This window comes from Macrotis lagotis, chromosome X (assembly GCF_037893015.1).
Source record: "Macrotis lagotis isolate mMagLag1 chromosome X, bilby.v1.9.chrom.fasta, whole genome shotgun sequence".
Classification (NCBI taxonomy): Eukaryota; Metazoa; Chordata; class Mammalia; order Peramelemorphia; family Peramelidae; genus Macrotis; species Macrotis lagotis.
This window is the reverse complement of record NC_133666.1, coordinates 423451735-423595913: the sequence shown is the minus strand read 5'-3', so window position 1 is coordinate 423595913 and position 144179 is coordinate 423451735. Positions and strand designations below refer to the sequence as shown.

General features: G+C 34.2%; 1 pseudogene; it reads left to right on the top strand.

Moving 5' to 3' along the window:
• Positions 1-25087: 25087 nt before the first annotated feature.
• On the top strand, positions 25088-110709 carry LOC141499214 (ubiquitin-like protein 5 pseudogene; annotated as a pseudogene).
• Positions 110710-144179: the final 33470 nt, after the last annotated feature.

Here is a 144179-nt window from a genome sequence, read left to right as displayed (position 1 = left end):
CTTGTGCAAACTATTTCACCAAAGAGCTCCATGCTGTCTGATACAGACTTGCTTTCCAGGCTTCAGTGTCTGGGCAATAAACTTGTCAGACAGTCCCTCTCTAACCTCCAGCTGGCGTTTCCTCCCTTTTGCCAGGGAAGAAAATCAGCAGGGAGTAAGACAAGCAGAATGAAGAGTACTAGCGACTACCAAAAGCCTTGCCAAGTCCACAATCAGTAATATGCCAATTTGTTTTTAAATTGCTTTTCTCCTGGTTGGGTTAAAGCTTTGCCCATGTAGATGGTGTTTTCAGATGGGAGTTTGCAAATATATTGGGAGAACTGGCAGTTGATAAAGGCTAGGTTGTGAATATGTCAAATCTGCATGAGAGTGACATCTAGACTGGCTTTTTCAGTAGGCTAAATAGTTTTTCTTCTGCCTATGGAGTTCCCTGTGAATTAATTGGATACTCTGGATTCACAGTAAGAAAATTTAGACTATTTGGCTATTTGAAGCTTCAATTCCTTTTCACAACATAGTTGGTTCAATTATTATCCTAGCCAAATGATGCTGTTTATGCACAGATTGGATTCAATTGCTTATAAAATCTCTTCCATATTCATAGATTCTCTGATTCCTAGTAACAGCTTATAGCATCAGAATCACCCTGGAATTCTCTTTTTCCTCTGCTTCATTGTCAAGCATCCCAACAGAATATTAGATTGAATTATGGAAAACCAAAGTCAAATAATGTCTCTGATACTTAGAAGCTTTGTAATCTGAGTCAAGCTTCAGTTTTTTCAACCATAAACTGAAGATAATAATATTTACCTTGTGGGGTTAGTGTGAGAATCAAGTAAAATATATATGTAAAGTGTCTTGCCAACCTGAGACTAGAATAAAGATCATACAATCAAGAGCATCAATAAAACCCATTTTGTTCAACTCCCTCCTTTTCTAGGTGATTTATTGAGCCCTAGAGAAGTTATGACTTGGCCAAAGTCACAAAGGGCTGATTTTTTTCCCCTACTATAGACAAAAGGAATATCTCACATATTTTTTGTTGTTCAGTTATGTCTGACTGTTCACAATCCTGTGGATCATGGAGTTTTCTTGGAAAAGACACTGGAGTGGTTTGCCATTTGTTTCTCTGCTGGATTTAGGCAAACAGGTTAAGTGATTTGTGTAGAAACACACAGCTACTAATTGCCTTATGCCACATTTGAACTCAGGTCTTCATTCCAGATTCAACTTTATCCACTAAACCATTTAGCTGTCTTTATCTCACATCATAGATGCTTAATATATATTGAAATAAAGTAACCCAAAATCAACTAGAAAAGGTGTGGGGGATTTGCTTTAAGGGACAATATTTTTTAAAAGATGAAATTCATCAAAATCTCGGAACAGATAAAAAGAATCCCAAATCACCTCACAAATATCATTCAATTAGTACAGTTATTCAGTTAGACACAATGCAGTCTTTACTACACCAAAATTATCAAAATATTTGTAATCCCAAATTCTCATAAATTATTCTTTTAAAATGTCATTAAAATGACTAAACAAAGTGGGGCCCATCAATGTAATGGAATATTACTATGCCACAGTCAAAGATGAATATAAGGAATTTAGAGGAATGCATGAGAATATTAGTATAAAATTAGATAAGTAGGACCAGGAAAACAATATATACAATGTTATAGTAACAACAAAAACAACAAAGAAACTGAACGCTGTACAATTATATAGTTACCAAGCTTTTTTTCCCATATAAGAGATGTTGAAAAGTATTTGCAGAAGTGTGGGACTTTGTATGTAGAAAATTAAATATACCATCTGACTAGGTTGATGTGCTGGTGAGCTATCCTGATTTCTCCCTTCTTTCCTTTACATTTTATTCTTTATTATAAAGAAGAATTCATAGTCTATTAGGAAATAAAGGTTATGTGAAAACAAAAAGTATCAATAAAATTAAGAATAAATTTTATAATAGTATATTTTCTACACTTCTATCATAGAGGATTGACATTTGTCCACCTCTTCTTGACCTCATTTGGGGATTTCTTGGAAAGATATTAAAACAGCTTGCCCTTTTCTTCTCCAGTTCATTTTTCAGGTGAGGAACTAAGGCAAACAGGATTAAGTAGCTTGCCTAGGGTCACACAACTAGACTATATTATAACTCATAAAGATGAGCCTTCCAGTATAAGCATTCTATCCACTGTGCCATCTAACTGCTCCAAAAGTTTGTTCAGAGTTCTTCAAATGATGAAAGTGGTCCTAGTGGCCTTAAGAATAATTAACATTTGGTGGGGGGCAGCTAGGTGGCCCAGTGGATAGAGCACCAGCCCTATAGTCAGGACAACCTGAGTTCAAATCTGACCTCAGATGCTTAATAATCACCTAGCTGTGTGACCTTGAGCAAGTCACTTAACCCCATTGCCTGGCAAAAACCCCACCCAAAACAAAAGAAAAGAGAAAGTATAATGAACATTTTTAGCAGGATTTGAAGTTTATAACCATTCTTTGAGGAGGGAGCAGCAGTGCTATTCACATTTTATAGATAATGAAACTTAGATTTGAAAAGGTAAATTGACTTCCCAAGGTCACACAACCACTAAGTAGCCAAGCCAGATTTTATTCCCAGATCTATCTACAATTTGATTATTTTGTTTTTTCTCTTGCACTGCTAACCACATTATACTTAAACTATAGAAAAAAACCTGTTAACCAGCTTCACAACCTCCAATGAGTGCTTGGGGAAAAGAGCATTAAGTGAGTAATCAAGAATCTAAATTACAATGGCATCCATTTAGATATGTGGACTTGGGAAAGTTAATTCACCTCTCTGAGTCTCAGTTTCATCACCTATAAAATAATGGTAAAGTGGTATAGTGTATACTTTATATAGAGTTTTAAAAAGACTAAAGCATATACAAAGGTGAGATTTTTATCTTTTTGGAGCATAATTTTCATCAATTCCCTCCCCTTTCATGACCCTAAAGTGACTCTCAATTATCTAATATCAAAAATTCCTGACTAGGAAAGAACTTAAAAAGTCCAAGGTCTCCCACTGCATCTGGGCCATCTCCAGTCATTCTGACCTATCTATATTTCTATCTATATTTCTATCTATCTATCTATCTATCTATCTATCTATCTATCTATCTATCATCTATCTATCTATCTATCTATCTATCTATCTATCTATCTATCAATATATAATATATCTCAATTGTTCACATGGACTATTTGTGCACAACCTATGATAGAGAATCCTGAACTTGTATTGGTCTGATCAGCCACAGAGACACTGTAACTTATCTCTAATATATAGTGATATCATTTTGGCCTTCTTTGATGATGAAGGACAAGAACTAACCACTGGACCCAGATGACTCTACAGGAAAGAGTGCGACTATTGATTTTGCATAGCCCTGCCTCACCTAAATTTAATTTACTTACAGTTCATGGCATGACCTTCTTGATCTCATGATTCTCTTTGAGAATAATTTTGAGAACAATTAAGTGTCAGACTCTGGGGAATAGAAGTTTAAAGAATGATATAATCCCTACTTGAAAGCAGTTGGTATTCTAATGGCAATTGCATCTTTATATAAACACAGCATAAATATAAAATGAATAAGTACAAAGTAATTATAGAAAGGTTTGGCAATTGGAAAGACCAGAAAAGGATTCATGAGGAAGATGGTGCTTAAGTTACAACTTTAAGGAATAAATAGACTCTAAATTAGAAGTAAAAAGGGAGTGAATTCCATACTAGTGAAACTGATAAGGAGATGTGTGATAATCACCAATCTGTTGTTGGTAGACATTTGTTAACACCACCTCTATGCCTGAAGAAGAGAGAAGGCTAGTTAGGTTGAAGTACAGAGGGTAATATCCAGAGAGACTGGAAAGGTTTTAAATGCCAAACAAAGGAGTTGATATTTTATCCTAGAGGCAATGGGAAGCCTGGATTTATTTTATTCTTGATCAAATTTATACTGAAGGAAAATGACTTTGGTTAAAGTATGGAGAGTGAACTAGAGTGGTAAAATACCTGAGGCATAGTTGGAATAATTAATAAATAAATTTAAAAACAGGTGAGGCAGGGAAACCAATTTAAGAGGCTGATGCAATAATCTGAGCAAGAGCTGTTGAAGGGCTGAACTAAAGTAGTAGTCCTCTTTCTTTCCAATTGCTTTCAGAATTTCTTAGTATATGATTCAGATTCTTAAAACAATTTACTGTTGTTGACTGTCTCTTATTGGCTAATTTCTATTAATGCGCTTTGCCCTCAAATTTGAACATTAGACTTCAATGTGAATGTATATTTTTTCTTCTTTATTATATACTTCATTTCAAGTCATATTGAGATAGCAGTTTCATAAGAGGGAAATGGGAAAAATGTGCACTGAAAATTTCATTGTTCATCCAAATATAAGAGCCAATATCTTGTGTATAGGAATGAATAAACAATATGTTCAAATACCTTTAAAATGACACTCAGCAAATTTAATTCCTCAAAAAAGGATAGTAACACATTTAATTTATGTAGAATTTTAATATTTTCTCACTTTTAATTTTCACATGAGGAAACTGAGGTATAGACCATTGTTTTCTATTTTTGTCAAAAGATATTCCATACATAGTAGATTTTTAAAAAATCTATGTATTTATTTATTTATTTTTAAACATTTTATTGTTTCTCAATTATATACAATAGTAAATTGTACCCATCATTTTTTTCAAGGCTCTGAATTCTACAATTTCCCCCCCTCCCCCCCAAGGCTGTCTGACAGTCTCTATATTGTTTCCATGCCATACATTGATGTAAATTGAATGATATAAGTGTAAGCATAAGAATAAACATAAACCCCCTCCCCCCCAAGAAGATGGGAAATCTCAAGAACAGAGAGAGAGAGAGTCTGTGTTCAGATTCCAATGGCTCTGTCTCTGGGGTGAGTTCCTTTCTTTATCATAAATCCACCAGAGAAATTGCTTCAATATTTTTCCCTCAGTTGCTGTTACTAGCTGTACCTCCACTCTATTCCTCCCCACTCTCATTTATTCTATTCTTTCTCTTCTTTCATCCTGGCCCTGTCCAAAAGCATGTTGCATCTGAGTACCCTCTCCCTCGATCTTCCCTCTCTTCTGTCACCTATTCCACCCTTCTCTCCCCCCATTTCCCCTCATCTTGTCCCTGTCCTCCCATCCTTCTCCAGGGCAAGACAGATTTCCTCACCCTATTAAGTGTGTATGTATGCCATTTCCTCCCTGAGCCATTTCTGATGAGAATGAAGGCTCACTCATCCCCCCTTGCCTCCCCCCCTCCATTAAAAAAGCTTTTTTTTCTCTTATGTGAAATCTCTCAGCTTCTTCATCTCCTTTTCCTTCCTTCAAAGTACTTTCCCCCATCGCTCTTTGACTCCATTCCTTTACCACATCATACCATTATAATTCCACTCCTTCCTATGTGCTGTCTATATATGCTCCTTCTAACCACTCTTATAAATGAGAAAGTTCATATGAGTTATCAATATCTTCTTCCAATGAAGGAATACAAACAGTTCAATGTCATCAAGTTCCTCATAATTAGTCCTTCACATCCACCTTCTCTATGCTTCACCTGAGTCCTGTCCTTGGAGATCAAACTTTCTGTTCAGCTCTGGTCATTTCAGCAGGAAAGTTTGAAAGTCTCCTATTTCATTGAAAATTCATCTTTTCCCCTGAAAGAGGATGTTCAGTTTTGCTGGGTAATTGATTCTCAATTGTAAACCAAGATCTTTTGCCTTCTGGAATATCATATTCCAATCCCTACAAGCCCTTAATGTGATGCTGCAAGATCCTGTGTAATCCTGACTATGGAGCCTTGAAAGTTGAATTGTGTGTTTCTGGAAGCTTTTAGAATTTTCTCTTTGATTTGGGAGTTTTGGAATTTGGCTATAATATTCCTGGAAGTTTTTCTTTTGGTATCCCTTTCAGGAGGTGACTAGTGAATTCTCTCAATTTCTATTTTGCCCTCAGCTTCTAGGATCTCAGGGCAATTTTGCTGTATTATTTCTTGAAAAATGAAGTTTAGGCTCTTTTCCTGGTTGTGGCTTTCAGATAGTCCAATAATTTTCAAATTATTTCTTCTGGATCTGTTTTCAAGGTCAGTTGTTTTTCCAATAAGATATTTCACATTTTCTTGTAATTTTTGGCTTTTTTGGAAGAGTTTTATTTCTTACCTGATTTCTTGCAAAGTCATCAGCTTCCTTTAGTTCCATTCTGCATTTGAAGGAGTTATTTTCTTCAGAGAGCTTTTTTTATCTCCTTTTCTAGCTGGCCAATTCTGCTTTTTAAGGCATTCTTTTCCTCATTTGCCTTTTGTTTTGCTTTTTGCATTAGGCCTAAACTGGTTTTTAACATATTATTTTCTTCAGTATTTTTTTGTATTTCTTTCACCAAGCTTTTGATTTGGTTTTCATGATTTTTCTGCATTGCTCTAATTTCTCCTCCCAATTTTTCCTCCCCCTCCCTGAATTGCTTTTCAAAGTCTTTTTTGAGCTCATCCACAGTCTGAACCCATTTTCTATTTCTGTTGGAGGTTTTGGATACAGAAGCTTCAATTTTGTCATCATCAGAGTATGTGTTTTGATCTTCCATAGGACTAAAGTAATTCTCTATGGTCAGATCCTTCTTTTTTCTGTTGTTTACTAATTTCCTCAGCCCAAGGCTAATTTACAGCACTTCCAAGGCTTTGGGGTTTTTTGGGGGGGGCACCCCACTGGGACCTTTATTCCTCCAAGGTCTTAAGCTCTCTAGCCTATGCTTTGATATGTAGATGACCACAGCACTGCCCTCTGCCCTGAAGTTATAAGGCAGGATCCAGCTATCTTAGTAAGGAAGCCCAAACTGCACCCTGGGTCTAAGTGTAGGCAAACAGCAGAGTCCTGCCCCAGGAAGAGCAGAAAGATCTCTGCAGACTTCCCTTACCATCTCTGGGGGTGCAGGATGCTTTCTCCCGATTCTCACTGCAGGTTCTGCGGCTGGTGCTCCTCACTCCACACTCACCCAGGTGCAGCAGAGTTCTCTCCTCTCCCCTTCAAGCTGTTGCTGGTGATCTCTGGGATGAGCTGGAATGGGCTTTGCTAAGCTGGGCTGGGCTGCTCAGTAGCTTTTTTTCCCACCCCAGGTCTTGGTGAAGCACACCTTTCCTGTGGAGGTTCTAAGTTACCTTGGACTGGGAAAATGTATCACTCAGTCTTTCTGTAAGTTTTGGCTAGAGCCCTCATTTGTTTGTTTTTTGGGGGGTTGGGGGGTCGGAGTTGTCGGAAATGCTGCCTTCACACCGCCATCTTGGCTCCTCCCCCATAGTAGATTTTTTTTAAAAAAATCTTTGTTAAATTTAATTTGAGTATCCAATGAGTTTCTAGACCAGGGATTAAAGGAATAGTGAGGAATGTTGTGGTCTTCTGACTTATAGTTTCATTTCACTGAAACATGATCCATTTTTGTCTTCTTCCCTGCCTCAAGCATATCCCCATCGTTCTTCCCCAAAACAATTTGGTACTCTCAGGGATGTGGAAAGAGCTCTGAAATTTTTTGCAGAAAGACTTAGACTTATATGCAGAAAAGACTTCTGGTTCTATCTCTGACCAATGTGACCAAAATGTGACCAATCATATATTATCCTATCTATATTACAGGTAGTGTAGATGAAGAGACAAAGTCAAAGTATTTTTTTACCATAACATGTTAGATAGATAGTACTGGTATTATTTTGGATAAGAAGATATTACTGTTGAAGTTTTTTCAAAGGGAGCCTGGTGCTTAGAATGAAGTTCAAAACATAATTTTGAATGACTGAACAAGCTATGGTATAAGACTGTGACAGAATACTACTGTGTTATGAAAAAATGATGAATTCAAGGATTTTTAGAAAAGCATAGATAAATATTATACAGAATATGAGTACTATAGTACTATGGAGGGCTAAACAAATTAATTAATGTACATTTGCAATGAGAACACAGTGACCACCATCTATCTACAGAAGAGCAAATGAACCTTTAGCATATGCATATAAATAACAGCTATTTCTTATGAAGTAAAGCAGAACTGATCAAAGAAAATTCTTAAAAATGTATGTTTAGGTTTTAAGACATTAAAGACATTAAAGACATTACATTTTAGACATTCTTCTTTTCCCTTGAGATCCAACTTAGGAAAAGTAAAAGTTTCAAAGAAGCAAATTTAGGCTCCTGGTGAACAAAATTTTCTCAACAAATAGAGATAATAAAAAAATGACATGAACCACTTCAGGAGATATTGACTCCCCCTCAAATGAATATCTTCTGGTTCGATAGCGCTTGTCAGTTTTGTAGTAGCAGGATTTCCTTTTTTTGGAAATGTCTCTGCCAGTAAGTGGAGAAACAAAAAGATGGTATACAGCCATGTTGTTCTTTCTCTATGCTTAATGAAGATGATAAATTAATGAAATTGGAAATGAATGAATGAATGAATGAATGAATGGATTGCTAAGACTTGGAGATAATAACCAATAATAATACCTAACAGCTATAAAACTTAAATAAGCATTATCTCATTTTTTTCCTTATTACAATCTGGGAGCTAGGGGCTTTCCCCATTTTATAGATGAGAGAAACCAAGGCAACTAGAGGACAAGTGACTTGCCTGGGGTCCACACAGCTAACAGATGTATGGGGTCAAATCTGAGCTCCCTCTAGGTAAAGTGCTTTAAACACTGAGCTATCTAGCTGCCTTGGATTCAAATACAAAAATGATGCAAGTTTGTGGTAGTAAAGAATTGGAAGCTGTAGGGATGTCCATCATGTGGGAAATGACTGAACATTTTGCAGTGCATGATTGATGTATGACTACACTATAAGAAATGCTGAGCTCAATGGTCTTAGAAAAGGCATGGAAAGACTTGCACAAAATAATGAAAAGCAGAATGATCAGAACAAAGAGAAGATTGTATACAGTAACAGAATTATTGTTTTAAGAATGCCTGAGCAAATAAGTTATTCTGACTATTATAAATTCCAAGATTAACTAAAAAGAGCTTATGAAGGAAGATTGTAGCTGCATCCAGATAAATAGAAGTATGTATAGAGTAATTTTACATCTCCAGAGTTGGGGAAAGGTATGAAGAAAATAAAAGAAAGACAAGAAATTTGCAAAATAATTTTGTTGAATATTTGGAAGGAATAGCAAGTTGTGCATAGCAGATTTGTGATTTTTTATGTGCAATCATCTTTTGTATGTACTATTTAATGAAATGCTTGTTTTATTCCATAAATAAAAATTTTTAAAAATTAAGAGATTCAAGTTCTCTCAGGGATCTTACATTTTAATAAGAAAAACACCACATCCATGGAGGTGGTATCCACAGAGGGGACAATATGAAGAATCACAGGGATGGTAGGGAAGACAAATTATACTCATTTCTGTTAAAATAGTGGTAATTCATTTGATTACAGAGTACAACATCAAAAGACAGGAAGCATATGTTTGAGGGGTGGGAGGCTGGAGGAAAGAATACATTTGTAGTGGCAGTACAGATGGCAAGATAGGCATACTAGAAATCTGGATTGGATGTAAAGTGTGATCTGGTTTGAAAGCCTTGGGTTAATGAGACATAGGAGAAAGTTGAAGATAAGAAGGAAAGGGGAAGGAAATGCAGGAGATATAATCTAGGGTGGCATTCCCACTCAAGAGCAAGGAAAAAAGATGAATAAGTGAAACACCTTTCTTCTTGGTTATATTCTACTTTTCCTGTTGCAAATACACCATTTGTTTTAAGGAGATAATAAGATTTTTGGACTGGACAAAATACAATATGAAAGTCAGGGTTTGATGCTACTGGCAGTTATCTATGCTAAAAATAGAAATATGAACCAGGAGTGAAAAAGGAACTAACCTGGCCTCCTTCAAGTCAAATAAAGTCAACCAGAAATTTGTTAAAGATCTAATATATACCTGGCACCATATAACTGGACATATAAAGAAAGGGGAAAAAAAACCCTGTCCTGATCTTCAAGGAGAACATATTCTAAGTGGGGAAAGAACATGCAAACACTATGCACACACAATAGTAAGCAAGTTTTTCCTTATTAAAATGTAAAAATTCTTGAGGGAATTTTTATTACTTAATTTTTTTAATTTTTAATTTATATAACAAGCCAAAAATTTCCATAGCATTCTATACTAAAAAGATGATTGCACATAAAACTACAAATCTACTATGTACAACCAGGTACACTGGTGCTAACCTCTAAGAGAATGCATTAGAATTCAAGGGGACTGGGACAGTATACTTGTGAGTGAAAATTGAGTTTAGATGCTTCCCTGGCTTCATGTCTCTATGATCTGCCAATTTCAAGGGAGGTTTCATTCTGAACAGAACTATGATTTTATGGGGTATAGGGAGCTTCAAATAAAAGAGCTAAGGAAACCTCTTCCACCATCGCAAGGTAGCAATCTATCTGCAAGTTACAATATGCAACTTACAATCTATTATAGAGTTGGGAATACTGAAAGAAACCTGAGCCTAGATCTTCTTTTCTTTGATGTTAGTTCTTTATTCATTATATCATGCTTCTTCTATGGTCATTTGTAATTAAATTTTTAAAATTATATTAAGTCAACTAAAATGATCCGTTGTTTTGTGTCCTTGCATAATAGTCATACTCCTTTGCATATTAAAAGAAAGAAGTTCTCTTACAACTTGGCTGACTAGACTTAATTTCAGGAAAAAATATTAAAGGAGATTTCAAAATAATTAATAAAAATGATGAAATATTTCTAAATTGTTCAAGAACATTGAGCTTTAAAAGAATCATAAGAAAAGTCTCTTTCTTTCTTGAATTTCAATAAAAGTAGCATTTAAGATTCACTTAATTATTTTTAAATTTATGCATATGCCTGTAAGGGCAATTAGAAGCACAGAGTTGAAAGGTACTCACAAAATGCTACTGTCTGAGTTCAGAAGACTAGAAAGCAGCACCAAAAAGGAAACTGTGACAAAAAAGGATATCAAGGCTTCCTTGGAATCATTGTGAGTTTTATCTAGGATTCCTGAAAATCTGCTATGAGATGGCAAAAATGTTTTGATCTGGACTTTTGTAGGGTCTTAACAAAAGTTTCCCCTTCTCTCATCATAGATCATTTCTCAGATGCCTTCTGCTACTTTGCCTGCCTTTTCCCCCATCTCGCATAATGAGATGATTTTTCTCCTTATTAAGGATACTCCTTGATTACACAGATCATTTCATTTCCCCTCCAACAGATTGTCCCATCTATCACTAAACACCAAAAAATCTTCACTTGTCCATTCAACTCTACTAGCTATCTCATTTCTCTCCTCATTTTTTTTTTGTGGAGACAACTCCTTGAGAAGTCCATCTACAATAAAAGCATCCATTTCCTTTCCTCTTACTCTCTTTTTGATTCACCACAAGTTGGTTTCTCATTTCATCATTCAATTGAAACTGTTCTCTTAATAATCTCTTAATTGCCAAATCCAATGATCTTTTCTCCATTCTTATCTTTTTTTTTGCAAACTTTGATATCATCACCTTCTCTTTTGATTTTTGTGACACTCTTGTTTCCTGGTTCTCCTTCAGTGATGAATTTTTATCTAAGTCACACTAACTGTGGAGTGTCCTATAGGGTTCTACCTTAGTCCCTCTTCTCTTCTCCCTCTATACTATTTTATGCAGTGATCTCAGCAGCTCTTATGGATTCAATTGTTATTTCTATGCTATTATTCTTAAATCTACTTTATCCAGTCCTAGATTCTCTGATATCTTTCAGTCTCCTATCTTATTGTTGTTGAGGCACTTTCAGTCATATCTTTGTGACTCCATTTTTTTGGTTTTCTTGGCAAAGATAATTTGAGATGTTTGCCATTTCCATCTCCAAGTTTTCCATCTTCAGTTCTCTATTGTATATATCAAACTAGATTAACAACATTAAATAACATTAAGAAACAAATTTATCATCTTTTCCTTCAAACCCTACCCATGTCTGAACTTGTATATTACTGTTGAGATCACCATTGCTTAGTCATCCAAATTCCTAATCTATATGTTTCTCTTGACTCATAATTCTCTCTCATCCCTCACATTCAGTAAAAAAAACCAAACAAAAAAAAGGAAAATCAACTCATTACCTTTCCTCTTAAGTCCTACTATTGTCTGAATTTCTATAGTTATCCTTTTTACATTATGGGTTTAGGGATATGGTATCCCTGAAATCTGGAAAATCCACATAAAATTTTTGGCTTCCCTTCCAGAGAGGAAGTCTGAGTTTTTTTTTCTATTATGAGGAAGTTTATGGTACCTTACTGTAAAATTTGGGTTGATAAATATTATACATGTATTTTATGCATTTTTGAGTTTTTAAAATGTTTCTATGTCACCTGCTGATGGTGCATCATCTGTAGCTTCCACAAAACTCCCCTCCAAATTTACATTTAATTTCTAATACTGATCTATGATACATCAAAACTTCAAGGAGGAAAGTCACGGTGTGGAAGGGATAACTGTATATTAGTATTGAGGATACCATTGTCCTAGTCACTGGGATTCGCAACCTATATATCTCATTATTCTCTCTTACCCTCATATTCAATCTGTTGTCAAGATCTGCCAATTTTACCTCATAATATTTCTCCTATATACCTTTCTCTCCTCTGATATACTGCCACCATGCTGATTCAGAGAGCCATCTCATTCTTCATTCCCACCTGAACTATTTTAAAAGTATACTGGTTTGTATCCATACTACAAGTCTCTCCCCCATTCCTGTCCATTCTCCATTCAGCTGTCAAAATGATTTTCCCAAAACTTAGATATGAGCATATAACTCCCTTACTCAATAAACTCCAGTGACTCCTTATCATTGTCAGCATCAAATATAAAATATTCTGACTTTTAAAGCACTTCATACCCTCCTCTCTTCACATTTTTCTAGTTTTTCATTACATTTTAAACCTATCCCCAACATTCTCCATGGTCCAGTGACACTGACCTCCTTGATCTTCCTGGTAGAAGACAGTCCATTTCTAGACTCCAAGTATTTTCCCTGATGCTTGAGATATTTTCCAAGATTATTTTTGTTTCTTGGCTTCCCTGATTTTAAGTCCAAGCTAAAATACCTCTTTCTACAAAAAGTCTTACCCATTTTTCCTTTATTAGTGCCTTCTTTCTGTTGATCACCTCCAGTTTATCCTTAGATGATTAATTTGCATCGAATTATTTTCCTGCTGTATTCATTATTCAGTGAATTCCTTGGTAACAGGCTCTATCTTTGCCATTCTTTGTTTCTCCAGCATTTAGCAGAATGTTTAATAAATGTTTATTGACTGACAATCATCTAAGAATACTGCTAAATTAATTTCTCCAAGACATTTCAACTCACATTACATAGACTGACACATGGGAAAAAAATTTAAACCAAATATTATTTTTGCTTTGTTGGTAGTAAAAGCATATAAATTAAATATTATAAACAATATTATGCTAAAAATGCAAATATGTGTTATGCAAATTCATTAGAATAAAGAGTATCATTTATTTGTGTTAAAACTTATTGTAAATCTTTGGCCCTATTCTGTTAAATTGTTTCTATTCTTCATGACCTTTTTTAGGATTTTCTTGGCAAAGATATAAAAATTGCTTTCCATTTCCTTCTCCAACTCATTTTACAGATTAGGAAATTGAGGCAAACAGAAAATAAGTGAATTGCTCAGGATCACAAAGCTAATAACTTTCTAAAGCCAGATTTGAACTCAGGAAGATGATTCTTCCTTATTGCACTATGTAGTCACTCCTAAAACATTTGATTGTTCACTAAATATTTTTCCCCTTTTTGATGGAGTGAATTTTAGAGCAGTTTTTTGTAGGTAATTAAAGGAGTTACTTGTAGGTAATTAAAAGGAATTTCTCCAGTTGTATTACTTCCCAAGGAGTATCTTCAATCTTTCATTTGTTCATATACATATATATGTATATATACATATATATGTATAGTTATCTAGACCTACATTTCAATCAATTTTGGGATTGTACCCATTATATGAAATATAATCATCATCCTTCCTGGTTATTTTAAGTGAACATAAAATCAATTTATCAGTAAATCATGGTATATAGGAAATCTAAAGGTCAACATTGAAAAATGCTATTGGAACAATTTCACTTTAGTTTGACTAGTGTTATAAATAAAATATTAGATTATTCAAGGTTGGGTTCTAGTCATTGAGAAAAAATTGAGAAAGCTTTGTAAGACAGAAGTGAAGTAACTAGGAACAAAGAATAAATAAGCTTGAAGTCAATAGATGAGTTCAAATTCTGCCTCTGACCCTAGATAATATATGATAATAATGAAATAAATAAGCATATCACTTTATAAGTCTTAAAGGACTATACAAATTTTATCCTGTATTTAACTCAATTACCTTCTATTCAACTACTTTATATTTAGCATGCATCTATTATTTTGATATCTAATCTGAATATACTTATATCTATCTTTTTTTCCTTCCCCATTAAAATGTAGGCTCCTTGAGAGAAGGAATTATTTCATTCCTATATTTATGTCAACATCTAGCACATAATAAGTGATTAATACATACTTTTTAATAAATTTATATCAAGTTGGAATCTTCTGGAAGTTGGGAGGAAAAATGACTGTCAAAAATAAATGCTTCTTACAAGTAGGTGTGTTTTAAAAGTGACAAAGAAAGTAATCTCATTGTTTTTCCCCACCACCTTCCCCAACTCAGTACCAGGAGCCACAGATTGGTTAAAACTAAGAAGATAATTAAAATCAACCTGTTCTAGATGGTGGGTGTTTGAATTACATTGTCAAATAGAAAATTTATTTTTCTCTGCTTTAGGATAAGTTCCTAATTCTAATATTTGGGAAAGATTAATGGCTTGCAAACATATGCCTTATTTAGTAAAAATATTTAACCATATACATAGAATAATGACTTTATTAGTAAAGACTATAAAGAGTCTAAAGACTCATGTTCTCTTTATAATATCTCTGTTAATCAGAAATGGACTAACGAAGCCCTTTTTACTGATTCCCTTCCCTCCCCCACAATCACACTTCATTTTTAGGACAAAGAAAATCACAAGAAAAGAAGCTGAAATCAAGGAGTCCATTCGAAATCAACCTTCACAGAGATGTCCTGGTGTCAAGCCTGACTCAGTTCAATCACCAGTTCTACTTTTATATCTAATTGACAGGATTTTACAGTCCAGACCAACATTCACAATAATGATCAGCAGTATCCAGAAATTTCAAAGAATAGTTCAATAATGCTCAGCAAATGCAGTCTGAGAAGAATCTTAGAGATATCAAGACCAAAATACCTATTTGGTGGTGAAACTGGACCTATAGCCCAGGTCTTTCACTTCTCACTATATCAAAAAAGGATCTGTGATTTCTCTAGTATAGGAAGTCATAATTTTGGAAATTCATTTTATTATCTGTTAAATTCCTAGACAATTGGCTGAATCACATAAAGGTTAGGTGACTTTCTCAGAGTTATACGGCTAGTAAATGTCAGAAGTGCTTTTTGATCCATGGGCTTGACTCAAGGCCCTAGACTTTAGCCACTATTTCCTGTTCTGATACTATATTTAGTAAAATCAATAAACAATACTAATACACCTATCAAAGATTTCAAGTAAGAAAAATTGAAACAACTCCACCAACAGTGTTCTAAAAATAATTTTTTAAGATTATTCTTATTTTGAATGTTATTTTATTTTATTCTTCCAATTACATTCAAAGAGAGTTTTCAACATGTATCTTTTTGTAAGCTTTTGAGTACCACATTTTCTGCCTCCCTTCCTAGAGGTTATACATTGTACGTGTTGCACATGTACAATAGTATTAAAGATTATTCTTGAGTAAATTCACTTAACCAGACCACTTTAGGTAGATTAAAGTAATCCTATGTCATTTTCCTCTAAAACATGATTTATTCAATAGATCCACTATTCTCCTAATCTCTCATGATCATAATTCAGAATCCTTTAATTTCTTCTTCTCTACTAGTTCCCAACATTCAATCAATAAATCTGTGTTTCTTCTACCTTACCCCAGCAATTCATCCTTCAATCTACTGCCAAAATAATCTTTCAAATGCACAGCTCTGACCATGTCACTCCACTGCTCAAACATTTCAGTGGTTCTCTATTGGTTAAAGAAATCCAAATTCCTTAATCTCGAAGTTAAGATCATTAGTATTCATATTTTAATTTTATTTTCTCTGACTTCAATATGTTCTCTAGACTCCAGCCAAATCAGTTTCCCCAAAAAACTTTCCATGCTTTCCAGCCTCTACAAGTCATATGATATAGTGGAAAGACTTTTCTATATATGCATTTGAATCCCAGATCTTCTACTTACTGTATACAAGAGGCTTAAATGCTGATTTGTTATGTAACTTACTGTAACTATGTAAAATTGATTAATCATGTAAGCTTGGGAAGGTCATTGAAAAACTGAGGTTGTACTGATAAACTCTAATGTCATTTTTCAGTTCTAAATCTACATAATTTTTTTCCACTCTAAATCCTATGATCATGACCTTTTTCATACCATAAACATGGAATCTTTGTTCCCTCTCCAGATTAAATGCCATTCATTTTTCAAAGGCTATCTCCTCCATGAAGTTTTCATTAATACCCCCCCAACCAAAATAGAAGTGATTTCTCCTAAGAACTCTAAAGGCACCTTGCTCATTACTGTGCCATATCCTTATTGAAAAGAATTTTAAGCTTATGATCATATCTATTGAATGACTTCTATAATATATTAAGATTATGATCATTGGTCATTCCTGAAGGAATTCCTACAGGAATTATCTTGAATATGAAATATTATTAAAATTATTCTCTAATTAAAGGTAGGAGAATTCTGTGCTTGGCAAATTAGATTCATTAATCTTGGAGAAAAGAAAACCTGTAGTTTTATAAACTGAATTTCCAAAAATAATTAGACATAATTTGTTATAAATACAATGATTATTGAAATATTTATAATCATAAAATTCAGTCATAAATTTAGAAATATTTCCTTTCAGAGTAGAAAATATCAACATTAATATGTTCTTGAAACGAAAACTTAGTTCTTTTGGGATTTTGTTTTATTCCTTAGTTTTGTTTGCTTGATTCCTTTCAAGTTTGTATAGGAAAGAAACATTTCACAATGCACTATCATTTTGGCCTATTGTATGATTTCCTTCTTCAATTGCTTATCTTTGACAAAATAGGGGTGAAGTTCCATGAGACTAGAAATCAAAGATGAAACCATTGTTTTAATCTCTTCCCACTATCAGGTTAACACCATATCTTCTCAACCTAACAGTCTTCTGTTATCATCCTGGCCTTTTAATCACACTTCATATTTATGGCTTATTTTGGTTAGTTTCTTAATCAATTTTTTCCATGTACTTCTTTTAATAAGATAGAGCTGAAAGTTCTGAAACATATTTCATATTTAAAAAAATTCTCAAGTGAAGATTTGACAAGACGAAGAACACAAGAGAAAACTTGTGAGGAGGGAGAGAGGGAGATACATGATAACTGTCCCTCTAGTGTTTTAAGTTTAGCCTGGGTGATCTCTGAATTCTGTCTAATCCTAAAGTTCTATGATTTTCTGAGTGATTTTTTAGTTGACCCAACAAAACAAAGAGACAGTTGCATAGTTATACAATTTAGCAAATTTCACAAAACTACAAACAACTTCTTCGAGTAATAGATTAACCAGATAACAATCAATCTTTATTTTTATTCTTTATTATATATGTAGAGTGTCTGTGTTTGGATTGGAGCTCAAATATTTTGAGAAGATCCTAGGATTGATGGACAAAGTGCCAGATCTGGAATCAGGAAGAGCTAGGTTCGAATGCTAAAAGCTTTAATACTTACTTGCTGTTTGATCCTGGGTAAGTCATTTAACCCCTTTGAGCCTTAGTTTCCTCTTCTACAAAATGGAGAGAATGGTCTAGGCCCAAGGTCTGAACATTTAAATCAAGGGATATTTATCAAATCTCTACTATATTAAAAAAACTAAGTATTAATGAAATATAATGTGTATATATATATATATATATGAGATATGTTTACAGTCTAGTAGTTTGATAGCATACTTATATAAATAATATTAAATTCATGTCAAGGATACAAATTCAATTCAAAGAACATTTATTAAACATCTGCTTCAATAATAATGATATCCAGTATTGATATGACATCTATTTTTATTGAAATAGCAACAATAATAATTAGTATCAACATAATACCTGCTAAATATCAATAGCCAACAAAGAGCATGTGAAATGTTTTCTGAGCATTATCTTATCTGTCCAAAGTTAGTACATTTGAGATACTTGACATAAGTACAAAGTACTCATTATAGTCTAATAGGAATAGATGATTACTGACTAAGAGACACAAGATAAGACTGAAAGAGGTAGAACCAGGAGTAGTGAATAGAAGAAGAGAACAGAAGTTAATAGGGAATGATGATCACTTCAATTTGGTTGAAGTGTATAGAGATAAGGAGATGGAAAGACAGTTGGAAAGAAACCTCAAATCAAAGAATCCCAGAAATTTTTAAACACCTCAAAGGTCATTTCATCTAATTACAACATAATAAGTCCCCTTTGAAACAAGTGATATATTCTTTCTTTTTTTACTCTCCCCCCCTCCCTGTCTTCTTTTCCTTTCTCTCAGTTTCTTGGATCATAATTCTCAGGTAAAGAAATTTTACATTAAAAATGTAAGTAATGATCCAAAGTCTAATTGAAGATCACTAAAATTTACTTTCTTCAAGAGAAGTCCTTTTTATTTTTTTATAGCCCTAATTACTAAGCAGTTAAAATTTAATTCCTTAAGTCATATAAAAATCTGCTTTTTTGCAATTCCAATTCTTACTACTAAGTCTATCCCCCTGGGTAAAATAAAGTTAATGTAACTCTTTTTTTCATTCCTCTAAATGACTGATAGTTCAGTATGTTGAATACAGCGATGATTCCCTGTCAACTCAGAAAACTATGGCTGGGTGGACCTGTTAATAGAAAGAGCTTATCTTTTTTGGACTCATGTTTGTTTTTTGTGGTTTTGCAGAACAGGTACAGATTTATCTTTTAGACATTTTAATTACAGTGACCAAGTTTCTCATTCTATTTTGACTTTAATTCCATATTACCACCTTTCTTTCCCTGTAGTTCAGTTAAAGGCAATTCAATGTTTGAATGTCAGGCAGGAATGGTGAATAATTCATCTTCCTAGAAATATATAACGTGTAAATTTAATCTGTGTTTGACTTATAGTTAGCTTGTATAGCCTCAGCTTTGTTAGGGGGTTTGGAAAATGACCAATGTTTACTCCTTTTGGCAGTTTGTGATAAGAATTTGAAACCTCGTGGGATCAAGCTTCAGTCTGGTACATCCACCCAGCAGAGGGCTGATGGAAATCATGTAGTCATTCAAATGTAACCTCTGGAATAACTCCAGCCTGATCTGAAATAAAGTCCCTCATCTGTAAATCTAGTCCACAGGATGGGGACTGGAGTCAGAGAGATACGCTTTTCTGTTCCTACTTTACTGTTTTCTTTCCTAGAGTTTCTGGACCTCAATTAATTTATCTCTAAAATGGTCATGTTACTTATCCCCATTTCCCTCTCAATTGTAAGTAATAAGAAGGATAAGAGTCTTTGTAGAAAAAGACTTGGGGTGGGGATAGGTTAGAATTTGTGTGAATTCAATATATTGTTAATTCTCAGTTAGCTGAGTGAAAAGCATGCTGGCTTAGCTGATAGAGTGCTTGGTTCTGAAGTCAAGAAGACCTGAGTTCAAATTCTTCTCCTGATAAAAGTATTCTGAAAGGCAACTGGGAAGTTAAGTGTTTTTATCCCCTGATATAATCCCTTAGGCAATGCTCTAGATCTCAAATTTTAAACAAAGTAGTTTTCCTGCAGGAATTATTTTTAATTTAGAGATGAATCTTCTCTTTTCTCCCCTCCTCTCCTCTCCTCCTTAAGAAACCAACAACAAGCACAATAACCAACAAAAACCTCACTAATAACAAAACTGCAATGCCCCCATGAATTTTAAGTCTACTCTTATTGGGAGAGAATTGTGCATAAGAACATGTTAAGGTATTACAGCAGAATCTATCTTTTACAAAATACTTAAAAAAAAACCTGCCTTGACCCAAAGTATATAAACATCCTTTCTCTTTTCCCTAAAAATATTCCTGCCCTTATTTGATTTTAAATATGATTTGTTTCTTTTTTTGAAGTAGGGGAAATTATATTTCCTAATTAGGAGAGAACCTATTTAGTTCCTTAAAATATCTTTTTTTAATGTAAAATATTAGGTGAATGCATTTTAGGAAGTACTACTCATAGAAGATGAATTTTTGTGACATGCAATGAATAAAGAAATTTAACTTCTTTTATTCTTCATCCTCCGCAGATATAGAAAGAAAAAAATTATCACTCACTAAAGATTTTTTACTTTTCCCCCTCTCCTTGTCTTTTCTCTTTTTCTCAGCTTACTGGATCATAATTCTCAGGTAGAGAAAGATTGCATTAAAAAGCTGTTGACCATATAGTTGAGGGATGATTATCATAATCACCCATCCCATATAAGCACTATTAGTCCCTCCTCTGTATATCTCTTAAGGCAGAAGGAATTTCCTAAATAGTTCTCTGGGGATGTGAAAAGAAATGCTTCTATGCCACATATTTCACCATCTTTTAACTGTGAGGCAGAAGAATGTTTGCCTGTTCAGAGATTTGAGTTTCAGGGAGCGAAGATCAGTTTGTTTAGCCATGGATGGTGAATTTTATAGCAGGTCTGGACTGCCCTCACAGGTGTTTGGGGATGTTCTGTCCACACACAACAAACAGAAGTGTCAAGCAGATCTGTTGGATTATTCTTCAGTGGACAATGAACATGCCAAAAAGGGAACTGAAATAGCCTTCCCCTCCCCACTCAAAGCTTATGTGTGGCCTTTCTCTAACAGCTAGTTTTACTCCTCCCTGGGTGCTAAAAGAGGATAGCAAAGAGAACATGAGGGGGTTGTTTAGAACTGTTTACAGAAGCTACAAAAATTCAGGACCAGAAGTGGAGGTGGTTAAATGGGAGGGGGAATGGAGGCAGAGCTGGAGAAAATAACAAAATAAATCAGATTTTTATCAGATTTGCTTATGTTCTTCTCAGAGAACATGGCTCTTCTCAAATTCATTCCATGTAACAGGTTGCAAGGTCATCTTATGTCTTTATAAATGCTTCTTTCTTGCTATGTTTCAATATTCCATTTCCCATCCAAAAATTCTACTGTGGAATATGAGAGTTCAAAAGGATCTCAGAAAACATGTAATTCAAACCCTTTATTATTTGGGTATGTATTATATTCCTATACTAAACTGTAAGGTCTGTGAGGGAAAGCATCTATACACCTATATATTACATATATGCACATATTACAGATACATATATATATATATTTATATTTATGTATTTATGGAGAGAGCGAGAGAGAGCGAGAGCGAGAGCGAGAGAGAGAGAGAGAGAGAGAGAGAGAGAGAGAGAAAGAGAGAGATTTTTTAAGACTAGTACTGACTAAACAGGAATTACAGTGGCAACTCCTAGAATCTATCCCAGTTTGACCAGCCATTTCAAACCAGAGCTAGACTGTAGACTGGTTCATCTCTTCTTTTCCCCACCAGTGTAGTCATAAACTATGTTTCCCCACTGAAGATCAGAACTCCTGAGGTCAAAAGAGCCATCAGTCTCAGACTCCCTTGAAACAAGCATCACTAGCCTTGCTATCTGGCCCAGCAGCCATGTCTTCACTAAACTTCACAGTTCCCTGAGTGCCTGCACTCAGTACTCTGCACACAGTGTGTATTTAAACATTGTTTAATTTAAAAAAAAATTGAGGCCCAGAAAAATAAAGACATGTCTCCTGGTCCTCCCCACTCCCTTAATTAATAATTTCTTTCCTTTGAGGTTGCTTTCATTATATCCTATAGAAGTCATTTTCTTACCCTGTTGTTTGCATGCTGTATCCCCTTTAGATTATGAACTCCTTGAGGGCAGATATTGTCACCTAATAAATGTTTGCTGACTTGAAAGAAATCAAATGTCTTCTTAGTGTCAAAGAATAGATTAGTCTCTATAACTCCGGATTCCCTGTCCGGTGATTGATCAAGCCCTTCACATAATCATTGGTTTAGAGAAGGGAGCTTCAAGGTTGTCTAGTCCAACTTTCTCATTTAATAGATGAAAAAAAAATGACCCTAGATGAGTTAAGTGATTTACTCAAGGTTATGCAACTATGAAGCAACACAGCTAAGATAGCATCATAGCATTATATTTGTATCATTTTAAAAAATCATTATAATACTTGTATTAGATTTATTTTTTGTATATTTTATTCTTTACTACCATACTCCCCATGATAACCTAAGGGTTTTTTTCATATTATTATCTCACTCCAAATCTAACAGTTCTCTGCATGGAGTAGAGGCTCAATAATATTTTTAACTAATAATGGGATTTTTAAAATATCTAGAATAAAAATCATTTTATAGGTATAGGGAATTCATGAAGAAGAGCATCTCTGAACCAATGCAGGGATGCAACAATTTTGCAATTTATAGTCACAGAATTTCTGATCTTGCCTGGTGGTACTCAGAGATATTGCATAATGTACCCTGGGTCCTTTGGATATCTTTGAGGTGGAATCCAGTCCTGTTTGCAACTATATTCTACTCTCTATAAGTCAAATAAACAAATCACTTCCTAGTTGTGGCATCCTGAACAAGTCACTTAATCCATTTGTCTGTGTTTCCTCATCTGTAAAATGAGCTGAAGGAGGAAATGGCAAACCACTCCACTGTCTTTGCCAAGAAAACCCCAAATGGGGTCAGAAACAGATAGACATGACTGAAACTACTGAACAAGAAGAAGAAAGAGTAAGGAATTGCCTTGTGTATATATATATCATTTTAAGAATTTTGGATGATTGTGATGATAATTAATGTAGCCTACAAAGAGCAGTGCTATATTCTTATCAGTTTAATAGAATTACTTTACTAGCTAATTTTCAGTGAACAATCAGTAGCTAGTTGACTGATAGCTTTAAACATGATTGAGACTTCTATTCAATTTTTTTTGTTTCCTCCTTCATAGTTTGGCACATATATAATTAAATTCAGCTGTCTTACTAAAATTATATGATTGTGGTATTTCTCCCAAATAATTTATTCTGAAAAACTCAGGATGAATTCTTTGCAGAAGTAGAGGAAACCAAAAATTTCTACAGCTTGAAAAAAGACAAAAAATCTAAAGCTGATTTGGTCCTCTGTACATTCTTAATGTTTTGATAGGGCAACCTCTGAGAAACAGCAGAGAGGAGGGGATTTTAAGCAAAATTTGAAGTAAGAAGAACCTGGATTTTAACCCTGTATCTGATATCATTCCTCTGAGATTATATAGATAGGCAGGAAGAGAGACAGGATTTATAGGATTGTGGCACTTGGCAGATTATTTAACGTTATAGGGCCTTAGACAAGTCTTTAAGACTATAAATTGCAAAATAACGCTGTATCTTCATTGGTAGAAGATTTCTAACGGGTAGGTCCTTGTACTAGTAAAATACAGATTGGGGGGAAAAAAGACTCCCGCTCTTACCCTCCAAAGTCAGTTGTTAAACATTCACCAGCAAATCCCTGCTTGAAATCCAAACAATTAAATTTCTTAAATATTCGGATCTGATGTGGGAAAAAGAATGTTGCTCATCTGAGATAAATCATTGGAGTTTAAACTCCTTGAAGGCAGGGGCTATTTTTTTTAAATTTTTCTGTGTATTTTCAGTACTGAGATGAGATAAGTGAAAATACTAAATACTTGGCAAAACTAGATATGTTTAAGGTTGAAGAAAATAGATATGTGTAAGGATGGAAAACACTGGAAATCAGGTCATCCTTCCTATAACCACAACCTCAAACCAAACTTATGCTTACTGTAAGTTCCATAGTCTTTATATCTTTTGTTTTCAATTGACACTTGGGACTTTGGAAAACTGATGGTAACATTATTTTTTGTGGGAAAAATATTAATCTCTGGTGTAAGCCTTGAGAGTAATAAAAATTTTTATAGAAGGCAAATGTTGTCCTTAGAACCAGAGTTAGTTAAAGGCCATTTAATGCAGCACCCCCTCATTTTTTTTTGGTTTACTTGTTTTGTGGGGCAATGAAGTTAAGTAACTTGGCCAAGGTCACATGGCTAAGTTTCAAATGTCTGAGGTTGGCTTTGAACTCAGGTCCTTCTGACTCCAGGGCTAGTGCTTTATCCACTCTGCCAGCTAGCTGCCCCCAACTCCCTAGTTATAAAGATGAACCTAAAACTTAAAAGAGTATAAGTAAGAATAAGTCATAAGTGGGGGCGGCTAGATGGCACAGTGGATAGAGCACAGGCCATGGAGTCAGGAGTACCTGAGTTCAAATCCAACCTCAGAAACTTAATAATTACCTAGCTGTGTGGCCTTGGGCAAGTCACTTAACCCCATTGCCTTGCAAAATCCTAAAAAAAAGAATAAGTCATAAGTGGCAGAAGAAGAAATATGAGACACTGTGTTAGAATTGTGCAGTATAGACTAAATATTGAGAAAGAATTGACAGGATGTTAACAAAAGTATTCATAACAAAAGTATTCAAATTGTACTGCTACTTTTTATCTGTGTACGTCCTTTTCTTCATAGGTTTAAAGCTTCATTTTCTTCATCTATAAAATTCTCTGAGGAACCTGATGTGATACCAGAACATGTATCTGTCACAGGCTTCACTGTAAACGGGAAATTAGGAAATAATGACATTGGAAAGTTGGGGTACATAGATAGGTTTGAGGGAGTGGCTGGAGTTGTTGATCTTGAAGGGGATACAGCAGACATTCCTGGTCAAACAGAGGTTGCACTAGACGACCTCCAAGACTCCTTCCTACTCTGAGATTCTATGAAGAACTTTGACATAATCACAGTGTCTTAGGAGACACATGGAGCTGAGAGATTCTGTGGAGGTTGGTTGAGAATGACTTGTTCTAAAGGGATGCTAAGAGCACCTCTATAATCCTTTAAGAAACCTATGAACAACAGCAGTTCTACTCTTTTACACCTGTGCAGATCAGCATGCAGGGCTTTAGGAAGTTACAGAGTTTGTTCTCTTTAGTGGTTTTTTTTTTTTTGGTAGAGGTTGAGTATAGTTTCAAACTAATATGCTTTTGTGAATGGCAAAGGCCCATTACTTTCATTTCCATCCAGCACACAGTACTCATGATGATTCCATTTGGGAGTAAATGTTCATTTTGTCACAGTATAAATATCATGTAAATCTCTTTAAAGAGGACAATGGGGCTGCAAATGTGACTACCCATGCATTACTTGGAAGAAGTCATCTTTTATTTTTTGCATTTCTAAGACCCCATGGTATAATCTGCTCTTGGGCTGACATCTTTATCCAACCAAAGCAGCATTAAGTTTTATCAGACTTTGACATTTTACTATTTTTTAAAAACAATGATTATATTTAGTTTTTTCATCAATTCTATTTCTCAATTACTTTTTAAAAATTCCCCCCTCTCAGAGAGCCAAATTAATTATTTAATTTAGAAAAGGAGAAAAAAAAAACATCAACAATGTCTGACTTTTTTATAGTATTCTATACTCTCTAATCTATTGAAAGAAGTGGGCTGGGAGTATCTTATAACTTCTTGGGGGGGAGCCAAGAGCAATCAGAATTTTGTACATTCATTTTTGATTATTTTGTTATTCTTTTCATTTATGTTACTGTAGTCATTATATGTATATATATATATATATATAATTTTCCTGCTTCTGCTTCCCAAGATTCTCTAAATGCATTATGTTCTTAATTTCTTACAATGCACTAATATATTAAATTATATTAACATACCATAAATTGTTTAGTCATTCCCCAACTGATGGGCATCAGTTTTGCTTTCAGTTCTTTCTTATTCCAGAAAGTGTCCCGTGAAGTATTTTTGTGGAATGAAACCTTTGTTTATGTCATTATGTCATTAGTCTCCTACATATGTATCTGTGTGTTCATATATATATATATATATATATATATATGTATATATATATGTATATATATAAAATGTGTGTAGGTATATATACATAAGTTTATTTTCCTATATTATATAGATAGATAGATATGCACATATACAAATACAGAGAGAGTAAGAGAGAGAGAGAGATGGAATAGCTTGGGGGGAAGGACGAGTATTTTATTTCTTCATTCAAATGATTACAAACTGCTTTCTGAAATAGGTACAAGAATTCATTGCTGCACTAACATCATGTTGGTTCATCAGACTTTTCATAATTCCTCCAGGTGTTATTAGTACTCTCTTTGTCAGTTTGCTGGGTGTGAGGTGAAGTCTCAGAGCTATTTTGATTTGCCTCTCTAGTATTCAAGATTTGCAGCAATATATTATATGGTGATTAACAGTTGCAGTTTCTTTGATCATTAATCTACTGGGCAATGGCCCAGCTTATTTCTCAGTATGTATCAATCATTATTGCCTCTTAACTTAGACAGGAGGGAAGGGAAAAGCAAATCCACACAACCAGATTAAAATATGGCTTTTAAAAACATATAGAATTTTTAGTGAAACAATAAAACTCAAGGAACAATAGTATAGCAAAAACAGACCTGTGGGAATCCATCCTCCCTTTGTGTTGGTAGAAACATTTGAATTAAAGTATGCTCTACAGGCATTTCTACTGAATCAGATGTAGGAGTCCAGTGACAAAGTGGATTAGTGCTTTGTTTTTAACTTAAGCAGAACACAGAAGAGTACTTTAGTCAATTTGGTGCTTTAAAAATTCTCTCTGAAAATTTCACATTGAAAATTAAACTCCATCAAAACTTGATTTTTTTTACCTGACTTGCCTGTAATTAATAATATAACATATAATTTATACTTAATGAATAATCTGAGCTGTTAATAGAAGAAAATTGTTAATGCTAAATCTTTACATTGGAGAAACTTCTTAAATACATTTTCATTTATATTTCTTTTTTACAAGGCACTTATTTTTAGCAAAATATTTCCATCTGATCAGTATATTAACAAAACCTTCATTTCCTACATTAATACTGGTTGATTATAAACATTTGATCTTTCCATAACAAAAACTTATATTGGGGAAACATCTTAGAAATATAAATTAATATTGCACTGTTCCTTGAATAGTTCTATTTTATGCTTACTTCTATTGATGGTATAACCTATTACTTTGAAACTGCTCATCCCAAGGTTACTATAGATTTCTGAATCATATAATGGCCTTTTCTAAGTCTTCATCATTATTGATATCTTTTCAAATTTAAAAACTATGGAACATTTTCTTTGGCCAGATACCTTATCTTATCTTGGTTTATAGGATGTAGCTTTTTCCTCTTTCTTCTGCCTCTGAGATAACTCCAACAATTTCCTTTTCTAGATCATCATACATCTTTTGCTTCCTAAACATTTGAATTCTCCAAGGGTCATTTGAGCATTAGATAATAGTATATTTTTTTGAATTGTGCTTAAGCAAAACTACTTATGGAACTTAGAATATAATTTATAAAATGGAGAAGAAATATCATGAATGTTTATGTTATAGAAACAGTTAATCTCATTAACTCTCATGAATTACCATCCCTATACCAATGACATCACCATATATATATATATGTATATGTATATAAATATATACATATATATATATATGTATTATGTACAAAATATTTCTCTTCCCAGACCACTGGAATTTTATTTTTGTCTTCTTTCAGTATTTAGCTAAGGTATCTTGGCCCCCCAAAAACCTCCCTTGATCCACCTGAATGTGTATGTTCTTTTCCCCACTCAAATCATTTTGTTTAAATATGAATGTTTCTATTTTAGCTTTCCCATAAAATACAAGTTTTGGAAAGCAGAGATGGTTTTGTTTTTGCCTCTGTATCTCCTCTTTCTAGCACAGTGCTAGATACCTAGTAAAAGCTTAGTAAATATTTGAAGTGAATTGAATTGAATATAAGGGAAGAGTATATTTCAGGCATGAGGGAGAGCCTATGCAAAGGAAGATAATAGAATATTGAGTTATAAATAAAATAACAAAGTAATAAAGTTTAGCACCAACATGAAGTGCATAAGGTGAATATTATGAGATAAGTTGGGGGGATAGAATTTAATTGTAAAGGACCTTGAATATCAGATTTTATTCTTGATACAATAGGAAACCAAAGAAAGTTTTTGAGCAGAAAATTGAGGTCAACACTATATTGACAGAATTGTGACAAAATGGGAAACTCACAACAGTTTTACCAATGAGAAAGCTATCACTGCAGTTCAGATAGGAGTATGCTAGTCATTTGTAGAAGGAGGTGATGGAAGTGCAGAGTAGACATGTAAGTGATATTTCTTCAAATAAAATGAGAAAAGAACTTGTAGACTTTAAAGTATTTAAGAAAGTGCTTGTGTAGTTATTAAGTAATTTTTCAATTGTGCCTGACTCTCTATTTGAGGTTTCCTGACAAAGATGCTGGATTTGTCGTTTCTTTCTCCAGCTCATTTTACAAATGAGGATACTGAAGCAAACAGTTGTACCTGGGTCGCATTACTAGTAAGTGTCTAAGGTCATATTAGAAGTCAGGAGGATGAGTTTTCCTGCCTCTAGGTATGACACTTCATCCAATGTGCCACCTATCTGCCCCAGGAAAGTATTAGCTGAAACTTAAAATTCTTTCTTAATATGAATTATTATTATTTTGTCAACTCTAGATAAGTGAGTTATTCTTCTTCTTCAAGTGCTTGTTGGGTTTGACTCAGCTATAATATATGTGGAATTCTTTTTCTAGAAAGAACTTGGTGTCCATATTCATATTCTTACAAAATTAACATAGGGAGAGAAAGGCAAAGATAGAAATCATTTGTTCACCAAAATTATCATATACATCAAAACACAACGACTCAGCTCAGGGACACTTTAACAGTGCCCCTTCCAGTAGAGAGAATAGAAATGACCTTTACTTTAAGATCACTTAAAATTTAACCCCTAAAGATAAAGGCTTCTGAAGGTTCTTAAGCAAAATGTGGTTCCAAAAGAAAGATATCAAGCCTAAACTCTCTTAAATATTAAAGGAAATCTATCATTTCCTAATATAAGTTTTGTTAGACCTATTAGTCTAAGAGCTCACAAATTGTGATCATAACTGTTTTGTTAGATGCAGTTGAGGAAACCTAGTGAAAGAAAGGAGGCAAAGCTGAAATTTTAAAGATCTCTCTCTTGTTCTAAATTAGATGAGATAAGGGTAAGAATTCCACCTTAGATACTTGCTGGATGTGTGATCCTGACCAAGTCTTCTGATTTGTAAAACAGAGGATAATAATAATAATAATAATAATAATAATAATAATAATAATAATAATAATAATAATAATAATAATAAATATCCTGGAAACGGACTTCTCTTTCTGAAAATGCAAAGTGAATTGCAACACAAAATAGAAAGTAATACAGTATACAATTTATAAGTTAGTGAATTCTAAGTATTATACCTCCAAAGGAATTCATTTATCATCCTTGGCTTGGCGATCAGGCCCTCCACAGTCTAGCTCTTGTCCACTTTCCTAGTCTGATCCATTATTACTTGCACAAACCTCCAACTGCTGCCAAATTGTCCTGGAATTGTCTCTCTTCCATTGTTCAGACTGTTCCTTGAGCTAGAGTACCCTGTCTTTTCCCTATCTGCTTAAGCCCTGCCTAAATTTTCAAAACTCAATGCAAATTCCTTGAAAATACCTGAGGAAACATTTAGAAAAAAACAATCACTAGGGATAGATTGCAAACATGAATCTGGAAGGAGAAAGGCAGAGGAAATTATAAAGCTTATCATAAATATCAATTGACCTGAGTTGAAAATATGATTAGGTAGAGATGAGTGAGCAAAATTAAGCATCAAGATTAATAAAGGGATTAGAATTCTGACAGTTACAGATCCTCTGCACATACCCTCTTCATCTAGAAGTTCCATTTGTTGAGTATTAGAAGTATATTTCAATGAACAAGAATTCATAACATGATACAGTTACAAAAAAAAATTTATTAGGGGAGCTCGTATTTGAGAAAATTCCTTATAGAGGTTTTAGAAGATTAATAAAAACACAAATAGCATTGACAAATTAATTAGAAGTTGTACATTCCCCCGAGTTCCCTTTATTGATTGATGGTACCACTATCCACCTGGTCTTCCATATTCAAAATCTTAGTTTTATTTTGAATTATTTATAAGTTTATAAGTTTCTTGAGGCTAAGGATTCGTTTTCCCTTTTTCTGTAATTTCAATGTTTACCATAGTAGGTATAAATAAATGCTTCATTTATTCTTCTCTTTTTCCCCTTCTCATATCCGATTGCCTTCTTGGTTCAACCTCTTAAATACTTATACTCATTTTCTTCTATTTCCCTCTTCAAAAATTCCAGTACTGGCCCCCAGGAGAGGGATAGCGTTGTAGTGTAAATATTACTGGGCTTGGAGTTAAGTGAGCTTAGGGTTTGAATGCCACCTTTGATGTTTTCTAGAACTGATCAAGTTATAAAGCTTCAGTCTTTTAATTTGTAAAAAGAGGATAATAATACCCATAGTGATAATCTTGCACAGAATAATTGTGAGAATCAGATAAGATAATATATATAAATCACTTTAAAATAGAAGGGAGGTATGAAATGGAGGGAGAAGGTCAGGAGGTGTATTTCATCCTACCTGGAGAATTGAAAATTTTCCATTAAAGTATATCCAAGGAAGAAGAAGGCTAAAGTCTGTATGGTAAAATATAGGAACTTTATAAGGAGTTTCATCAATCAGTCAGTTAGAAAACATTTATTAATGCTCAATATGTGTCAATCATGAGGTTAAGTGCTTCAGAGAGATATAAAAAGAAAAAATTAGTCTCTGTCCTCAAGGAGCTTACTTTGTAAATGGGAAGACAACTGTGCATAAAAAAGTTGTGCAAGAAATATTCTAAGTATGGGACTGGGAAAAGACTCTGCTAGATATTAGCTTTTGATCTGCATCCTAAAGAAAGTCAGAGATTCCAAGAGATAGTTAATCCCATACATGAAGATATGTATCAATAAATAGGAACCGAGATGGGAGATAAGAGTATTATATGTGAGGGAAAATAGTAGATTCTATGAGTGTACTTTAGAGGGAGTAATATCTAAGAGGATTGTAAAATAAGTAATCATGTTGTTACAACATTTAAGATTCAAACAGAAGAATGTGAATCTAGAGATTATTGGGAGTCACAAAAGTTTATTGAGTTGGGGTATTTTGTTAGGGGGAGTTGAAATGGAAGAGTTGGTATTGCCTGAAATAAACTTAAGGAAAATCACTTTGGCAGCTGTGGTATGACAGATTGGAATGGAGAAAGTCGGGAAACAGAGAGACCAACTAGAAAACTATTATAATAGTATAGGTATTAGTGATGACAGTATTACAAGGGTCATGGGTATATAAGGGGATATGCGTGCTATAAATATACACATACACAAACATATCTCTATGTATATGTGTGCACATACATTTGTGTATGTATGTATACATGTAAATAGTCCAACCAATTTATGAAAGGAATCATCACTATAATATTTACAACTAGTAGTTAGAGCTCTTCTATTGAAGAAGGAAGCTACTGAAGTAGATCATTCCACAGTTCAAATTATTAAAAAATTTTTCCTGAAATTAAATAAATTCCTGAAATTAAATAAAAATTTATCTCAGTGAATCTTTCACCTATTGCCCCTAAGTCTGCTTATGGAGTTCAACAGAACAAGTCTAACCTCTTCTTCACTAAAATGTCCTTCAAATACTTGGAGACAACTATCACAATTCACCTACTCACATACCCAACCTTTTTTCTATTCTACAAATTAAATATTCCCAACCTCTTCAAGCAATCCTCAAGTTTCAAAGACAAAGGTCCTTCACTATCCTCATTGGCATCCTCTGGACACTAGTTTGTCAGTCTTTCCTAATCTGTAGGCACCAAGAACTTTACATAATACCAAAGTCAAGGTCTAATGAGAGTTAAATTCTATGGAACTGTCATCTCTCTCTCCCTAGAAGCCAAGCCTCCTTATTTCAGTGCTAAATTACATTATCTTTTTTTCTTTCACAATATACTGCAGTCTCATATTAAGGAATATATCAAAATATAAGTGAAAGGTATATATTGTATATTGACTATACAAGCCACTCCTTTGGCTAAGTTTTTTGAGGACAGACAAGATCTGTTTCTGATTCTACAATATCTCACAGTAGGCTCTTAATAAATGTTTCTTGATTGTTTCCTCCATGTTTTTATTTTTTTTAATTTCTGTATTCACAAAAGAAGTAGTCCTTACAACTGAGTATCATAGCCAATTTTAAAAGTTTCCCAGGGAAAGGAAATTCAATGTTTTCTAATAAATTATAGAGTTTCTTTTCTAACTACTGCAAAGTTCTTCTCTAGTTTGATCCCCATGTCTTGAACAGAGTATCTATGATAGAATCTCTGTCTACCTTGGTCCTCCCCCTCCCCCTAACATTCAGATGGACTATTTTAAAAAAAAAAGTTTCCCCTTTAAATAATATAAAACTGTTATTGAGATTTAAGTGACTTAGGCAGCTAAGATTCAAGCATCTCCTGACTTAGCTTACAGACATGACTTCCTGGTCATCATAGGATATTAAAAAGTCTACCTACATGGAAACAAGACCCATGCTATTTGGTGGATGATCCAACACTGACTAAACCAACACATTCTTCCCTGCTTTCTATATAGTGGTGAAAGAGGCTAAGCTTCCAAAAAGCAGCTGAGTCATGCAGTGAATAGAGCTCTGGACTAGAAATCAGGACACCTGCAGTTTAAATCCTGTCTCAGACACCTTACTGGGTGACCAGTAAAGTCATTTTGCCTCAGTGTACTTATCCATTAAATGAGAATAATATTAGCACCTAGTTTGAAGGGTTGTTATGAAATAAAAATGAACTGATTTTTGTGAAGTACTTTGTAAACACTAAAATGCCATATAAGGACTAGTGCCACTAAAGACTCATTTAATATAATTCTATGTTATAACTAAGCAAAACTATTTTTTTTGGTAATCGTTAAATGATATATGAGTTTCTCATTTCATTCTTATGTCAAACCTAGATTAAATGAGTACTTGGTTTGAGTCAGGCCTACCCTCTCCCCACACCCACTTTTTCTCAAAAGAAGACTATCTCTTTTAGGTTCTTCTGTGGGTCTTTTTTATGGCATACTAAAAATTATGTACAACCCATCAACCTCCTCTTCTTCTTCATTGCTTTGTCCTTTCCATGTAAAAGCTTGAACAATGTGACTAGAATTAAAATGTATCATGAAACTGACAAAACTACATGGATTATAATTATCATGTATGATTGGTGTCTTATTGATAGAAATATACTATAAAATCTTTCTAGTCAGAACAAGTTGCTATTTGCATTTGATTAAGACTGAAAGATCTATTTGGGAAGCTGAAAAACTAAAGGATTCACAGAAATCTCAGGGTTGAGTTAATCTCTAGAGAGGATTTCAAGATAATCAGACAGAATAAGAAACTCTTGCATCTAATCTGATTTAAAGAGAAACATGTTATTGCTTTTGAAAAACAGGTAATAGTTTTTATCATTATGTGAGAAGTTTAGTGCTACCATCAGACAATCAGGAGGTAGTCTTGTCTATATTGTTAAGTAGACCCATTAGCAAATTATTTACTTAGACTCTAATACTAATTTTTTTCAGCTATCTGACATCACTTTTGCATATGATTAAAATGGTTGGACTTTATAACTGATAGACTTAGTTTCTTACCCCCACCCCAGTAATCAGCAATTTTTTCCAATAAAGTAACAAAGAAAATTATGAATATTTTGTAAATGTGAAGGATTCATGAGTAAGATGAATTTTAAATTTTAATATACAATGTTTCTCTAATGGATGCATCCCTTATACATTCACTATCCATTAGGGTTATTGATTGATTCACTGATTCATTGCTACAGTTGATATGTAGTGCTCATAATATGGTATAATACATGTGGATCTAAGAGGGGCCTTAGATCTTATCTAACTTTCTTAATTGGTATAAAGTGAAACTGAGATGTAAAATTGTTACATGTCTTGCATCACAAATCTAGCAAGTAGCAAAAGCCAGAATTCAAGCTCAGGAACTTCAACTACAAATCCAAAGCTCTTTTCACTCTGCAGTGTGAAATGAGACATATTTGTATTTTACTAGTTAGTCATCTTTTATTGATAACTCACTCTGCATTGGTACTGCAAAATACCATGTAAATTTAAGTTAATATTATTACTATGACCTAATTGAGATAATGTATAGTGGAAAAAAAGGGAAATATAACAACCATTCTATGAAAAAACTTTACTATTTGAAAAGAGACAAAATATATGCAATGATTTTAGTTAATAGAACATACTTCAAAGAATTGATCTTGAGATATATATATATATATATATATATGTATGTATGTATGTATGTATATATCAAGACAAACACACCGACTGATGTAGAGGATAGTGATCATTCCAGGAAAGGTTAGATAATGTGTTTTAAACAGAAATGGAGGTGTTTAGAAGTATTAAAAGACTGTACATCTGTACTATGGCTGTAATAAAACCAGGAAAATATCATGAAACAAGTTTTTAAATTTTCATTAAAAACATTCTGTTTTACAGGGTAAAGACTAACAGATTGCCTTCTGGGAGCTGGGGGGTGGGGGTGGGGAGGGGAGGGAAGTAAGATTAAGGGGGAAATTTTAAAATTCAAAAATAAATTAATAATAATAAAAAATAAAAAACACACCCTGTTTTAAAGAAGATAAAGGAAACCAAAAACATTATTTTAATATCTGAAACATCAGGCAGTCTAAAAAATCATTCATTAGATACTTACTAAATAAATGCAGGCACTACAATAAGAGCTAGGGATACAAATAAAGGCAAAAACAGTTCTTGACCTCAAGAAGCTTGCATTCTAATGGGAGAGAAAATGTGCAAAAACCCCCCTAGGTATATAAAATACTTATACAAAGTAAGTGGCAAACAGTTTCATGAAGAAGTGAGCTGGGGGATGAAAAAGATCTCTAAAAAAATAGGATTGAAATGAGTCTTGAATGAAGCCAGGGAATCCAATAGGTAGAGAGGTGAGAAAGCAGAATATTCCAATTAATGTTCAAAATATCTAATTATTAGCTACTGAATTTTACTAATAGGTTTTTTTCAATCTAATTCTTATCGTGAGTTAAGTGGTTGAAAAAAGACAAAAGGTTAGTTAAATTTCATTTCTTTACTGTCTAACCTAGATAAGCACCATGCTAGGTGATACAAGGGATATGAAGTTAAAAACAGCAGTCATGGGGACTACAGTCTTTCAAGAGAAATAGAATGTCCACAGACAAGTAAATGCAATATAATTTTAGGAATCTGGGAACACAACATCTTCAGGGAATCAGGAAAAGCTTCCATTAGGAGCTGGAACCTAAATGAGACTTTAAGGAAATAATGGATTCTAAGAGGTAGAAGAGAGGGGGGAAAATCATTCCATGGGAAATAACCTATGCAAAGGCATGTTGGCAGGAAAAAGAAATGTCAAATTTGTGGAGCCAAAAATATGTTAATGTGACTAGAAAATAGAATGCATAAATGGAAGTGACATCTGGACTTTGTGAAGGGCTTGGGAGTTTGTGAGAGGCTTGAAATGCCAAGCAAAGTTTGTATTTTATCATAAAGGCAAAGGAGAGCCCCTAAGATTCTTGAGCAGAGGAGTAACATTGTCAGATATGTGCTTTTGACAGATAGATAGAAAAGAAATTGGTTGGAAGAACAAGGTTTAATTTGGAGATTATTACAATAGAGGTGGCCCTATGATGAGATATGAGGTAGATTACACTGATGGAAAGAAGGAATCAATAAAACTTGACAAATAACTATCATCGATTCTATATCTGCCCTACCTGGTTCTAGCTCATAAAATATTCATTTTTGGCTATCATATAGCCTTGTTTCTTTCTTCTTCAGACTAAAATCAGTAGCATATTTATCAGTTGTCCACATGAGTATATTTGATGAGGAGACAGATACATACATGAAGAATAATTGAACTAGATAACATGGTATATGAATGTTCATTTGAAATATTTTTCAATGCCTCAGATATGTGTGATTTTACTGGGATAGGTATTCTCTCTAGATATATGTATAGAGTGCCCAAACTAGAATAGTGGGAAAGGAAGGTACATAAGAAAGCATAATTCACAAGCTGTGACAAATAAATGACTACCAAGAAGAGGAAAAAAAGGAATCAGAGATTACTGAGCTTGCCTGGATTAATGGTTGTGCCACAAAAGAAGCAAGAAAGATTCATATAGGGAAAGGTTTCAAGCAGAAGGCAATGAGTTCTATTTTGGACATGTTGAGTTTGGTTTGAGATGCTAATGGTACAGCAAATATGTTCAACCAGCAACTGCTAATATCAGGATTTGCAGGAAAGTTTTGTGCTGGTTATATGAACTTTAAAGTTATATGCATATAGATGATACCTGAACCCATGGTATCTGAAGAGATCACTAAAAGAGGCTGTAGGGAGAGGGGAGAGGAAACCTCAGATTATAGCCTGACCATAATTATAAAAGAGAAAAATGAATAATCATTTAGAAAAGGAGACAGAATTATTAAAATGGCAGGTAGTAGGAGAGATAGAATAGGGTTAAAAAAAGCTTGAAGGATAGAGTACAGGGAGTGGAGTGGATCAATAATGTCAAAATCTTGAGAAAGACAAGGAAGGATGATGATTGAGAAAAGTGACATCCAAGGGATTGTTCTTAACTTGAATGAGAGCAATTTTGTTCCAGTATGGGATTCAGAGGTAACATTCTGAGGAGGTGAGAAATTAGTGGGAGATGAAAAGTTGCAGGCAAAAATATCCATGAATTTTTCTAGGAGTTTGGGTATCAAATGAAAAGAGATACAGGATGATACATTGAAAGAATGGCAGTCATGTGAAGTTTTTTCTTTTCTTTTCTCTTTTTTAATCATGAAGAAGACCTGGGTATATTTGTTACTGAAAATTAGAGAAAAGGTATAAGCAACTAGGAAAGGATGGAAAGAAGGAGGAATGGGAATTTAAGGGGTTCAGCCTTAGGAAGAAAAGGAAGGATCATCCATTTCTTTGAGACTAGAGGAAACAGGGAAGGAATGAGGACTGATATTGAGGTGATTTTAGGTTCAGAAGAGAGGAAAAGAGGGAGACTAATGATATCTGTTTCCTATGCAAAAAAGAAGGTAAAACCCTTGGATGAGATCTAAATTGGTGAAATAAAAGCTTATTGTGTAATAGCAAAGAGATTATAAAATTTTAAATGTAATAGAACTCATTAAAATGGTTGTATGACTTCTGAACATAAATTTAGAGAAACAAAAGGTGGGGGCAATGGATAGAGCACCAGTGGATAGTTAGCACAATGAATAGAGCACCAGACCTGGAATCAAAGAGGACTTGATTTCAAATCTAGCCTCAGAAACTGAAAACTTAGCTGTGTGGCCTTGGGCAAGTCACTTAACCCTAATGCTTTGCAAAAAACAAAAACAAACCCCCCCAAAAAAGAGGTGGACTTTTTAAAAGTATATAATATTGACAGTTATCTGGCTTTTTACTTTGGCAAAATATGAGTGACAAATAGTTGAGATTCTGGAGATTCAAGCAGAAAACACAGCATAAAGTTGAACTAACTAAATGTAAGATTAAGACTGGGAAAAGATAACATGCTATTATATCAAATTGGTTTTGCTTGGGATAGCTAGGTGGAACAGTGGATAGAATGTGAGGCCTGGAGTCAGGAAGACTCATTTTCCTAAGTTCAAATCTGACCTCAAACTACTTACTGTATGAATCTAGGCAAATCTTTAACCCTGTTTGCCTCAGTTTCTTAGATTGAAAAATGACTGGAGAAGAAAATGGCAAACCACTCCAGTATCTTTGCGAAGAAAACCCCAAATCAGTTCATGAAGAGTTGGATACAGTGAAAATGATTGACCAATAATAACATGACTTTGGTGGTAATTTCACCTTCTCCTGTGGGTACATAAAATTCTTCTGGAAAGGGTTTAACCTGGATGCATTTTAATTTATAGTTCCTGACTCACAGAAAGCGCTAAAATTCTTGTCTCCTTTCTTCTCTTCTTCCTATACTGCAGAGCTTCATATTGCTTGTAGGCAATGTGATAGTTTTTTTTATCATGGAAATGTAATAATATCATATATTATACTATTTAATAAGTAAGATCTCCTGAAAATTTCATTTTTATATGCTGAAGAAAAGAAGAATCTGCACCATAAATCCTAATGACAACTTTTACTCAGAACATCTAGGTTTCTCAGACAAGAATATTACTTTATCCTTCTAGACACAAAAATATTTGCTCACCTATGTTAAAAATCCTAGGTACTAGTCCAACATGTTTCAAAATGATAGCAAGGGTATTACCCTTGAAAGATGAGCAGGTTTAGTGAAATGTAAAAGTTTCATCCTGACTAAAACTAATCTTTTTTTTTTTGTTTTCCTTCCTAGAACTTGATCCTTGGTGACTTTGTCTTCTAGGACTTCCAGCAGTCATCATTGGAGTTAGTTTAGACCCTGTATCTCAGCTTCTTAAATTGAGCTCTGATTTTAATTCAGTCCCCTTTTTAGGACCTTATTATTGACAATATTTGCAAGTCATTAAAAATGTTTCTGCATTGCTTTGTTCTTTCAAATCTTTCTTTGTTCAGCTTTGGAATCTTCACTTAGGTATTCCCACCCTATTGATAACAGCCATGTCATCAATGCAAATGTATAGTCCTCAAGCTACCTGAGATGATTTATGGTGAGTCCCTTCCCTCTCCACTCCTCACTATTCTTCTATGCCTTCTATCTGGCTTGGAAGCAAGTCAGGAAGGACATCATTTTACCTCACAGAGTGACCACGTGATTCTTCTTGGGGAGTCCTCATATGATAAATTTACAGAATTAAAGTTGAGCAGAGTACAGTGTATATCTATATCTATCTTTAGATTGAAAGTAAGTTTTTCCCTTGATTTCAAGGTTCTAACTCAATTGTTCATTCAGGTGGTAAAGACATACTAGAATCAAGGATAGAAAATTTTGCCAGCAGTTTTCTCTCCCTTCATTTTTTTAATAAAAGAAGAGAACAAAAGATTTTATAAGAGAGCCCTTCTAATAAAATTTAACTACTTTATGACTTATTTTACTATATACTCTTTATATAATAAAGTTGAGACTATTCAATGAAACTCTCCCTATTTATTGCTAGACACATTGAGAGAAGTGTTTGTCTTTATGAAGGCAGGAGAGAAGTATACTGTGGAGAAATAAATTAATTATTTAATTAATATAATCCATGACTGAATTCATGAATTCATGAATGAAAAAGTATTTATGAAGTTCTTAACTATGTGTCAGATACTAGAGAAATGTTATCAAATGAATCTATAGTGTAGTAGGTGGTGGGCAATACATAGGGATTAAAACTTAAGTATGGCATATGTCTAGGATCTCCCCTAAAAGAGATTAATTGTATCTTTTCTAGGAAAAAAATATTCAATATATAATGTCTAAAGTAGGTATCAGGTATAGGGCAGATAGTTACTCTACTCTAAAGAAATGTTTCAGAGGACAGTTAGGTAGCACAGTAAATAGAATGCCAGACCTAGAATCAGGAGGACCTGAGTTCAAGTTCAACCTCAGACACTAACTCTGTAACTCTGGGCAAGTCACAATCCTGAAAGTTCCTCCTCTTTAAGATGAGCTGGAGAAAGAAATGGCAAGCCACTCCAGTATCCTTGCCAAAAAAATTCTAATTAGGGTCACAAAAAGTCAGGTACAACTGAAAAAAATGGCTAAACAACTGGAAAAGAAATGTTCACAGCAAAATAGACTCATAAGCACACATTAACCGATATTTAAAACATAAGACAATAATTTGTACCTAAGGACACATAAAACAATTTTGTAGAGCTGCTCAACACAGGTGTATGTCACATTCACCTCAGATCTCTGCTCTCTGAATTACTCAAAAGTCTATGTTTCCTGGCAAACCAGAGCATGTCTTTGTCTTACTCAATTTTTTCAGCTATAGAATTCTCATGATAGTGGTGATTAAGTTGTGGAAATCACCTCTTTGGGGACAACCAGTTCCCCATCAAGGTTACTGTTAGTTCTGAGAATGTCTTATGCCTCAGTTTCACCCTTCAGTGACCTGGGCTTAAGGAAAGAAACAAAAACAGAGGAGCAAGTCAGAGTCTTGAGACTTATGCTTGAGAGCTCACTTAGGCAAGGACATGTTTGGTTGAGTGCCCTTGAACATCCCTTGTTGAGTAGAAGAGGAAGAGAACCCCTTCACCCTGTTAATTCCAAGGAATAACTGACTTTAACTTTATCTATTTGTTCTATTTCAAAGAACTGTTTCTTAAGAGTCAGCCTTTAGAAGAGACTATAAACCATTCCCTCTCACTTCTTACATACCCCACCCTTGCTCAATTGTCAGTCTTCATTGGCAGAGTCCTCAGTTGCAAGGACACAAAAGGACCATTCATGAGTTGCTGGTCACATATGTACATTAGCAGAGGTTCAGAGCATGTGATCCTTCCCAAAGAGATAAAATGTGAATACTTAGTTCCATAGGAGGTATCTCAGTTCAGAAGACTGGGTTTGGGAGAGAGGGAGAAGCCTCTGTCACTCCTGTTGATGATGATGTTTTACCTTCATTCTCAAAGAAGACATCAGGGAAATGAAGTCATGAAATGCAATTCAGTTGTATTTGAGTGAGGGGGTGCTGTGTTAAATCACCAACCTCACTTTCTCCTTTGGAGCTATCTGCATCCAGTGATCAGATATGAATTGGGAGTCTGGATGGCTCTGAATTCAAGGGAATCAAGGTTAAGTGGCTTGCCCAAGGTCACACAGGTAGTAACTAACAAGTGTCTGGGGTCAGATATGAACTCAAATCCTCTTGTCTCCAGGGCTGGTGCTGTATGCTCTTCACCACCTAGCTGTCCCATCATTCCCTTTACACATTATGCAAATCTTAAAGTAGCATAAATCAGACAAGTAACAATTTCTTCAACTTACTAAAAATGAAACATTCAATAAAAGACATATAAATTCCTTTAAAAGTGAATAAGATATGAAAAACATTGTCATTTCATACAATTTTTCCTGTGGTATAGATTGATTTTCATTTAGGATCTGTGACTTTTTAATTTTTTTAATTTGAAAGCTAGTTGTTTTTAACTTCTTTGTGGTAAATTGAGGTTTCTATTAATGATAACAGTCACTTTATATGGTTATTTCACTAATGTGTACTAAAAGGAGTGTTTTCTTTGTGCTTTACTATTGAAAATATCTTTTGTGTATAACATACCTTTCCTTGTTGCAGAAAATCATAGTTGTTTAATGCTTGAACTTTTTTTTTAACAGCAAAATAGGAAGATGTATCACAAAAGTAAATGCAAGTCCAAATGCCTAGGCTTTTTAATAGGGAGCACTCTCTAGAGTTAGAAGAGCCCTTTGAGTCTACAGCTATTTATAGTGAGTCAGATAAGATGTTATGGAAAGATTTACTCCTTCCAGTTAACCAGGACCTATCTATAGTAGTGGAAATCCGAAGATGCTGGTTCTGCACAAGTTTGTTTAATGAACAGCTGTTGAACAAATGAAATTTTTAGGACACATCTGATTAGAATGCACCCCAGTAAATACCAATGGCTGAGTCACATTGAGCTCTTTTCCCTTGCAAATATGTTGTTGGCACTAACATGAGGAATAATGAGTCTATATTTAAAGAACTTAATTAAGTCAAAGAAAAGGTGTTATTTTATAATAAGTTCAATCCAACCCATTATATCCATGGGAGTGCATGCAACCTACCATTTCCAGATGCAAAGGTGAGGAGAAGCTTCCATTTTCCTTTTAATTATTTCTAGACAGACATGTTTCATTAAGAAATGAATCATATTTCAGTAGCTACTGGCTTCTTTAGTGTTTTGTTTTTTTTGTTAGGTTTTTTTTTTTTTTTGCAAGGTAAATGGGGTTAAGTGGCTTACCCAAGGCCACACAGCTAGGTAATTATTAAGTGTTTGAGATGGGATTTGAACCCAGGTACTCCTGACTCCAGGGCTGGTGCTTTATCCACTGTGCCACCTAGCCGCCCCTTTCTTTAGTGTTTTTTTAAAATACCCTCTTAATGTTTTATTAGTGGCCTAAGAACTTTGATAAAAGACATATGTAATCTATGTCAATGGCTATTATTCCTACACTTTACATACTTAAAATGATTCCTCTAATATTAGTGTTTGAGCAGGATTTAAGCAAGACACCCCTGACTAGAACTTCTGGCTCTATCAATCTCATAGAAATCTGGATTTTCCCATTTATTGGGGGGGGGGGGTGTCACTGATTCTAATGCAGAGAAAACTGGGCATGGAGGTGACAGATCAGCTGGAGACAAATTCTGTAAATCTTTTGTTTGCATTGTAAATGAAATCTTCCTTGTCCTTCCACACCTGAGGGCCTGACCTTCAACCTGATTGGATGTCATTTTTTTTGGTGGGGCAGCCAAGGAGCACAGGTCCTAGAAGACTACCCAAAAGAGACCCTTCCCCAAAAGGCAAACTCTCTAAATGAGGGACTTGGATCATTCCCAGGTCACCACCCAGTCCTTGCCCTTTGGACTCTGAGAGAGAACTTAAGGAGAAGGGAGGGGTTCCAGCCTTTGACCTTCCAATCTTCTGTTGAACCCTGGCCAGCTGGCCTGGCGAATTCAATCTGCAATCCATGTGGCCTTCTCTTAAAACTCTTTCTAACTTTTTCTATCCCTTTCTTAATATGCTGTAACTTCCCTTAATAAATCTCTATTTTCATTCCAAAACCTGCATTCCCGAGTCTTGAGTCGCAATTTTTCGCGGGGCAGAACCAAACCCAAGAAACAAATCAAGGGCTACAATTCTACTTTGTATTTCTAAGAAGAATGTCTTTATTTATATTCTATTCTGCTTTATGACTTGTATAAAATGTGATTACAGTTTAAAATCATATTCTTAGACATATAAAAGCATAAATTAAGCTCTTCAGGTTTCTCCAGTGACAGAAGCTGTAACTACAGCTACCTGCCCTGTGCAATTACAGTGGAAGAAACAGCCAAAAAAATCCTGCTATGAGTGTTTCAGAGTAAAAGAGTAGGTCCTTCCAAATGAGAAACTCCAAAAAGAGAAATCTTCCTACAAAGTTCTCTCCCCACATCCTTGAAGCTGGTGGAAATTCTCAGAAGTCTGCCTCTCAAATCTTTGCACTTCAATCTTGACTCCTATCCTACTTTCTACTTGCAGATAGAAGTTCCCTTGGCTGCTTCTAGAATTGAATTCAAATTTCTCTAATGAGCATGTACATGTGCAAGTCCTGTTATATTACAGGAATACAAAGGCAAACTGAGAAATAATCTTTTCTCTAAAGGAACATTGCATAACAGCATTGCTTAATAAATATGTTTACTTTATAATTTAGAATTGAGAGGCAATAAAAATAACAATATGTCAGCAGCTATTTATTAAGCACCCACTATTTTCTAGACATTGTGTCAAAGGATGACATAAAGACAAAATTTTAAAAAGTCATTGCCCTCAAGGAGTTCACAAATTTAGAACACAAAGATATTTTGGAGTCATCAATTCTAACCCACATATAGATAAGGAAACTGAAGCAGATAAGGTCAAATGACTTCTTTAGAATCACATCCATAATATAAATATCTGAGAGTTTTTGAACTCAGGTCTTCCCTTCCAAATATATCACTTAAGCACCCTTCCAAATATACCACTTAAATCCTTTCTAAAAGATCATATTCAAAAGATGGAAATGCAAAATTGTACAACGATAGCTTGTGAGGTGATAGGGATTATAAATCCCATCAAGTCTGGCTCCTTTATTTTACAGATGAGGAAATAATCGCAAATTACATGATTTCTTCAAAATCACACAACAATGAACTGATAATGAATATAAAATGTGACATAATGTGACTAAAACCTATCCCAATGTATTTTGAGGTGGGGTAGGGCAAAAGGAATATTCATTTGTTCCACCAATTTGTTCTTATTCTTGAATCATTTCTGTCATATCTAAATTTTCATGACCCCATTTAGGATTTTTTTATTTTGCAAAGATACTGGAGTGGTTTGTCATTTCCTTCTTCAGCTCACTTTATGCATGAGGAAACTGAGTTGAACAGGGTTAAGTGACTTGTCCAGGGTCAAATAGCTAGTAAGCATCTGACTTCTGGTATTCCTGACTCCTGGCCCAGTGCTCTGCTCATTGAGCCACATGACTGCCCAAGTAGTTTTTTAATATATAAATAAATTGAAGGTACTGTGCTGGGGATTAAAAGACAATAAACGAAAAATGGTTTTTGTGCTCAAAAAACAGATATTCTAATGTAGAATATATTTATACAGCTCAGTCAACAGATCAGTAAACATTCATTGTATAAGATATGTTAGAGTAAAATAAATTGCACATGGATAATTGTGATATATTAAAAGTTTAAGAGAGTTTCTGGGTAATCATTTTATTAATTATGTTAGTAGTGGCACAATAGTCAGTGGTACTACTGAATGCCAAAGACTTCTCATGGAGATGACAATAATGCCCTTGAAAGTGAGTATTGCTGAGGGTCAAAATCAACTCTGATAGGTTAACAAGTAATGAAGGAATTAATATTATAATGAGAGGAGCATTTAATCTGATGAGGGGCTAGGGAAATGACTGATCACTCATACTTGGAGAAAAAGGCTTATCTATAGCTAGACAAAAGAAAGAATTCACTTTAATCCAGACCTGTCTGACTAAAATACAATGGGCCAGAATCCAAAGATTTCTTTACCTTTTGTTCAGATCTAAACATTCCCAGTTGAGTGCATATTACTCAATATTTGATCTTATCATAAACTCTATCCTTCAAAGACTGGATAACCTTCAGGAGTTGCTTTCTAAATGAGGAAGAGAAAGGGGAAAAATTTTAGCCCTAATTTTTAAAATATATCTACTAATTTAGGAGAGAAATAATTATTTTTCTCATAATTTGAGGAGGAAGAAAGAAATAACAAGAATTCTCCTAAGAGATGGAATTTGGTGAAAGTGTTGAATCTAAAAATTCTAAGAGGTGAAGGTAAGGAAGTGATGAATTTCAGGCATGCCAATAGCTTACTCCAAGGCATGAGTGGAGGAGATTACTGGATTCAGGAAACAGAACTTCAGTAAATTTGACTGAAAAATAGAATACTTAACATAAAAAATAGGACATTGGTTTGGAAAGGCTGACTGGAGCTAGATTGTGATGGATTTTAAATCCTAAACCAAGGGGTTGTATTTTAAGTCATAGATTATGGGGAGTGATTTGGATATCTTTGAGTTGAGAATGGTAAGACCCATGCTTCAGGAAGTTTATTAGAAAAGATATGTAACAGAGAGGGAGAAACTGAAAGAAGTGAGACATTAAGGGCTATTTATCCAAATGGCAGATCTGAATGAGTGGAGAGAAAGGAAAGGATGCAAGAGGGGAAAAAGTATATAAGAAAACAAGATTTTAAAAATGATGTTTTCATGGGGATGATGGAGAGTGAATATTTGAGAATTGCTTCTTTTGGGGGGGGGTGTTTTTTTGCAAGGCAAATGGGGTTAAGTGTCTTGCCCAAGGCCACACAGCTAGGTAATTATTAAGTGTCTGAGACTGGATTTGAACCCAGATACTCCTGACTCCAGGGCCAGTGATCTATCCAAAGCACCACCTAGCCACCCCGAGAATTGCGATAAATCTCAAGACGACAATAAAACTACTGGGGTAGATGGGAAGATGATCCAGGAGAAGGGAGAGAAATGCAGCTAATAACTTAATTCTTCTTTCATATTCAGCATGCTCTCCTGCCTGAGAAGAAGAGGGTAAAAAGGGTTATCACTGAACTGAATTTCCAGGTGAGGAGATGGTAAGAAGCACCTACATTCCCTCCTTATTCATGGCACTGAGTCTTAAGGAATTCCATTCCAGGTGCTTAAATAATTTGTTACTATTAATTTTGTCAATGAACTTTGAGACCCAATGAAGAACCAGGGATTGGGGACAGGTAAACTTTGGACTGATTTTCAAAAAAAATTCTTTGGCAAGAATTTCCTAAAACCTTGAGAACAGATTAAAGGAAGAAATTATTATCAAAAAGCCTTGGGGGAAAAATGGAGGCGTAAGCTTCAAATGTTTTTAAATGTAATGAACTTGGTTGTTGTCCTATTGCTACACTTCATATATTTATTAAAATATATTTAATTAGTTAGGATCATAATGTTCTGATGGTAGAGGACCTGCAGTAAAATCTTTAGGGAGCCATAGCTTTTTGTTTTTTGAATACCAAAGTAAAAGGTGTTATCCAAAGATGGTTGTGACCAATCTCCATATTGTTGTTTTGGAACAGACTACTCATCAGTAAAGTAGAGTAGATTCTGTGCTTTGGTTGCATAGTACTCTAGGACCGGTTTTGTAATATTTTCCCCCCAGCCACTGACAAAGAAACAAAAAGCCCCACATGGATAATTAAAGCTAGCTCTCAGAGATTTGGTAGGTGGGTGGAATGTCCTTAAAAATCAGAACATCTGGCTTTTCTACTTGGTGAGCAATAAGCAATTACAGCTTCATTGACACTGATTAGCAGGAATGCATTCCAAAATCCTGACTTACATATGTAAAGATTTCTTAAAGTTTAAAAAACACAGAACTGAAGGAGACAATAGAGATCCTGTAATCCAACTCTCTTTTGTAGGTGAATAAACTGAGGCCTAGAGAAGGAAACAAGTATATATTGAACCCCTTACTATGTTAGGCACTATGCCAAGCCTTTACAAATAGTATGTCATTTGATTCTCACAGTAACTCAGGGAAGTAGTTACTATGATTATCTCCATTGTATAGAGGACTAGAGCAAACAGAAGTAAATTGTCCAATCTATTAAGTAGTTGAGGTCAAATTTGAAGGCAGATCTTCCTTAATCCAGGCCCAGAACTCAATCCATTGGTTCACCTAGATGGACTTAAAGCTAGGACTTCCAGTCTACTGCTCTTTCAATTAAATATTGACACATACCTTGCCCCTTTGACACTCGGTTCATCCCTTATTGTATTGTGCATCCAGCAGTCACATAGATTTGTATTTAGTAAAACTAAACTTTCATGAGCACTACTACTTTTCAGTTCCCCACCAAAACAGCATTTGTCCTCACAGTTCTGAGACTTCCAAATGAAATAGTTGCTCTCATTTTTCAGTTGTGTGCAGCTCTCTGTGACCCCATTTGGCATATTCTTGGCAGATAGTGAAGTAGATTGCCTTTTTCTCTTCTAGATCATTTCACAGATGAAAAAAACTGAGGCAAACAGGATTAAGTGACTTGTGCAGGTCTCACAGCAAATAAGTATCTGAAACCAAATTTGAATTTAGGTTTGACACTCTATCCACTGTGTCATCCACCCATTCCTCCAAATAAGGACAAAATGTCAAAAGAACTAGAATTCTCCTCACTATACATTTTCTTTGTTAGGATTCTGTAATTTCAAAACTCAATGCATGTTTTTATCTATAGACACCATTCATATCACTAGACATTTAGTAGCATCACATAGACTAAAATAACCCCTAGCAATAATGAGTATAGGTAGCAGAAAAAGTAGTGGATGGATCTTTCATAAAAGTGGTGAATTCAATTTAAAAAAAAAATTCAATGACTATATTTGTAAATACAGTTAATATGCATTAATTCAAACAAATATTAAATATGATTGTTGTTTGGAAGAATTCTTTGAGAATTCATTCCACATTCCACAGTATACATGAAAACTGCTGGGTTGTTCTATATTGGGCTATTTAGCTAAGGTTTGGAGGACCCAGCAATATAAAAATATGAAATAAAAAAAAAACAGCTATTCATTCCATGGTTAAGCCAAATTGACCTTCTACCATTCCTCATACACAATATTTCATCTGTCTTGGTGACTTTGTATTGGATGTCCCTCATGTTTTTACATTCACCTCTTAGAATCCATCTCTAGTTTCCTTCAAAATTCTTTTTGAATTCCTCTGCTGCTAACACCCCCTTCTCCAATTATCCTGTATTTATCTGGTATATAATTTGTATAAATCTCAAATGTGCATGTTGTCTCCTCAGCTAGAAAGTGAGCCCCTTGAGGGCAACAGTAGTTTGACATTAGTTTTTGCATCCCCATTACCTTGCACCACGTCTGGAGTATTGCAAATGCTGACTAAATGAGTGCAGACTTATTAAATGATTTGGTACATTTTGTGGTGTCTTGTGGGAACAGATAGGAGCATTGTTCTTTTTGAATGCTAATTCAATGTCATTGCTGGGGGAAATTGCATTTTTAATGTCTCCTGGTAGAGACCAGAGGTGAGATGAAAAAGTTCCCTGAAAAACATCAGAAAATGATCAGATTTTATTTCAACTGTAAGGAGAGTTAGAAGTCTGAAGTCATGGAAAATAATTTAGTGGAAGTGGGAAAACCTTTTGCTAGTCCTGAGGAGGTGGAGGGTTAGAAAAAGAATGGTCAATTGTGTAGTCATTCTTAGGTGAGAAGGTTGCTTTTACTAGGATAGAGATTAACAAGTCTAAAAAAATTTTAATAAATGGTTGAACAGGGGATAAATGAACAAAAATGAGAAATCTCTTCACATATTATAGCATGAATCTAAGTGAGGTCAGAACTTAATTGTGGAAGAGATGAGTTCTCTGCTTGTGTCTCTGACTAAGAGGATCTTTTGACTGATTACTCTCTCTAGGCAGAAAAAAGAATAAGGGTATTCTGTTGGGGGATACTTTCAGTTATTCTTAGCAGTCCTGAAAAATGGAAATTTTTCTTTTATCAGCTTCAATTCAAATCTATATTAAAAACAAGATCTCCTCTAGGGTGTCTCTCTGAAAAAAAGGGAAATATTATGACCACATTCACCTATGTACCTGAGATATGAATATGAATGATGTTAATTGATCTGCTCAAATCCACCTTTGGGAGAGGAAGTCATATTCTCTGGTAAAAGTATGCAAAAGTCCCAGATCCTTAATTCTGAATTCCTAAAGGTTTTTTCATCAGAGACTGGGCTAAAATATTTCTTTCATCAGCAAACCTTACTTGATAAAAACCAAAGATTAATTTTGGAAGCAGTGTTTAAGTTACTTCTAATTCTTTTAAAAAAAACTTTTAATAAGTCAGAACATTACAAGTTCAGCCTGGCCTCTTCTCCTTTAGTCCTCATCCATGTGGTTTTCATCAGTTTATCCAAAATTATAATGTAAGTTTTATGAAGATCCCTGAGTCACATAGGATTCAAATAACTTTCCCAAGGTAGAGATAAGTATCAGAGATAAGTAAACCTACATCTATATTGACCAACAAGCCTAACTCTGTACTCATTATATCAATGGTGCCAAATTCAAATATTCATGAGGGCCATTAATCTGTATATAAGGATCTCTGAGAATTGCATATTACCTTAGTTTTTTAAAAATGTTTTCTATATATTATTATATTCTTTTTTATTTAAAAATTCCCAATTACATTTAATTCTTTTGGAACCACCTTTCAGTTGTGTATTTGACATCTTTGCAACATATAATTCATGATACTCTTAATAGGCAGTTCTGTAATAGTTTCCATTCAGGAACCTGAGTACTTTCATTAATTTTAAATTTTTGGTGTTGGAATATTGGACATACACTGCAATAATTACAGGTCAATTCTGTCTATGTGTTGATATTAGATAGGAGCTATTTTGTTTTTTTATCTCCAATGGCTATATTAGGCTGGGTAGGCGGTTAATAAATGTATGATTGCTTTATTGATTGAATGTATTTAATAATTGTATGATTGCTTTATTTAATATATTTAATAAATATATGGTTGCTTTATTGATTGAGTATAGATAAATAGATAGGTAAATAGATAGCTCTGTCTTAATGAACCATACAAATTTAAAATATAATGTTATGATATGGGCACCTGTTTTCTAGGCATCACATTCCTTAGCAAATTAAAACTTCTCATGAATTAAATAAATTAAATAAATTCTCATGAAATTTCATATATTGTATCTATTTCTTGATGGTACAGACAGAAAAGGCAGTGACAAATTCTTGCTTCAGACATAATGGAGTAGGTTAATTTTTTTTTTTTAGTAAAACATTTTTTTGGAAACTAAAATCCTGAGCATGTTAGATTCTTTATTTCATGAAGAATGCTTTGATTTTGCATTTTGTTTATCTTTTAGCCTGCCTAACTTTTGTCCATTATTGTTCTATGGAGAAAAATGTTACAGATAAAGTAAAAGTCTTTTCATAATAAAGGAATAAAATTGCATCTGTTTTTCTCCATATTATTTTGGAGCTCAAAGCTACATTCCTTATTCTAGCTCCTCCATTATCTGAACAGCATGCCCCACCAGCCCCCCCCCCCCCCCCCCCGGGAAAGAGTCATTTAGCTCAGAAGAATGATGTTATTGTCATGGTGCCTACATTGTAAAGGGTTTACTCTATAGTGACATCTGCAGCAAGTTCACAGCTTAGCACAGAGACTGGGTTCAAGGGAGAATAGAAAGAAATAATTAAAAAACAAAATAAGTACTTTTGGGTAGAGCAAACAGAAATGTTGTTATCCCAACGGTAATAGCAATATTTTCATTAGGCTACACACATTTGAGGTGGCATTAAATATTTTAAAAGCGGGCAGCTGTTAAGCCAACAGAAACATGACAAGTTTTACTCTGGTTCAGTTGGAGGAATAGTGACTAACCAACACTTTTGTTCGTTAAAAATTCAAAAGTTGAAACATTTTTCATTTCTTTAAATTAGATGTTTATTTTGTAGATAGAAGCAGGTGTTGCATTTAGGGCTAAGAGAGAGAAAATCCACTAAAGGGAAAAGTCTTTTTTTCAATTAAAACATAAGAACTATTTATTAGGCTCTGTTTCCTTAAATGCCTATTCTAAAGACTTTATAGACATGGGTATATATATCAATACATATATATGTTTATATATATAATGTATATGGATATATGCATATGTGTCATGTATATGTGTATATATTTATATGCATTATTGTTTTTTAATATTCATCCTTAAAAATGCTTTTGTAATGCTGATTAATGAGGGAAAAAAATCTGTGATTTCTAGGAACTCAATTCTTTTAGTGGATACCTAAGTAGATGCAAAAATGCTATATACCTGTTTGCCAACTTGCTGTTATGTGCCCAAGAAAAGACAGTCAAGACAGTTCAGTAGGAGCTGAGGAGAAATAGAAAAAGGAAGCTTATTAAATAAAACTTTTAAAATGTAGATAGACAGATAGATAGATAGATAGATAGATAGATAGATAGATAGATAGATAGATAGATGATAGATAGATGATAGATATTATATATTATATATATATACACACATATATAAAACACAGTATGTCATATATACAACTCATACACATGCACATATACACACACAAACGTGTGGGTGTGTTTATCTGTATCCCTCGCTTTGGTTCCAACTTACAATTTTATTGCTCTATAGAAATTCTGGTGTACAATTCTGATATATAAATTGTTAGACAATTAATTGTTTCATCATTGCCTGGGGTAACAGAGAAAATCAGTTAATTGGGCAATAAGGATCTTAATTAAATCCTTACTAAGGGCAAAATAATGTGCTAAGTACTTGGGATATATAGACAAAAACATTCCCAAGTTCACATTCAAATGCAAATAACTGTAAATATCTATATCTAAATAATTATAATAATAGCTAGTACCTCTATAGTACTTACTATGTAATAAGCACTGTGTTAAATGCTTTAATAAATATTAATTGTACTTGATTAACAACTCAGCAAAGTAGGTCCTATTATCATATACTTTTTTTAATTAATTTTTTTTTCAAGGCAATGGGGTTAAGTGGCTTGCCTAAGGCCACACAGCTAGGTAATTATTAAGTGTCTGAGGCCAGATTTGAACTCAGGTACTCCTTACTCCAGGGCCGGGTCTCTATCCACTGTGCCACCTAGCCATCCCAATTGGTCAGTATCTTGATTGGCCCTCCCAGACTCTTCTGTTGCTTAATTTGGTCTGTTTGCCAGATACCTCATATGTTAACAAAGTATTGTTAAAATTCAGGGTCTCTTGGAATTGCAAATAGATTGATAGATGTTAGCTAATTTATATAGCGATATCTATAAATATATTTCTAATAATATATACATGTGTGAGAAAGAATTAGGTATTTTGTTTTCTACAAGAATGAGAGAAGATATTGCAAGAATCCCACAGATCTCTGTGAGGATAATACATTAAAAAAAACCCCACAGATGTCTGGTCTTTGTGGAAACCTGACAGCCTGTTTACAGGAAAGGAAAAGTTAGACAAAAGAAAAGGTGATTAAAAAAGAACTTTGACTAATTGGTAAGCTAAATGAAGCCTGATCATCAGACATCAAATTGTCTTTCAGGACAACATAAAGGAAACTGATGTCAATCTCATTCCAGGTGCTCTACTAATGTGGATTGAGATGTCATAGGGGAATAAGTTTTAAAACTTATATTTCTACAAGTGATTGGAACTTCTCCTATTTCATAAACTTCCTAATGATTAAATTAAGTAACAGAGGAGTCCATGAGCATCCAAATCAAGATACTAACAATTAGTTTTTGAAAAGGGTCCTAAGAGGCAACTCTCTTTAAGAGTAAAATAAAACAAAGGCCCAACTTGTAATGTTATCAATAGACCCTGAAGGTATACTTTTGAGTGTATAGGCCACAACTATATGTAGTTGTCTGTGTGTGTGTGTGTGTGTGTGTGTGTGTGTGTGTGTGTGTGTAGCTATAGCTATAGCTATAGATATAAATATAGTGTATAGGTCACAACTTTTCCTTTCACTGGAATATTTTCTTTTCTACTACTCTTCTTTTCTACATTTCTTTACCTACTCCCTTGCCTCTTCCTGGGTTCTTTCTACTTCTTCTTCCCCTTGCCAGGTTTCTTGGAGGTCACAACTTAGCAAACTATCAATAAATGTATTTTAAACCTAATTCAGTTTTTGCTCTTCCTTAAGGCCAAAATACCTCTACTTTTGGGAATTATCCCAATAGCTTCCTCAGAGACAGTGTTTTTTTTTTTTGGCCCACTATATTGCACTCCTAATTCAAACTGCACTAGTAAGACTTCAAATGTCCCAAATTATTTACCCTAATCACTTTGCCACATACACCAGAAACAAGACCCTAGAGCATTGCTACTTCACTGGTCTGTTTCTCTGATTGGTGTCTGTCATTCCTGTTCCATTTAGAACAACCGTAGTAATACTTCCCTTCTTTCCTTCTCCGAAGCCATTTTCTTCACAAATATCTTATTTAACATATTGATTCCATATACACACCCTGCCCAACCTCTCACCTCAATTCCTGTTTTGGAAATAAAAATTAACCATGAACACATAAACTCTGCCATTCTCTCTCTCTGAATCTACTCCCCTGTAGTCCCTCTTACTATTCCTGTTAACTTTTCAAAGTCATTTTATACCCCATTCCCTTCTGTTTGTGTATTGTTTTTTCCCCTATTAAAATGTGAGCTGTGATTGTGTTTACTTTTGTATTTTTCCACAGTACTCATCACAATGCTTTACATTATACTTAATAAATTAAGTTTTTAATGAATACTTTTTCATTTATTCATTCAAATGCCATTCAATTCATTCTTTCATTCATTTCTTCTCCTTGTTATAATTTGGAACTTACAAAATGAGGGAGAAATTATCTGTCAGTCTGAAAAAAAGTTCTCTAAAATAACTTTTATTTTATTCATGGTTCCTTCAGCTGCTCTTTTAGTTGTAGCCTACCCATAAGACCTCTTACCATCATGCTTGCCCTCCTCTAGATATTCTCTTTCTCATCAGCATCATTCCTGAAATATTTCCCCAGGAATGAGCAACATATTCCAGAGATTGTTTGACCAGAACACATATTCCACGTTTTCCACATTTAATGCAAAGATCTTAAGATTTCCCTGAGGAGAAAAAGAATTTTCAATATTTTATTTTGGTGATTTTCATTGTAATGATATTTTTGTTAGAGAATTTATATTCTAAGTGTGAAATCCTACCCTCTTTTTAGCAACATTTCTCTACTGTGCCAAATTTTATTTAAAGTTAATTTCAGAATCTCCTTTTATCTTTCATTTTGTCAGTTGCAGCTTTCTTCCTTCTTAAAAATTCAAATGCTAACTCATTATTTTTTAAGTCATTTGACACTAGACTCAGCAAGAAGTCTTAGAGGCAACCCTAAATACCTTATTTGGATCCATGTTTCCCAAATTTGTAAGATGGGAGAACAATTAGGATTCCAAGAGTGAACTGACTTCCATTTAAAGATGTCATTGGAGAACAGTATAGGGTAGTAGAAAATAATCTAGTTTTAGAGACAGGCCTGTTTCTTTTAGAACTTTAGAGAGGCCAAGGTTTGACCACTGAGTAATTAGCTAGGTGAGTTTTGGCAAATAGCTTGCCTTTTCTGAGTCTCAGTTTTTTTCATCTGTAAATTAGGTAATAATTTCATATGTTTATTTTTAAGTAGCTCAAATATGAAAAGCATAAGAAATACTTTATAAACTAGTATCATTTAAATAAAAGTTATTTTTAATAAGTAGAGAACTATTACCTTTCTGTAAATGGCAGCCACAGTGCACTCACTGTTTTAAATTTAGGAAAGCTAATTAAATTTAATTAATGTAAATAATAAAATGATAAATTTAATTTAATGTTTCCTAAAGAGACTGCTACCTCTGTTAATCAGAAGCCCTGTGTTTGAATAAACTGATAATCACTCTTTGATATATAGTAAGATGATGACTTTTTTCCTCCTTTGTTTCCAGAACAACCTGGTACCAGAGATAGGGATGGGTTTACATTGAGGAAAGGTATACAGGGGAGAATATACAGATTGAGATCAGTAAAAGTGGAGAGAATTTTCCAATAGTCAATTTTAGATAGGCCATAAATTCTGTGAATTCGCAAGAAAGCTCCTCACAAAATTTCATCTCCACTTTGCTATCTATTAAAAGATAAAAGATTCTGAGTTAAACATTTCATCTTTTAATAGGATTTAGTTACTATTGATCTGTTTTGAAAAGATTAATTCACCAGGCTTACAATATTTATGATGAATCCTCGATTTTAAAACATCCAGTGAAAATTCTGAATACATCCCAAAGAAATAAGGCTTATGTCTTGCCAGTGAACACAGTACATGTTTATATCTCTAGCTACCTTCTGTTCATATTAGTACACATCTGAAGCTGAGATTTAGTCAAACTAATCCCATCATTGAACAAATGAAGAAAACCAATCATTATAGTCTTAGTTTTAAAAATCCCTGACAAAAAAAAAATACAGATAGAAGCCAAAGTTTATAAATCAATATTAATCAATTATATCTTACTTATATGACTAGAGTAATACTTTTGGTGAGACCAAATAGAAATCTTAAGAAATACAAGAGTTTTAAAAATAATATGAAGAATATTTCAAAAATTTATTTGTTTTATTTGATTATACAGAAATTATTCTCTAAATGTATATATAGTTTATATTTATGAATATTATATGCATACTATATAAATATTTATGTTCACATGTATCTATAATAGGTATATTATATTATATAGGTATGTATATATTACATAGGTATGGTATACATTATATAGGTATATGTGTATTCATGTTATATAAGTATAAATATGTGTGCATGTAATATATACTATATATAAATTCATGACACACATGTGTATGTTTATAATATATTATATATGTTGTACATGTACTATTCTCTATATAACATACACAACATTTTATATGTATACATGTAAATCTTTTATGTTAATAATATAATTATATCTATATTAATTACATATATTCTATATAGTAGAATATAGCAGTAAATATAAGTAGTAAAATGATTATGCCATATGTTACTAATAAATATATTGTTTCATTCTATATAATTATTCTATATTCTATGTAATTGTTTCTATATATTTCACTCTATATATTAATGGCTCTATATAATTATTTAATATTATATTTGTAACAAATGTGTGTGTACACACATAAATACATCTACACATACATGCATGTATTTATTAAACACTTGCTAGTATTTACAACATTTACAATTATAAGGGACCTAAGGAGTCATATAGTCCAATTCTCTGAGAAATAAAATTATTCAAGATTAGTTAAGGAACCAGTAGCAAAGAAAAGCTTCCAGCTCAGGTCCTCTACTACAAACTCAATATCCTTTCTGCTATACCTCACTGACTTCCATTCATAGAATTATTGATTTAGAGTAGCAAGGTAAATCAGAGGCCACCTAGTACAACTCCCTTATTTTACAGATGAGAAAACTGAGGCACTGAGAGGCTGCTAACTCATCTTAGATAATAAACACAGTAAGTGGCAGAATCTAGATTCAAATCTATGTTACAGAAACATGGGTTGAGATATGAAGTGGCTCATCAGGTACTTACCTAAGGTCACAAAGGGAGTAAGTGATAGAACCAGGATTTGAGTTCATGTTTTTTGGCACCAGATCTATCCCTCTCTGCATTTAAAGATGCGTTTGTTTCTTTAAAATTCAACAAGTAGTTCCTGAGAGACTCTTTTAAGCCAAATCCTATATTAGAAACTGATTATACAGTAGCAGAATACAAAGATAAATAAGATTTCTGCAATCAAGAAGCTCATAATTTAATCAGAGAATTTAGAAATGTATAGAGAATTTAGAAATACACAGACAAATCAAGATACTATAATAAAAAGTGAAGAAAGATAAATATTTATGAAAATGTCAAAGTTCTGTGCGAGTTTAGAGATAGGAGAGATTGCACCCAGTTAGAGAATCAATGTAGAATTGTCAATGGAGATGTGTCTTGAAGGATGGGTGGTTCATCAACCCATATGATGGAAGAGAAGAACCAAAGCATGATCATTTCTTTCTGATGAAGAAGACATAAAGCCTAATGTCCCTTCAGTGTGGCTTTTCCTACTACTTGCCTTGGAAGAGGATAACTTTTTTTAAAAATCATGAGCCCTTTGGAATTGTCTTGGAACAGTGTGTCAATTGGAGCAGTAAAGTCTTCCCTGTTGATCATCATTACAACATTGCTTTTATTATGAAAAATGATTACCTGGTACTTCTGACTTCACTTTGCATGAATTCATATGGATCTTGCCATGTGTTTTTTTTTCCCTTCATGAAACCATCCCTTTGTCATTTTTTTTATGACCCAATAGTATAGCAATGGAACCATATGCCACAACTTTTTCAGCCATTCTCCAATTGATGAGAATCTTCTCAATTTCCTATTCTTTGCCACTCCAAAAAGAACTATTATGATAGTTTAATGTTTATCTTTATATGCTTCTCTTAAGTTTTGTGTTTGAATGTCAAAATTTCTATTCAGTTCTGGTCTTTTCATCAGGACCGTGTATAAGTTCTATATTTCTCTAAATATCCATTTTCCTCCTGAACAATTATACTCAGTTTCACTGGATAGGTGAGTCTTGGTGGTAATCCTAGCTCCTTTGTCCTCCAGAATATCATATTACAAGTTCTTTGTTCCTTTAATATGGAAGTTGCTAGATCTTGTGTGATACTGACTATGACTCCATGCTATTTGAATTATTTCTTTTTGGTTGCTTGAAAATATTTTCTTCTTGATCTGAAAGCTGCAATTTGGCTTTAACATTCTTAGGATTTTCATTTTGGGATCCTTTTCAGAAGGTAATTTGTAGATTATTTCCAATTCTATTTTAAACTCTCAATCAACATCGATATTTAACCAATATTGTGACAATTTTGCTTTAGAATTTCTCAAAATATGATAACCAGGCTCTTTATTTTTATCATGAATTTCAAGTAGTGGGATAACTCTTAAATTATCTCTCCTAGATCTGTTTCCAGGTCATTTGTTTTGTCCAATGAGATATTGCACATTTTCTTGATTCTTTTTTCATTCTTTGATATTTTTATTGTTTCCTGAAGTCCCATGGAGTCATCAGCTTCCACTTGCCCAATGCTAATTTTTAAGAAATTATTTTCTTCTGTGAGCTTTTATTCTTTTATTTTGTTCATTTGACCAAATCTGCTTTTTTAAGGAATTCTTTTTACAGTGAATTTTTTCTTTTTGCCTCTGCTCACCTTGGGGGAAAAACTGTTCCAAGTTTCAGGCTTTTTTGAGTTTCTGTTTTCAAAGCTTGTCCCAAGTTTTTGGTGCTTCCAAGCTGTAGTGATTCAGAGAGAGGTCTGTTCTCTGAATTTACCATACTGTCCTGCAGCCATGAGCACCAGTGCTGCTCTTTATTTTGGAAATGAGACCAGGACCTCTGCTTCCTTATTACTGAACACAAGTTCTCTCCAGTGCTGGGATTCAGCTAGTTCTCACTAATTCAGCAGTACCAATAGTTAATTTTAAGTTGAGTTCTGTAAACCAAAATGTTAAAATGTCACTTGTAATCAGGGTTCTCTCTTTGGTGGGTACTTGGGCAGCCACCCAATGTGGAAATCACAAATTTACATTCCTTATTCTTTTTTTTAATGTTAATCTGTGCAACCGTATTTTCTAAGCCCTGTAGTAATGTTTATTCCAAACACAAGTGAAAAAAAAATTGATGGAACTATGCTTATAGTATTTATTTATTCATTTCTTAAAACTCATTATACCTTTGATAAAATATTTCATTTTAATTCCCTCATTTTTGTTACTTCAATAAACAAACAAATAATGTAAAGAGGAAAAGTGTCAAACAACCAGGGCTGACAAGATATCATTTACTTCCACTTTGTGTTATTCCAAAATTCCTCCAAGATATTATGAGTGTGCTGATTATCCCTGAATGGTGAAACTAATAGGAAGCTGGGACACAATGAATCAATAGAAATATAGATTTCAAGGTTATCTTATTGCCAATTTTGGAAACCATGGAAGTTTTTTAAAAAAAGAGTTAGAATGCGTTTTGGTTCTGCCTGTTCCAACATTGACTGCTGTGATCACGTGGTGCTTTTGCTCCATCAGGATGTGTTTGCTTACTGTGAGTAATATAACATAATAGAGTTTTGTGCACCTTTTTTTATTGTTCTTATTTGAATAGTAAATGCATGAAATATTAAATTGATTTTTGATATATCATTTTGTATACTTAAAATGGTCATTAAGGCAGAAAACTGGTTAATTCATTTGAATCCCACCACTGGTTCTCTCTAGCATGCAACATATTCCAGAACTGAATATGAATAGCAAAGTTTTCACTCAATGTCAGCTGAACCTGCAATCTCTTTCTATCCAATCATCTAATTTACTTATTGTCTTTGACCTGAGAATTTCAAAAGCCTCAATGGCCACCATAGTTGCCACCTTCACTGCTCTAAGCTATCTCCCACCCAAGTGTCAAAAGCTCATCCTGCCAACTTCTTAAGTCATCTTAGGCTGGAAAAATGTCTCATGACATTTTTGTTGTCTAACCTTTTGTTTATTCTGCTGCTCCAGAATTTGTTGAAGAAATGTCTTTAAATTGTTTGGAGGATAATGTTGGGAAAACTTCAGTTAGATAGTTTAATCTAATCTGCCATCTTGATTCTGCCTCCTCTGATTATTTTTTTTTCTTAAAATACTTTAGTCCCTCAGACTTCACAAAAGCCTGGAAACACTTAAATGAACTTATGCTGAGTAAAGTGAGCAGAACCAGGAGAGTACTGTACATACTAACAGCAACATTGTAGAATATTCAGCTAGGATGTATTTAGTTCCTCTCAGTAAGTCAAATCTAAAAGATTTGGGATGGAAAATGCCATCCACATCCAGAGAAAATACTGTGAAGTCTAAATGCATACCAAAGCACTCTATTTTCACTTTTTAAAAACCTGTTTTATGTATTTTTCTTATGTTTTATTTCCTTTTTGTTCTCTCTTCTTTCATAAAATGACTTTCTTGGAAATGTGTTGAGTACGATTTTATATGTACAATCTATATGGGATTACTCATTGTTATAGGAAAGGGACAGAAAGAAGGGAGGCAGAAAAATATGGAACTCAAAATATTACAAAAAGATGAATATTGAAAACTATCTTTGCATGTAATTGAAAAAATAAAATCAAATAGCATTCAAAAAAATACTTTGATCCTTGCATCTATTAATGATTCCATTCTTATCTTTACTGAACTAGAATGAGACAATGCTTCAAGAATGCTGGGAGTAGGAAACCCAGGAAAATGTTTATAAAATAGGGGAAGAAAAATCAAGACATACACTCCCCAGGTTCTATGGACCATTCTTGAGAATTGCTTCAGCAAGCCTCAGGTGACATGCATTGGGCATAGAGTGGGTAGTAGTATCATTACTCCTCTCACCTAGTGAGACCTTAAATTCCTATAGGTTGCTTCTATCTGTATTGATATAAACCTCATTATAGAAGAGAGATAAAGAGGGGCCTGTTTTTGGACTATGACAACTATTGGGGTCAATTTTGCACTATGTAGTCTTAATATCCTCGATAACAGTAAAATTACCACTACTTGTAGTCTGAGAGAGGTTATTCTCTGTAAAGAGAATTAAGAGACTGAAATGCTCTCAGAAGGCTTGTAGTTTATAATTAGGTCAAAAAATGAGTAAGCTGTGTGGGTAGATAGATTTTCTTTGCCTTCAACTATACAAAATTGGGGTTCCAGTGCCTATGAATAGCTATAAAGGACTTTCAAGGTTTATGTTTTTAGCTTTTTACTCTAAACTCTGAATCTTTTGTAAAGACCTGATTCCATCTCAACCCACAAATCTTGTGGGTTGAAAGTGTTATATTCTGAAGGTCTTGGCTAATATTTTGTGCCTTACCATCTGTAGACCTGAAAATACAGCATTTAGTTTTTTTTTCCCCTTGCCATTGCTGTAGGAGGTGTGTGTTTGTGTGTGTGTGTGTGTGTGTGTGTGAAAAAGGTAAAAAAACATCTGAAAATTTTATTTCTGAGAAACTAAAAGGGAAAAGAAGAATTTTAATGGAAATTTGCCAAGCATCTCTTTTCTTTGATCTACACAAAAAGATCTAAAGTTGCTACAGGTTTGGAAATGTTTTCATTGCTTCCAAATTTTCACCAGTACTTCTCAAATTTTCAAGACTTAAAACTGGGAATAATTTTTTTTAAGAACTTTAACCAAAGTCACATTTTACTTCATAAGAAGGTGTAAGACTTACTTCAATATTCTGAGTGGTAGAAAGATCTCAGAACAAAAGAATTAATAATCCAATTGCTGATATAAATGCAAAACACCTCCAGAGAGATTTCTTTATGAGGGAAAATATATTTTAATCAACTTCACAGTCTTCTATTAAGTAAAAGGTTGATTTATTTTTATCTGTGATTATATGTAGAGCTTTTGATTGTAGGAGGAAAACCTGAAGATAAGGAAAATACTCTTTAATCAGGCAAAGACATGTCAAGTATTGATTGTGCAATCTTCCTATTATTTCAGCACCTGGCTCATATGTCTTGTCTTAAAATACCAGGATAGAAGAGAAGCTTTGCTTTGCTCTACAGGGTAAAATGTTTAGACAAGCACTGACCTAGGAATTGGGGAGATGTAGGTACTATTCCCTGATTTTTTATTCACTAAAAATGATTTGAGGCAAGTTCCTTAGCTTCTCTGGGTCACAGTTCCCTCATCTAATGAGGGTATTAAACTTTTTCTCTTCAGAAATAATATGGCTGGACTTGAACATAAGAAAAAAATTATTTGATATACTACTTGAGACACTTATCACATGTGTGATCCTGGTCACAAAGCCCCTCTAAGCATCAATTTCCTCATCTGTATAAGAAGGTAGAGAAAAGATCACCAGACATGGAATTAGGAAAATTTATCTTTGTGAGTTCTGTTTCAGATACTTACTAGCTGTGTGATCTTAGGCAAATCTGTTGGTCTTAGTTTCTTCATCTGTAAAATGAGCTAGAAAAGAAAATGGCAACCACTCTAGTTTCTTTGCTAAGAAAATCACAAATGAAGTCATGAAGAACTGAATATAAACAACAAAAGAGAAATCCTCACATTGTGAGGATCTAATATGATATATGTAAAATGTTGAATGAAAGTGATTCTAGAACCTGTTCTGTATAGTAGTAAAGCAATAAGGTCCAATCTATCCCTCAGCACTGATCATCCTTTAACTATGGGATGACAGAAGCATTTTCTGTGAGAGACTTCTAGGAATCCTTCTTGTAGTGAAGTCAATGTTCTCTCTCTCTCTCTCTCTCTCTCAATATACTATTTAATAATGCATGAATCTTTGGTCAGGGATGTCATTGGTGAAATGATTTCAAAAAGTATTCAAACTTTAACATGCTCTTTAGTCACTTCAGTGCTCTCAAAGGACAGAAGTTGCAGGCTTTTTTTTTTAAATATTGCCTATCAAATTTTATATAGTAAAAGAAAGTATGCCATGAAAGAAAAATTAACAAGGAATTTTAAAAACTAATGCAAAGAACAAAATTGTAACACTATTTTTAAAAATCTGAGTTAAAATTATAGAGCCTATATTTTACATCTCCTTAAAAGATTATGTAATAACAAGTTATTATGGATCACATTACTGGACAAACTATCCAATTTTTTTTAATTCTCTGTATAGAAAATCATTAAGGATATAAAAGTCATGCCTGCCTATTTGCTGTATACCTGCAATGAAATTGTAGATAAAATGCAATATATTGAAACAAATGAACAAAAAAGGGTGCTGGTGCAGAATATATATACATATATATATATATATATATATATATATGGAATTGAAGCATTTTATACTTACAAATGTGATAAGAAAAGAACATAGAAATGCTTTATTTCATTAAATGATTTTTTCAGATGATTGTCTAGAAATAAAAGACCAAAAGAGTGTTTTTGTCTTTTTTTATAATTTTTTTAAAGAATTGAAATAAGTCATCCAACCTTTCTGGAGAGCAATTTAGAACTATGCCCAAAGGGCAACAAAAATGTGCATGCCCTTTGATCCAGCAATACTACTACTGGGTTTATACCCTGAAGAGATGATGAAAAAGGGTAAAAACATCACTTGAACAAAAATATTCATAGCAGCCCTGTTTGTGGTGGCAAAGGATTGGAAATCAAATATATGTCCATCAACTGGTGAATGGCTGCACAAACTATGAGATATACATATATATATATATATATATATATATATATATATATATGTGTGTGTGTGTGTGTGTGTGTGTGTGTGTGTGTGTGTGTGTGTGTGTGTTATGGGACACTATTGTTCTATTAGAAACCAGGGGGGATGGGAATTCAGGGAGGCCTGGAAGGAATTGCATGAACTGATGCTGAGTGAGATGAGCAGAACCAGAAAAACATTGTACACCCTAATAGCAACATGGGGGTAATGATCAATCTTGATGGACTTGATCATTCCATCAGTGCAACAATCAGGGACAGTTTTGGGCTATCTGCAATGGAGAACACCATCTGTATCCAGAGAAAAAATTGTGGAGTTTGAACATACACCAAAGACTATTACTTTCAATTTCAAAAAAACCCATTATCTTATTATGTAATTTTGCTATCTCTTATACTTTAGTTTTCTTCCTTAAGGATATCATTTCTCTCTCATCACATTCAATTTGGATCAATGTATGCCATGTATAGACTGGAAAATTGCCTTCTGTGGGGGGTGAGGTGAGGGAAGCACGATTAAGGGAAAAATTGTAAAACTCAAAATGAATAAAATCTTTGGAAAAAATAGGTTATAGGCCATAATGAAACCTGTTACTATGAAAATGAAACCATTTGGTTCCATGAAATAAAGGATATTGTTAAAAAAATTAAAAATCAAAGAATTTGAATAAGTCTAAAGAAAAGAAAGTGTCTTATTCTCCTTCATGGTCATTTAGTTAAGTGTCTTGTAAAAATCAACTTCTCCCTCTGATAACAAGTGAGTGTATCTGCTCCACCCATTGTGTGAGAAGGGGTGGGGGAGGAAGACATAAGAGTTGATGGTTTGAATTAGATGATTGCTATGTTACTTTGATGCAATTTGCCAAATCTGATTCTGTGAAAAAAAAAATTGAAAACTTTTCATGTAATGCCAGACTGCTCATTCATTTTTTTTAGATTTTGTTTTGTTTCTTTTTTTGCAAGGCAATGGGGTTAGGTGGCTTGCCCAAGGCCACATAGCTAGGTAATTATTAAGTATCTGAAGTCAGATTTGAACTCAGGTACTCCTGACTACAGGGCAGGTGCTCTATCCACTGCACCACCTAGCCGCCCATGCTCATTCATTTTTAAAACATTTTCATTCTTTTAAAATCGTAAGTACTTTTGTTTCATACACTTACTCAACCCAAACACAAAGGATCTGAGACAAAAACTGTTATTCTCTTTCTCACTTGGATTAAAAAAAAGTAAATAGACAACTATTTTGTGTTAAGGGGATGAGTTATGAATATATCTTATTGTTTGAAGAAGACTACTAATTTCACAAAATGCAGCTTTGTGAATTTTATCAATTCTTAGTCCAAAAGTTACTTAATAAAATTTTATATAACTACCGTGTCAGATAATTTCTGATCCAACTTTTTCATTAATTCTAACTTCCTTTGTTTCTGACTTTTTAAAAATGTTAGAAATTAGTATTAATTTATAGTTGATCATAAAGGCTCAACTATAGATCACTTTAAACTTTATGATTCATGTGAAGTTCAAACTGTTGGCCTTATGTGATAATTGAAGCAATTTATACACAAAGCTGATTTCTAAATACTTGAGTGATTATTCATTAACATCTTAGTACCTGACATAGTAAATTATCAAGTGACATTGTGTTCCCCAACATATCAACTCCTTTCCTCCTACATACCTTCACATCTTTGAAGTCAAAGTTTAGCTTAGTGACCTCCTCTATCACCTTGTCTCACTTGGAAATGATTTTCAATGTATTTACTTACTATTCAGAAGACATTCAACCCTTTCTACTCAGCTAGTTTTTGTTTAACATGCCACCCCTTTGTCTTCCTGTTACAAAGGCAATATTTTGATTTCTCTACAATATATACTGTGCCATTTTTATTTTTATTTTGGTTGGTTGTATAAACTCACTACACTCAAAACATTTGAGGAGAGATTTGTGAAAACCAGTATTTCTTCCAGTTTCATCTCTGGACATTTTAGATATTTATAAAAGGTCTTTTATTGGGAAGAAAGTAACTGTATGAAATACATATGTGACATTTTTGAGTAATGTTTGCTCTAAAATTTCTGAAAACTTAGCTGCCAATATTTTGGCTCAAATAGAAAAAAAACATGACTTGAAATCTCTGAATTCCTTAGTTCTCAGTAAAATCATTCTCTATTTAATATGTAGTTTTAATATGTATTTAATGTGTATTTAATGTATTTAACATGTAGTTTAAGACCAAAAAAAGATTTTCTAAACATTAAAGGATTATAGAAAAATTAGATATTATCAAGATTCTGAAAAACTCATGAATAGCTCACAAAAATCCACTACAAAAAACACTCTAGACTTGGAAAATAGGAGAATTCACTAACCTTTGAAGTATATGCAGGATAATTTCCGTATCATTCTGCCCATTTCAAACTGGAACTACAAATGCTCCATATCATGTCTTTCATAAGAATAAAATTTAATAATGACAAAACCCACCACAAATGATTTGTTCATTTTATTGTCTTTTGTTTTTCTGTTCTGTTTTTTCCTGAATATATTTATTCCCTCCTTATGAACCTTCTTTTGTACCAAAGTTTTAAAAATAAAAAGCAAAGACAATTAAACAAAACCAACCAATTCATCAATGGTATCTAAAAGTTCCAAATTTGAAGTCTCTTGCTTCTCCAGTATATGGGGGAAGTATATTTGCTCAATTCTGCTCTGGTGCCATGTTTGGTTATGATTACAGTGTTCAATTCAATTGCTTGATTCCTCCTGCTTAAATTGTGTTAGTCAATGTAAATAATGTTTTCCTGCTTTTGATGATTTCTATCAGTTATCAGTTCATATACATTTATTTCCCTGGTTTCTTTATTTTTCATACAACTCAACAATATTGCATTATGTTTGTTATCAAAAGTTTTTTGACTACTTGATGGGTACTCATCTTTCCAAACTTTTTCTTCTATAATGAGTTCCATTGGTCATTTTTTTGGTATATGTGGGAACTTTTGGTCCTAAGACTCCTTTGGGTTCAGGCTTAACAATGGCATATTTTATGTCAAAGGGTACAGATATTTTAGTCACTTTTAAAAGCATCATTCTAAAGTGTTTTTCCAAAATGATTGAACTAATTTAAAATTTTACCAACTGCATACTACTGTGTCTGTCTTTCATTAGCTCCTCCAACACTAATATTTTGTCATCATTGTTACTTTCCCCTCACAGGAGTTTCCTCAATTAATTTTTCTCCTTGATGATTGAGACTGTAGAAAAGGGAATGAAAAGCAGTAGTTGGGTAAGGGAAGGACACTGACTTTTGAATGAGAACTAAGGTTTAAATTCTAAATATGCTACTTAATAAATCTGTGACTTGTGACATATTTAGGCCTTAGGTCTCTCATCTGTAAAATGAAAGTCTGGGATGATATGATCGTTTAATTCCTATGCTCCCATAAAATTTCAAGCAATGCATCAAATAACTTTAAAAATAAAATGATGTTTGGAAGATCCAAATAACTTATTGAAACAAATCATAGATGCTATTTTCTTAGAGAATATTTGAATTTTCATATTCAAGAAATAGAATAAAACTGTCCTAACTTCTTAGTTTTAAAGTTCCCCATGTTCCCATGGAATTATAGGTAAGACATATCTGTTGGGTGCCTTGCCAGCTAACTTATCTGTTTCCTCATAACTAATACTTGCCTCAGAGGAACATTGAAGAGGCAGGAGACAAAGATGACAAGTTCTCTTTTTTATTTTGCAAAATGCCAGAACTTAAATATTCTCTTAGTCCCTGATTTACCCCCCATTCACATGGAGTTCTACAATTAGCAAATCAAACAAATGCTTCCCCACTAGTAGCCAGCAGATGGTAAAGTTTACTTCCTCAGGTTAATACTGCTCAGGTAATGATGCTATCACAGACTTAGGGTTAAACACAATGCTCTAGGAAGTACCAAAGAGGAGGAACAGATAAGAAGATCCAGAAAGCCAACCCAGAAGATTAGGCCAAGGGTGAACCTGAGCAAGAGGACTGTTAGACCATTCCCAGACATGCAATGACCTCTCTGTGACCCTCAACAGTCTCTTACACATATCATCTTTCTGATTTTTGAGGTGAATTTCCTATAAGCCATACACAAGAGGGTGGATTATTCTCAGACAATACCAAAGGAGAAGTTCTATGATCATAAACATTTCTATCACTGAAACACTATGCATGGGGAGGTTCCAAAATCATGTAGGACTTGGAAGTTTATCCTATGCAGCATGACCAGGAGTTTTAAAGTATTATCAGTATCACTTGCTATTTTTCTCCAAGTCAATTAAATTCATACCCCAAACCAAAAGGAGTAACATTTAACATAGCAATGTCATTTGCTATTTTCCCCGATACTGTGCAATACAACAAGCTATGTACATTATTCATTGTAGCATTAGCTTTCCATCCCACCATATAACGATGCATGCATTATAACTGTCATTATGCCATGACTGAATCACAAAATCATCAGTGACCTTATAACAAGTTCTTACATTAGAATAACAATCTAAAAAAGGAAGAAAAAAATGTTCTTTTCCAATGTCCCATTTAACAGGATATTGACAAGGTTTTTGTGTACTGCTCTGAATAATTCTTGTTTCTCATTACATACAGACCCCAATAACCCTGACATTGTTATGGTGAAAGTTCGTCTTTTGTATCTGAAGCATCAGTTGGATTACTTTCAAGGATATGTTCCCATGTCTCCCTCTTTTGTACCTTGATGGCCTGTGCCTCTTCCTCCTCAAATTGGTTCTCTCTTTCAGTGATAATGCAGACATTCCTATTAGGAAATCAGATTTTTCCATTACCTGTGGAAATACAAACACATCCTGGCCCTCAGATTATTACCTAGTCAGGTCCTATCCACTTTTCTTCCCTATCATTTCACATTACTTTTTCTTGAAGTTAATCTATTGGCAGGCATATCATATAGTCCTCCTTTTTTGTTTTAGGAGAGTTTTAATACTCCTATGCTTTTCCTTAATTCAATTACCTATAGACCTTTCAATGGCTTCTAGTATCTAAGAAATAAATCTGTAAATCTTTGTGAACTATTTTGTATACTTATAATAAGCAAAAACCAGAGATATTGTAACAGAATTTTTTTGAAGTTACAAAAGAATATCTCATAACTGATAAAGACATATACACATGTTCCCTTCCATAAACATATGATAAATGAGACAAAGATTACAAACTTACTTTCTTTACAAAAAAAAAGGCCTTGTGAGATTGTTGACAATTATCAATATTGATTTGGCATAAAAACAAATCAGATTACAAAATTTTAGTACAATATCTCTTCCCCAAAAAGAAATCAATAGATTATATATATATATATATATGTATATATGTATATATATGATTCAATATTCCCAAATTCCTTGAAATACAATTTCTCCCAATTATAGTTTCCTTCTTAACACACACAAATTCTCAAGACTTTTTACAAAACGTGGTGACTAAATTATTCTCCGATAGTTTCTTATTTCTTTAAACACCAGGTGGTGACTTTTTCCTATCAAGTCTTTTCTACCCTCTTTTCAAAGCCTCCTGAGAGCAGGAAATCTATCCCACTTTGGGCTGCATTCCCAAGCAACCCATCTGGGAGGGGCAGTCCCCCACAGCACCTCACCCCCCAGCCTGCCCATTGTCCCTTGCAGGAAGGAATGGTGGAGGGGTCAGGAAAATTATATTTAGTAAACCTTCAAGTCTCAATTAAAATAAGTTGAATAGGTTAACAAAAGCTGAAATCATTTTACAACCCTGCAACTTACAACCTTTCAAATGGTATAAGTGGAAAGGCTCAGATCCTAACTTCATTGATTACTTAATTTGGACTTTTTAAGCAATTAAATTCAAAACTCAAACAAAAGGAGTAACATTAAACCTTACATAAACTATTTCAGATCTGAATTACACATACACGTAGGAGTTAGACACAAACACAAACACAGAAACAATTCTTCTGTATATGAAACTTATCAAAGTGAGATTGTTGGACACCCTGGCCAGTACCAAAATCTAAAAGTACAGAAATATTTTTCCACCTCTCCAGGACAGTGGAGAGATGTAAAATGTCCTATTGATGTTTACACACACACACACACACAAACATATTTTTGAACTCACCAATAAAGACCGTTAAAAAAAATAACTTTTGGAATCAAATCAGGATTTCTTGAGGAACCTCATATATATTCATGAAAATCTTGAAATAGCCAATCAAAAAGATTGAATGCATTCTTAAACAATTTCACAAAATATATGAATTTTTCTGATGGTAAAGAAAAGATGGTGTCTAAAGGATTTCTCACATACATTACATTCATAAGGATTCTCTCCAGTATGAATTCTTTGGTGATAAGTAAGATGTGTGCTCTGGGCAAAAGCCTTCCCACATACATTACATTGACAAGGCTTTACTCCTGTATGAATTCTCTCGTGGAAAGTAAGCTGTGTGCTCCATTTGAAGGTTTTCCCACATTCACCACATTCATAAGGTTTCTCCCTAGTGTGAATTCTTTGATGGGAATACAGCTATATGTTCATCCTGAAGACCATCCCACATTCATAATATTTGTAAGGTTTCTCACTAGTATGAATTTTCTGGTGGTAAGTAAAAGATGAGTTGCAGTTAAAAGTTTTTCCACAAACATTACATATATAAGTTTTCCCCCCGTATATATTCTGTGGTGGGAGTTGAGCTGTTTTTGAAGACTGAAAGCTTTTCCACATTGCTTACATTTATGAGGTTTCTCTCCAGTATGAGTTTTGTGATGGTACTGAAGGGATGAGCTGAAGCCAAAAGTTTTGCCACATTCCTTATATTTAAAAGGTTTCTCTATAGGATGGAATCTTTGATGATGAAGATGGTGTTTACCCTAGATGAAGTGTTTTCCAAACTCATTATACTCATGCCTATGATTTATATTATATGTCTTATGACCCTTAAAAAGATCCAAAGTAGTCTTGAAGGATTCCCTACATTCATTATCCTTAGAAGGTTTCTCAACATCATAATTCCTTCTTTCTCCCAATGTTGCATATGGGTGAATATCTTTTGGGGATGATTTGTTCATAACAATATTAATCTTTGAAAAGTACTTCTTTTCTCTAGTAAGGGGCCATTGTTCCACTCATAGGTTGCGGCCTTCCTAACTCAACAGCAGCCCCAATCAAAGAATCTGTGCTAATCTTTGCCCCTAATTGACACAATATACCCCTTCCCCATAATATTGTAGGGAGTCCTTCAACTATGAAAGGAGTAACAGTCCCTGCTTTATCTTCTGCTCTCTGTTTTAAGGGTTGACAAGAAATTTCTGTTTCCTGTCAACCTCCAGTGTCTACTAGGTTAGTATAAGCAGTTTGTTTAGGACAAGCTTGTGGCCAGTTCTGAATGGGGAACACAGTCCAATCTGCCCCAGTGTCAATTAAGCCTAGGAAAGCAGTTCCTTCTACTTGGATAACACAAAGTGGTTTTTCTGAAGAAATCATAGTTTCATTATTGTTTCTCTGTTTTGGCCCCTTTATTAGCTCCTTTTCTTTATAAAAGCCTGAGAAAACACATAACTGAGCTATACATTGGTTCTCATTTACGTACCTATCATCATCATTGTTAGCATTCACTATTGTAATAGAGAAAATTTCCCCACTCACTCACCTTACTAAAGGTATAATGTGAATATATTCAGGATTTAGTGGAGTAAAAATGATTGCAAATTCCTTATCTGTTAATCATAAAGGGTGAATAGGTACTTCAGTACAAGCATGTGGAGGTACCCTAAATTTCCCAGGACTTTTAATCATCAATATTTTTATATGTGTTGGCTTGCTGCCAAAGTTGCATACTACTTTTTCTATTCCATCTCCTGCTGGTCCTGAACTGTCAGACCCCATGATTGTTTTTGAGGGGCCCCATGGGAAGGATCCCTTTTCCCATTTAAATTTCCTTGTTCACATTCTGATGCCTAATGTTCTGCCTTTTTACACTTTGGGCATGGAGTTTTAGGATGATGTGCCTTGACCTTTCTGAGTTTAATTCCTTAGGCACTCCAACAATTTTTCTTTAAATGTTTAGGCTTTCCATAAACAAAGCAAGTTTGTTTCTTTTTATTTCCCATGTGCATTTTAGCAAATGCTTCTGCCATTAATTCTGCATGATACACCTGAGACCCTATTCTGTCACATCTTTGAATCATTTCCTCAATAGTGGCATCTTTTCTTAATCCAATCATTGCTTTCTGACAATCAGCATTCGAATTAGCCCATGTTAATTGTTTTATTAATACATCTATTCCTGCTACATCTCCTAAAGTTCTTCCTACTGCCTCCTACAATCAGGCAAAGAAGTCTACAAATGCCTCATCATTTCTTTGTCTGATAAGTATACATGGTTCTTTCTTTTCATTTTGTATTAGAATATGTCCCCAAGCATTCTTTACACAGGTTGCAATTCTTTCATATGTTTCTAACCCATAATTTGTCTGCATTGTTATGAAACTGGTCTGTGCCACTTCATCATTCACAATATGTGGTAATATTAGGACCTTGTGCATGCCTCAAAGCCATGTCTACATTGTTCTAGAAACCCCATCATCCAAAAGACAGATTGTCCAGGTGACAAACATGCCCTATCTTCTTCCAATCATTAGGTGTTAATATGGAGTATGCAAGAATATCCAATTGTAACTGGACAAAAGGTGATTTTGCACTGTATTCTCCCACCGCCTTCTTTAAATCTCTGACTATTTTATATTTACTGACTCATGTCTTTGCTTAATGTTTTAAAAGGATCTGGCTCCTCAATAACAGGATATGACTGAAACTCAGCTCCTAAATCTTTCCAACTTTCTCCCAAATTCCTGGTCCTCTTGACGGCCTCCTGCAATGCTGACGTTTTTTTCTATAAATGGTGCTGCAGGATCATTCCTAGGCCCCTCTTGATAATACTCATTTATTTCTTCCTTCTCTATCCACTGAGGAGAATACCCCCTCCCTATACCTTCAATTTTCTCCTCACCTCCGTGTTCCAACTTCCTTTCAAATATCCCTAACATCGGACCTATGATGAACTTGTTACCTCTCCAAAGTCTTCTGCTCTGGGGTGTCTTCTGGAAGCTTCATCCTCACTTGTATAACAGCTCAAAGTCTCAGTTCTTTGATGCATAGTTATGCTTGGTCCTTCTCCTGGGCTCTGATCAGATGGCCCTGAACATGCCTTCGTGCCCCATGCTTGAGTGCCATTTATTGCATGCCTTGCCAGCTAACTTATCTGTTTCCTCATAACTAATACTTGCCTCAGTCCCTGGTTTACCCCCAATTCATATGGAGTTCTACAATTAGCAAATCAGATAAATGCTTATGAACTAGTGGCCAACAGATGGTAAAGTTTACTTCCTCAGGTTAGTACTTCTCACACAATGGTGCTATCACAGGCTTAGAGTTAAACACAATGCTCCAGGAAGTGCCAAACAGGAGGAAGAGATAAGAAGATCCAGAAAGCCAACCCAAAAGATTAGACCAAGGGTGAACCTGGGAAAGAGGACTGTTAGGCCATTCCCAGACATGTAATGACCTCTCTGTGACTCTCAACAGTCTCTTACACATATCATCTTTCTCTTTTTTCTTGGGTTCAATGTCTATATTTCTGTCTACTAGCTGAATATCTCCAGGATGTTCTATTGGCTTCAAGCATAACCTTCATACTCAACATTGCTAAAGCAGAACTCGTTAATTTTCTTTATAAATATATTCCTCCTTCTAAATTGCTTTGTTTCCATTGAAAGCATCACCATTCTCCCAGGTTTATAGCCAGTCATCTTCAATTCTTCACTCCTCAACATCTCTTATATGCATCAATGTTTCCTCTTCATCCTAGTCTAGGATATCATCTTTTGCCTATATTATTTAAATTTGTCTGAATTATTCATCCTCTCTCCCAACATTGATGTCTCCCTTTACCAATTTATCCTATATAGAGCTTCCAAGTATTTATAAAGTTCAGGTCTAACCATGTCCTTACTCATGGACCTTCAACAATTCCTCGTGCATCTAAAATAAAATAGACACAACTCTGCTTGACATCTACAGATCTTCTAAATCTGACCAGTATTTTTTCAGATTATTATTCCCTCTTGTACATTTTCCATTCCAGCTAAATCAGCCTGTTGCAGTTCTCCATGGATGATATTATTATTAATAGCAAGCATTAATTTGATGCTTTCAGATCTTCAGATCACTTTACTTATGTTAACTCAGTCAGTCAATAAATACTATAAGTGTCTATTAAGTGTGCTGTGCTAAGGCATGAGGTTACAAAGAAAGACAAAAGACCGTCTCTGCTTTCAAAAAAATCACATCTACGGGGGCAGCTAGGTGGCGCAGTGGATAGAACACCGGCCCTGGAGTCAGGAGTACCTGAATTCAAATACAGCCTCAGAAACTTAATAATTACCTAGCTGTGTGGCCTTGGGCAAGCCACTTTGCCTTGCAAAAACCTAAAAATAAATCACATCTATTGGGGAGGCAAGAAAGAAACAATAATGTACAAGCAAATTATATACCAGATTGATTGGAGAGAATTAATAAAATGGAAGGTTGTAGAATTAAGGAGGATTGGGGATAAATTTTAATAGAACATGTGATTTTAGTTGAGACTTGAAGGAAGAAGTCAGGAAAGCCAGGCAGTGGCGAGAGAGAATTGGTTGGGTCCTTCATTAGGGAAGAAGACCAAAATGTCATCACTATGTTTGAGACAAATTACAGTGTATCCAACTGTGGCTGATCAGATCTATATGAGCTTGGGGATGCTCTACCACAGATTAGGCAAAAATAATATATGTGAACACCTGGGGGTACTCTAAACTTACTTATGTCATGTTTCCTTTCAGCTGTTTCAATTCTGCAATCCTCATAGAATGTGAAGCATCCTCAATGATGAGGGCACACCATGCTGGGAGGTCCTGTGTCTCCCATGCTGTACAATCATTTCTAAAGTTCTTCAATGAGACCTTTAGGGTGTCTCAGTATCACTTATTCTGACCCCCTTGTGAGCACTTGCCCTATGTGAGTTCTCTATAATATAGATTTTTTTGGCAACCGTACATCTGGCATTCTAACAATGTGTCTAGTTCATCATAGTTGCACCCTCTGCAGTAATGTTGGAATGCTATGCAATTTAGCTCGACAAAGGTCCTCAGTGTCTAGTATCTTCACCTGCCAGGTGATCTTCAGAATCTTCATAAAATAATTTAAATTGAAGTGATGCAGTTTCCTGACATGGTGCTGGTAGACTGTCCAGGTTTCAAAAGCATGTGGAATGAGTTCAGCACGACTCTGTAGACTCTTCAGTGTGATAGTCAGTCTAATACCTCTTTTCTCTCACACTTTCTTTTGGAGTCTCCCAAATACTGAGTTGTCTAGGGCAATGTGTGTGTCAACTTCATTGTCAGTGTGCATCTCCTTGAAAAGGACACTGCCAAGGAAAATGAACTTATCCACAGAACTCACGAGTTCTCCATTTGCCATAATTGATGGTTTCACATCAATTCATATTTGGATGGTGTGGTGCTGGCTGATGAGCACCGGTGTTTTCTTGGTGTTAATTACTAGATCAAAATTAGGAAGGCAGCAAAGAATCAATCCACACTTTGTGACATTTCAGTTTCAGAGGCTGCATTGAGTGCACAATCAGCTGTAAAGAGAAAATCATGCATCAATGTTTCCTCCATCTTGGTCTTGGCTTGAAAGAAGCCTTTTCAAGTAGAAGAATTTTCTATCAGTGCTTTATCTGACCTTTAGTCCATGTTCATCCTCAGTGAAGGCATTTCATAACAGCTGAAAACATCATGCTAAAAAGTATGGAAACAAGGACAAATTTTTGTTTCACTCCATTGATTATTGGGAAATCTTTTTTTATTATTATATAAATATTTCATTTGTTTTCCAATTATATATACAATAGTTTCTACCTATCATTTCTTGGGAAACTTTTACTTTTTACATATTTTCTTCCCCCCCCCCCAAAGAAAGCAGTCTGATAATCTTTACATTGTTTCCATATTATACATTGATCAAAATTGAGAGAAAAGTCATATCCTTGAGGAAAAAATAAAATATTAGAGATAGCAAAATTATATAGTACATAAGACTTTTTTTTTTTTTAAATTGAAGGTGATAGTCTTTGGTCTTTCTTTAAACTCCACAGCTCTTTCTCTGGATACAGATAGTATTCTCTGTCACAGATATCCTAAAATTATCCCTGATTATTGCACTGATGGAATGAGCAAGTCCATTAAGATTAATCATCACCCCTATGTTGGTATTAAGGTATACAACGTTCTTCTGATTCTGCTCATCTTGCTCAGCATCAGTTCATGAAAGTCTTTCCAGGCTTCTCTGAAACCCCATCTCTCCTGATTTCTAATAGAACAATAGTGTTGCGTTACATACACATACCACAATTTGTTCAGCCATTCCCCAATTGATGGACATTCATTCAATTTCCAGCTCTTTGCTACCACAAACAGAGCTGCTATGAATATTTTCATACAAGTGATTTTTTTACCCTTTTTCATGATCTTTTCAGGTTATAGACCCAGTAGGTATAATGCTGGATCAAAAGGTATACATATTTTTATTGCCCTTTGGTCATAATTCCAAATTGATCTCCAGAAAGGTTGGATCAGTTCACAGCTCCACCAACAATGTATTAGTGTCCCACATCCCTTCCCAACTTTTATCATTGTTCTTTCTGGTCATATTGGCCAATCTGAGAGGTATGAGGTGGTACCTCAGAGATACTTTTATTTGCATTTCTCTAATCAGTAATTATTTAGAGCAATTTTTCATATGACTATGGATAGCTTTGATTTCCTTACCTATAATTGTCTTTGTCAATTGGGGAATGGCTTGTTTTTTTTTTATAAATTTGACTCAGTTCTCTATTTATTTTAGAAATGAGTCCTTTGTCAGAAATACTAGTTGTAAAAATTGTTTCCCAATTTACTACATTTCTTTTGATCTTGGTTACAGTGGGGTTTTTTGTGCAAATCCTTTTTAATTTAATGTAATCAAAATTATTCAGTTTGTTTTTAATGATGTTCTTTATCTCTTCCTTGGTCATAAACTGCTTCCCTCTCCATGGATCTAACAGGTAAACTAGTCCTTGATCTTCTAGTTTGCTTATAATATTGTTTTTTGCATCTAAATCCTACAAGCATTTTGATCTTATCTTGGTATAAGGTGTGAGATGTTGGTCTAATCCAAGTTTCTACCATATTAATGTCCAATTTTCCCAACAGCTTTTATGGAAAAGAGAGTTCTTAACCCAGAAGTTGGGCTCTTTGGGTTTATCAAATAGCAAATTACTATAATCATTTCCTGTTGTCTCTTTTGTACCACTGATCCACCATTCCATTAGCCAGTAACAGACAGTTTTGATGACTGATGCTTTATAATATTATTTTAGATCTGGTAAGGCTAAACCATCTTCTTTTGCACTTTTTTCATTAAATTGCTTGATTTTTTTGTTTCTCCATATGAATTTAATTTCAATTTTTTTCTACCTTACTAAAATAATTTTTTGGCAGTTTGGTAAGGCACTAAATAAATCGTTCAATTTAGATAGAATTTATCATTTTTATTATATTAGCTCAGACTATCCATAAGCAGTTAATATTTGCCCAGTTATTTAAATCAGATTTTATTTGTGTGAAAAGTGTTTTATAGCTGTTTTCAGAGTTTCTGAGTCTGCTTTGGTAGGTAGACTCCTATGTATTTTATATTGTCTGAAGTTACTTTAGATGGGATTTCTCTTTATAGCTCTTGCTTTTGTATCTTGTTAGTAATATATGGGGATGCTGAGGATTTATGTGAATTTATTTTATGTCCTATGACTTTGCTAAAGTTGTCAATTGTTTCTAATAGTTTTTAGATGATTTTTTAGGATTCTCTAGGTATACCATCAAGACATCTGCAAAGAGTGAGAGTTTTGTTTCTTCCTTCCCAATTCTAATTCCTTCAATTTTTTTTTCTTCTCTTATTGCTGAGGCTAACACTTCTAATACAATATTGAATAGTAGTGGTGGTGATAACAGACATCCTTGTTTCAATCCTGAATTTATTGGGAATGCCTCTAGCTTATCCCCATTGCATATAATGCTTGTTGATGGTTTCACATAGATACTACTTACCATTCTAAGGAACAAACCAATTATTCCTATGTTCTCTAGTATTTTTAGTTGGAATGAGTGCTATATTTTGTCAAATGCTTTCTCAACATCTGAAATATAATCATATGATTTCTGTTAGACTTGTTATTGATATAGTCAATTATACTAACAGTTTTTCTCATATTGAACCAATTCTGCATTCCTGGGATAAATCCTGCTTAGTCATAGTGTATTATCTTAGTGATAAATACTGTAATTGCTTTGCTAAGATTTTATTTAAGTTTTTGCATCCATACTCATTAGGGAAATTGATCTATAATTTTCTTTCTGTTTTGACTCTTCCTGGTTTAGGTATCAACAACCTATTGGTGTCATAGAAGGAGGTAGGCAAGTTCCATCTTCACGTATTTTTTCCAAAGAGTTTATATAGAATTGAACCAATTGTTCCTTAAATGTTTTCTTGAACTCACTTGTGAATCCAACTGGCCCTGGAGACTTTTTCTTAGGGAGTTCAGTGATGGCTTGTTGAATTTTTTTTTCTGAGATAGGGTTATTTAGGTATTTAATTTCTTTTTCATTTAACCTGAAACTTATAGTTTTGTAAATATTCATCCATTTCACTTAAGATTATCAAATTTATGGGCATATAGTTGTACAAAATAGTTCCAAATTATTACTTTAATTTCCTCTTTATTGGTGGTGAGTTCACCTTTTTCATTTATGATAATGTAATTTGGTTTTCTTTATTTTTTACAATCAAATTAACCAAAGGTTTATCAATTTTATTGGTTTTTTCATGAAACCAACTTGGTTTTATTTATTAGTTGAGTAGTTGTCTTGCTTTTGATTTTATTAATTTCTCCTTCAATTTTTAAAATTTCTAATTTGGAATTTAATTGGAGGTTTTTAATTTGTTCTTTCTCTAATTTTTTAGTTGCATTCTTAGTTCATTGATTTCCTCTTTGTCTATTTTATTCACATAAGCATTTAATGATATAAAATATCCCCTAATAATTTCCTTGGCTATATCCCATAAGTTTTAGTATGTTGTCTCCTTATTATTATTATCATTATCTATGAGGAAATCATTAATTCTATCTACAATTTGTTGTTTGATTCACTCATTCTTTAAAATGAGGTTATTTAATTTCTAATTAGATTTAGGTCTGTTTCTCCATGGTTCATTATTGTATGTGATTTTTATTGCATTATGATCTGAGAAAGAAGTACTCACTATTTCTGTCATGGTCAATATTGTATGACATGTTCTGCAGAAAAAAAAGTATATTTCTTTCTATCCTAATTCACTTTTCTCCAAAGGTCTGACATGTCGAGATTTTCAAACATTCGATTTCCCTCCTTATCTTCCTTCTTGTTTATTTTATGGCTAGATTTATCTAAATCTGAGAGAGAGAGAGAGAGAGAGAGAGAGAGAGAGAGAGAGAGAGAGAGAGAGAGATTAAGGTCTCCCATTGTAGAATTTTGCTGTCTATGTCTTCCTGTAACTCATTCAGCTTCTCCTCTATGAATCTGGTGCTATACCACTTGGTGCATACATATTAGCATTGAAATTGCTTCATTGCCAATGGTACCTTTTAGGAGGATTTAGTTTCCTTCTTTATGTCTATTAATGAGATCTACTTTAGCATTTACTTTGTCTGAGATACGGATTGCTACCCCTACCTTTTTCACTTCAGCTGAAGCAAAATATATTCTATTCCAACCTTTTGCCTTTACTCTGTATGTATTTCTCTGCTTCAAATGAGTTTCTTATAAGCAGCATATTGTAACTTCTAGTTTTAATCCATTATGCTATTTGCTTATGTTTTATAGGAGCATTTGTCCCATTCATGTTCAAAGTTATAATTACTAAATCTTTATTGCCCTCCATGCTATTTTCTCTCATTTGTTTTGTCCTTTTTTTCAGTTTATCCATATTCCCCAGTATTTTGCTTCTTAATACTACCTCCTTCAGTATGTTTGCCTCCTTATATCCAATCCCCCTCCTCTTATTTTCCCCTTTCCCTTTGCCCCTTCTTCCTTTCCTTCCCTCTGTTAACTCTTCTTCCCTGCCCTTTCCCCTTTCCCCTTTAAATACTTGAAAGTTAAGATAAGTTTCTTAACTTAACTCAGGGTGTGTATGTTAATCCTTCTTTAAAACAAATCTGATGAGAGTAAAATTCAGGTGGTTCTCACCTCCTCTCTTCTTCCCCTGGATTGCAATAGGTCCTTTGTGCCTCTTCAAAAAATGTGATTTACCCCATCCAATCTCCTCCATACTCCTATCTCTTTACTGTTCCCCCTTTTTAAGGAGATATTGTTTTCAATCATTCTATCAGAGTCATGGATAAGTCATGTGTGTCCATTATTTCTGGCTAAGTATATTCTCTCTGATAGAGTTAAAATTCTCAAGAGTCATGAGAATCTTGGTGGATTGGAAAGTAGACTTTTTTTCTCTTCCCTTTTTTACCTTTTCATGTGTCTCTTTATTTCCTTTTTGAAGTCCAAATTTTCTATTTAGCTCTGGTCTTTTCATCAAGATAAGTTGGAAGTCTTCTATTTTGTTAAATGTCCATCTTTTCCCCTGGAAGAGAAGGTTCAGTTTTGCAGGATAGTGAATTCTTGGCTGTATTCCAAGCTTTTCTGCTCTTCAAAATATTGTATTCCAGGCTTTATGATCCCTGAAGGTTGGTGCAGCCAGGTCCTGTGTAATTCTTACTGTGGCTCCTTTGTATCTAAATTGTTTCTTTCTGGCTGCTTGCAGGATTTTCTCTTTTATCTGATGGTTCTAGAATTTGGCCACAATATTCCTTGTGTTTTCATTTTGGGATCCCTTTCAGGAGGGGATTGATGCATTCTTTCAATAACTATTTTGCCCACTGTTTCCATGCTATCAGGGCAATTTTCCTTCACTAATTCTTGAACTATTGATCCAGACTTTTTATTCTTATTTTTTTTCAGGAAGATTCTTAAGTTTTCTCTCCTGGATGTATTTTCTACATCAATTGTTTTAGCAATGAGATATTTTAGTTTTTTTCTATTTTTTCAATTTTTGGTTTTTTTTAACAGATTCCTGTTGTCTCATGAAGTAATTATTTTCCACAGATTCCATTCTTTTATTTTTAGAGAAGAATTTTCTTCATTTACTTTTTGCAACTCCTTTTCCAGTTGGTCAATTCTATTTTGAAGTTTTTCCATTTGCCCAATTGTGGTTTTGAGAGAATTATTTTCTTTTTGCACTTGTCCAATTATATTTTCCAAGGATTAGATTTTTGTTGTAAGATGTTAATTTTCTCTTGCAAAGTATTAATTTTCTCTTGTGCTACTTTTTCCATTTTTTAAAAGATTTTATTTATTTTGAGTTTTACAATTTTTCTCCTAATCTTACTTCCCTCCCCCACCCCCACAGAAGGCAATTTGTCAGTCTTTACATTGTTTCCATGGTATACATTGATCCAAATTGAGTGTGTGAGAGAGAAAACATATCCTTAAAGAAGAAATTTAAAGTATAAGAGATAGAAGATCAGACAATAAGATATCAGGTTTTTTTCCTAAATTTTCTTGGTCTTTGTTCAAACTCCACTGTTCTTTATCTGGATACAGATGGTATTCTCCATTGCAGACAGCCCCAAATTGTCCATAATTGTTGCGCTGAAGGAATGAGCAAGTCCGTCCATAAAGGTTGATCATTGCCCCCATGTTGCTGATAGGGTGTACAGTGTTTTTCTGGTTCTGCTCATCTCAACTAGCATCAGTTCATGCAAATCCCTCCAGGCTTCCCTGAATTCCCATCCCCCCTGGTTTCTAATAGAACATATACCACATTTTGCTAAGCCATTCCTCAACTGAAGGACATTTACTTGATTTCCAATTCTTTGCCACCACAAACAGGGCTGCTATGAATATTTGCGTATAAGTGATGTTTTTATCCTTTTTCATCATCTCTTCAGGGTATAGACCCAGTAGTTTTCCATTTTTTTCAATTGATTTTTAACCTCCTTTCTGATCTCTTCTAGGAAGTCTTTTTGAACTAGAGATTTCTTTGAGTTAGGATCTTTGTTTCATGGTAGTTTTCAATGGGCTCTCTTTCCATTGGCTTTTTTCTTTCATTTTTCCTAAGATCTCATGTTGGGGGCAGGACTGGTTCAAATATATTTGGTACTGAAATCCCTAGAGGCTTTGTTCACTGGACTTAGTAACTCCAAGTGAGCTGACCAGTAGGGGGTGCTGGTTACTTTCTCTGGAATTACTGTAACTTTGATTAGTGGCAACTGGTGGGGGGGGAGCACAACAGGATACTGATTATCCTTGAACAATGTGGGCTGGGTTCTCCAGCTGGATAGTTAATCTCCTTAATCCCTACTCAGTATTGAAGGAGTTATGCTGCCCACACCTGAGCCTGGGGGGAGGGGGGGTTGCTAATGTGTTTGTTTATCTGTACAATGAGCTGGAGAAGAAAATGCCAAACTTCTTCAGTATCATTGCCAAGAAAACCTCAAATGGGGTCACAAATAAGCAGCTAAGATGTAAAATGATTGAACATGAAGCAGGGGAAATATTAGGAGAAATATATTCTATAATTAATTTGTTCCCTCTGCCCTGATCATATACCTTACATTGACACTGGCCTCCTGCCCCTCACCTCCTCTTCTCCTCTGTCCCCAGCTCATTGAACAAGCTATGAGATGAGATCAATGAACTTTTAGTAAAGGACCTTGGCTCTCAGGCAAGAACTCCTGTTTAAATTCCTGTAGCTAGGCAGTAAACAGTTCTCAATCAGCAAAACTTTGAATCCCTGCCTTAGACTGAAAGGATTAAGTCTTTGATCTACCTCATCTACATATTTATTACCTCATCTCAGCTCTTGGAATTACTGCCTCTCCTTATCTCTCTCTGCTTTCTAAGTTACCTGTCTCCAACTAAGTACCAGCAGGGCTCCCTAAGTCCCTACAGGAGCTCCCTAAGTCTTTAGTTGAATTACTTGTCTTCCTGTTTAGGTCCTCATTCTGGGGGGGAGTGTTAACCCTCAAATTTTCTGAGCCTCTTCTCCATGTTGGGTCTATATTGATCTAAATTCTTGTGACTGCATCCCTTTGTTACTGTATCCTCTTTGTTTAACTCTACTACTGCTACTGAAACTCATTTTCTTTATGCTTCTCCAAAGAGCCTAATCTGTGTGATTTTTTTTTTTGTTTTGGTAATAACTTGTAAACTTTCTTCAGCAACTTGTTACCTTTTGCACTAACCTGTGAGTTAAAATTTAAGCCTTTTCTTACCCTCCTCCATCAGTCTGATGATTTCTTTATCCAAAACAAACCAAGTTGGATCCTTAAGCCTCTCCCTCCCCAAGATTTTTCCATCCCCAAGCCTTTTTCTCATCTTCAAACACATGTGACAAATGTGCACATATCTATAGGAATCAGAAAAGATTTCATGTAGACATTCAGGCAAAAACACAGAGTTGGACTATAGTAACTTACTCATGAATACAACATATAAGCAATGTCTGGAAAGATCAGTATGAGTCATGTTGTAAAGGACTTTAAATTCCAAATAGAGACATAAATAACTGATCCTACAGGTAATAGGAAAATATTGGAATTTGTTGAGAAAGGGAAATAGCAGGGTCACATATATTCTTTAGGACAATCACTTTGTTAGTTGTGAGGAGGAAGATTTGGAGAAAGGGAAGACTTGAGGAAGGGATATCAATTAGAAGGATTTTTCAGTTCAATAGACCAGAAGAGAGGTAATGAGGACCTAAAGTAGTGTGTGAGGAGAAAGAAAAGGACATGTATGAAATCATTTATGAAATACTAACTGAAAAACTTGTTAATTAATTACATGTGAGGTGAGAGTGAGCAGTTCAAGATGATACTGAACTTGAGTGATTGTCAAAGCACTGTCTTCTACAGAAATATAGAAGTTTAGAAGAGGAGTGAGTTTTACGCAATATATAATGGATTTTGCTTTGGAAATATTAGAAGTTTGTAGAAATTACTATTCAAATTATTCAGTGGTAGTTGGTGATGTGAGATTGTACCCTAGGAGGAAAAACTAGGAATAAATCTAAGAACTACCTGCATAAACATGATGATTAGATTAATGGGAGTAGTTGAGGTCACCAAATGAGATTGTGGAAAAAAAGAAAATAAGACTTAGGGATATTTTCACAATTAAGGAAATAATATAAATGATGGAAAATCCAGATAGAGCAGTCATGATAGGTAGAAAAAAATAATTATAAGATTTATATAGCATTTTCAAATTTGAAAAGCAGTGTATAGTTTGGACATATGTAAAACATATATGTGTATACAAGTATAGTTAAATGTATCTTATTTGATACATAACAAGAAAACAGTATCAACCCAGAGAAGAGAGAGAGTATACAGGGGAAATGTGGTTAACAGTGTCAATTGGTTCGGATATCAGAATGAGGATTGGGAAAATGCCATCATATTTAACAATCCATTAGATTATTGTTATCTTTTAAGAAAACAGTTTTAATAGGATGTTGAGATCCATATTTCAAAAGTCAGAAACCAGATTTTAAATGGGTGAGAACTGAGAGGAAAGAAAATAGTGGCAATGAGCATAGACAACTATTTTTCTAGGATTTTGAATCCAAAAGGGAAAAGAGATGCAGTTTGAGAGTATGGTAGGGTCTAATAAGTTTTGTTATTATTGCTATGGACAAGTACGGGGTGATGGTTATAAGATTAGAGGGAAGGAATCAAATGACAGATGAAACATTAGGAAGGGTGATTAAGAAGGTATTAAATATTAGGAAGGATGATTATGAAGGTAATCTGCTGAAAAAGATGGGAGGGGATGTGATCAAAGGTACATGTAGAAATGTTGGCTTTAGTGAGGAAAATAACAGCATTTGTCAAAAACTGGAATAAAGAATGAGAATGAGGATTTATGGTTATGATATTAGGAGGTTGTGAAATATAAAGATGGAAAAACAGATTCTCAAGATGAGTAGCATAAATTTTTGTCAGTTAATTATGAAGTAAGGTACTCACTTGGCTCAGTGAGGATTATAGGGGAAGATTTGAAGAGAAGAGCAAAGCTTTGGATCTGCCACTGTGAGGAGTTGGATTGATAATCAATTAGGGAGGAACAAAAGATTACCTTGCTGCAGTGAGAGTCTGGTTAAAATTAGATTATAAAAAGTTTTTATGTGTTCATTTGGCATGGTTGCATGATTTCCTTTAGTCCCATTCAGTAGCATGTAAGTAGGAGTGGAAAAGTCTAATGGTAATAGTAATTTAAGGTTGGCAAAGCAGCAATAGGACAATGAAATAGGTGACTTGGAGAATAGAACTCAGCATAGAACTGAATAAATTAATTAGAGAATCAAGATTAAGAGAGAAGCAAAATGAGATCAGAGTAACTTGTTTTTGCATGTAACAAGGGGGGATAAAATGAAATAAAATAAAAATTAAATTTTTGTGACAAGAAAAAAATAAAATTCAGAGAGTATTGATAGCACTTAGACCATTAGCTACCTAGAAACAAATAGTTAGCACCTTGTTTGTAAAAACAATTTTCTAAAATAAGCTACCAAATAATGTGTGCTTCTATCCCCTCCATCACTCCTCCAAAAAATCTCTTCCTTCTGTGCAGATACTGATTTTGTGTTTAGTGGTCTCCACCCATTGGGCCCTGTGTTCCATGATGACAGAATCATAATCAGAAAATATGAGATTTACAGGGGACCTCAGTGATCATCTAGTCCCTGGATATGGGGAACCTTTTTTCTACCAATGCCATTTGGATATTATAGCATAATCAACTTGTTATATTTAATCAAACATTTAATTAATTCACCCTAAAAAGTTCATAGATTTATTGAATTTCAAGTCCTGCCTGGGTTGTCTTAGCAACACCATTCCAATATTTCTTGAGGTCTAGTGCAATCTGCATGTGAAAGAAAACCCTAACAAAACAAAACGATCATTGAGTTATCCATCCTTTGTTTGAACACCTCCAAAGAAAGGGACCCCACCTCTTCAAATAGACCTTTTCACTTTTTGACACTTCCAGTCGGTAATTTTTTCTTTTATTCTCCTGACCTCAAGCTTAAAGTATTCTCTTTACAACTCCTAATCAAAACAATAAATAGTTTTTTAGTGCTTATTATTTGCAAGGAAGCAAAATGTTTCTGGAAGCATTGGAAACTTATAAGTTTTATTTCTGACTAGAATCTCTGTCTCTGTCTCTCCTCTACTCAACTTAATTTATTATAAAAAAATCATAAAGAACTCTTTCCTTATTGCTTACTTCAATAATGTTTGTAAACCTGGTTATAGGTACAAAAAATGTTTACAGCTGTGTATACTTGTCATCAGCTTCACTGTTTGCATTTAGCATTGTACTTCGACTTTCTATTTGACACTCTACCACACCAGTTATTTGGTTCTAAAGTTGCTTGTGGGACATTAAACCATAAACAATGTAAAGAAAATTGCCAATGTTGTTCTTGTTCATTTTGAGGTATGGACAAAGTACAAAAGAAAAAGTTTTCTCCTTCTCTAAGTCTCCTTGCTCAAATTCTAGAAATAGGCTCTGAAACCATGATAGCAGAAAGAGAAGAGACTGTATTCATCAGCTCTTTTTTCTCAGATTTGAACAAGAGCTAGTAATAACAAATGTTTTCAATATCTTTTTTGACACCCTGGGAATAAGTGCTTGAAAATGAATATCTCCAAATATTACAGGACATATTTTACTGATCAAGTTGAGTACTAGTTTCAATAAACAGAAAGTATTTATAGCTAGGTCTGCATTAGTGTGAAAAATGAATCCTGTGAAGTGGTCTCATATTTATATTCACACTATTCAAAGTTATAATTATGTAAAATATGTTCATTGGTTCCAGACCTATGGAAATGTGCAGTTTGAATAATTCAGGGGATTCCTTATATACACTAATGGATTCTTGTATATTAGTGAGTGGCCTCCTTATTTATCTACATTCACATACCATTGAGCTCATACTTAATATAAATGAGTAACAATGATTGTTTCAGAATCATTTCCCAATTGTAGGAATCAAATTGATTTTTCCTTTCAAAGGAAGGCATGAAAAAAAATCCTATCATGCTGAATGTTGGTTCTCAATTTTATATTATGATGCAAATTAATTGTTTATTTTATTTTAGTCCCCCCCAGTTCCATGCAAAAACAAGTTTCAACATCTACTTCCAAAACCTTGAGATCCAAATTCTTTCCCTTCCTCTCACTCCACTCCCCCTCATAGAGAAAGCAACTTATTTGATATCAATTAAAAATATGTAGTCATGAAAAACATTACCACAAGTCATGTTGTAAAAGTAAACACATTCTCCCCCTGCCCCAGGAAAAAAAGCAATACTATAGAAAAAGTATACTTCAAATTGTATTCAGATACCATCAACTCTGTCTTTGGGATGGATAATAGTCTTTATATGATGCAAATTATGATCACAGAGACTGAAAAATTCTAACATGATTTTCTGATCCTTCCCCTTATCTTCTGTTTATAAAACAGGTGGATATCTTTGTCTTCTCTGCTGATCATTTCAATCTTCACAGTTGCCTCTTACCTTTTTTCAAATACCGACATCAAATTAGAGTAATTATTTGAAATGAAATGAAATTCAACTGTTATTAAGCTCCTGCCGTGTACTAGATTCTGTGTTAGATCTGCAGAAACAAAGATACATAGAAAGGAACTGTATTCAACTTAATATTTTAGTAGGACCACAGTATTCTTTGCCAAAATCTAATTTTATCTATATGATCCCAAAGAGCCTCTATAGAGAATCCTTCCAAATTGTTGGAGGACTTCCACTACATGGCTTTATGTTTTGGTACCCATAGGTACCAAGGGAGCACTCAAGCTTTCTATCAAATATGATAACTATCAGTTTATTTAAACAACTCAGTGAAGTAGAAATTGTGAAATTCAGGCACTATAGTTAGCCAGATGCTATAATTCATTCCTTTTTCATAAATCCTATAACTTTTTGGCTGTGACACTAGATAATTGTCAGCTCATCAGTTCATTTATGCTATAGAGATGTGAAGAAGCATTTTTGGTTGTTAAAAGCATTACTAGTATTTAATAACTAAGCATAGTGATCAAAAGGTCAGAATATTTATCATATCCCACCAGAATTATTAATAATAGACAAAAATATTGGAAAAATTTTTTTCAAGTTAAAGTAACTTATTGAGGCCTACAGTATATTTGAATTGAAGCTGCCTCACTTGAGCAGCCTCTGCAACAGGTAGCCATTACAAGGCTAAAGGCAAAGGATTTATTGACACAGAAGAGCTAAAAGAGCAGATTGCAGCAGAAAAACCCTAGATATTAAATAGGTTATTTTCAGAAATATTAAGAACACTAACATAAATCCTATACCTCATCTGTTACATAAAAATGCAAAAGTAGGGAAAAATTTTTAAAAATTTCAATGAGGATGAATGAATGTGGAAGTTTTTTCTTCATTTCAGTGCCTATTGCTGTTGTAACTTCTAAAAGTTGGATTGTTGGCATTAAGATGAAAGGGGTAAGGACTTTGCCAGGTTTCTTCTTTAGACCAACTAGTTTTAATCGATCTTTTCATTATCCAACAGATATTAAAAATGAAAGGCACTTTAGGATTGTAATATTAAATGTATTTAGAACTTCCTGGAAATCCATTTACTGTTCAAAATAAGGAGAAAGAATGAAGCTTATTTCTTTTCATGTTTAGGTCTCACAAGACAAATGTATCATTTTATCAGTTGTCTTTGCCCTTTCACTTTTTGAGGTATACAGTTTTGAAGACAGTCATCTTAAAACAAATATTTCTGGACCAGCCAGATGGCATGGTGACTAGAGACTACCAGTTTGGGAGTCAAGAGGATGTGAGTTCAAATTTGGTCTCAGACAGTAAGTATGTGGCCCTGAGTAAGGTACTTAACTCTGACTGTTTTTCCCCTTCCTCCCAAAAAGGAACATTTCTCCAGTATTTGTTGGTCTACTTTCAAACTACAATTTAGTATCATAAACCTAGAGCTAGGACTGGGGCTACACAGGTCATATTAGATATAGGACTTGAACCCATTATTCCTTTTCTTGAACTAGTGCTATACTGTCCTACAGCAACTGTACCAAACTTCCTGACCCACATATACATACAACAACATACACACATATACACACCCACTGACTGGTGAGGGATAGATAGAAGAAATCAGGAATGTAGTTAGTTCAATACATACCCTTGAAAGAAACCCAGAAGTTGTCTTTATAAAAATAAATGGACAACAGAAATTGTCAGAATGAACACAATTTCAAATTTAGTTTTATGATAGTGGAAACTAACCTGAAAAGCAATTTGCTACAGTGTCTTATTATGAATATTTTCCTCTATGTTGTACATACTTTGTAATTAATTACAAGAAGTAATGAAAAAATTATTAAAGACGTGCAAAGAACTAGAAAAGGCATTGGAGAAACATATAAATATATATTTACACACACACAAATATGCATATATATTATTTATATCCTGCACTTGGAGTCACTGAAATATATCACTGAAATCTCCTAGTGATGTGACCATGGGTTTCTCAGGGATTCAGGTAACATGTGGTTGCAATTTACTGAAGTTATCCTATTTAGAACACATACAGTTTTGTTGTCTTTTGGACCCAGTATTTTAAAGAAGACTCTGATAATCTCTTCCAAAAGAGGTCAAAAAGGATGATGAATAGCTTTGAATCTGTGTTATATGAGGAATAGATAAAGGAACTCAACATCGCTAATCAGAATTGAAGACTGGGGAAAAGACACCTTGCAGAAGAAGAAATAGCCTTGTATTATATGTCTCCAGAAGGCAGAATCATGAATGGGTAAAAAGTTACAAAATGGCAGATTTGGCTTTGACATTAGGATAAGTTTTCCTAAAAATTATAACTGTCTGAAAGTAGAAAATGATCCTTCAAGTAGTATCTGGCTCACACACAGGCAAACTTCAAGCAAAAGCAGGATAAATCCCCAGCTGGGGATTCTTTTTTGAGAACGTCTTGGGAACTTGAAGTCAAGAAGGTGGAGTAGGGCAGGAACTTGACTGAACTCTCTCAAATTATTCTCCAAATGACAACCAAATAATATGTCTGGGTAGAGTCAAGATGTTGTAGAAAAACCAAGAAGTTTCCTGATCTTTCCCCAGTTTCCCTTGGAAACAACATTAAGTTAAGCCTCTAGAAGAATTCTGGGGTGACAGAATCCACAAAAAGACAGAGTGAAACAATTTCCAGCCCAAGATAACTTAGAAGGACTTCAGGAATGGCCTGTCTCACTTAGGTAAAAGGGGAGTGGAGCCCATAACAAGTGTTGTCTAGGTAAGTCAGCAAGAGGCCCCTAGTCACAGAAAAGATCAGTACCCAAGACCCTGTGGTTCTGGCTTAGTATTACAGTAAACCAGTTTTGAGACTTCAAGCCCCAGCAGGCAAATTGCCAGCTCTGGAACTCAGGTCACAGCAAGAATGACTAGTCTGGGTCACCTAGTGCAGTGAGCAAACTGTCAATCCTAGAGATCCTAGTGCAGAAAGACAGTAATAGAGCCCTGACCATCAGTGTGATATGCTTGGGACAGTGCCTCCTGTGCCTCAGGAGCAGAGCTCAACTTTAAAAAAAATTTAGAAAAAAAATGCCCTGACCATAGAAAGTTACTAGGTTGACAGGGAAGATCCAAACAAAAATTCAGAAGAGGAAAACAATGTCAAAAAGACTCCATAAGGAAACCTCAAAGGGGAGTATGAATTGGTCTCAAACTCAAAACATCTTCTTGGAAGATTTCAAAAAGATTTTTAAAAATCAAGTAAAAGAGGTAGAAGAAAAATTGTAAAAAGAAATGAAAGCTCTGCAAGAAGAACACAACTCCGGGGCAGCTAGGTGGCATAGTGGATAAAGCACCAGCCCTGGAGTCAGGAGTACCTGGATTCAAATCCTGTCTCAGACATTTAATAATTACCTAGCTGTGTGGCCTTGGGCAAGCCACCTTAACCCCATTTGCCTTACCAAAAAACCTAAAAAAAATAAATAAATAAAAGTAGAACGGGCCAAATGGAAAAAAAGAGGTAAAAATGTAACTGAAGACGATAATTCCATAAAAATTAGAATTGGGCAAGTAGAAGCTGCTGTGACAGCAAGAAACAGTCAAACAAAATTGAAAGAATGGGAAAAGGGAAGAAAATGTAAAATACCTCATTAGAAAAACAACTTTCTTGGAAAACAGATCCAGAAGAGATAATTTAGGAATTACTGAATTACCTGAAAGCCATGATCAAAAAAAAAATGAACTTGGACATCATGTTTCAAGAAATTATCAAGAATTATCAAGAATGTTAGCTTTAGCCATAAGAGAATAAAACTAAATCAAAGGAATTAGACTAGGCAATGAGGAAATAATACTCTACAATATTTGCAGATTATATGATCATATACTTAGAGGTTCTTAGAAAATCTAGAAACAATTAACAACTTAATAAAGTTGGAGGATATAAATTAAATCATATAAATCATCAGCATTTCTATATATTACTAACAAAGCACAACAGTGAGAAGTAGAAGGAGAAATTCCATTTAAAGAATCTCTAGATAACATAAAATACTTGCCAAGACAAACCCAGAAACCAAATGAAAACAGTTGCAAGGCACTTTTCACACAGATAAAATCCTTGGAAATAATTGGAAAAATGTCAATTGCTCATGAGTAGATTGAACTAATATAATAAAAATGATAATTCTACCTAAACTAAAGTACTTATTCTGTGAGAATACCAATCAAACTACCAAAAACTATTTTATTGGACTAGAAAATTAGCAACAAAATTCAACTGGAGGAACAAAAGCTCAAGAATATCAAGGGAATTAATGAAAAATGCAAGGGAAGGAGGGTCTAGTAGTACCAGATTTAAAATTATATTATAAAGCAGCAATCATCCAAACTGGTACTGGTTAAGAATAGAGAAGAAAATCAGTGGAATAGATTAGGTACAATAGAAACAATAGTATATGATTATAGTAATCTACTATTTGATAAACCTAAGCATTTCAGATTCTGGGCTAAGAATTCACTATTTGACAAAAACTTCTGGGAAAACTGGAAATTAGTATGGCAGAAACTAAGCATAGACCAACATCTCAAAACCTACAGCATTATAATGCCAAAATGAGTACAGAATTTAAACATAAAGGATGATATCATAAGTCAATTAGGAAAACAAGGAATAGTTTAACTGAGGGGAGTTATTTATGACCAAACAAGATATAGGGAAATGGATAATTTTGATTACAATAAATTAGAAAGTTTTTGCACAAATAAAACCAATGCAACCAAGATTAGAAGGAATGCATAAAGCTGGGAAACATTTTTTATAAGTAGTACTTCTAATAAAGGACTAATTTCCAAAATATATAGAAAAATGAATCAGGTTTATAACAATATGTCATTCCTCAATTGATATGGTCAGAGGATATGAAATGTAACTTTTCAGATGAGGAAAGTAAAGCTCTCTATAGTCATATAAAATATTCTAAATCATTATTGATTTAAGAAATACAAATTAAAACAACTCTGAGATACTACTTCATACCTATCAGATTGACTAATATGACATTTTTTTTGTCATGATCAGTGTTGGAAGCAATGTGGGAAAACTAGGATACTAATGCATAGTTGGTAGAGTTGTGGACCAATTTAATCATTCTGGTGAACAATTTGAAACTATGCATTAAAACTGCATACATTGATCCAACAATACCACCACTACTAGAGCTGTATCCCAATGAGATCTTAAAAAAGGAAAAAAGACCTACATGTATAAAAATATTTTATAGTTCTATTTGTAGTGGCAAAGAAGTGGAAATTGAGGGTATGCCAATCAATTGAAGAATGACTGAACAAACTGTGATACTATTGTTGTTGTTTGTCCTTTATTCTTGAAGAAGATCTTGATATCAGTGAAGTGCTGCCATGACAAGCTAATGAATTGAATTTGAATGAGAGAGTACTGTACTAAGTTATCAGATGCTCTTCTCTGGAACCATCTGGGTCCAGTGACCAGATATGGAACAGAATGACTGGAAGATGGCCTTGAATGCATGGCAATAGTGGTTAAGTGACTTGCCTAAGGTCACACAGCTAGTGTTAAGTGTCTGAGGCTGTATTTGAAGCCAAGTCCTTTTGTCTTCAGGACTGGTGCTCTATTCATTGTGCCACCCAACCATCCATTTTTGTGGCATATGAATGTGATGGACTACTATTGTTCTGTAAGAAATCATGAATGGACAGCCTTCAGAAAATCCCAGGGTGAGTTATGAACTCATGCTGAATGAAGGGAGTAGCATCAAGAGGACATTGTATACGTTAATAGCACCATTGTTTATGATCAACCATAGATATCTCTTCTTAGCAATACAATGAACAAAGATAGTTCTAAAAGATGTGACGGAAAATGTCACCCACATTCATAGAAAAAGCTAGAGTTTAAATGCAGACCAAAGCATTCTCTTTTCACTTAAAATTAGTTTTATGTTTTTCTTTCTCAAGTTTTTTACCTTTTGTTCTGATTCTTATTTCACAGCATGACTAAGACAGAAATGTGTTAAACGTGATTTTATATATATGTGTGTGTGTGTGTGTGTGTGTGTGTGTGTGTGTGTGTATAGCTATTACTCACTGTCATGGGGAGTGGGGAGGTAAAGGAGAAAGGAAGAAAAAAGTATAAACCAAAATCTTATAAAAAAACTATCTTTACATGTAATTGGAAAAAAATTAAATTAAACTAAAAAGAACTATTTTGCCCATTTATATGCCAACAGATTTATCAGTCTAAGCAAATGAATAAATATTTACAAAATCATAAATTGGGCAGATGAGCAGAAGAGGGAATAGAATACATAACCCCATTTTAGAAAAAGAAATTGAACAAGTTGTCAATTAACTTTCTAAGAAAAAATTTCCAGGACTAGATAAATTCACATTTAGAAAAAATATGTAAAAAATGCAAATTCCTTTTTTTTTGACACAAATATGATGCTGATACCTAAACTAAGTAGGGCAAAGATAGAATAAGAAAACTATAAACCAATTTTTTCATTAAATATTGATTCAAAAATTTTAAATAAAGAACTAGCAATGAGATTATAGTAATATATCAAAGAGATCATAAACTATGACCAGGTGGGATCTATACCACTAATACAGGACTGATTCAACCTGAAGAAAACTATTAACATAATTGACCATATCAATAAAAAACCCACAGAAATCATATGATCTTCTCAATACATTGAGAAAAAGCTTTTGTCAAAATACAAAACCCATTCTTATTAGAAAAGTTAGAGCATAGAAATAAATGGAGCTTTCTTAAAATAAGTATCTATCTAAAACAATCAGTAAGCACTATCTGTAATAGGGATAAACTAGGAGCCTTCTCAATAAGATCAGGGGTGAAACAAGGATGCCTATCAGCACTATTATTATTCAATATTTTACTAGAAATGTTAGCTCTATCAATAAAATGAGAAAAAATTGAAAGAATTAGGATGAGGAAACAAATCTAATAGTCTTTGTAAAGAAAATGATTATATAGAAAACCAACTAAAAATCAACAGTTTTAGCAGAGATGCAGGCCATGAAATAAACCCATATAAATCAACATTTCCAGCCAAGTGCAACAACAAGTTTTAGAAAAATTCCATGTAAAATAACTGTTGGGAAAACAGCATGGCAGAAACTACATATAGATTAAATTCTTTCACTGTGATATCATAAACCAGTGAGAAGAGCAAGGAATAACTTACCTGACAGATCTGTGGAGAAGGAACAAATTTATGAGCAAGCAAGGGGTAGAGAGCACTGTGTGATATAAAATGGTTAATTTTGATTATATTATATTAAAAAGTTTATGTAAAACAAATCAATGCAATCAAAATTAGAAGGAAAGTAGAAAGCTGAGAAATTTTTTGTAGCAAATGTCTCTGATAAAGGTCACATTTCCCAAATAACTAGAAAATGATGTCAAATTATAAAAGTAAAAAACATTCTCCAAATGAAAAATGGGCAAAGGATATTAATGAGCAGATTTCAGAAGAAGACATCAAAGTTATCTTAAGTCATATGGGAAAAAAACTAGTTGAAATAATTGATATTGAAAGGAAAATTAAAACTACTTTGAGGTACTCCCTATTAGTCTAATATAGCAGAAAAGAAAAAATGATAAATGTTGGAGGGAATTTGGAAAAATTGAAACACTAATGCATTGTTGGTGGAGTTGTGAACTAATTCGATCATTCTGGAGAGCAATTTGGAACTATGCGCAAAGGGGTATAAAATTATGCATATCTTTTCATCCATTAATACTGCTGCTCGTTCTGTATCACAAAGATGTCAAAAAAAGTGTGCCTATGAGGACCAATTTGTACAAAAATATTTATAGCAGCATTTTTTTTGAGGTAGCAAAGAATTGGAAATCCACTATTGACTGGTGAATGACTGAATAAGCTGTGGCATACAATTGTAATGGAATACTATTATGCTATAAGAAATGAAAAGCAGGGAGGTGGAGCCAAGATGAAGGCAGGAATTCCAGCTCTTTCCCCCCAAAATATCTCTAAAAGTCATAAAATTATGTTTCCAAATAGAATCTAGAGGGACAAAACCCAGAGAAAGATTAAGTGAAAGTGATCTTCCAGTCAAAGAATGTTTTTTGTATCTATAGGAAATCCTGTTCCTGTTTCACAGCATAGAGGTTGGAAAAACTGTGCCACACCAGAACAAACCAGTTTCAGTCTTCCAGTAATGACCCACTGGGCTCCTGGGTAACCCTGTGGGGATCCTGGGTAACCCTGTGGGGCACCTGGGTCTGTGGCAGCAGGAGCAATTTCCAGACCATTTGGCCCAGGGATCACTGGGGACAGCTTAGAGGGTCAGCAGAAATACTCTGCTGCACTAGAGCCCTGGCCAGCACTGACTTCAGGGCAGCCACAGAACTTACAGAGACACCCAAATGCTGCTTCCACAGTGTTCAGCCTACAGAGACTGCAGAGAGTCTCTCTGCTATCCTGGGGCAGGATTCTGCTGCTTTGCCCATACTCTGATCCAGGTCACAGTCTGAGCCCCCTTGTTAGGACCAAGGACTATCTTCAAAGCTCCAGGGAAGAGGGGACTTCCTGCGGCCATCCACAGGAAGTAGAGTAGTCAAAGCCTTTCATAAGAACTTGAAGGAATTAAGGCCCCTATGTGATGTACCCAAACCCCCCTCCCCAAAGCTTTGGAAGTGTGGCAAATCAGTCATAGACTGAGGAAACAAGCAAACAACAGAAAAAGAAGAATATAACCATAGAAAATTACTTTAGTGCCAGGGAGGATCAAAACACACACTCAGAAGATGAACAAGTCAAAGCTTCTGTACCCAAAGCCCCCAGGAAAAATAGGAAATGGTCTCAGGCTATGGAAGAGCTCAGAAAAGACTTTGAAAAACAAGTAAGGGAGGTAGAGGAAAATTGGGAAGAGAAATGAGAGAGATGCAGAAAAATCATGAAAATCAAGTTAGCAGCTTGATGTAGGAGATACAAAGAAACATTAAAGAAAATAAGATATTAAAAAAACTAATTTAAATCAAATGGAAAAAGCAGTTCAAAAGGCAAATGTGAAGAATGACTCAAAAAGCAGAATTAGCCAGTTGGAAAAGGGGATAATAAAAACCTCTCTGAAGAAAACAGCTCCTTCAAATGTAGAATGGAACTAAAGGAAGCTGATGACTGCGAAAAATCCAGAAACAATGAACAAAACCAAAAAGGATGAAAAGCTGGAAGAAAATGTGAAATATCTCTTTGGAAAAACAACTTATCTGGAAAACAGATCCAGAAGAGATAATTTAAAAATTGTTGGGCTACCTGAATGTCATGACCAGGAAAAGAATCTAGACTTCATTTTTCAATGAATAATCCAGCAAAATGAGATCTTAGAAGTAGAGGGTAAAATAGAAATTGAGGGAATTCACTCATCACCACCTGAAAAAGATTCCAAAAAAATGCTCCTAGGAATATTATAGCCAAATTTGAAAACTCCCAAGGCAAAGAAAAAAATACTACAAGTAGTCATAAAGAAACAAATCAATTACCACAGCTCTACAGATAGGATTACACAGGATTTAGTGGCACTTTCATTAAGGATTCATAGGGCTTGGAATAAGAATTCTGGAAAGCAAAAGAGCTTGGATTCCAACTGAGAATTAATTACCCAGCAAAACTGAACATCTTCTTTCAGGGGAAAAGATAGCTTTTCAATGAAAAGGGGGACTTTCTAACTTTCCTGTTGAAATGACCAGAGCTGAACAGAAAGTTTGTTCTTCAAGTACAGGACTCAGGTGAAGCATAGAGAGGGTGGATGAGAAGGGCTTATCATGAGGAATTAAATGATGCTGAACTGCATGTATTCTTGCAATTCTTGCATGGGAAAAAGATACTGATAATTCATATGAACCTTCTCATTTATAAGGACAGTTTGTAGGAGCATAGATAGACAAGGCATGGGAAGGATTGAATATAATGATATAATATAGTATAAAGATAGAGTCAACGGGTAAAAAAGGGACATACTGGGAGAAAGGCAAAGGAGAACAGAATGGGTTAGGATATTTCACATGAAAGGATCAAGAAAAAGCTTTTGCAGTGGAGTGGAAGAGGAAAAGGTGAGGGGAAATGAGTGAGCCTTTATTCTAATCAGAAATGGCTCAGAGAGAAAATAACATACACACACCAATAGAATAAAGAAATCAATCTTACCCTAGAGGGTGAAGGAGAAGAAAGGGATGGGAGAAGGCGGATGGGGAGGGGAAGGGGTTGTAGGTGATAGAAGATTGGAATCATGGTAGGAAAAGGTAATCAGATACAACACGCTTCTGAGGAGAGACGAGGTGAAAGGAGAAAGAGAATAAAATAAATGGGAGTGGGGAGGAATAGAATGGAAGGAAATACAGTTAGTAATAGCAACAATAGCAGTGGAAAAAATACCAAAATATACTTTTTTCTTCTCACTTTATTTCTCTTGATGTTTCTCTGTCTTTTGGATCTAAGCACACTATTTTTTTACCTTTTGTGTTTTTTCAGTCAATTTCTATTTTGCCCTCTACTTCTAGGATCTCAGGATAATTTTGCTGGATGATTTTTGAAAAATGATGTCTAGGTTTTTTTCCTGATCATGATTTTCAGGTAGCCCAATAATTTTTAAATCATCTCTTCTGAATCTGTTTTCCAGGTCAGTTGTTTCTCCAAAGACATATTTCACATCCTAGAGACAGAGTCAATGGTATCTGAACACAGACTTAAGTATACTTTTTTCTCTCTCACTTTATTTCTCTTGAGGTTTCTCTATCTTTTGGATCTGAGTATACTATTTTTTACTTTTTGCGTTTTTTTCCTGGTCTGTGTTTTTTTTTTCACATGACTAATATAGAAATATATTTTGCCTGATTGCACTTATATAACCTTTATCAAATTTTCTATGGTCTCAGGAATAAGGGAAGTGAAAAATGGAGGGAGAGAATTTGGAACTAAATTTTTTTAAAAATATTTAAAGTTGCTTTTACACATATATGAGAAAAAATAAAATACTATTCAAAAAGAGATGACTTGAACTATATTGCTAAATCCTCCTTTGACTCCAGAGTTTAGTTCTGTAGTTCCACTGACAGAAACACTGATCTGTGAAATACAATTTTTTGCTGATATTGTGCCATTTTTCTTTCCTTTCTCTTTTTCTTTCATTCCTTCCTTTTTGTTGATATTTCTTCTCCTTTTCCTCCTCTTCCTCCTGTTCCTCCTTCTCTATAAAAAAAGGAATTTTGACATATTGTCCTTTCAGATCCCTTCCAACTCTAGTCTTTGACTCATGTAGGGAATGTTTAAGAATGTTTCACCCAGGTAGGGAATGTTTAAGAACATACAAGAATGTACATTTGACTTTTAAAACTTTAAGTTAGACTTGATAAAAACAACCTTCTATTTTTAAAAAAAGATCCTCTATTATGGTGCATTTTCTTCATTTAAAGTTCCCAGAATTTAAAAAATGGACATGAAGTTCTAAGACTTCTCAATCTGTTTTCTTGCTAAATGGCAGAGTCATTTTGAATTATTGAATGATCTGTACTTCACAAATGATCAGTGAGAACTTTTTTCTATGGGTTTTATTTTTGTAACTTCTGTCTCATCTCTGATTATAAGACATCTTGATTTCTCCAGTCTACCTTTGAAGGGAAAAATATTACTATAAAAATAAACAATTTGTCTGAAAAATTCTGTAAGCATAAAAACAAAAGGAACCATGTTAGAACTTTATAGTGGTCTGTTATTTGAAATTGAGTTAACTGTTGAATGTTAGAAAGCCCACCTAAACTAGGTTTGGAAGAGTCCTCCTAAATCCTATGACATTTTTTAACTCAATTTCCTGATTAATAAAATATGAATGAAAATAGTTGTACTTCTTCCCTTACTGTTAAAAGAAAGGCATTTGTGAACCTTAAAGGCCTATCTATGTAAATGAGTAATTATTATCATATCCCTTTCAAGGCTGTCCCTGATGTTCATTTTTATCTAATTCTGGCTATATAAAAATACTAGCAGAGGTTGGAGTGAATGGAGAGAATATAAGATTTGAGGAAATTAGCCAATGTGATCACGATTGGAGTGTTGGGTCTCTCAGAATGACCCAGGTCTAGTCTCACATAAGAAAGGCCTATCTCACCTGGATTCAAGTGATTCCCATTAACCTAAGTATAATGTTATAATATCTAGCATAGCAACATGTTAAATAATGCAGAATGAATCTATGATGTGGGTAACGCTAATCACTGTTGTGTCATTTCTAAGAATCTGGCATCTGAAAACTCTAGCAGGTGGCCAAAATTATAACTGCATTCTCTTCAAAGTGTCCTAGGTATAATTAGAGTCACTCACAAAACTTTGTTAAAATTTATACTAGCTGAGAAGGCTCCTGAAATTAGCAGAATGCTATAGCTGCAGGTGTAGCAATCAGTGACTGGGGAATTTTCTGGCTGTTATTGCTTATTATTTCATAGCAGTCATATTCTTGGGTGCAGAAGTAGACAACAGTCCTCTCCGGGGCTCCTCTAAGTCAGTCGCCAAATAGTGTTAATAATTTAGAAGAAGAAAAAAAATCTCTATATTTCTGAGAATTAAATTTTAGTTCTGGGTCTGTTTTTATTTCTGGCCCAGAAGAAAACAACCTACTCAGTCATCTATCATCAAATGTTCATTGCCCTTGAAGGACTGCATGGTCAGATACCCTATGCAAAAATAGTGGAGGAAGGAGGCAGATCCTAGAAGTTTTAAAAGACAGAATTGATTTTGGGAAAGTTGTATTTTGTTTTGGGAATTGCTAAAAGGAAAAAAACTGTGATTTGGAGCAAATCCCATAACTTTTCTATGCCTCAGTTTCCTGTCAGAGAAACAGAAAATATTCTTCTTTTCTATATATGCTTCATAGGGAGAATATGAGAATAAATAAGATCAGCAATGTGGTTCTCTTTACTGTAGTTCTATCTGCAAATTCATAAACCAATTCATGAAGGGTAATGGGCAAGAGATTTTGATGAAAGCCTATTCTCCTAATGAAAAATCTAAATCAAACTAATGTAATCAACAGATTTTATATGATCACCAACTAGATAGGGTATATTTCTAAGACGTATTTCATTATAAAGGTTAACACTTTTGAAGAAAATACAAATACAGAGAACCAATAACCTTGAAACATAAAATTTATGAAGCATAGCCCCAGAGCAGAGAGGGAATAGAATATAGAGAAAATGCCAGTAACTTCTTTGTCAAATGACCATGCTTGTTAGAATTTTTGACTTGGATCTATGGTATAAAGTTTATAAGAAGAAAGATATGAAGATGGAAATAAATGTAGACTTCTTAAAAGGACAGTGCATTGTTTTATGGTGGTAAAAGAAAAAGGTTCAAATTCAACCTTTGACACATATCTGTGTAATCTTGGGCAAGTCATATAATTCCTCTGGGCCTTAGTTTCCTCATTTGTAAAATGAGAGGATTAGAGGGAGGAGCCAAGATAGTAAAATGGTAGGAAACAATACAGCCAACTCTCCTCCATACAACTTCTCAAAAAAAAAACAACCTAGAAAATATACCAGATCAAAACCTAATGGAGAAAAATCTACAATAAGTCTGTCTGTTCTTTGCCCAGTCCAATTCAGTATAGTGGGACAGAAGTGAGGTCTGTAGATACTAGTGACTGGGTATGGTCCAAAAAATATGCTAAATGTAACACTACAATATCCAGGAGGAGGCTGTTAATGAGGGCAAGAAGAGATCCCAGACTTATACCAAGGCATCTGTAGACCCATATTAGGAAGCTTTCAAGAAAACAGGTACAGACTCTTAGCTTTTTTGCTCATTCCCCAGTTTCAGGTCATAGATCCAGGATGGACTGAGAATCTTGTGAAGGGTGGAGTTGGTATTTCTGGGTAAGGGAGCCCTGAGTATTGAGAAAAGAGGAATTTCAGAAGCCAGCAGCAGTGATGGCGTGTGTGTGGTCTCATTTCAAGCTTCTCATCCAATAAAAAGAGAAATAATTGAGGCAGGAATGCCAGACTAATAGAGGAACTATGATTCTGTTGCTTTGAGTCAAGAGAGCTTTCCAAAAGACTGAGTCCCAAAGCAGTTTACTTGACTATTATTTCAGTCTACTTTTATCAGGAGCTTAGATCAGAGATGTAGCAGACTTTACTTTGTATCAGACTACGCTGGGATTACTGAAAGCTTCAGGTTTTTTGCAGTCTATTTCTTAGATTCTGAAATAATACAACACTCATCACTCCCAAGAAAGCAACAATATGACTAGTCCATATATCCTTATAGAATTCAACAGAACCCAGCCCTAATGTCATAGCCCTAATATTAAATCCAAAGGCAGGAAGTAAAATGAGCAAACAAAAAAGAGAATACCACCATAGAGTTAATATGATGACAAGAAAGTTTAAGACACAAGTCCAGAAAAAGAAAATCATTCTAAAACATCTATAAACAAGGTGCTTAGGCAAAAATTCAATATCATTCTTGGGAGAAATGAGACAAGAATTTAAAAACAGTTGTGAATTTTTTATTTATAAATTAAATGTTATTGCTTGAAGAAAAATGAAAAAAAATGGGAGTTATGGGGGAAAGAATTGAAAAGTGAATTTACAGTTTGGCACAAGAAGTATAAAACCTGGCTTAAGCAACAAACTCCTTGAAATGAACCAAATAGCAGTCAATGACTTCATGAGGCAACAGGAAATATTAAAGCATCCAAAATATAGAAAAATAGAAGAAAATGTAAGATATCACATAACAAACCCAAGTGATTTAAAAAACAGATTGAGGTAAAATTTGAGAATCAATAGACTATTTGAATACCATAACCAATAGAATCTATATCAAGGAAATTTAAAATTGTCCAAATCTCTAAGAACTAGAGAGCAATATGGGGAAAAAGAAAGAATACCCCAGATACCTCTTAAAAGAAACCTAAAATGAAAACTCCTAGAAATATCATTGTAAAAACAAAGAACTTTCAGATCAAAGAAAAATTACTGAAGGCAGCCAGATAGAAATAATTCAAGTACTGAGGAGCTACAGTTTGAATCACATATGATTTAGCAGCCAGCACTATAAAAGAGTGGAAAACTTGGGATATCAAATTCCTTAAAACAAAGGATATAAATCTCTTTTAAAGGAAAACTTAGCCATCACAACTTGGTGATGAGGGGGTAATGGAAGGGAATGGATTTTTAATGAAATAGAGGACTTCCAAGCTTTGCTGATGAAAAGACCAGTACTGTGTAGAAATATTGAAGTTCAAACATAGAAACAAAAAAAAAAAATAAAAATGTAAACATGAATGAACAGTGATTTAAAAAAAGACTAAATAAGGATAACCTGTTTACATTTAAATATAAGGAGATATGAACCCTATAATTATTACAAATCATAGGAATCTTATCAGACAAAACCTGGGAGTGACTGCTGTGTTTTGAAGATATTAAAAAAATAGAAAATGGGGAAAAGAAATACATTGGATGGGAGGAGGGAAGGTTATGAAAGGTTAGAGGAAAATTATACAAACATAGAGGAGAATTAGGAGAATTGGCTGACACTTGAACCTCACTCTAATTTGAACTGGTCACAGAAATACACTTAATTCAATAAAGAAATTGTTGGGAAAAGGGAAAAAGAATAGGGAAGTATTACAGTTTGAGTAAATTAGGAGAGGGAATAGCTTTGAGAAAAATAAACTCTTAAGATATACAAAAAAGATCATAACACTTTTTTGTGGCAGCAAAGAATAAGCAACTGAGAGCATGCCTTTCACTTAATGGATGAACAAGTTGAAGAACGGGAATATGGTGGAATAATATAATCTTATAAGAAATGATGAAGGAGATGACTTCAGAGAAACCTGGGAAAATGTGTACAATCTGATGTTAAACTAAGTGAACAGTCAGCAGAATAGCTTATACAATGACAGAATTTGGTAAAGGTAAATGTTTGAAAGAATTAGAAACTTTTATTAGTTCAAAGACTAGTGATGAAATATACTATTCATTTCATGTTATAAGAACAATTTTTTTAGCTTTTGCACAGATAAAACCAATGTAACCAAGATCAAAAGAAATGTAGTAAACTGGGAAACAATCTTTACAACTAATGATTCTGACAAAGGACTCATTTCTAAAATATACAGAGAACTGAGTCATATTTTTAAAACAAAAAGCCATTCCCCAATTGAAAAATGGTCAAAGAATATGCAAAAGCAATGTACAGATGAGCAGATCAAAGCAATTCATAGCCATATGAAAAATTGCTCTAAATCATTACTTATTAGAGAAATGCAAATTCAAGCTTCTCTGAGGTACCACCTCACACCTCTCAGATTGGCCAGTATGACCAGGAAGGATAATGATCATTGTTGGAAGGGATGTGGGAAATCTGGGACACTATTACACTGTTGGCGGAGCTGTGAACTCATCCAACCCTTCTGGAGAGCTATTTGGAACTATGCCCAAAGGGCAACAAAAATGTGCATACCCTTTGACCAAGCAATACCACTACTGGGTCTATACCCTGAAGAGATGAGGAAAACGGGTAAAAACATTACTTGTACAAAAATATTTATAGCAGCCCTGTTTGTGTTGGCAAAGAATTGGAAATCCAGTAAATGTCCTTCAATTGGGGAATGGCTTAGCAAACTCTGGTATATGTATGTCATGGAACACTATTTCAGGGAAACCTGGAGGGATTTGAATGAACTGATGCTGAGTGAGATGAGCAGAACCAGAAAAACACTGTACACCCTAACAGCAACATGGGAGTGATGTTCAACCTTGAAGGACTTGCTCATTCCATCAGTGCAACAATCGGGAACAATTTTGGGCTGTCTGCAAAAGAGAGTACCATCTGTATCCAGATAAGGAGCTGTGGAGTTTGAACAAGGTGCAAGGACTATTCCCTTTAATTTGGAAAAAAACAGATATCTTATTTTCTGATCTTGTTACCTCTTAGACTTCTCTTCTCTTTAAGGATATGATTTCTCTCTCATCACACCCAATTTGGATCAAGGTACAACATGGAAACAAAGTGAAGACTGACGGAGTGCTATCTGTGGGGGTGGGGGTGGGGGGAGGGAAGCAAGATTGGGGGAAAACTGTAAAACTCAAATAATATCTTTAATAAAAATAAATTAAAAAACAAAAAAAGAACATTTTTTTTGAAGAGGGGATATGACCAATGTGGAAATTTGTTTTGATTCATTACATGCATTTGGAATGGGGTTTGTTTTTCTTTTGTCGTAACTTCTAGGAAGTTGAAGTGGAAGTGTCAGAAGGCAGATTTTTTTTTTGAATAAAAGAAATACAATATTTTTAAATGAGAGGGTTGGACTAAATGGCCTCTAAATTATTAGCCTGTGAAATTGAAGTAGTTGAACATAGAGAGTGAGCCTTGGGACCTCGTAGCGGTCCCCAAATCATTGGGTAAATACATCCAGAAAATGTCTTGTTATTTCGGCTACACTACACTGAGTTCTTTTTTGGATGACAGGGGGGTACTTTTCATCCTAGGAGTTGTGGACAAGTTTGGTGAAATGGTTAGAAAGGAATTTCTTTTAACTATATTATTTTGGTTACTAGAACAACTCCCAGGGACTTTTCACATTTCAGCTGCAACCTTGGAGAATTCCTTCTCCCTCTTTGCCCTGAATATACAAGGCAAGGCCCCAGTGTTCATTCAGTCAAGTTGCACCAGTGGTCCTGTAGAGAGGAGTGGGAAGTACTCAAAGGTTGGAAACAATGGAAATCTTGGAGTTCTTAGAGGATATGATTATTTTACCCCAAAGATGAATAAACACACAAGTACAAAATAGAAATTTCTTTTTAATTGCTTATACCCTATTCATAATAATTTATTTTTTCAGTTCACCATAAATGAACTATACTTATTTTACCCTGGTTATTCTTTCATTTAAAGAGGAAACTATATAAAAGATGAAAAACTAGAAAATGATTTAACCAGCATGAGTTTTTTCCCACAATATGGTAACGCCTCTAGGCAGCATTAAGTTCCCATGACATTGCCCTGTTCATTGCAATAATTCTGTTCCTGCAGTGATAAAGACTGGTCTTCATCCTGCTTTCAAAGGCTCTTAATGATGTCTAGGTCTGCTATATTTTTTAAAAGAGTAAGCTGAACTAAAAAAATATATTTCCATGCCAAGCCTCTGTAGTCAATTTTATTCAGGAAGAACAATTCAGCTTTCTTAAAAAGTTCCTTTTATTTTCATTTTATAAATCAAAAAAATGATGCAAAAAGCATTATTTTCTGAAGATGCATATGTGAGCAGAGACATATCATTGATATGGAAATGACTTAACACATTCAGATTTTTTAATTGCATTTTCTCACCTCCAAGATTTGAAGTTATTATCAAGAATTTTTTCTTTACATTTAATTTCCTTTATATTTAATTATAGAGATGTAAGGAATTTTTACTTTTTTTCCCTTTCTACCAATTTTATAACTTACTCAAAGCTGCTCTATTCTGCTTTTGTGATTTGCATTCATTTATTCTAGGTGAGTTATAACTTCTTAAAAAAGAATAAAAAAACAGTCTCAGATAAAGTTGTGGATTCTCAGCTTCTGAAGGCTGAGAAAATTATAGATAAATAGAAGTAAAAATATATAGAAATATGAAATTATTTCCATAGAGATACACAAATCTTAAAATTTGTAGGATAAGGAAGTAAGGGTTGTAAGTAACTGAGGGTTCTTGAATGAATACTTAATTATGAACATTAAATAAAATTAAATAACAGCTTTAGTCAGATAAAAAAATAACATCTTTTTAATTAAAAATGATGAAAATTTATCTTTTCTTTCTAATTCTTTCTACCACTAATTTAACATTTATTCTCTTGATGCTTCAAATGAAAAATCACACCCCAGTTTTGTGCTTTTGGAGAATTAATTTTTCTTTGTAATTTCAAAATTACATGTGAATGCAATAAAAAAGAGAAAAATTTCATTTTTTTTCATCTTTGGTTGAAAATCATAATCAGAGCTACTCGGTCAGCTCTAAACACAAAGCTTAACTCATAAGTATTTCTAAGGCTTCCTATTGATCTGAATGTGATGAATCTTGTTGACATTTTCTTAGAGAATTTGATTCCCCTCATTTAGAGTAGCACCATGCTCTTGATAAAGTTTATGATTCTTTCCAAGTGATGTTTTTCACTCTGTAGTACTCTTAACTGTGTCCATATAATTATGGGGCACATTTTAAGGATAACTAAGAATGGTTGTCAGTTGTTAAAGTTGAGAAATTTAATTGACAGTGATGTGGGTCGTAAGCATCTCCCAAGTCCCATTTTGTCTCTCTCCAACATCCTCTCTCCCTTCTCATTCATTTTCTTACTCTTATTATGTCCACTCATGGTCAAGTGGTAGTTTGATTTCAATTTGAATTCTAACACTTTGGTACTTGTTATATTATCCTTAATGTATTTTAAGAAATATCGGGAAGGGGAGGTGGCTAGGTAGTACAGTGGATAAAGCACCAGCCCTGGAGTCAGTAGTAGCTGAGTTCAAATCCAGCCTCAGACACTTAATAATTACCTAGCTGTGTGGCCTTGGGCAAGCCACTTAACCTCACTGCCTTGCAAAAAATTAAAAAAACCTTAAAAAAAAAAAGAAATATCAGGAACTCTCAACTCATAAATCATTCCTGGAAAATTTGTCAAATTCTTCCGCTCTCAAAACTACTAATATAGTTGAAATCACCATCTGTAATGATAATAAAAACAATAGCTAATATTTACATAGAGCTTAGAAGTTTTTAAAGCTTTTCATATGTTATCTCATTTGATCCTCCTGAAAACACCATGAGGTAGATAATATTACCATATTTATTTTACAGATGAGGAAACTGAAGCACTTGAAAGAAGCTAAATGACTTGCTTAGAGTCCCAGAATTTGTGATTTGGACAAAGGTCTTATGATAAAGTGGATAGATTACATTATCTGCTCTACCAGGAGCCTTGCCATTAGCACAACATACAACATTCCCTTAGAGAAATTTCCTTTATTTCCTAAGCAACATTTAATCAAAGTTATCCCTTCTTCATACATGACCTTATACTGATTGGAACAATGGGCAATACTAGCCTACATACTCTTTATCAACATGAAAGTTATTATTTAGGCATACTCTTTCCTGGAAAGGGGTTCCATTGTCTGAGTTTTTTTTAATTTTCTTTAATTTATTTACAAATTACTAAAATATTCTTGTTTAAGAGTAAACATAATTCCTCCCCCACAAAAATATAAAACTTCATGAGAAATAAAATAAAAGAAAAAGACAAAAAATGTATTTCACTCTGTGTTTCAATGCCATCAACTCTGTCTTGGGTGGATCGCATTCTTTATCATAAGTCCATCTTATAAGTTACTTCCATAATTTTCCACAGTTGCTGTTGATGATTGTAATTCCCTCCATCCATTCCTCCCCACTATCATCTATTATATTTTCTACCTCCTTTTACTCTGTCCCTCTTCAAAAATGTGCTGTGGGGACGCCAAGTGGTGCAGCAGACAGAGCACAGGCCCTGGGGCCAAGAGACCCAACAACCACCCAACCATGTGGTTCTGGACAGGCCACCCAATCCTACCACCTTGCAAAAAGTTAAAAAGAAAATACGTTAAAACTGACTATCCTCTCCTATGATTTACCCTTTCCTCTATCACCCACATCCCCCTCCCCTCCCCTCCCCTCCCCCTTTTCTCCTTTTTCCTTCTAGATATTTATACCCTATTGAGTGTGTATGCTGTTTCTTCTCTGAGGCATTTCTGATGAGAATGAAGACTCCCTCATTCCCCCTCACCTTCCTCCATTCCATATCATTTTAAAAGCTACATGAAATATCTTTTATATGAAATATCTTAACCTATTCTACCTCTCCTTTCTCTTACTCCCAGTATATTTCTCTTTTACCCTTCGACTCCATTTTTTACCATATATATTCAAATTCAGCTCCCTCCTATGCCTCATCTGTAAAAGCTCCTTCTACCTGCTCTATTAAAGGAGAAGGTTTATATGAGTATTATCAATATCATCTTTCCATGCAGGAATACACACAGCTCATCATCAAGTTTCTCATATTTTACCCTTCTTGTCCACCCTCTCTATGCTTCCCCTGAGTGCTATACCTGAACATCAAACTTTCTATTCAGCTCTGGTTGTTTCAACAGGAACATTTGAAATTCCCCTGTTTCATTGAAAGTCCATATTTTCCCCTGGACGAGGATGTTCATTTTTGCTGGGTAGTTGATTCTCAGTTGCATTCCAAGCTCTTTTGTGAGAATATTTCTGGAATATTATATTCCAGCCCTATGAGCCCATAATGTAGATGCTGCTAAGTCCTGGGTAATACTGACTGCAGCTCCACAATATTTGGATTATGTCCTTCTGGCTGCTTGTAATATTTTCTCTTTGATTTGGGAGTTCTGGAACTTGGCTATAATATTTCTGGGGTTATTATTTTTTGTTTTTTGGATCTCTTTCCAGGGAAGATCAGTGGATTCTCTCAATTTCTATTTTACCTTCTGCTTCTACATCAGGGCAATTTTCCTCTAGAAATTCTTTAAAAATGAAGTCAAGGCTCTTTTCCTGATCATGACTTTCAGGTACCTCAATAATTTTTAAATTATCTTTTCTAGATCTGCTTTACAGATCAGTTGTTTTTTTCAACGAGATATTTCACATTTTCTTCTAATTTTTCAATCTTTTGGTGTTGAACTATTGTGTCTTGATTTCTCACAAATTCATCAGCTTCCTTTAGCTCCATTCTATTTCTAAAGGACTTGTTTTCCTCAGAGAGCTTTCTTATCTCCTTTTCCATCTGGCCAATTCTTCTTTTTAAAATATTCTTCTCTTCAATAACTTTTTGAACTGTTTCATCTATTTGACCTAAGCTTGTTTTTAATATATTTTCTTCAGCATTTTTTTTGGATCTCCTTGACTAAGCTGCTGACTTATTTTTTCCTGCATCTTTCTCATTTCTTTTCCTAATTTTTCTTCTATCTCCCTTACTTGATTTTCAAAATCTTTTTTGAGCTCTATCATAGCCTAAGTCCAACTTCTATATTTCTTGGAGTCTTTGGATGCAGAAGCTTGGACTTTCTCATCTTCTGATTGTGTATTTTGATCCTCCAAGAGACCAAAATAATTGTCTATGGTCAGGTTCCTTTTTTTTCTGTTTACTCATTTCCCCAGTCTGTGCTAGTTTTGGGGTGCTTCCTGAACTTTTGAGTGTTATTGGAGCACCACCAGAAGGACCTCTGTATGTGAGGCTCTGACTGCTCTCCTGGTTTGTTGAATGACCACTGGCTCACAGCTCCACCCCAGGGCTGGGTGGGGGGGGCTGCTCTATGGGCCTAGACTGTGAACAGGGTCTGAATGTGGTCACAGCCCCAAAGTCCTGTTCCAGGGCCAGAGGACAGAACTCAGCAGACTTGCTCCACCTTGTTACCTTCCATGAGCTGATCACACAGGGTACAGCTGCTGGGAGGCTCCTGCTGAGCCACTCTATGGGCCTGCTTCTATTTCCTGGGATCTGGGATATACTGAGTACCACAGCTGCGCTGAAGGCCAGACTGGCCTGGCCTTTGCATTTGCTCTGGCAGAGGTCTCCCTGCTGATCTTCCAAGTTGTGCTTTCTGCTCCCTGGGGTGCAGGTCAGGAAACTGCTTCTGCTGCCAGGAGCAGGTGCTCCCAGGTGCCTTGGGGCTCTTTCTGGGAGGCTGAAGCTCCTTCTCTCCAATGTGCTGCTGTCCCCTCCAACCCCATGGAACAGAACTTTCCCACTATTTTTCCCATTACCTTGGGCTGGAGAATTGCCCCACTGGATCTTTCTGTGGGTTTGTCTCTTGAAAATTTAGTTAGATTCATAATTTTAAGATTTTTGAGGGTGAGGAAGGGCTGGGTCTGGAGGCACAGGGGCTGAGAAACTTTGACTGGGGCTGGGTCTGAGGACCAGGGCGGGGAGACCAATGAGTGCTGGGCCACAGTCAGGGAAGTCAGGGAGCCATAATCGAGGTTGTGTGTAATGACTGGCTGGGCAAGAAGGTCTGCGTGAGGTGCAACATGGATGACACAATAGGAGACCTGAAGAATTTGCTGCTCAGACTGGCACCCCCTGGAACAAGATCGTCCTGAAGAAATGGTACACAATCTTCAAGGACCACGTTTTCCTGAGTGACTATGAGATCCATGATGGAATGAACTTGGAGATGTATTATCAGTAGGGGCAGCAGGCCTGCCAGTTCTGCAATCTAACCCACCCATTTTTAAAATCTCCATAATAAAATTAATTTACATGCCATAATACTAAATATGTGAGAATGTTGGCAATTGGGAAGGTGGAAGGTTTGAACCTCTAGAATTATGGGAAATAAGAAAGATTTTGTGGAGGAAGTGGTACTTCAATTTGGTTTTGAAGGAAATTAGAGATTCTAAATACTAGAGATGAGGAAGTAGTTCATTCCAGGCATTGGAAAAGGACAGTAGAAATACAGAGAAGTGAGAAATATTGTATAGTTTGAAAGGAAGAGTAATAAGGTCAGTTTAACTAGTCCCTAGAATATGGAAAGGGGAGTAAATTAGAACAAGGTCATAAAGCTTGTAAGGTTGACTATAACATGATATATGCTACTGCAGCCATCCAGCACACCTACAAGTTCCTGATGCACAATGATCACTCTTATTTATTGCAGTTTTAATCAGAGAAAAGTAATATCTTGACACAAATTGATTGTATGCTATCACTCAAGTGATTTCAGGGAAAGAACATTTTCAAATATTTATTTAAGTTCATGGTTTCTAAAATGTTCAGAAAAAATGATTTCATCAAATGTTTATAAAGCATGTACTAAACTCTAGAAATTGTCTTGGGTACTGAAGATACTATGACAAAAGAAAAAACAAAACAAAGTGCAGTGACTTCCTTCAACAAGCATAGGAAGATTATAAGATTATACCATGTTTAAGGGTAAATATAACAAGGTAGGGATTGATGTTCAATAAATATCCAGAGCATTGTGCTAAGCAAAGGAGAGATACAAAGTCTGTTGTAAAACCTCAAGGAAGAAGAGAACTTAGAATACTGGAAATTGCTTCTAGGAGGAGAAGATGGCCCCAGTGCTGTGAGGGAGACAAAGCTTGAAAAAGATAAAGATAAGGAGGGAAGTGCATTTCTGGAAAAGGGGGCAATCTGCCCCAGAACATGAAGGTAACAGAATACAGGTCAGGTTTGAGGAACAAATGCTAAGGAGAACAGCTTACCTTGACCAAATATTACATGAAAGTGAATCATACAGAAAAAAAAGGCAACCAAATTGTGGAAAGAGGCCACTAAGTAAAAAACTGAGGAGCCTATGTCTTTGTGAAATGACCATTTTCATTTCTAAAACTGTTCAAGCTGCCATGAATGCAGATTGAAATTCTATTTAAAGGAAGCATGAATGGTCTTCTGAAAAGTCCCTCTATAATCATGAGCAATAAACTCAGTGTCATTGTTTATCTTTCACATAATGAGTGCATTACTTCACACTCTAAGTGATATTTCATCTTACACATAATGGAATAAAAATACACTCTTGTATTTTTTTCAATAATTGGCCAGTGGTCTGCAGCACTGGATAATTGTTTTCCATAAAACTCCTTCAGTGAGATGCTGCTATGATAGCTTTACAAGCCACAGCTTTTGTTTCTCTGCTTTTTTTTCCTGCCTTTGAAACAGAAGCATATCAAATTGCTGCTTTAATACTTTTCTCTTTGACTATGCATAGATGCATGGAAAACTATGTAAACATGTGCATGCATATATACATGCCTATTTACTATAATAATATTACTATGTCATTTATTATAATATTCTAATATATATAAATGCATGCATATATATATATATGTGCTAAGCTTTTTCCACATATATATTCAATGTGAATATATATGTGTGTATTAAAGAATCTGTCTTCAGATACTTACTATCTGTGTAACCCTGGACAAGTCACTTAATCCTGTTTATTCATCTATAAAAATGAGACAGAGAAGGAAATGGCAGACCACTCCAGTATCTCCTAGAAAACCCTAAAAATGATCATTAAAGGTTGAACATAACTGAATATAACTGAACAACAATAGCAATATATTAGAGGAAATTTGAGCTTTTATTTCAGTCTTATCCTTGTCTGTGCACCCATGACCAAATCGCTTAATCTCTAGGTTGTTCATTCTTTCCATATATAAAATGTTTCTGTGTGTGTGTGTGTGTGTGTGTGTGTGTGTGTGTGTGTGTGTATGTGTATACATACATGAGTGCTTGGGTGCAAAACTCATGTGGAAAAGGGAAAGTCTAGCTACTTTATAAAATGTGGGGATATACAGAAATGAATAGGTACAAGTAAAAATGATTCAGATCAAATTAGATAATGTATATAAATCACTTTGTAAGCCTTAAAGTGATATGTGTATGTATATTATTCTTAGACATGAAGGTATTGTTCATTAGGAGTTTTGTGATTTGTGTGTGTGTGTGTGTGTGTATGTATGTGTGAGTTTGAATTCTTTTTATAGAAGAATTTGTTAGCAATAACAATGCATTCTCCTAATCCTTTATTTTCTCTTTATTACATGATCAAGATTTTCGTATTTTTGGCTTTGAAATCTTCCTACTTCATTGATCTGGTCATATTTGTTCTTTGTTCAGAAAATTTTATATATGTTTGAGAAATGAGACCTTTAGGTGAGAAACTTGTTTCAATTTTTTTCCCATGGTTAGTATTGTTGATTGTATTTCCCTGATCTATCCACCCCCATTTATTCTATTCTCTTTTTTTTCATTCTGTGCCCCCTGAAAAATGTTTTGCTTCTAACTACTCCCTTCCCTACTTTGCCCTACCTTAAATAATACCCCCATGCCCTTTTCTCCTACTTTCCTCAAGGGTAATATAGATTTCTATACCCAATTTAATGTGTATATTATTCTACCTTTGAAGCAGTCCTGATGAGAGTAAAGTTCACTAAACTTCCCCTCAATTCCCACTCATCCCTTCTACTAGAAATATATACTCCTTACTGCCCTAATAATGAGAAAGTTCTTAGGAATTAACAGTATTATCTTCCCATGTAGGAATGTAAACATTTTAAACTTTCAAATCTCTTATGATTTCCCTTTTCTGATTACTTTTCTGATTTTCTTGAGTCTAGTATTTGAAAGTCAAATTATCTATTAAGTATCAAGTGTCTGAGACTGGATTATAACTCAGGTTCTTCGGACTCCAGATAGTAACTTTCTTGGATCAGAATATTTTTTCTATTCTTTGCTCAGTCTATTTCTTGACTTTTAACTCTGTCATCTTGGTGGAGGGCATACTGTCTCAAACATTAGGGGTTTTGTTCAACTGTTCTCAGAGATAACTTCTAGGGACCTATAAATTTTCAGTTCTTTCATAATGACTTGAACTGAGGAGAGGTGAGGTGTGTTTACTATTCTCCTGACTCTTTTCTCTTCTGGAACTGTCCTGAGAGTCCTTGCTCCACTGCAGTCCCAAGCTCTGGTGAACTAGATCGTCTCCTCAAGTTGGGTCTGACAACCAGGACAGTGAGAGGGAGCTAAGTATGGACAGAGCTACAATCTTGCCTCAGTGCTAGCAAAGAGATCTCCTGCCAATCAGTTGCTTGACCTCTTTATCATCTGTGGACCGAGAACTCCAGAAGGAACTGCAGGGATCCCAAGGTCTGCTCCTGGTATCCTAGGACCTGTTCTGGCCCAACCTTGCTAGTGCAACCGAGGCTGAACTGTGCTCTACAGTCACTCAGTTGAAACTAACCTTTCCTGCTGATCTTCCAAATTGTCTTTGACTGGGAGATTATTTCATCCTATCCTTTTGTGGGTTCTGCCCCTGAAGAGATTGTTTTATGGAACTTTTAAAGGTGTTTGGAGGGGTATTGAGTTCCCTGCCTTTTGTCTCTCATCATCTCTGTGTCCCCTCCCCAAAAGACTTCTTAAAGTTGATTTAGTTAGATCTAAAATTTAATATGAATTTCATAAAAGATCATTTTTTTGGTCAAAACAAAAAGATTAATGTTAGAACAGCACGAGTATCAGAAATGAAGATTCTTCTTTTCTCAACATGTATGTTTGAGGAAGTTTAGATGTCACTCACTTGACTTAGGCACAAAGAAATAATGATACAATTGACTGTAATATGCTCTTCCAAACAAGCAATTTTCTGATCTCTTTTTCTGCTACCTTACTTATTTTTTTCCAGTATTAAAATTTCACAATCATTTATTGCATTCACTGTTCACAGAACACTGTTCTGTTCATCTCACCCTGGTAGGGGACTGGGGAGTTACAATTTAGATAAACTATAACCTCTGGTTTCAATCACATTTAAGGAACAAGTAATTGGAATAAAAAATATAGGGTATAAGGATTAGCAAGAGGAAAGGCAAGGAGGAAGCTGAAGCTAGTTACCTAGAGGAACAGAAGGTAAAGCAGGAGCACCATAAAAACGGAAAACATAAAAAGAAACTAAGAATTAAGGTGGAAATTAAGGATACATTGAACTGTTTTTAGCAAAAGGAAGGCATGGACAGACCTAAGACTAAGAGATATATATATATCAGACAACAGTGTGAAGGATGGTTTGGAGCAGGAAGTAAGAAGAGGCAGCTAAGATTATTATATTACTTTAATATCTTATACAAGTTATATTAAGAGCTCATCCTAGGGTGATAGTTGCAGAACTGAATATCACAATATCACAAAGTAGGAGCCTGAGTTATATTACAGGTAAAATTGACAGATCTAGATACCTGATTACATAAGAGATATATGGGGAAAGATAAAATAAAAGGTACTGATAATTTAAAAAATCATTATATTATGAGGAAGTGAAAAAGCATTCATTAAATGTTAAGGATATGCCAAGCAATGAAGCACCTACTGCATATACAAATAGAAGAACTGAGGCAGTTCCTGCTCTCAAGAATCTCACATTCTAATTGAATGAGATAACTAATGAAAGAATGTTGAGTTCCAGGGTGGATAGAATGGTCTAAAATTCTGAGGATGAAGTAATGTGTGAATAGGAGTGGGGAAGAAAGGGAAGTGAGTAGGGGTTATATCATAAGATTGAATGATAATGCCAGGGACTATAGGGTATAGAAAAATGGCAGATATTAAGGCCTTAAAAACCTTAGGACACAGGGGTTAGAAAGATATTAAGGATTGATAGAAGAACCTAGTTTGTGAATTCCATATCATTAGATTTGATGACCTCTAAGAGAACAGTTTCCAAAGAATCTTAGAGGTCATGAAATAGAAAGATGGTAAGAAGTTGAAGAGAAAATGACTGGGGAAGTTTCTAAGCAAATGTGAAGATTGTCATGAATGGTAAGTTTTTTTTTTATCAAAGGATTAAGAGAGTTTAATATAATAAGTGCTATATGGATGAGAAATGACAAGACTGGGAGATATTAAAAGTGAAGGAGAGAAGTGCCCTTACTTAGACTAATTTTTAAGGTTCAGTATTCTAGAGGACAAAGATGGGAATGTGATTAAAAGCAGATATAGGAAGTCAATAATAGCAAGGATTGTAGAGTACTATTAACATTTACACAGTATTTTTACCTACATTATACCATCTAAAATCTCACAGGCCCCTAGCAAGTTGACACTATAAGGATTATTATCTCCATTTAACAGATGATAGGAGTGAGGAGCAAGGAGGCTAAGGGACTTAGCCTGGGTCACATTGATAGAAGTGAGCTTGAATTCAGATTTACCCAATTCTAGCTAAACCTAGCATTTTATTCATTGTGCTCATTTTCAAAACCAGTAATATTGTAAATAATATTCTTGAAGTCAACTCAAAAATTATTGCAATATATTCATGATGCAAATTGGGAGTAATATTTGATTTTGTTTTTAATAAAGATAGAAAAAGAGGAAATATCTATTGTTAGTAAAATGTTTGATAATACAACTATAAAATGTCTCCTTTACCAATAGCTCTACTTACCAGGGATCTCAAATTTCTTTAGGTTAATAAACAATGTATGTACCAATTATATTTATGTTTATATAATAAAGATCTCATTTAAGCAAGATATATTTTAATTACATAAAAATCTTATTTGACTCTTGCAAAATAATGGATGGAATCAGGAAATACTTTTCAGATTTTGCTCAAGAACTATGTAGTATCCTTATGAATTTGAAATAAATTTTGAAGGCCATTATAAAGGATTGCAAAAAAAGAATCTTACTAGTAAGAATCACAAATTTACAGAATATCAGTTTAGTTAGGAAGGGTTTGGTTTTTCTACTATTCAGTTTAGTTGATATAGAGATAACAAGTTTTTAATATTTTTTAGCAAGTATTAAGCCTTTGACTGAATTAGAAGGTCAGCTCCCGGTTGGTTGTATAAAGATTGGAACTCTCTGTTGTGGTTCATAAAAGTCAGTCCAAGTAATAAGATCATGCCAGTTCAGTTCAGCTGAAACTTTGTGGAGTTTGAGCCCTGGATCTCTATCAAAGTGGAACAGGTATAATATTGAGATTTTCTCTCCTCTCCCTTACCTCACATCTCAATTTACCTTGGTATCTTTCAGTGGTCACTCAGTCAACTAGTATTTATTAATCACCAAGAAATGCTTAGCCCTGAGGATTCAAAGAAAGTTAAAAAATAGTTCTTGGTTTCATGTATAATCCAGTTTTGGGGGGAAGACCACCTTCAAACAACTGTGGACAAAAAAGATAAATATTGTATAAATTAAAAGAATCTTGGAGGGAACACATTAAGTTTAAGAGATGTGAATTTCCTTGGCCATATGTATTCCTCACATGTGTGACTCATTACTAGTGTACTCTAAGTATTATAATGATTCTTTTCATGGAGGCTGTTTGTGTTTGTCAGTGTGTGTACTCAAATTTAATGAGGAGGGAAGTTTTGTGCTAATATTAATTTTATACTTTGCTTTAATTAATTGTAACCTATCTCTTTGAGCTAACTTTGTTTATTAGTTGACTATTCAACCATAAGTAAAGGTTTATGAATTAGAAGAATATGATTGAGTAGCTATTGATTCTCCTGTAGATGCTGGGAAAGATTTTGGTGGGATGCCTATCGAAGATGTTGGGGAGCATAGGAATAAGTGGAGTTTTCCTTGAAATGAAAAGCAGTATCTTTCTAAAACCAACAGCTAGTAATATGAGAAGCTAGAAGCATTCCCAATAGAATCAGAGGTGAAAATGAGGGTATCTTTTCATCACTATCATTCACTATCACACTAGAAATATTGTATTATTGGGAGAATTGAGTTAGAATGATCAGTGAGGCAATGGCACTATCACTATCTGCAGTTGCTATGATGGTATCCTTAAAGAATCCTAGAGAATCAACTGAAAACTTGCTTGAAATAATTAACAACTTTAGCAAAATTGCAGGTTGTAGAATAAACTCACATAAATCATCAGCATTTTTATGTATTATCAAAAAGCCTAGCAGAAAGAGATAAAGGGGAGAGATTGCATTTGAAATAACCATAGACAATATAAAATATTTGGGAGTCTGCCAGCTAGGACAAACCCATTGATTTTCCTCTAAAATCTGGAAAGCCACCCATCCAACCTCCAAACCTGTGAGTGTAGAGGTGAAGATGGTATCCCAGAAAGGGATCATTAGCAGTAGATGAAATCTAATAGACAATCTATGTCAACCTTCATCTTATCAAGAATTCTTTCTTCATAATCCACAACAAATTATCATCTGCTTTCCATTTGTAAACCTTTTATAAGGGCTTGAAAAAAATGGAATGTACTATCTCTTAAGGCAGAACATTTTCGTATGGATAACTCTGTCAAAAAATTTATATTAAGTTTAAATTTTCATCTTATTAACTTTCACATAGAAACCAAGTTCTGCACACAGAAGGACCAGAAGAAAAACTCTAACTCCTCTTTCAAAAGAGAAATGTTCAAATACAAGTAGATAGAAATTACAGCTCTTTTTTCTAGGCTAAATATTGCTAGGTCCTTTGTTTATGCCATAATATTGAGTCTCCACCATTCTGTTCATTTTTATATGGTTATATTTTCTAGCTTCTCTCTGTGCTTCCTTAAAAGACAAGAACTGAACACAGATATGGTCTGAATAGGGTAGGTAAAGCAAAACTGTTACCTCCCTAATGTTAGGTTCTGGGCATTTCTTAATTCAATTACTGTCACGAGATGTTAGGTTTGTTGGGTTTCTATATTAATCTATTGAACTACATGAAACTTTCATAAAAAATCCATATCACATTCATTTAAATTATCCAGACTTGTCTCTGTTATTCTTTATTTGTTCAACTGAGTTATTGAACTTAATTTTAGGACTTTACATATACTTAACTATATATAATTCCATCATTAAATAAATATTTTAATATTTATATTTTATTATACATTATATTATAATTTACATATTTATAAATAATTATATAATATTTATAAAAATAAAGTCTTCTAAAGGAACAAACAAAATAACTTCCCCTACAAAATATAGTCTTAGAAATAGTTCAACAAAACTATCCAATATGATGTTGGTGAATTACATGATTACCTGATGTTATCATTTACTGCCAGAAAACACAGAAAGTTTTGTGATTTTTCTTTGACAGTGTAATACTAACATATATTAACTAATAATTTTCCTGTATGAATGGTTTATATTAATCATTCCTTTTGTTAGAGAATTTAGCCACATACATATATATGTATTATATATATATGTATATCTATAAATGAATCTATCTGTCTATTATATATGTTTGCATATATCTAAATAAGAATAGAATATGCCAAAGCTTATTTAACTATTTAGCTGTTCTGGTAATTAGCCACATTTTTTATTTCAAGCTGTTTGGGATTAAAAAAACAAACTAATGCTTCCATGAAGCATTGTGTACTTGGATCAGTCCTTGTCAATAATATTTCTGGGGAATAGCCCTAATAATGATATATAAGTTATTTTCAAACTGTTTTTTGTAATAGCTAAAGTAATTCACAACATCACCATCAAAGAACTAATGTGCTTGTCTTTCCACAGTTACTGAAAAAATGAATTTTCTCAACTTAGATAATTTGATGTAAGTGTGATAATATGCATTGGGAGTTCTACTTTATCTAATTAGTAGTAATTTTCAGAAATTTTTAAGTGTTCATTGGTATATTTTTGTTGAAAGATGTTTACCTATTGGGGTATAGATATAGATTTGTATCACTTTCCTATAGATTTTGAGTGTCCAGCTATTATTAGTTATGTTTAAAGCAAAAATTTTCCAATCCTCAATCTACATCTCTACTTAGATGCATTGAATCAGTTTTTTTGCATGAATAAAGATTGTCCTCCTTGCTCCAATTTTGACAAAAATGAACTGCTTTATTTTTCTCTAATTTTTTATGGTGCAACATTTTGAATTTAGATTATGCATTTGCAATTTGTCTTTGTTTATTGTGAATGATGCTATTCTACTCCCAGAATATGTTCCAAATTTGTTATAATAGCAAAGCAGCAGTTATTAATATTGATTAACTTTTCAATTATTTTGGTTTTCCTTTTTTTCTGCACTTAAGCCCTGATTGTATCTTAGTTAACTGTTATATTTAATGTGTTTTGTTGTATTTAAAATGGAATTTTTGTCACTATCTCTTCTTATGATAGTTTGTTAGTAGTTTAGAGGAAAAACAATAATCTATTTTGTTTTCTGTTTCTTTACTGTTATTATCAACTATCTTGATTTATTATTTTGTTATTTCTCCAGATTAGCCAAGAAAATAAATATAATCTGCAAATTTCAGAGGATTTTTGTCCCTTTTTTGTTTCTGTGTATTTCCTTAATTTAATAGTTGCTGTCATGTTGCTATAGGCAGAATTCTTAGTACTATATCAAATAATTATGTAGTGAACATTTTTGCACTTCTGATATTTTTAAAAGAAAGCAACAAGTTTCTCTATTAGATGAAGACTTTGAATTACATTGACAAAACTCATGATTTGGATTTATTGATATGCTTAAAAGTTTAACTGATTGCTCAATTATCCTTGTGTTTCAGATATAAATGCATTCATCTTAGTTATAATAATTTATTTGCATATAAATATAAATATATATGAATATATATGTATACACACACATATACATGAATGTATGTATATACAGGTGTGTGGGGTTATTCCCTAAGTTTATCTCTTTATAATTGGGGCATCAAAACCATATCATCTCACTGGAAGAATTTATTATGGTTTTATGTTTTTCTATTTTTATAAATATTTTATGAAGTATAGAAATTACTTGTTGCATTAATATTTTACATAATTCAACTTGAAATCCAGAAGAGTAAGATTGTGGGTTGAGGGGATTTAACTTCATCATTTGATTAATTGTTTTGCTTTTTCTTTGTTCCTATTCACTATATTTTTTCTATTGGGACATTTTATATTAATGCTCAAAAGATCTATCTCATTTCAAATTTTAGAGGTTATTAAGATATAATTGGGAATAGTATTTTCTCATTACTTTATTTCCTTTCCATTTCAACTTTCATTCTTGGTAATTTGGTTTTCTTTGTTTTTTATTGATCTAATTAAATACTTTATTGATCTGATTAAATAGCTTTTTGTTTTATTTACTTAGGCTTTTCTTTATAACTATGTTTATCTCTTATTTTTATTAATTCTCTCTGATTATTAATTTGTTAGTTTTTCTCATTTTTGTTGTGCCATTCTCAATTCATTGGTCTTCTTTCCTCTCTTTAAATAATGTTTTCCAAAATTTTGAAAAAAAGAAGTTAATCTAAAGACTACTATGTGTTGCAGTGGTCTAGAAACAGGATGACCCCAGCTCAAATTTTACATGTAATATGTGTGATCCTGAGTAAAGCACTTAACTTCTGTCTGCCTCAGTTACTTCAAATATAAAATGGAGATAACAATCTACAAATATAAAAACAAAGTGCCTGACACATAGTAGTGATAATAACTTCTTGGTTCTTCTCTCTCTCTCTCTCTCTCTCTCTCTCTCTCTCTCTCTCTCTCTCTCTCTCTCTCTCTCTCTCTCTGTTTATTTGTTTATTTATTTTTTCAATTACATGCAAAGAGAATTTTTAAGAATCATCGTTTTGCAAACTTTTAAGTACCACCTTTTCTACCACCTTGCCTTCCTTTCCTTCTCCCCATGGTAGCAAAAAAAAATCTTAAATAGAACTAAAGAAAAAAAATTCATGAGAAAGAAAGAAAAAACATAATAGAAGATTTTAAAAGTGACCATAGTCTGCTTTGGTTTGAATTCATACTCCACAGCTTTTTCTCTAAATGTGGATCGCATTTTCCATAACAGGTTTCTCGGGATTGTCCTTGATCACTGAACTGCTGAGAGGAGCTGGTTCCATCATAGTTGAATATCTCACAATTTTGCTGAGTTCATTTGGTTCTGCTAGCTCCATTTAACATCAGTTCATGCAAGCCTTCTTTTCAGAAGTCATGATTTTTTTTTTATTCTTTGCAAGGCAGTGGGATTAAGTGTCTTGCCCAAGGCCACACAACTAGGTAATTATTAAGTGTCAGAGGCCGGATTTGAACTCAGGTGCTTCTGACTCCAAGGCCAGTGCTCTATCCACTGTACCACCTAGTCACCCCAAAGTCATGATTTCTTACAGAACAATAATACTCCATCACATTCATATACCAAAACTTGTTCAGCCAATCCCTAATTGATGGGAAATCCCTCAATTTCCATTTCTTTTCCAGCATAAAAGAAGCTGCTATAAATATTTGGGTACATATAGATCTTTCCCCCTTTTTTCATATCTTTTTGGATATAGAATTAGTAGTGGTATTAGTGGATCAAAGAGTATGTACAGTTTATTCCCCCTTGTGCATAGTTCCAAATTTTTCTCCAGAATGGTTGAATCAACTCTCAACTCCATCAAGTTTTCATTAATCTTGAAGCTGGAAGGTGGCACAGTGGATAGAACATTGACCCTGGAGTCAGGAGGACCTGAGTTCAAATCCTGCCTCAGACACTTAATATTTACTTAGCTTTGTGAACTTGGGCAAGTCACTTAGCTTCATATTCCCTTGCAAAAAGCAAAAACAACAATGCATTAGTCTTGTAGCTTTCTCACTTCTCTTCAATGTTAAACATTTCACATTTTTTGTCATTTTAGTAAATCTGATAAGTGTTTTAATTTGCATTTCTCTAATCAATTTGGAGTACTTTTTCATATGCCTATAGATAGCTTTAATTATGTCATCTGAAAACTGCTAGTTCATATCCTTTACATTTATCAATTGGAGAATGACTTGTATTCTTATAAATTTGACTCAGTTCTCTATGTATTTTAGAAATGAGTACTTTATCTGAAACACTATTTATGAAAATCATTTCCAAACTTTCTGAATTCCTTCTAATCTTGATTGCATTGATTTTATTTGTGCAAAACTTTTTTTTAATTTCACTGTAATCAAAATTATCCATTTTGCAATTTATAATGTTCTCTATCTCTTGTTTGATCATTAACTCCTCCCCTTTCCATAGATATGACAGATAAACTATTCCTTGCTTTATTAATTGGTTTATTATATCTCCCTTTCTGTCTAAATTCTGCACCCACTTTGACCTTATCTTGGAATTGGTATCAATTAGGGACTGGCTGAACAAGTTTTGGTATATGATTTGGTATATGGTAAGTTTCTGCCTGGTTTCTGCCTAGTTTCTGCCTATTATTTTCTGGTTTACTTAGCAGTTATTGTCAAATAGTGAGTTGTTGTCCACGAATCCAGAGTTTTGGTAGATTATGATAGTCAATTACAAAGTCATTATTATAGACATGGGCTTCTTTTTTGTACCTAATCTATTCCACTTAATTATTTCTCTTTTTTCTTATCCAGTATCAGAGTTTTGAGGACTGTCACTTTATAATTTAGTTTTAGATCTGGTATGACTAGGATACTTTATATTTTTTCCTATTAACTCCCTTGATATTCTTGAAATTTTATTCCTCTGGTTGATATTTATTTCTCTAGTTCTGCAAAATAATTTTTGGGGAATTTGATTGGTAAGACACTGAATCAGTAATTTAATTTACATAGAGTTTTCATTTTTATTATATTAGGTTGGTCTACTCTTGAGCAACTGATATTCTTTTGATCTGACTTTATTTGTGTGAAAAATATTTTGAGATTGTGTTCATAGTTTCTGGGTTTGTCTTGGGAGATAGATTCCCAAGTATTTTATGTTGTCTACAATTAATTTAAATGGAATTTCTCTTTCTTTCTCTTCCTGTTGGGCTTTGATGGTTATATATAGAAATGCTAATGATTTATGTAAGTTTTTTTATATCCTGCAACTTTACTAAAGTTGTTAATTGTTTCAAGTATTGTTTGATTTGATTTTTTAATGTTCTCTAAGTATAACATTATATCATCTGTAAAAATTGAGTTTTGTTTCCTCATTGCCTATTCTAATTCCTTCAAATTCTTTTTTTCTTCTCTTATTGCTAAAGTTAACATTCTAATAAAATCTTGAATAATTATGGTGATCATATCCACTCCTAATCTTTACTTTCTTACTTGGAATGCTTCCAGTTTATCCCCATTACATATAATGCTTGCTCATGGTTTTAGAAAGATACTGCTTAACATTTTAAGGAAAATTCCATTGTTTCTATGTTCTCTAGTGCTTTTTTAATATGAATAAGTGCTGTATTTTGTCCATGGTTTTATTTTATCAGCATCTATTGGGATAAGCATATGATTTCTCTTAGTTTTGTTATTGATATGGTCAATTATGCTGATTGTTTTCCTAATACAGATCCATCCCTACATTCCTGGTATAAATCCTACTTAATTGTAGTTTATTATCCTAGTGATAACTTGCTTTAATAGCTTTGATAATATTTTATTTAATTTTTGTATCAATATTCATTAGAGAGATTGTTCTATAATTTTCTTCTTTTGTTTTGACACTTCGTGTTTGGTATCAGCACCATGTTGGTACCAAAAAGAATTTGCCAGAACTCCACCTATTTTTTCCAAATAGTTTATATAGAATTGGAATTAATTGTTCTTATATAGAATTGAAATTAATCATACTTGCTTTACCAGTTGTTTGGTAAAATTCACTTATAAATCCATCTGGCCCAGGAGACTTTTTCTTAGGGAGTTTATTGATATCTTGCTCAATTTTTTTGCTTCTAAAATGGGATTATTTAAGTATTTTATTTACTCTTCTGTTAATCTGGGTGATTTATATTTTTGTAAATATTCACCCATTTCTCTTATATTGTCAAATTTGTAGGCATACACTTGGGCAAAATAGAGCCAAATTATTGCTTTAATTTCCTCATCATTCATGGTGAGTTTACCCTTTTCATTATTGATACTGGTAATTTGGCCCTCTTTTTTTATCAGATTGTTTCTTCATTTTTTCCTTCCTTTTTTCTTACTTTCTTCCTTCCCTCCTTCCCTCCTTCCTTCTTCCCTTCCCTTCTTCCTTCTTTCCTTCCCTCCCTCCCTCCTCCTTCCCTCCCTCCCTCCCTCCTTCCTTCCTTCCTTCCTTCCTTCCTTCCTTCCTTCCTTCCTTCCTTCCTTCCTTCCTTCCTTTCTAGGATTCTTGCCTTAGAAGGAAAATGGAAACTAGAGATACATTTTCACAAGTTTCTTTGACAAAAGACTCAATTCTAAAATATAAAGAAAACCGAGTTAACTTCGTAAGAATACAGGTCATTCCACATTTGATAAATAATCAAAGTATCTGAACAGGTAGTATTTAGAAGAAATCAAAGCTATCTGTAAGCATATTTAAAAAAAATGTTCTATGTCATTGATAATAGGAAGACAAATTAAACTACCTCTGCAGTACAGCCTGATACCTATCAGATTGGCTAATATGACATGAAAAGGAAAAATGACAAATGTTGGAGGGAATATGGGAAAATTCAGACCCTATTACATTGTTAATGTAAATTGTAAATTGATTTGACTATTCTGGTGAGCATTTTGGAAGTTAGGGGAAAAAGATTATAAAACCATATATAGCCTATGACTTAGCAATACAACTTCTACGTCTATACCTCAAAGACACAGAAGAAAATGGAAAAGATCCTCTATGTAAAAAATATTTCTGGTATTTTTTTGGTAATAAAGAACTGGCAATTGAAAGGATGCCTGTTTTGGGGGGAATGGCTGAACAAGTTGTGGTTTACAATGATGCACTGTTTTGCTGTAACAAATGATAAACAAGATGGTTTCAGGAAATGGAAAGATATGAATTGATGCAAAGTGAAGAGAGTAGAATTAGAGGAACACTACAGTAATAGCAGTTTGTGAATTATTTAGCTATTCTGATCAGTACATTGATCCAATATAATTCTGAAGGTTTTATGATTGATAACTGCTTTTCACCTTCAGAGAGAGGACTAATGGAGTTCAAATGCAGATTGAAGTACAATTTTTTAACTTTACTATTCTTTATTTTTTAGCAATATGGCTAATATGGAATTGATTTTCATTTCACCTGTATAAATGATAAAACATTTCTTGCTTTCTCAATGAGAGTGGGAGGGTGAGAAGGAAGAGGGGAATTCAGAACTCAGTTTTTTAAAAAAAAAGATTGTTAAAAATAACTAATAACTTGAATAAAAAGTAGAAGCATTAAATCTACAGTTTCTGACTTACCTTTTAAGTATTTTTATAGTTTAGTTAATTTTTCTAGTATTTCATATAAGCATTTGGGAAAATATAAATCATTGAAAATTTTTACATATATATGTTATGTAGATACAAGCACTAAATTTCCCTACTTTTAATGTATTTTCCCTGTTTGTCTCTCTCTTATCAGCATCTATTTTTCACTGCTCTGTTATCTAAAATTAAAATCTATCCACAACCATTAAATTGTGTTCTAATCCTTCATGTTAAATCCACGTGAATGATATTACTTGCAGAATATAGCTGGATTTTATTTTCTTATTTACTATCCAGCTCTCTTCAAATTTGTGGATAATTTCATCTCTTAATATTGAAGATGTAGATTAATTGCTTCTCCCCCCTGAACACACACACACACACACACACACACACACACACACACACACACACACACATACACACATGTCCCAAATGTTGGAGTAAAAAGAAAAATAGGAAATAGGTTTCCAATCTACAAAATAGTAATACCAAAGGTAACACCAGCATAAATACCAACTGGAAGAGCAATAGCAAAATAATCATATGTAAAAATAACAAGCTAATTTTTTTAATAGCAAGCAAAGCATAATACTATTATAACATTTTAAATAACTGCTGGTTAAAGTCCCAAGAGAAATGGAGTTTTTTTTTAATGTTCCACATCTTTGGACCTTACATTTCTTTCTCTTTTTTATTATCAGAGAATGATTTTTAATAACATTTTATTTGTTTTCCAATTATACAAAATAGTAGTATCTACCTATCATTTTTTGTAAGGTTTTGAATTTTACAATTTTCCCCCATCCTCCCTTCCCTCCCCCCCACCACAGAAGGCTATCTGATAGTCTCTACATTGTTTCCATGCTACATATTGATCAAAATTGAATGTGCTATAAGAATAAACTTAACCCCCCCCCCAAGAAGATGAGAAACCTCAAGAATAGAGAGGAAAAAAATGTACTTCAGTCTGTGTTCAGATTCCAATGTCTCTGTCTCTGGGGAGACTTGTCTTCTTTATCATAAGTCCACCAAAGAAGTTGCTTCAATATTTTTCCCACAGTTGCTATTACTAGCTGTATTTCCCTCCACTCTATTCCTCCCCACTTTCATTTATTCTATTCTCTTTCTCCTTTCATCCTGTCCCTGTCAAAGAGTGTGTTGTATCTGAGTACCGTCTCCCTTGATCTTCCATCTCTTCTATCATCTATTCCCCCTTTCCTCCCCCCATTCCCTCTTATCCCATCCCTTTCTTCTATGGTAAGATAGATTTCCTCACCTCATTAAGTTTGTATGTTATTTCCTCTGAGCAATTTCTGATGAGAATGAAGACTCACTCATCCCCCCTTGCCTTTCCCCTTTCCACTCCAGTGATAAAGTTTTTTCTTGACTCTTATGTGAAATTTCTTAGCTTCTTCTTCATCTCCTTTTCCTTCCTTCCAGTACTTTCCTTTATTACCCATTGATTCTGTCTTTTTACTATACCATTATATTCCACTCCTTCCTATGTTCTGTCTATATATACTCCTTCTAACAGCTCTTATAAATGAGAAAGTTCCTATGAATTATCAATATCTTCTTCCTATGCAGGAATACAAACAGTTCAATAGCATTAAGTTCATCATAGTTAGTCCTTCTCTTCCACCCCCTCTATGGTTCACTAGAGTCCTGTACTTGGAGATCAAACTTTCTGTTCAGCTCTGGTTGTTTCAATAGGAAAGTATGAAAATCCCATTTCATTGAAAGTCCATCTTTTCCCCCTGAAAGAGGATATTCAGTTTTGCCTGGAAGTTGTTTTGGAATTTGGTTGTTTTGGAATTTGTCTATAATATTCCTGGAAGTTTTTTCTTTGGGGATCTATTTCAGGAGATGACCAGTGAATTTCCTTGATTTCTATTTTACCCTCAGCTTCTAGAATTTCAGGGAAATTTTGTTGTGTTATTTCTTGAAAAATGAATTCTAGGCTCTTTCTCTTGATCGTGGCTTTCAGATAGCCCAATAATTTTTAAATTATTTCTTCTGGATCTGTTTTCTAGTTCAGTTGTTTTTTCCAAAGAGAAATTTCACTTTTTCTTCTAATTTTTGGCTTTTTTGGAAGAGTTTTATTTCTTCCTGATTTCTTACAAAATCATCAGCTCCCTTTAGTTCCATTCTGCATTTGAAGGAGTTATTTTCTCCAGAGAACTTTTTTATCTCCTTTTTCCCAGCTGGCCAATTATGCTTTTTAAAGCATTCTTATCTTCATTTGTCTTTTGTTTTGCTTTTTTTTGCATTAGGCCTAAACTGGCTTTTAACATATTCTTTTCTTCAGTATTTTTTGGTATATCTTTCACTAAGCTGCTGATTTGTTTTTTCATGATGTTTCTGCATCACTCTCATTTCTCCTCCCAATTTTTCCTCCATCTCCCTTAATTGTTTATCAAACTCTTTTTTGAACTCATTCATAGTCTGAGCCAATTTTCTATTTCTCTTGGAGATTTTGGATACAGAAGCTTTGATTTTGTCATCATGTGAGTATGTTTTGATCTTCTGTGGGACTAAAGTAATTCTCTATGGTCAGATTCTTCTTTTTCTGTTGTTTACTCATTTCCTCAGCCCAAGATAGCACTTCCAAGGCTTTGAGATTTTTTGGGGGGGAACACCCCACTGGGACCTTTATTCCTCCAAGATCTTGTGCTGTCTTGCCTGTATTTTGATATGTAGATGGCCCCCTGTACTTCCCTTTGCCCTGGAGCTATAAGGAGGATCCTGCTATCTTAGTATGGAAGCTGAAACTGCAACCTAGATCTGAGTATAGACAAACAGCAGAGTCCTACCCTGAGGGAGAGCAGAGAAATCTCTGCAGACTTCCCTTACAATCTCTGGGGGTGCAGGCTCTTTCTCCAGATTCATGCTGCAGATTCTGCAGCTGATGCTCCTCACTCCACACTTATTCTAGTGTAGCAGAGTGCTTTCCCCGCCCCTTCAAGCTGTTGCTGGTGATCTCTGGGCTGGGCTGGGCTGGGCTGGGCTGGGCTGGGCTGTGCTTTTTTCCAACCCCAGGTCCTGAAGAAACACACCTTTCCCTCAGAACTTCTAACTTATCTTGGACTGAGAAAATGTATCACTCAGTCTTTCTGTGGGTTGTGCCCCCTCTAAATTTTGCTAGAGTCATAATTTTGGCTTTTGGAATGGGGGGAGGGGAAGGAGTTCCCGGGAAATGCTGCCTTCACACTGCCATCTTGACCCCACCCTCTAGAAATGGAGATGTCGAAAAGAACCTTGCTTAATGCCCAATAAATAATATCAAATAGAAAAAGATACATCCTAAGAAATTTTTTTTTATTTATTTATGGCAATGGGTTTGAGTGACTTGCTCAAGGTCACACTGCTAGGCAATTATTAAGTGTTTAAGGTCAGATCTGAACTCAGGTCCTCCTGACTCCAGGGCTGGTGCTCTATCCATTGTGCCACCTAGCTGCCCACACACTAAGAAATTAATCAAGAATTGCAATTTCATGAAAGTCATGATATTAAAATAATCAGCTTTTCCCCCCCATAAACAACATTCTATTTCCCATCTTTGCCTGCATACCACCTGTCTTCCATGTGTAACTAGATGCGGCAGATGGTAGAGTGCTGACCCTTAAATCAGGAGTATTGAGTTCAAATCTTAGCTAAGACACTTTGCTAGCTGTGAAACCTTGGACAAGTCATTTAATCCTGACTGATTTGAATCCAGGCTCATCTCCAGTCCTGATTCATATCTGGCCACTGGATCCAGATGGCTGCATAGGAGAAAGTGAGGCCAGTGACAGCACAGAACTCCCCTCACTCAAATCAAAATCGTGTGCTTGTCATGGCATCACCTCCCTGATATCATGGTCTTCTTTGTGAATGGAAGACATCATCATCATCATCATCATCATCATCATCATCATCATCATCATCATCATCATCATCATCATCCATGCATAGAATGTTCTTCTTCACCTCTGTCTCTTAGAATTTTTTGGTTACTTTCATAACTAAGTTTAAGTGCTGCTACCTTCACAAGGAATTTCATTATTCCCTGAGTCACTGAAATCTTCTTCCCATACTACTTTGATTACTGAACAAGCACTTAAGAGCTTACTACTTGCCAAACACTGTGTTGAGTGTTGAAAATATAAGGAAAGGAAAAAAAGTCTCTTTCCATAAGTAAGTAACTAACAAAATAATGTGAGCAGCAAAATTTTCAGTATATAATAGGTGCTTAAGAAATACTTGGAGACTTGGGGGCATAGACTGGCAACAAGGAGACCTCTTAGCTCAGGCAAAAGACTGTGAAATTCTATTACCTCCACAGAAAGAGTAAACTTAAAAGATTTTAAAAGAGAAGATAACAAATTCAGTTTTGGTCAAAGAAGTAGGTTTATATACAGTAATCAAGAGGAGCATAATGAGGTAAAAGCAGTAAAATACAGGAGCCAAAAAAAACTACACAAACATGTGATCTAAGCTTAACTTAATAGAGCAAAGAATCCTGAATTAAGGAGATGATCCCACTCTGCTTAGATCACAGAAATGTTGGGTTCAATTGTTGGCATCCCATTCTGGGAAGGACAACAGTTTAGAGGAGCCTGATCAGGATGCATGAATAATAAATCTATAATAATCATTAATTCAATGAATATTTATTAAGCTTCTCTTGTGAACACTACTATCTCCTGGGAATTAAAGGTGTTACTTTTTATTTTGAGATGGATGATAAAAGATATAATATTAAAAGAATCACTATGGTAGATTTTTTTTTAAAATGCAGAAAGATCTAGACAACCTTGTCTGGGAGAATATGTCAAGGAATAGAAAATGTTCAGCCATATAAAGATAGGCTAGAAAATATGCAAATGTTTAACCTGGGTAAGAAAAGACTTGAAAATAGGTCTGGGTGATAACTCTTTTCAAATATTTGAATATTCATGATATGGAAGAAGACCTAGTCTTGTTTTACTTAAACCTAGATAATCATCTAGGAACAAAAAAGTCAAACACTATTTCCCCCTAAACTTTTTTTCTTGGATTGTAGCCTTTTCAGGTTAAATAGTTAATCATTTTATTGGAAGCTGAGTTTGATGCCATTTTTATTGGTGTCTGACAAAATATTGGGAAACATCTTGTTAAAGAGCATGGGAATAAGCAGAGAACCCTGTTTCTCTCTGTCGGTGCCTGGGTAAGCATGAGAGCATTGTCCTTCACCCAGAACCTGTGAGAGCATGCCAACATGAAACTGGCATATGATGTTGACAAACTTCTCTGGGCAATCCAACTTTACCAAGATTTTCCACAGGCCCTCATGACTAACAGCATCAAAAATGTTGGTCAGGTTGACAAATATTATATACAGATCTTTGTTCTGTTCTGGCATTTCTCCTGTAATTGTCAAGCAAGCACCCTGTCAACTGTTCCATGGTCCTTCATAAATTCACGCTAATTCTTGGACAAGTATACATTTTCCAAATGATGAATAAGTGATTAAAAAGCAATTTGTCACAAATCTTATCAACAGAGACTAGAAAAGAGACATCTCCTGTGGTTGTCACAGAGTAGCCTGGTTCCTTTCTACTATCTAGAGATTCACAGTGGAGGTATCCTTAACATTTTGCTCACAGATGATTGTGCACTCAATGCAACATCTGAGGTTGAGATGCGACAGTGTGAGGATCCATTCTCTGCTTCTGGTGCTGATTTTGACCTGACAATCAGCACCAAGAAAATAGAGATCCTACATGAGCCAGTACACCACCATCCATAACTATGGGTCATAGTATATAGAGAATTCATGAGGGTTATGGATGAATTCACTTACCTTGGCAGTAGATTCTCCAGAGCTATCAACAAAGATGATGAGGTTGATACTCAGTGTTTGGAACAAACAAAACAAAACAAAAACAAATTACATCTTCTATTTTTGGCATAAAGGCTGCAAGGAATTAACTTTAAGAGACTTCAACTAGTCAAAAACAAAAAAAAATACAGAATTAAGAAAAATGAAGTGGATGAAAGAGTTGGTTCTAAGAAATATTTTCTATTTCTGGGTGAAATTGGAAGGAGGATGAAAGATGGAATAGCATTTTCAGAGTATAGCCTTATGTGTCTACTAGTAAAAGGAGTTTGATTAGAAAGAATATTAGGTTAAATTTAATTTTTAACTTTAAAAAATCAGTTTTAAGGGGCAGCTAGGTGGCACAAAGGATAGAGCACCAATCCAGGAGTCAGGAGGACCTGAGTTCAAAAAACTCAATTTTAGGCATGGAAAAATTTTTCTTTGCATTATCAAATTTCTCACATTCTGCTGTGTACTATTGGAATTGAATATTTATTTTCTTTTGTTACTTAGTTTTCTCTATCTTTTTATTTCTTTAATTGAAAGAACACTCTTCTCTTGGTAATTTTTTGAAGACGCTCTAGTCTCCCCACCCCCTCATCTTTATCTTTAACATCCCACCCTCTCAAAATAGAAAAATTGCAAGATAGATTTTCATTGAAACAAATTCAGAAGCTGCTATGTTTCAGTTTCATAGAATCACAGAATCTAGAGTTAGAAAAGATATTATCTAGTTTATTCTATATTTAAACAATAATATTTACTATAAAATATTTGATGTTTAAAGACCTCCAGTTAGGGGAAAACATTTATTTTTCTCTGCATGATAATAATAATAATAATAATGATAATAGACTCTAAAATAGTGACTATTTATGTAGAATTTTAAGATTAACAAAATAATTTATGTAAATTTTAATTTCATGTCATATCCACCCTATATGGTAATTACATAATTATTTTTATTTCATTTTGAAGATGAAAAAACTGAAACTGAGATATCTTTAGTGACTTAACTCCAAGTCATAGAATTAGTAAATGTTGGAGACAGAATTTGAACCAAAATTTACTATGCTACCTCTTTAATGAGCCATGTGATTTTTGAATTTCTTTAATTTGAGAATAATTTTAATTATTACTCTACTATTATGCTATAAGAAATGTCAAAAAGAATGAATTCTCTGACCCCTTGAGAAGATTTGTATGACCAGATGCAGACAAAAATATGTAGATATGAGAGGATTATAAAGACAAGCAACTCTAAAAGCCTTAAGATCTTTGATTAATGAAATGACCAACCATGAATACAGAGGACAACTGATGAACTATACTACCTCTCTCTTGAAAGTTGATAAGTTCAGATGTAGAATAAGATTAATATTATTGGACATGGACAATGTAGGAATTTGGGTTGCTTGATTATGCATATTTGTTGTATAAATGTTTTTCTTTTAAAATGAGAAGTAAATGTTCATTAAAAAATCAACCAAAAGAAAAATGAAAAAGGGAACCACACAATCTTGGAGGTTTAAAATTATGGATTTTATATCCAACTTTAATACAGTTGTTTATCTTTGACTTAGAAATAGTCCTGCCTCCTTATTAATTCTATAACTTCAAGAAGGACAATTACCTTCCATGTAATTCCATTTCTAAATCTGAAAATAAGATAATTGTACTACAAAATCACAAAGGTCACTTCCAACTCTGACTTTCTATGATTTGATTTTCCCTTAGTTTCTCTCCATCTTCACCTCTGGTGAAAATAGGAAAGATAACATTTGGCTATCACTTTTATATTAAGATTTGTGAACTGAGGAAATCAGATGAATAATCTTGGTTATCTCCAGAATCTGCTTTAGCCCAATTGTCTTCCAGGATGAGGAAACTAGAATAGAAAGTAGTTTATGATTATGCCAGATCAATAGATAGGTAGGTATTCTTCAGGTACCTCCCAACATACTGTCTTCAAAGGTGAAATATTATTCAGACTCAGAATCTTAGTGTAGGCAAAAGTTAAAATGAACTCTCATTGTTGAACATTTTGGTATTTTGGTTGAAAGATAAATTTTGATCATAAAAGCTGTCTTCCTACTTGGCCTGAAACCTATGTGGAAGTTCTAAGCAGACTAGGTCCAGTTTCTACTTTGCTACAACTAATCCCCTGGTATCCTGTCTGGCTACCAGAGAGGAAATTGCCTTCACTTTCCAGGCAGTCCAGTGGCTGCCTTCTGCTGCAACCCACGTCTTTTAAAAACCAAGGGCCAAGTCCCACACAACAGGAGCCAGAAAATATTGGCCATTTAAAACTCTGAGAATCAAGGAGGCTGAGGATCTTGTAATATTGGCTTATAACTGACTGCTCATTTGGATTAGATCCTCCTGAGACAGATTCCTGTAAATGGCTTAAATATATTTTTCTTCTCCCTGTAATAACATTTTGGGACATTACCTCTGTTCACAAATCCTTGCCAAATAGCCAACAATATTATAGAGGAATGAAACCACTGACTAAGGCTATCTCCACCCTTGTAATGATGACATTTTAGCCCAACTTCATGTTCACCTCCTCAGTGGAGGTGGCTCATGTACCCTTTATAAAAGTAAAGAACTCAGAGAATTTGGAATTGTATTGAAATTTGTTAGAAATGTCAAATAGGATGAGAATTTGGCCAAGTCAGAATTAGGTCACCGCTAACTTGAGATTTTCCATGAAATTCCATAGAATGATCTGTAGAGAAAAAGTTAAACACGGGCTTAGTATTGACTTATTTTCTATATGAATTAAGTCTGAATCAAAAGGAGTTGTAAAAAATTAAGTTTTTTAATTAATTATAAACCTATTAAAAAAAGGAAATTGCACTTTTCTTCATTAATGCCAGAAAATGTGAACCACTGTCTAAAAGGGGAAAGAAAAACCCCTGCTGATTAGTTGTTGTATCCAAGGTCAAGAATCTGTCTTATGAATAGGAACATAGAGTGCAGTTAAAGAAATTGCTTTGAGAGAAGAACATTCACAGTGGGGAAACTTTCAAATGTATCATTCTATGAAAAAAATTCCTTTTCCTTGCATTTATTTTTCAAAATCACTTTTCTATACTTTGGTTAGAGATAATTTTGTTTAAGCAAAACTTAACTGCTTTGTAAACTTTCACTAATATTGAGCTTAATTATAATGAATATAATTATAGAAAGCCAATAATAAGGGGCAAAAACACAGAGGGTTCAACAATGTCTGAAATATGAATGAAAAATCCTATTGTGAGGGAGGAACTCAATAAGATGAAGTGAATTCTCAGTTTCCCACATTAATGAAAGGGAATGATTCAACTCAACCCAAACTTAACAAGTATTTATTGAACACCTAGTATGAGCTTACTACTGGCAGGGCCAACCCAAGGCCCTTGCAAATTAGGAGATAGCACAAGATATCATATATTAGCAGATGTCAAAATAATATACCTTAAAGAAATGGTGCATCTTAAATGAGTAATGCTGACTTGGCCCAGATTAATAACAGCCATAAGGTAATTCTGAGGTTGACTGTACTCCTGGGAGGAAGGTCAATGGGTAATGCAAAACTGCAGATGACTTGAATATATTTTGATTGGAGAATGAATTTACAAAACTTTTGTCTTTATATTTTGCTGTAAGTTATAAAAAATGATTTTTTACTCTCTGAGCAGTACAACATACTACTCTTGACACAATAGTTGATAGTGGTAGGAAGAGGCATTTGATTAAATACTTAAGAGGCAAAGAACAGAATGTAATGGATAGAGCCTAGATAGCTAGGCAAAACCTAGATTATTTTGACAAAACACAGCCTAGATAATCAACAAAATGTCCTGAACAGTCCCTAAAAATCTAGAGCGTTCTGACTTCCGATATAATTCTCTGAATTTGTATTTATGCAATATAAAGTAAAGCATGACGTATTTGTGTTCAGAGAACTTGAGTTTAAATCCTTCCTCTAAAATGGGTGGGTTGGTCTAGATAATTCTGAACTGAGAGAGATACTATTAAGATCATATGACATAATGTAATTAAAGCATTTTTACTATCTATATCTAAGCTATGTTCTATGTTGCTATATTCTATTAACATTCTATGATCTTTGATCCTGTAGATATGCTATTATAAATTCTAAACAAATCAATGTCTACAATTTCCAAGAGGAGAATTTTTTCAGTCTTATCATAGGAAGTCTCTAATTTTTGAAGCTTCTATAAGATTCTGATCATTAAAACTGCTAAATAAAATCTATAGTTCAGAACAGAGATAGCCTATCACAGTGGACAGTAGGGCTGAATTTGAAGTTGAGAAAGCCTGGATTTTCTGTAATACTTAAAAACTTTGTGACCATGGTTAAATTACTTACCTCTATGTAGTACTAATAGCAACTTAGAACTTAACTTTGGTGCAGCTAGATAGTATAGTGGATAGAGCACTGGCCCTGGAGTCAGGAGGACCTGAGTTCAAATTTGCCCTCAGATAATTATTAAATTATCTAGCTGTGTGACCTTGGACAAGTCATTTAACCCCATTGCCTTGCAAAAAAAATTTTTAAAGAACTTGCCTTCTGGGGCGGCTAGGTGGCACAGTGGATAGAGTGCTGGTCCTGGAGTCAGGAGTACCTGAGTTCAAATCCAGCCTCAAACACTTAATAATTACCTATTTGTGTGGCCTTGGGCAAGACACTTAACCCCGTTGCCTTGTTAAAAAAAAAAAAAAAGAACTTGCCTTCTAAGTCTGAGTCTGAGAGATTGTGCAATATGTTATAGGTAAAATAAATTCTCAAGTTAGGACTCCCCCATTCTGAAGAAAATGTAGATAGTTCTTCTATTGATGTAACTCATATATACCTTTCTATTTTTCTTACTTTTTAATCTATTTTCTTCTATTTACTTTCAAGCTTGAGGGGATATATTGATATATAAAGAGAATAAAGTATGTACAGTCAAAGAGAGCACAAACACAAGCAAGAAATGACTCAAACAACTATTATGAAGTCAGGACTTCATAATTCACCTCAAGATGAAGTCTCCAAAAATGAATTTCATCTAAAAGGGAAGACTGCTTATATCATATGATAGATGATATTTGTTTCTTCCTTTGGGGAAGCAGAGTTTTAGACTGATATTTAGGAAAAACACAATACTTTTCAATTTCAGCGAATAATTTCTCCATTATCCCTTACAATAGCTTGTTGGACATAGGTTGTAGTACAGTATGGTCAGAAACATTCATATCTAGTTGGACTATAATGGCCAAAGAAGATTAATGAATGGGAAGTCAGTATGATCTAGGGTTATCATGAACAAAGCTTTGGATTTTGAAACAACACCTTGGAATAAAACTTTGAATCTGCTTTTTTACTATTTGTGTAATCAAATGAGAAATTGCTTGTTCTTTCTCATTCTCCCTTTAGACTTTCTGAATCTTCATTTCCTTTTCTGAAAAATGAAAGAATGAACAAAGGGAGCTTTAAAGTATCTCATTGCTCTCAATTCTATCCTATAGATTTATATGAGCCTCTGTGGTTCATTGCTAATCATCAATTAGAATAAATAACATACTTATCTATGATTGATTGAATATTAATTGATAGGCAAAGCAACACTTGGAGATAAGGCTAAACATGTGGAAAATGAAAGACTCAAAATTCTATATTTCTTAATGACCTGGAAAATTGGGTCAGGAGTAACCAGTTGAAACTTAAAAGAGGACAAATGACAAGCCCTTGATTGATGGTTATAAAAAGAGTATTTATACAAGTTTAGAATGGTTTGGGACTGGTTCATGTGGGAAAAAAGCCTGAGGGTTTTGGTTTAATACAAATTTAACAAGTTAATAAACTTAAAATAACAATCCATGAATTCCAACTAATTTTGTTTTGATTGTTATTATTCAATCATTTTCTAGTCATGCCCAATTCTTTGTGATCCCACATGGTGGTGGGGTGGGGTGGAGATACTGGAGTGGTTGGTCATTTTCTTCTCCAGCTCATTTTACAAATATGGAAACTAAGGCAAACAGGGTTAAGTGATTTATCCAGGGTCACACAGATAATAAGTCTCTGAGGTCAGATTTGACCTCAGGAAATGATCCTTCCTGACCCTAGACTGGGATAGAAGATCTCTGCACCACCTAGATGCTCCACTAATTTTAGATGATACTAATTTAGATGACATTAGAATAAGAAATTCCCTTATTCTAGAAGGTAATAGTCGTTTCAGATGCAATTCTGGTCAGACAACACCTAAAGAATCTTGTTAAATTCTTTTCTCTTACAAATCTAAACTCTGATTCTAACAATTTCCTACATTTAGGCAAAATGCCTTCAATACATTATCACATTTTTGCTTCACAAAAACTGTAAAAACTATATTTTATTTTCCAGATGTTATTATCAGCATTTTATGGATAAGGAACTGAGCCTCATTAGAAGTTAGCAATTTTCTAATGGGTACCCAGGACTTCTTTGTTTCTTTGTTTCAAGCCTAAGCTTTTATCTACCAAATTACCTTTATAAACTTTAATGTCAAAAACTCTAAGAGAACATAACAATTTTTTTTCTTGATATAAAATTGATTGACCATTTTAGGGCAAACCAGAGTCCTTAAATATTGTCAAGAAATACCATGCACTTTACTCTCACAGAATTAAATGACCTCTGTTCATGGACTCCAATGTACAAAATAGAACTTTTAGGGAAATAACTACTTACAGAAAATAAAGAGAAAGATGGAAGGGTACAGCAAGCTAATTGCTCTGGGGTTGGTTTATACTTCAATCTTGTCTATTCCATGCATCACCAGCTTGATGCTCAAACACTTTTTTAGATAGTACAAGCTGAAATGCATTCGAGTGGTTATGCATGAAAAGACTGTGGGAAAATATAAAGGTAAGAGTAAAAGAAAAGCAGAATCTGAAGGAAGCTGATATGAGGAAGGACCTTCTGAATGCAAAGGTAACTGCCATTTTAATGAGAAGAGAAGAGAAAAAGGAGAAGAGAAGAGAAAGGGCAGGAGAGGAGAAATGAATAAAACAGAAATTGGAGATAATTCTCTTCATTATTTCCCTTGAAATTTGGTGCTCTTTTATTTTTTAATAAGTAGAATAAATACTACTTATTTATTGACTAAAAGGATATAATAAGATTTTAATAATGTATAAAATCTATATAACACTGTATATAATATATATATATATATAAAACAATGTATATAATCTATATAACACTGATTCAGTTCTTGCCATTCTCTTCTAAGCTTAAGTGAAAGACATTTAATCTAGACAATATATAAAAGAACAATTGCAAACAAAATGTGAAAAGGGAAAAGATAAGACTATATTTTTAAAATATCATGCATGACATATTCTCTAAACTCTTTCAAAATATTCTACACCATGTCCCCACCTGATTACAATTAAATTCAATATTTTGACCATTACTGGCGTCAGTGAATCATAATCATCAATCAGATCAGAACCATTACTTAACTCCCATAATACGATGAATACTTAAAAAATACAATGAGCTATGAATCATGCATACATTACCACTACTGGTAAGAAATCTTTATAGCTTCCTTTCAAGCAATTACAAGTGAAATGTGCAACACAAATACTTGCAGGTGTTTTGATCAAAACTTCTTTATCATTGTTAGGTTGTCATTGAGCTGATTTACCTCCACTCACACTGACACATTGCCCACAGTGGGACTTGAAGTGACAAGTCTAACAAAAGCTTATCCATAGGAGTCTTAAAGGGTTCAACCCTGCTGAAAACTCAAGGAACCCAGGAGAGCTAAAATTATTGGGAAGTTACCAGTCAGGAATTGTACCCTGCCTGGATCTGTCCCTCTGATCTACTCAAAAGGGGTAACTCAGACAAAATGAGAGTTAGCTAATGTGTCTTTGAAACTATCGTGCCACAAAATAATGTTAAAAGTGGAAACATTCCATAATCCATTAATACTGATAGATTTTCTTCTCACTTTAACTAAAGTAAATATCAAATTATAAGGAAACAAATCACTAAGACTATTTAGGTTCATTCTAAAACTCTTTAGATCTATTTTCCTTTCCTCTCAATTTTTTTTGGAGAAAATAATTCTCACAAATTCTGTGGAACTGGAAATGGAACTAAGATTTTTAACTTATCATAGACTTTACAAATATCATTGATTGAAATTTGATTCTCTTCACTTCTCTAGTCATTTGATCTTTCCACCTGTCTTTCTCCACTGATCTCTGACCAATTTCTTCCTAATCTTGTCCATCTATTTTCCTTTTCTGAAACTATGGATGGAAAAGTTTGAGAGGAGATTAAATGAGAAAGAAATGAAAAAAGCAGCCCTGTTTGTGGTGGCAAAGAATTAGAAATTAAGTGAATGTCCTTCAATTGGGGAATGGCTTAACAAACTGTGGTATATGTATGTCATGAAACACTATTGTTCTATTAGAAACCAGGAGGGATGGGATTTCAGGGAAGCCTGGAAAGATTTGCATGAACTGATGCTGAGTGAGATGAGCAGAACCAGAAGAACATTGTACACCCTAAGAGCAACATGGGAGTGACGATCAGCCTTGATGGACTTGCTCATTCCATCAGTGCAACAATCAGGGACAATTTGGGGCTGTCTGCAATGGAGAATACCACCTGCATCCAGAGAAAGAATTGTGGAGTTTGAAAAAAGACCAAAGACTATTACCTTTAATTTAGGGAACAATCCATTATCTTATTATATAATTTTGCTATCTCTTATATTTTATTTTTCTTCCTTAGGGATATCATTTCTTTCTCATTACATTCAACTTAGATCAATATATACCATGGAAACAATGTAAAAACTAACAGATTACCTTTTGTGGAGGGTCGAAATAAATAAAATCTTTCTTTAAGAAAAAGAAAGAAAGAAATGAAAAAGAGAAAGAAATAAAGGAGGGACAGGGTAAATATGTTACAATGACCAGGTTTATCTTTTCTCATTGTCTTCTTAATGTTCATCTGTTGTTCTGAGGTTTGCTTGTTTCTTTCATTATTTAAAAATGTGTATTCAAAAAAATTTTTCTTTAGAGGAATAGGTTCCTCAGCACACCAGTTAAGTGAGGAGGGCTTTTTTTAAGGAGGAAATGAGTGTTTTTTTCTTTATTGTTCTAAGACATTTTTCCAACAAAAATTATTTTTTTCACTTTCAATATTTTTATGAATTTGACAGTGGCTGATGTGTGTTTTGTGTGTGTATGTGTGTGTATGTGTGTGTGTGTGTGTGTGTGAGAGAGAGAGAGAGAGAGAGACAAATACAGACATAGACAGAGACAGAGACAGACAGACAGACAGAGACAGACAGAGACAGAGAGACAGGGAGAGAGAAAGCTGAGTCTGACTTATTCTCTTTTATTCCTTGTCCTTTCTCTTTTCTTTATGATGTGATGGATTTTTTTTAATTGTGCTGATATGGCCATATCCAGATAGCTGTGGCTATCTGCAAACAGTCTATTTCTGGATATGGGACCAAACATGCACTCATGTTTGCAAATATATGCAAATATAATTACCATAGGAATTTCAAACAGACTTTTAACCAAGAAAATGGAAACACTCCAAGGTAACACTGTACTCCCTCTAGCAAACTTGTTTCTATAACCAATCATTTAGCAACATTCAAAACTAAAACAGGACTCTAGTAAGTGCAAATAGAAAATTATTTGGAGTTTGAGATTAAAGTGAAAGAAATTAGCAGATATTTTAAATATTTGTTGATTTTAATTCAAACAAACTTTTTTTAATTTTATAAATTTCTTTTTTTTTTACAGGGCAGTAGGGTTAAGTGATTTGTTCAAGAGCAAACAACTAGGCAATTATTAAGAGTCTGAGGTCTAAGTTGAACTCAGGTCCTTCTGACTCTAGGGCCAGTGCTCTATCCACTGTGCTATCGAGTCACCCTTTTTATAAATTTTGAAAAAAAAAATCTGTTCCTACTAGAATAAGAGCCTATTAAACTCACAGATACTGGTCCTAAAGCTACAAATGGCCTTGAATGAATGATCTAGTCATTTAAAGAGAGGATAACTGCTTATAATACATATGCAAGAAATTTGACAATAGCATCAAATGTGCACAGACTTATGGTGGGGGGACTTATATGGAAAATGCTCTTTTATAGTAATCTTTCCTGCTTTTGACAGTGTTTATGAGTTATGCAGGTATTCAAATTAGAAATTACAGAACAGGAGCCCTAATGCAGCTACATTCCAGAAAAGAAATACTTAGTTGCTGTGCTTTTCATTAGGATTTGCCTGAGATTTCACATTATCATTAACACATTTGATGAATTTTCTGCTCTGAGTTGAGAGAGTGAGGCAGAGAAAGAAAGAGACAGAGAGACATAGAGACAGAAAGAAAGAAGAGAAAAGAGATTAAAAAAGAAAAAAATGGAAGGAAGGAAGGAAGGAAGGAAGGAAGGAAGGAAGGAAGGAAGGAAGGAAGGAAGGAAGGAAGGAAGGAAAAAAAAGCTTATTAAGGCAATAGGTATTGTATTAAACCTTCTAGCTACAAATACAAGGAAGTAAGAGAGTTCCTTCTTCCATAGATCTTATATTCTTATGTGGTAAAAGTAAAACATATAGAGATTCTGAAAGAAGGGAGAGGATGAGGAAGGGAAATGAGGCAATAAGTTAAGTGAGAAGAAGGCTGAGTCTAGAGAGAGTCAAGGCAAGAATGTAGGGAAATGTGACTGTAGACCTTCCTAAAATAGTGGTCCCATGGAGGGATTCATAATGAGGAGAAAAGGGGGTTTTGGAAGGTGAGATTTCTCAGAATAGTAAAGAGAAAAGAGAGAAAGCAGTGTAAGGATACAATGAATCCTTATGAAGTGGGAAATTATTTTTTATTGGGATGAAATATTTACAACATGACTAATATGGAAATACGTTAAACATGATTGTACCTGTATAACCTACATCAGATTATTCACTGGCATGGGTAGGGGGAAGGGAAGGGAGAGTGGTAGAGAAATGTGGAATTCAAAAACTTACAAAAAAGTGAATGTTGAAAATAGCTTTGCATATAGTTAAAATAATACTTTAAAAAGAATGGAGTGTTTGACTTCTTTATAGTTTGCTAGAGGTAACTTAGTATAGTAAAGAAAACCCTGAATTTGGAATCAGAAGGAAGGTAGGTCACTTAGTAAGTGAATAATCATACTGTCAATCTCACCTCAGAGGACTGCTATGAAGGCTTCATTCCCTAGGTCATAAAGGACTATTAAACCATGAACTCTTCCCAACTTTGCTCATTTTAGGAGAAAATTTTAGGTGAAAATTGTTGGCTTCCAATATGCTGGCAGAAATCCAGCACAAATGACATTCCTAACACTGCAAATAAAATGTGTCCCTTAAACCTAGGTTTAAACTTTCTCTTGATCATATGGAAGGAATTGGAAATATGTCTCTCGTGGTCTTGTTGAAGTAAAAGACCCTTGGAGAGGCATCACTTGGAGTTAGGAAATTTAGAGTTCAACTCCTGCCTCAGACCCTTGATTAATCATTTAAACTCTCTGAGCTTCAATTTACTTATCTTCAAAATAATGGGATTGGATCCAATAGCCTACAACATCCCTTCAAATTCTGATCCTCTGGTCTGAGAGATATCTAGAATGGGCATGTTAAATAGATACAATCTTATTGAATTCTGCTTGCTGAATGGGCTGCCCATGGATTCAGACTCAGAAAGGATTAAAAAGATCTTAGGGTAATGTTCAGTGCATTTGAATTAGAAGAATGGTTTTCTGTAAAATGGGATAATTTTTCTCTTACCATTTCTCAACAAAATGTGATAGATATAAACTGGAGAATAAAAAGGATATGGTCATAGTTCTAATTTTTTAAGAATTACTAAAGGCAATAAAGAAATTAAGACTGTAATTTCTAATAGAAACTTCATGCAATAAATAGAGAAGGTGGGATGTCCTACCTTCTCTCCTCTCCTTTACTGTCTCTCTTTGCTTATGGTGAAATACCAAGATTAAAGGCAAAGTTTTAATCTCTCATGAGATACAAGAGCCCTACTAGAATGTAGTAGGAAGGTAAAAAATGGTTTTTGTAGGGTCAGCTAGGTGGCAC